The following is a 144179-nucleotide window of genomic DNA, read 5'->3' as shown; positions in this document are numbered from 1 at the left end:
TTTTAATTTTGATTAAATATGAAGTCTCAAGAAATAAAAAATAGAAAAACTTAAATAGCACTCAAAACAATGCAAAACAACACTAATATTTGTGTCTAGATTACTAATAATGTAAATCAAGATTGCATTTCATTGTCAAGTCTCCTGAAATGCAAAGTGTGATAATTCCACTTCTTCCTGTTAGATACCTGTGGCAGTTATTATTCTTAAAAATCTGCATTTTCAAAACAAATATATATAAGTTTATGTCACCAGTAAATGTCAGTTCCCCTAGAAACATCTCCATGATCTGAGCAGAAAATCTCTCTCTAATGTTAATTGAGCATATATTTCAACCCTATTATAAATTTTTAGAAAAGACAAAATTCTATATAAAATGTGTGTGTATGTGTGGGTGTGGGTGTGTTTTCCAGTACCTACCACGGTTTATGTTGTATGGTAAGGCACTCATTGAGTATTTGCTTAATGTAAACATGAAAAACATTTGAATGGTTGACTACTTTTGCTTTCAAACACTTTTCCTATGGTGTCCATGATATCACACTCTTACTTTCCTCTTCCCTCAGAGGCTCTCTGAATCCCATTTGCTAGTTTATCTACCATTGAAATATGCAGTTTTAGCTAGTCAAGCACAACGATATTCATGTGAATTAATTTAAGTGTAACTGAGTCAATGATGTAAATTTTAAGGGTTCCAATTGTGCTCTACATAACAGTAAGATTTCTCACAGATGTATTGGGGGTTTCCGAAAAGGCTATAAAAGAAAACTCTGGGTCTCTGCTACAACCCTAATGTCTCTAATTTGGCTTACTTTGTATGTGACTGTGATGTTCTATGTTAGAGTACAGCAAATGAATAATCCAAACCCACTTCCCCCAACTGTTGCAGGTATAACACTCGCATAGGATATGTCCAGGTCAGCAGATGCTCCCTAGGTCTCTCAGACATGCACATGCACAGAGCAAAAGCATGTTATCGCAGAGACTGTTACTTGTTCACTGACATGGGTTGAATAGTTCTCCTCAACAATTTAGCTCCATTCAGTTGGGAAATCAGGCCTCCTTTTCTTTGCTTTCCCCATTCTTCATTTCCCTTCTTTGTCCTTCCCCTTCCTTTTCCTCATTTTCCCCTCCTCCTCCTTCTTTACATTACTGGAATTACTTTTTTAAAATTTTCTTTCTTTTTTTTTTAATCTGAAGGACCTTACTGTCCTTTCCTATTATATCTGCCAGTGCTAAGCAAATTCATCTCAGAGAGTTTCAGTAATCTGTTTATCAAAAAGTACTTGTAGCCATGATACCTTCCACTCAAGTTAGTTATGCAAATTTATCTACCCCTTCTGCCACAGAATCTCAAGTATTAAATACCGAAGTTTTCCAAAAGCAAAAAAGGAAAGAAGAAAGGGAGGGAGAGTGGGAAAAGACAAAGAGAAGGAGGGATTGCAGGTCCTCAATATTTAATATTTATGTATTTAGTTATTATATTACTTATTCATTTAATGGGGTGCCATAAGAGATTTATTTGAATAAAATGTTCTAGTAAAAAAAAGAAAGCTAATGCTGTAAATTCACTATTTTCAAATTTGGTGAGTTTATTTTAATGTAACCCTAATATTCACCTTAGAGTTTCACATATTCAAACAATACCCTAATTGGCTGTTTAATCATTTCCTCTTCTTTTCACCTTAAAAAAAATACCCTCCCTGTAAACTTTGACAAATACAAAGGCATGTAAAAAGAAAAAGAAGATTGTGCCTATGCTCACTACCAAGATAAATAACAATTTTATGGTAGATTATCATAAAATCAGGTTGCAACTTTTTATTTACCATTTCTCCATTTCTTTTTGATAAAAATATTCTTGAAAACAATATTTGAAAATGTTGCACATTATTCCATTGTGTAACTAGCCATAATTTAGTTAGGTATTCAAGCTTGTGATAAAAATTCATAATCTCAAATATTTTTTTTCATGCATGACTACCTGAAGACTGAATCTTTGAAGAGGAATTGATAGATAAAACAGCACACATATTTTTAAGCTTCCTGGTATTGTGAAGAGGTAAGATTTTCTGTGACTGTTACATAACAGTTATAAACCATGGGCTTAAATGCCAGTTTCTTGGGAAGTCCACAACTACAAAATATACTTTTCCTGGACTTATGTAAAGCAACCATTTTCTTTTTTTTGTTAAAGATTTTATTTATTTATTTTGACAGAGAGAGACAGCCAGCGAGAGAGGGAACACAAGCAGGGGGAGTGGGAGAGGAAGAAGCAGGCTCCCAGCGGAGGAGCCCAATGTGGGACTCGATCCTGGAACGCCAGGAACACGCCGCCTAACGACTGCACTACCCAGGCTCCCCTAAAGCAACCATTTTCTTAATAACTCAAAATAGAGAAGGTAAATTTTTTCACTTGCTCATCCAAAATTTATCTAGACTGAATTTTTGCCTTGTCACTAATCCAATATACTATTTACCATTTCCACTTTTCTGTGATCATCTATAATATATATCAATGAAATATAGGGCATAACCAGATCAGTTTGGAAAACCCAAAGCAAATGAGATTACAAGTTTAAAATAGATTGATAAACCTGAAGATAAATTTTTACAGTTGTTGTTTGTTTTTAACTTAAGGAGACTAGATCACATCATTTTGGTAATTTTCTTTATAGAATTTCAACTAATATAATTTATCCTAAATTTGTTGTAGTTTTTACATTAATTCTTCCTTTCTAGTAACCCCACCTGTGCACTTCTTGCTGTCCAAAATTTGAAAAAACTATTAAAAATAAACAAAAAACTTTAATGGTGAAAAAATGCCAAGGACAAAAGTCCCATACAATTTTTGTTTTGCACATGAAAATATGGGGAATGCAAGCATTATTGTTTATGGCAGAATAGAAAGTAAAATTTGAGTGCAGATATCTGTATTTAGTCTGCTCACTGAATAAGGAAAGGACATCCATCCTGAGAGCTGTCAGTCCAAATCCTTTCCCAAACATGACACTCATTGTGTCAAACGAACTATTGTGCCAAAATAACTCCACTGAGTGATATGCCTATGTTTCTGTATTGTGACTCATTGGATAAGAATCAATGCAAGATTTATGGGGCACCTGGGTGGCTCAGTTGTTAAGCGTCTGCCTTTGGCTCAGGGCATGATCCCAGGGTCCTAGGATTGAGCCCTGCATCAGGCTCCCTGCTCCACTGGGAGCCTGCTTCTTCCTCTCCCACTCCCCCTGCCTATGTTCCCTCTCTTGCTGGCTGTCTCTCTCTCTGTCAAATAAATAAATAAAATAAAATAAAAAAAAGAACCAATACAGGATTTGAGTAATTGCTTTCTATGTTAGTAGCCTTCTTTGATATTAAACACTGCTTTATTTTTTATGAGTCATGGTGAATAGGTTCAAACAATGTTTGCCAGACAAAGAGCTAAGCCCTCAATTAAGAACAAAACATATAATGAACAAAATATATAATAATTCAGACTGCAAATTCAAGGAGTTTGAGTTATGTAAATTTGTCATAGTGATGTTGAACTCAGCACCAGTGTCAGGTATTTTGAGAGAAAGCTACTGTAATGTTTTGAATATTTTAAGTTTATCTTTCTGAATATAGAACAGAATTCTCCTATGTGCAAAATTATTTTCATCAAATAGCAGAAATGCTGTTATATCCAGCATCTTAACACAAATCTCCTTTCTTTATACCACATCCCTCTCCAATGATTGTTCATTTTCTGCTCCCTTTCATAACAAAATTCCTTTAAAGGTTGTCTGTGTGTTCTCCTCATCTATCCTTGTGAAGCATTGCAATCAGATTTTAACATATAATGCTCCGCTGAAACTGCTCTTCTCAAGGTTCCCAAAGATCCCCACATTATAAAACCCTATCCTCAATTTGTAATTATCATTTTACTTTTCTATTAGCAGCATTTAATCTAGTTGATCCACATTCTTCCTTGGACATTTGACTCTCTTGTTTTGTTCCCTACCTATCTAGGCACTCCTTCTCTGTTCCTTTGCTCATTACTTCTCATCTTCTGACCTTGTTGGATGATCCCAGTGTTGGATGATGCTACCTTTGAACTCCTCCCTTGGTGACCTTATTCAATCTTATGGTTATCTACGTGATTATAGGTCCCAACGCTATGCCAAGTCTGGAATGTTTCCCTGAACATCAATTTCATGTAATCAACTTTTTACTCAACATCGTATCATTGATGTCTGGAAACATTTCAAAATTAATATCTCCAAATAGAACTTATGATCTTCCTCACCACGTCTCACTGTCTTCCATATATCAGAAACTGGTAAGTTGTTCCAGTTGCTCAGATAAAAAGAAATAAAACTCTGAAAAGCATACAACAAAACAAAACAAACAACTTTGGTATCAACTCTTTCACAATCTACCTCCAATCCATCAGCAAATGTCAATTGGTTCAAACCACTGTCATCTTTCATGTGAAGAAATAGCTTCCTACCTGGTCTTTTGTTTTCACTTTTGTCCCTAGTGAGTAGCCAGAGTGGTGTTTTAAAAAGCTTATCATGTCTCTCCTATCAACAATTTTTTTTTCTCCAATGGTTCCCATCTCACTCAAAGCTAACAAAAATTCCCTTAAGTTCACTGCAAATTTTTTCAAGAGCTGTCCCCTCATCCTCACTTTGTGTGCACTCTGGTTTCAACCTTATCAGTCACCCCCTGAATAACTGCACTGGAGACAAGTAGATCTTTTCACTCTTTGGGAAAAGTCAGAAATTTTTGTCTTTTTTTGTTTGTTTACTGCTGTATCCCTGCTCTGAGAATCATGTCTGAGATAACATAAATGCTAGTAAGTATCTGCTAAGTTAAAGAATAAATGAATGAATCCATTATTAAATAAATAAGTAAATCCAATTTCACAGTGAATTTCTATTTTAGTGAGGCCAAGTCATATTTTCAGACACAGATGACAAATATAAATTTCATGGAAAACAGTGATGTCTCTAATACAAATAGATTTTTATACATTTTCATACACATTTGAAGTATAGGTTTAGTCTATAAATAAAACCTAAACAGCTGTGACTATGTAAGTCAAAGGAATTTATTATGATTGTCCCAATTCTCTGAATATTTTAAACATGAATTGAAACAGTCTAACATATGGACACTTGTTTGAATTATCCGCTTTATATACACAGATACTGTCAAAGACTCTTAGGTACCACATCGTAATTCGTACATGCTCTTAATCTAGACAGTACTCTCGTTGGCCGTAAGTATCTTAGATGGAGGCAACTCATTCTGATCAATAGAAATTCAATGCGATGTTGATGCTGATGTGTGTTTTACAAAAAGCTAAAATTGAAAATTTCAGTGAGTATTTATTACTTCTTATTTTTAATTTAAATGACTTTTGTTTATATCCTCACACCTACTGATATATTTTCATGTTTTTTAAAAGTAAGATTCAAGTATTTTTCATGTCATTTCTTTCCATTGTTTTCTATAACAAAACAATCAGATTATAATAGTCTCTTTTTTTAGCAGACAATCTTGTGGGTAAATACAAAGTTCTACTGGAATAAAGGTGAAGCATTTTCATTCTCTTGCTATGAACAGGAGGATGGTATAGTAGATTTGGGAGAGCATATGTATTAGACATATGTATTAGGCTTAAGACATTTTCCACTTGATTATACTAAACCAAGTTAAGTAATGAACAAAACTAACCCAAGAATATAAATGCATCAATCTTTAGGTTTTTTGTGGTAGCCCCAAGAAGCCAAAATTACCTAGATATTATATCCCAATAGAGTCTCCTTTTTAGGTCCTCTTTCCCTATCTCAGTGTTTTGTTTATGATCCATAGAATAATGAATATAACTTTATCTCTTAACAAAGGTCCTCCTTGCTTACTTGGTTGCCCCTGTTTACCTCTCTATATTCTGCCCCACATGTTTTCTGATCACCTTCAGTAGCTACTCCCTGTTGGCATCAATCTGGCCAGTACCAAAAATTCCCACAAATCCTTCCCCTAAAAGATCTACTATCTTTGCTATATGACTACTTTACTGAAACATCTCTTTTCAAACTGGGTAGCACTGATTGTTGCTGGAAATTTTTTAAATCTCCAATGGTGGGTGCCTGGGTGGCTTAGATGGTTAAGCAACTGCCTTCAGCTCAGGTCACAATCCTGGAGTCCCAGGATCCAGTCCCACATCAGGCTCCCTGCTCAGGAGGGAGTCTGCCGCTCCCTCTGACCCTTCCCCCCTCTCATGCTCTCTCTCAAATAAGTAAATAATCTGAAAAAAAATTAAAAAAAAATCTTCAATGGCATATATGTATGTATGTGTATATGTTTATATGTGTGTGTATAAAATAGCATATGATTTTACAATTTTTTAAAAGATTTTATTTATTTATTTGACAGAGAGAGAGAGACAACCAGCGAGAGAGGGAACACAAGCAGGGGGAGTGGGAGAGGAAGAAGCAGGCTCCCAGTGGAGCAGGGAGCCTGAGGCAGGGCTCAATCCCAGGACCCTTGGATTACATCCTGAGCCAAAGGCAGACACTTAACGACTGAGCCACCCAGGGGCCCCTGATTTTACAATCTTTATTCCACCTGAAATTTTGAAGTCTATGATCAACTTATTTTCAGGGTTGTAAGAAAAACATCAAATAATATACCCAATTATTATCAGGATTGTGTTATTTTTCTTTAACCTTTCATTTGTAAAAATACAGTAATATACAATGGAATATTACTCAGCCATCAGAAAAAATGATTACACAACATTTGCAGCAACATGGATGGGACTGGAGGAGATTATGCTAAGTGAAATAAGTCAGGCAGAGAAAGACAATTATCATATGGTTTCACTCATTTATGGAACATGAAAGATAGGAAGATCGGTGGAAGAGGGAGGGGAGGAATGAAGCGGGGTAAACAGAAGGGGGAATGAACCATGAGAGACTGTGGGCTCTGGGAAACAAACTGAGGGCTTCAGAGGGGAGAGGGGTGGGGGATTGGGATAGGCCGGTGATGGGTATTAAGGAGGGCACATATTGCATGCTGCACTGGGTGTTATATGCAAGTAATGAATCATGGAACATTGCATCAAGAACTGGGGATGTACTGTATGGTGACTAATATAACAAAATAAATATTATTAAAAAATACAGTAATAATGCCTACTTCAGAAGGTTGTTATAATGATCAAAAGATTACACACACACACACACACACACACACACACACACAAACACATACACACTACCTGGTACATTCTGGAAACTCAACAATCAAAAAAAATTTTTTTAGATGTAGTAACCACAAGTACATCATAATCTTAAAAACAGCAGCAGGTGTTCACTAACTGTATACCTAAATAAGATGGCCCATATAAATATTACTGATGTCCTAGAACATGCAAATGCACCATGAAAGTTCTGTATAGTCAGTGTATGGCAACGTTCTACTAATTAGGATAGACTGTTGACCATCACTAATCAAAGTATCTCCTTTATGCAATCTATATTAGGTAGTTAATATTTTCATAAATGCTTATCATGGTTTCAGATACTGATTTTTTTTACATAGTAGTATTTTTTAATTTTAAAATTTGGTAAATACATTATTATTCAAAAGGAAATTATGGCTGATTATGTTCAAGGAAATTCTCTCTGACATTAACCATTCATCAGGATGTGAGGCTCATGCTTGATATTAGTGGGCTGATCTGAAGAACAAATTAGCTGATACTGTGGATAGACCATCTTCAGTAATAATTAATGTAAGACTTAATAAGATGTGTGACTTAGAAAATAAGCAAATTGAAATGTTAACACCATGGAAACTGCAATCTTATCAGAAACACTTTTATAATTTAAACAAGTAGTATCCTGTTTCACCCTGATGTACATCATGATGCTAGCTTCATTATGAGTCAAGGGTAACTCCAGTTTATCTCAGACTGAACTACACTTTTTCTTTTTACCTCTTGCTTTTTGTCTTCTTCTTATTCCTTTTCTTTTTTTTTTTTTTTTTTTTTGGTTAAGTGTACATATTCTCTACTCTTGTGACACAAATAGAAACTGACACCATTGATCTCAGCGATAACAGCTTTTTCTGGGCCTGAATTACTTCTAACTTAACAGAAAAAGGAGAAAAAAGTGCTCCCAGGCCCCTTTATGCTTTATTTTGGCTCAATTTCTCTCTTCTGGGGTTCCATTAGTTTGTTTTCTTCCTATAGTTCTTGAGATATCAGGGATTGCTTAAAATGCACAGAACAGAGTTTTGCTCCCAGCCACTCCTGCACATTCAGAATGAAGTATAAACACTATCCATTTCAAACATACGGAAAGAGCTAAGTTTATCCAATGCCTTGGAGTCAGAAAGAAAATAAGTGTTCCCTAGTGAGATTCTTACTCTGTTTGTAGATGTCTAGCTTCATTTTTAAAGGAGTGAAACCTGGATTGAATCAGCAGTAAAATCTCGACATCCTTTAGTCAGGCTTTTGCACTTAACCATTAGGGAATTCATAGAGCAGTCATGTTTGTAAGTATATCTTGGTCATTGACCATTTTCAAAGTGTTATGGTAGTTCTAAAATGTGCAATTAAAGTGTGTATCTGAAAAAAAAGATTTGTGTAGTATTTAATATTTTACCGAGTTTTGTGATTAATGGAAATGCCATGTAAGGGAGATATTAAATTCAGTGTTTATAATTAGATATCCATTTTAGCTTAGACCAAATTTAAGAAGTAAGTCATATAACAGGGATGTAATATTTTTATGTTGAATTGAACACACATACATTTTATTTCCTGAAAGATTAGTCTTAGAGAGCAAGGACATAGTTTTAAATATATTTTAGATTCCATTTGATTAGTGTAACATTACATGTTGTAGTGCTCAAAATAAGTACTTGTTGAATGAATTAATGAATATATGAATTAATAGAAAGCAAACGATATCATTACACAGATTGTAGATGCATAAATCTAAGATATATGAGCATATAAACAGAGTTTGTATAACTAATTCTGAAAACAAAATATGTACTGTAAAGTCATATAAAATATATCTTATTCAAAATGTGTTTAATTGGTTACATTCTACATATAGTACTGAAATTAAATATGATTGTCTTTTGCATGAAGTGGTTAGGAACATGGACTGCAGATTGAGATAGGCCTTGTTTCAAATCCTTACTCTTGGGTAATTTTGCTTCTGTCATTCAATCTTACATGCCTCAATTCACAAAACAAGTCACAAGGTATGCTGTGTAAATTGTTTAGGATTTAAATAAATATGTGAAAAATGTTTAGTATACTATATGGTATACCACAATAGACCTCCAATAAATAGTACTCTTAAGTTAATATTAATAGTGGTAAAATTTCACACTTTAAGGATTTTCTATCACACCTTTGTCTCATATAGTCCTCAGATTTTGTTAAGTAGGATTGATAGTGACATGGACATTTCGCAGACAACAAAACTGAGACATATTGAGGTTAAATTATTTTCTTATGATTATATAATTAAGTGATTGTGGATTAAGAATCACTTCTTAGAAATTATAATTCATTCATCTCTATTTCTACATATCCCTATCTCTTTTCTTCTTATCCAGAACCTCAGTATTCCACAGCAACTTCTATATTCTTCTAATATCCCCCATGTAAAATTTCAATTTGAAGTTTTTAATAAGGTATTTCAGCTGTTTTAATAAGTAGCTAGCAATAATAGCATTGCTTATTAAAAACACTAAGTTAAACAAGTTTTTTCTACCTCATATTTGATATATGACATGTGTCATTTTTGCTCAATAATGAATTAAGAGATGTTTAAATAAATTGTCAAAACTAATTTCATGTCCATATAGAAAAATAGAAAATTGGATTCTCACCCCATTTTATCCCCAAATCAATTGTAGTTGGCTTAGAAATATTTATGTAAACCACAAAATTATAAAGCTATTTGAATATATTATAAGAGAATATATCACTTACTTTGGGTAGTGGAATGTTTCTTAAGCAAGACACAGAAAATGCTAACCCAATTAAAAATCCCTGTTATTCAAAAGGCATTTTTAAGAAAGAAAAGAGACAGGGTGCTAGAGTGGTTCAGTTGGTTAAGCATCTGCCTGCTACTCAGATCATGACCTCAGGGGTCCTGGGATTGAGCCCTGAGTCAGGCTCAGTGAGCGTTTGCTTCTCCCTCTATCCATCTCCCCCTCCCACCCACACTTATGTTCTCTCTCTCTCTCAAATAAACAAATAAAATCTTTAAAAAAAGAGAGTGAGAGAAAGAAAAGAGGCAAGACACAGATGAGAAGACAATATTGACAATACATATTAACATAGTAGAAAATCTCAGAATGTGTAAAAAATTTCTACATATCAATAAGAAGGATTCAGAAACCCCCAAAAATATACACATGAATTTCATAAAAACTATAAAATGACTAGAATATATATAAACCATAATTAATCATTAATAATCATTAATGCCAACTAAATTCACAAAGAGGTGCTACTACATATATGAGACTGGCAAAAATGGAAAATGGTAATAGTAAGCTTTATTGATGATGGAGAACTATTTTATATTTCTAGCTAGAGTGTAAATTGGAAAAAGTTTGGCTCATGTAATAAAGTTGGAAGTGTACATATCATACAACCCAGGGAAACTTGTGTATGTGTACCCAAGGAAACATATCCAAGAATGCTTATGGCACTTTCATTTATAATAATTAAAATTAGACCAACCTAAGGGGTCATTAAAAACAGCATAGCTAAATGCATTGTGGTGTGTTCTTCCCATGGAATTCCATATATAAATAGAAATAAATTAAATAATGTTGCATAAAACAAAATGGTTAAATTTCCAATCCAATGTTGAGTGAATCAAACAAATAAAAAAAAAAGAACACACTGTATAAGTATAAATAGATCAAAATAAGGAAAACTAAATTTTATTGTTTAGAGTCATATTAATAATTAATGAAACTAGAAAGCAAGAAAATACATATCACAAAAGTCAAGGCACTAATTGGGTTAAATAATCAACGATGGCAAGAAAGGAATGGAAAATAGGCTTGGAAGAGAGAAAAGGGTTAGGTTACTTCTGTTTATGTATTTATTTCAATAACTTTGTTCATTGCCATTCAGCAAATGTTTCAATTTTTCTGCTAAAAGTAGGAATTAGATGCTGGATATGTAGAGATAAATGTATTCTCAGAGATCTTTAAAAATGGTAAATATAGAAAAATGAAGAAAGATAGAGCAAAAGACAAATAGTCTTTCAGGACAGAAGGTCTTATAAGTAATGCAAAGAATTATAGTATAAAGGAGGAAAACAACATGATTAGAAGGAAATTCACTAACCTATTACACTCAGTCATATATAAATTTATTGAACAAATACTTATTGTTCTTATTGTACTCATTGTACTTATTTGTACTTATTGTACAAATTTATTTACTTGAGAGAGAGAGAGAGCACAAGAAGGGGAGCAGCAGGCAGAGGGAGAGGCAGACTTCTCTCTGAGTAGGAGCCTGATGTGGGGCTCAATCTCAGGACACTGGGATCATGACCTGAGCTGAAGGCAGAGGCTTACCCAACTGAGCCACCCAGGTGCCCCACTTATTGAGCTTTTATTCTGAGGATTTTGATTAGGAGGGAGATGGTGGAGAAACAGACAGTTTTCAGATCTGAAACATTTTGGGCATAGAATTAATGGGGATTTGGTAGTGGTTTGATGGGTAGCAGGAGAGAAGATGCTCACAAGGATAATGTTTGGGCTTTCTCTCTGCATCTCTCAAAGAGTGGAGATCAATGACAGTGACAGAGAGATTGGCAAAGTGGCAGATTTGGCTGAAGAGAATGAGGGAGAGGGCAGAGTTGTGGAGAAGAGACAGCTTTGTGTAGGATGCCTGCATTATTGAAAAATATAGACATCAATTATGTTGCTGTATATTTGTGTCTGGAGTCCTTAAGAAAGAAACAAATTGGAAATATACATTTGAGGATAATCAATATAAAAATGCTGTTAAATACATAAGAATGGATCCAGTTATTAGAGAAAGAGCATACAGTTTGTCATGAAATCCCAAGAGGGCACTTTCTAAAGAAACCCAATATTTAAAAGTAAGATTAAGGAGAAAGACTTGGCAAAGGAAAGAGATAGATAACTAGAAGAGTGTACTTTCATTGAAGGGAAGAGTTTTTCAGTAAGGAGAGGTTACAAGAAGTTACCTGAAGACTTCTTTGGAGATGTAATATTCAAAATGTTGCCCTTTTCATGAGTGGGATTCTGGATAGTAGATGTGATAGTGAATGGGTTTTGCTGGATAGAAAACACTGAGAAGAGGAAGAGGAGTGGAAAACCACATGACCTGTCTCAGAGGTATTGATTTGGGTTTTGGGTGGATGCTATCTAAACTAGATTACATTCTAAACATGCAGGTGAAAACTAAGCAAAGAGATTTGTATTGCTTATGTTTAAGTGTTTTTATGATTTTTCTTTCACCTTTATAACTACATGAGTAGGAAAGAAGAGTCAGAAATGAAAGTAAAGAAGAAAGAAAGCTGTAATAAAAGATTACAAATATCTGATAATAGAATATTACACTGTAGTCCGTATGTGTTCAAGTCACAGTTTGATGAACCAGCATTCAGACACTTTAAAGATTTATTTATTTATTTTAGTGGGGGAGGGACAAAGGGAGAGGGACAGGGAATCTCAAGCAGACTCCCCACTGAACACAGAGACCAATGCGGGGCTTGAGATCATGAACTGAACCGAAACCAAGATCGGACACTTAACAGACTGAGCCACCCAAATGGCCCAGGATTTAGACATTTTAAAGGACAGATTATTTCTGAGTGCAAAATAAATACTGACGACTGATTGATTGATTGTTCTCCTTCTGAATTAATAGTCTGGCTCAGTGATACTAGATTTCCTCTCTCACAATTTCACATCTATTTGAATAGACACAGGAGCAGGGTCTCTACTAATAAATGGTAAGTTTTCTAGTACTAATTTTTTGTTTGAAACAAAAATTTTGTACTTGGCTTTAAAGACAATTTTGTTAATAATATTTTGTTATACCTAAAATCCTCAAACCATGCTTATTAACTTCAGATCCAAATTGTACCCCAGAATGTTCAAAGTTAAGTGCATTTGCAATTGATTGTCTTTGCCAAATAAATTTGGGAGGAAGTCTTAGAGATGCCTGACACCTAAATATAGTAAAAAAGAAAGGCTTTTAGGAATGACAGAACCATGTGAAATGTCTCCTTCATTTTCACCAAAATATGTCTATAAAATTTCTCTTTAATTATCCTTGAAATTTATACAAGGCACAAATAGTGTGGTTTGAGAAACGAATGCTTTCTAGGTAGCTAAGAAATGCATTGTAAATGCTCCTGTCATTTTGGAAATTGCTCTAGAATTATTATATTTATTGAAAGAATGCTCTACGAATCTGAGTCATCTGTATTCTAATTCTATATATTTTTAGGAATGATGAATGTTGGCCTAATTTTTGTGGCAGGATACCAAAGGCCATTCTTCCAATAATGCACCAGGTCTCTTTTTCATATTTGTTTACAGAAAAATATAATCATATAGGAGGTATTTGCTACTGTAAACATACTGCAATTATGTTAGATGTCCCCCTTGATTCAGGTTTCATCTGCTGACACTAATGTGGTCAGAGATGCTGAAATCACTAGTTGTTTCTATTACCCAGTAGGTGGTGCTTTGAACTAGAGATTCATAATTCTGGTTCTGCTTTTACTCTCTAGGTCTTCATCTTAATAACTATTTTCAAAGATGCATTTGAAACCAACTGATTTGAAAAACTTACTTAGCTTTTTATGGTGACTCTCAAAGTGCATCACTGATGAGGAAATACTACCAATTTTAAAATAATATCTAAACACTTTAAAAGAAACAAAATACAAAACAATAACTATAACAATAAAAATAAGATTCTCCTTCCCTTCTTTCTGTATTTAAATTTTTTTCTTTATTTCTTTGGTTGGACAAGCATAGCTACCAGTAAAGAAGATAATGCTCTTCCTCATGGCATTCAACATGTTTCAACATATGCCAAATTCCCTTCCACAAAAACAGATTCTTGGTACTATGGCAAAAAGCATAGGAAGCTTCATCCATTTCCCACTCATAAATGGAAAACATGTTTAACTGCATAAATTTGTGGAAAGGGAAGTGGCGCTTTCAGTGTCAGAGCACCTAGACTATGCTTTTGGTCTAAAGATAAATTATACTTGCTGAGAGCCAAAAGTTGGCCCCCTCTATTGAGTCAAATCTCTCATTCTAATCACCTCCTCTCACATTATAGAAGTATATGGAAAAATTTGTTTTAAAAATGAGGGTATAGGAGAGAGGACAAGAAGAAGAAGTTGCTTGGGTTTGAATTATCTTGTATTATGGAATGCCACATAGAGTTTAGATCAGAGACATTAGGATGGGGCAATGAGTAACTTGTATTTGATCTCGGGTCTCTTTTAGCTCTAATCACTATTGAGGAAGATAATTATGGTTTTAACTTTTATTTTTGTATTTCACCTGATACCAATGATGCTTAAACTTTTCCTGCAAATTTGGAGCATAATGATTTTAAACATGTGCATGTATTGCCCAGTGATTCTCAAACTTGGCTCTGCCTGAGAAAGATCTATGCTTTCTCCCCATCCCTTGCAATCCAAATTTCAAAGCTGCAATCTCAGAATCCTTATTCGGTAAATCTGGTCTGGAGCCAGATTCACAGGTAATTCTGAGAACGGCATTGAAAACTGCACTTTTATCATGTCATCTTTTATGAATATTCTCAGATAATCAGATTTATAAAATACTGCTAGAACAACAAAGCCTCCTCCAATCTTTGTGGGAAGGATCTGACATATGGGATCTCTTTGTACTTGTTTAAGAGAAAGGAACGTCACCCCAAATCATCAAAGCTTAAATATGTTAAATATATGTTATTTCTTTCTTAAAATGAATATAATCTATACCATGTGTGTATTATTCACTCAGATATATGGTTGTTTCTTGAAGAAGGAGAGGGGTGTCAACAAGCTTAGGGGCGCCTGGGTGGCATAGCGGTTAAGCGTCTGCCTTTGGCTCAGGGTGTGATCCTGGTATTATGGGATCGAGCCCCACCACAGGCTCTTCTGCTATTAGCCTGCTTCTTCCTCTCCCACTCCCCCTGCTTGTGTTCCCTCTCTCGCTGGCTGTCTCTCTGTCGAATAAATAAATAAAATCTTAAAAAAAAAAAAAGCTTAATGAAGGGTTTTCTGACTTGCAAACTTACCCATTTTTTTGGAATCTAAAGGAGGTACAAGGGCAATACCTCTTCAGTTCTGTCTTGCAACAGCTCAGTCCCTTTACCGTTGAAGGTCAATAAAATATTTTGTCTGTGCTTTTATATATAATTTAATCACCTTAGTGGTATCAACCACACTTTGCATTACAAAATAATAAATTAAGACATTGCATTAGTGTAAATTGCTATATAGCATATACTTACACAATAACAGTTTATGTTCCTCATTTGACTCCAAAATTTCCAGGATTCATTCAATGTTAAATGTTCCATCTATGACTATTGAGGTAAAGATAAAAACAAAGGGAAAAGAAAAACAAAACAAAAACATATTGATTAATTTCTGCAACTTTATCTCCATGTTTTCCAGGAACTTCTAAGAACTATTTTATTTGAATTTAGGGGGAGTTTGTGGGGACCCAGTTAACAATGCCCCTTCTCCACTCCCAAGTAGCTGAATTAACTTACAAAATAAAAAAGGAGAGCTACAGTGATACAAATATCAACTATTATTTGTAAAATTTGACATTGGGAAATCTAGATTGTATCACCGGAGAGGTGGTCTTATAATACTAGACCTCAGAATTAGTCACCATTTACCACTCAGTCATGAGCAAGGCTGAAAAAATGGAGGCTTTCTTGAGGGAGGAGACCAATCTTGTAATGAAGGTACAAACCAGATACATCTCCACTGTGGGTAAAAGAGGCAAAAATGAGCTAGATTATAAATTTCAAGTTTCTCCTTCTAAATTTACTCATCACGTTAAATTGCTCCTCCATACCTGAAGATAAGTGAGGTAAAGAAGACAAGAGCAAGAGACTCTATCCAACTGAAAAACAAAAAACACAGCAAGAGTAAAGAGAAAAATTTCCCCCTATCCTACCTTCAGTATTTGTTCTTTTTTTTTTTGTTATGTTAGTCACCATGCAGTACTACATCATTAGTTTTTGATATAGTATTCCATGATTCATTATTTGCATATAACACCCAATATTCATTGCAACATGTGCCTTCCTTAAAACCCATCATCTGGATACCCCATCCCTCCACCCCCTCCCTCCCCTCTGAAACCCTCAGATTGTTTCCTGGAGTCCATAGTCTCTCATGGTTCATCTCCCCCTCTGATTTCCCTCCCTTTAGTTTTCCCTTTCTTCCCCTAATGTCCTCCTTGCTATTCCTTATGTTCCACATATGAGTGAAGCCCTATAATTGTCTTTCTCTGCTTGACTTGTTTCATTTAGCATAATCTATTCCAGTTCCATCCATGTTGATGTCAATATTGGGTAATCATCCTTTCTGATGGCTGAGTAATATTCCATTGTATAAATGAACCACATCTTCTTTATCCATTCGTCTGTTGAAGGGCATCTCAGCTCCTTCCACAGTTTGGCTATTGTGGACAATGCTGCTATGAACATTGGGGTGGATGTGCCCATTCTTTTCACTACATCTGTATTTTTGGTTAAATACCCAGTAGTCCAATTGCTGGATCATAGGGTAGCTCTATTTTTAACTTTTTGAGGACCTCCATACTTTTTTCCAAAGTAGCTGTACTACCTTGCATTCCCACCAACAGTGTAAGAAGGTTATCCTTTCTCCACACCCTCCCCAACATTTGTCGTATTGTTTGTTGCCTTGTTAATTTTTGCCATTCTAACTGGTATAAGGTGGCATCTCAATGTGGTTTTGATTTGAATTTCCCTGGTGGATAATGATGTTTAATTTTTTTTCTTGTGTCTTTTAGCTATTTATATGTCTTTTTTGGAGAAGTGTCTGTTCATGTCTTCATCCCATTTTTGACTAAATGATTGGTTTTTTGGGTGTTGAGTTTGAGAAGCTCTTTATACATCTTGGATACCAGCCCTTTATATGTAATATCATTTGCAAATATCTTCTCCCATTCTGTGTGTTGCCTCTTGGTTTTGTTGACTGTTTCCTGTGCAGAAGCTTTTTATCTTGATGAAGTCCTAAAAGTTCATTTTTGCTTTTGTTTCCCTTGCCTTTAGAGACCTGTCATGAAAGATGTCACTGTGGCTGATGTCAAAGAGGTTATTGCCTTTGCTCTCCTCTATGATTTTGATGGATTCCTGTCTCACATTGAGGTCTTTCAACCATTTTGAGTTTATCTTTGTGTATGGTGTAAAGGAATGGCCCAGTTTCATTCTTCGATATGAAGCTGTCCAATTTTCCCAGCACCACTTATTGAACAGACTGTCTTTTTTCCATTGGATATTTTTTCCTGCTTTATCAAAGATTAGTTGATCATAGAGTTGAGGGCCCATTTCTGTAGTCTCTATTCTGTTCCATTGGTCTGTGTGCCTGTTTTTGTCCAATACAATGCTGTCTTGGTGATCACAGCTTTGTAGTATAGTTTGAGGTTAGGTACCTAGCATGATGCGTAAGTTTTATTTTTCTTTTTCAACATTTCCTTGGTGATTCGGGGTCTTTTCTGGTTCCATACAAATTTTAGGATTCTTTGTTCCTGCTCTTTCAAAAATGCCAATGGTATTTTAATAGGGATGGCATTGAAAGTGTAAATTGCTCTGGGCCGGATAGAAATTTTAATGATGTTTATTCTTCCAAACCATGAACGTGGAATATTTTTCCACTGTTTTGTGTCTTCCTCAATTTCTTTCATAAGTGTTCTATAGTTTTTAGAGTACAGATCCTTTACCTCATTTGTTAGGCTTATTCCTAGGTATCTTATGGTTTTTGGTGCTATTGTAAGTAGAATTGGTTTCCTAATTTCTCTCTCTACAGTTACATTGTTAGGGCATAGAAAAGCAAGTGATTTCTGTGCATTGATTTTGTATCCTGCCACATTACTGAATTACTGTATGAGTTCTAGTAATTTGGGGGTGGAGTCTTTTGGGTTGTCCATATAAAGTATCATGTCATCTGTGAAGAGAGTTTGACTTTTTCTTTGCCATTTTGAATACCTTTTATTTCTTTCTGTTGTCTGATTGCTGATGCTAGAACTTCTAGGACTATGTGGAAAAACAGTGGTGAGAGTGGACATACTTGTCTTGTTCCTGATCTTAAGCTGAAAGCTTTCCCCATTGAGAATGATATTCACTGTGGGCTTTTTGTAGATGGTTTTTATGAAATTGAGGAATGTACCCTCTATCCCTACATTCTAAAGAGTTTTAATCAGGAAAGGATGCTGTGTTTTGTCAAATGCATTTTCCATATCAATTGAGATGATGATAGGGTTCTTGTCTTTTCTTTTATTAGTGTGTTCTATCATACTGATTTGCGAATGTTGACCTTCCCTTGCATCCCAGGAATAAATCCCACCTGGTAATAATGGATAATCCTTTTAATGTACTGTTGGATCCTATTGGTTAGAATCTTGTTGAGAATTTTGGCATCCATATTCATGAGAAATATTGGTCTGTAATTCTCCTTTTTGATGGGGTTTTTGCATGGTTTTGGATCAAAGTAATGCTGGTCTCATAGAATGAGTTTGGAAGTTTTCTTTCTGTTTCTATTTTTTGAAACAGCTTTAGAAAAATAAGTATTATTTCTTCTTTAAATGTTTGGTAGAATTCTCCTGGGAATCCATCTGGCCCCGGACTCTGGTTTTTTAGAAGGTTTTTGATTACTGCTTCAATTTCATACGTTATTGGTCCATTCAGATTGTCAATTTTCAGGCTTAGTAGTTTATAAGTTTCCAGGAAGTCACCCATTTCTTCCAGGTTGCTTAATTTACTGACATATAGTTGTTGATAATAATTACTAATAAATTTTTTTCTATTTCCTTAGTGTTAGTCATGATCTCTCCCCTTTCATTCACAATTTTATTAATTGGGTTCTTTTTCTTTTCTTTTGGATAAGCCTGGCCAGAGGTTTATATCTTATTAATTCTTTCAAAGAACCAGCTTCTAGTTTCGTTGATCTGTTCTACTGTTCTTTTGGTTTCTATTTCATTGATCTCTGCTCTAATCTTTATTATTTCTCTTCTTCTGCTTGGTTTAGTTTTTATTTGCTCTTCTTTCTCCAGTTCCTTTAGGTATAAGGTTAGCTTGTGCATTAGAGATTTTCTACTTTTTTGAGTAAAGGCTTGGATGGGTACGTATTTCCCCCTTAGGACCACCTTTGCAGTATCCCATAGGTTTTGGACCAATGTGTTTCATTCTCTTTGGTTTCCATGAATGTTTAAGTTCTTCTTTAATTTCCTAGTTGATCCAATCATTCTTTAGCAGGATGCTCTTTAGTGTCCAAGTGTTTGAATTCCTTCCAATTTTTTTCTTGTGATTGAGTTCCAGGTCTGTACTACTTTGGGGTCTTTCTTCTTTTAACCACGCCCCATAATATTCCTTGCATGGCTGGCTTGGTCACATATTCTTTCAGCTTCTGCCAGTCCTGGAAGGTCCTTGTCTCTCCATACATTCTGAATGACAGCCTTACTGGATAAAGTATCCTTGGCTGCATGTTCTTCTCATTTAATACCCTGAATATGTCTTGCCAGCCCTTTCTGTCTTGCCAGGTCTCTGTAGACAGGTCTGATGTTATTCTGACGTTCCTCCCTCCATAGGTAAGAAATCTCTTCCCCCTAGCTAGCTGCTTTCAGGATTGCTTCCTTGGTTCTAAGATTTACGAGTTTTACTGTTATATGTCGAGGCATTGATCTGTTCTTTTTGAACTTGGGAAGGCTCCTCTTTCCCTCTTAGACAGGAATGCTTGTTTTCTTCCCCAGATTAGGGATGTTCTTAGCTATGATTTGCTCAAATATATCTTCTAGTTCTCTCTCTCTCCACCCCCTCAGGGATCCCAATAATTCTGACATTGTGGAATGTTTCATGGTGTCATTAATCTCTCTCAGTCTGATCTCTTGGGCTTTCAGGAGTTTATCCCAGGCCTCCTCGGCATCATTCTTTTCTATCATCTTATCTTCTAGCTCACTAATTTGTTCTTCTGCCTCATTTACACTGGCTGTCAAAATATCCAGTTTAGACTGCATCTCATTCATAGCATTTTTAAGTTCGGCCTGATTAGATCTCATTTCTGCCCTTCGAGATTCTATATTGTCACTAATATTTTTCTTAAGCCTAGATATTGACTTCATAATTGTTACTCTGAAATCTGTCTTTGACATCTTGCTTATATCCATATCGATTAGGTCTGTGGCAGAGGCCATAGTCTCTGATTCTTTTCTTTGTTGGGGGTTCCTCCTCTTAGTCATTCTGTTGGGGGGCGGTTGAGAGAATGTACAGAGTCCTAAATATTAACCATGACCCAAGCAAGATGCACCCATTTTATAAGGACCGTAGGGTTGTTGTCCTCTGGAGGAGGGGCTTACCATGCTGTTACTCAGACAATCCTGCTTGGGCAGAGTTGCCCTGCCCCCTGTGGGGGGTGGGGCTCAGGGGAAACCGGTTTTTTGAGCTTTTGTTCTCTGGTGGCTTTCCGTGTCTCTTCCATCTGTTCTGTAAGAGCAGAAATGACTGCCCCCAAACCTCTGACCCAGAGCAGAGAAATTGTAGTCTGCTCTTCACTGAGCTCTCCAGGACACAATCTCCATTCCTATCTGTGCTGCTAAAAAATGCAGCCTCCCTGGTGGCGTGCCCCACTGCAACTCTCCCAGAGGTCAATCCCAGGGCCAGGCATGTCTCTGCCCTTTGGGCTTCTAAAACTGGGAGCTGCCCCCGGTTCACATGTGCACACTTGCAGCTCTTGAATCCTGTCTGGGGCTGCACTAAAGTCCTTTTCCTGCTGCTGCTGGTCTCCAAGTGTGTGCCCAGTCCCCAGAGTGGGACCCTTTTGTGCTCCCATGTTATATCACCTTTCTAGCACCAGCTTATGGAGACTCCCCCCCTCTTCTGTTTATTTCCCAATATCTGCCTGCAGAATCATGGCTCTGCCCTTTATACCTCAAGACGGCTGGAGATTTTCTGCTTGTAGAGATCCATATATATATTTTTACATCTCAGACTGATTTTGTGGCTGTTCAGAATGGTTTGGCAGATATCCAGCTAAATTCAGAAAACAAGTTGAAATAGGGTCCCCTACTCCTCTGCCATCTTTGATGGTACCTCTCGATATTTGTTCTTATAGTCATTTGTGCATAACAATGAATTCCTCTGTCAACTAGACTAATAAGATGAGGACTTTATCAGGATAAATCTGATAAACCTTTGTTTGGCAGTTTAATTTTCTCCATAAGAAGCCTGAAATAAGTCAGAAGAGAATATTAATTAAATCATTTTGTACCCAAGGTTGAAAATTTACTCTATATTCTATTTCCTATCAAAAAGTTGTGCCCAATCACATCATCCTAGAGAGCCTATCAGAAATTCTATGATGAAATTAAATTTTAACTACTTTAATAATAAAATAATAAAATAAAATAAAAGTAAAATAGAGATGTCCCAAATTTGACTACAATTTCTTTTTCCATTATCAAATTCTCAGGTAGCATTAAAATCAAATATTATATCTCCTTGTAAATTAACTCCCTAAGACATTCAATTTCAAAAGAAGTAAATCCCAAATCAAACTATCTTGAACTTGTGAGTAAAAACAATCCAAACAAAATCCAGACAAAAGTTTTGTCCTTTTTTTCTTCTTTTCAGTCTCTACTAGAAGTATTGCTAATGTCTGAATTCTGTAGGTATCCATTCAACAGTTTCAGCCTATGTGGTTTTATACCAGGCTGAGTATAATTTTTTCAATGTTCTGAAGTTCTATCATTTTAGTCCCAAGTTTCTACCTCACTTTTAAGGATTTTTCTACCCTCTGTACCTCAAATCTTTATTTCTTCAATAACTGCTTCCAAGAAATAACAGTATAATCTACTCAAATGTCTAAAGAACTTATATCTGTTTTTTTCTATGATTTACTTACCTTCCACATCCCTTCACTAACCAACTCCCAAGACTGTATGCACTCCCCACATCCATTCAAGAACTAATTCTTGTTACTCTACTTAATCCCCACACACAATCACTAATTTAAATTCACCTACTTTTTTCAAATCTCTGAACTTCTCAGAGTCTGAATCTTAGTTAAGACTATCTTCTGAAATCACTCCAGTCAAACTCTTACCCCTAGCATTCTGGTAACTGCTCATGTCACCATCACCTTTTCCCTCCATTTTGCCAAATCCAATAGTCAATCAGTGATTACTGAGTTTCCATTTCCAGCAGCATTTGTCATATTTGATCACTCCCTCGTTCATGAAATATTTCACTCAGTTGACACCTACATTGTATGACACCCCCCTTGAAATTTTTTCCTGCTTTTTTTTTTTTACTGTTTTTCTTTGTTTCTAACTTCCCACCCTCTTCTAACCCACTTCAATTTCTATAGCTCCAGGGTTCAGTTTTCAGATATCTTTTTTCCCCTTTATTTATTCTTTCTTACTCAATGATCATATCTAGTGTCTTGACTTTAAATAAATTACCTAAGGATGACTTCCACATTTACATATTCAACTCAGATATCTTGCCTTAATTTCAAGCATGTATTTGCTAACTGTGTTATATTTTCATTTGGACATATAGTATGCATGTCTAATTTAATATTTCCAAAAGAGAAATTCTGTTTCTATTCTTCATGTATCTTTAAATATCTCCACCTTCTCCATCTCAGTAAAAAACATGGCCATTAAAATAGCTGATAACACCAAACCTCTTTTGGCTTCTTTATTTTATACCCTAAATCTTCAAATTATACCAGAATTTGACTAGTTATTAACTTCTTCTAGAAGATCACACTGTTCTCTCATCTGAATTACTGTCATGCCTGGTAATTGATCTTTCCTGCTTGCATTCTTGTACCCTTTAGTTAAGAGTCATATATGGGGGGGAGGGGGGGTTGTGGGCTTTTTTTTTTTTAGAATTTTAGTTTGAAATACTTCTAGATTCATGGGAGGTGCCTGAGATAATACAGAAAGCTCCCGCATTTCCTTCATTCAGTTTCCTCCAATGGTTATAGGTATATCTGACATATACAGTATAATAACAAAGCCAGAAAATTCATATGTTTTATATATATATATATATATATATATATATATATATATATATATATATACATAGTTTTATGTCATTTTATCAGGTATGTAGATTCACATAGCTGCAGCAGTCAAGATACAGGACAAGAGTTCTTTTAAATCCTAAAATGATTATGCCACTTTTTTCTTCAGAATCCTACAATAGCTCCCATTATAATCCCCCCCCTTACAGTTTTGCTTTTTCTTCCGATCATTGGTACTCTTTTTCTTTAATTTTGTAACATTTTTTAAAATGCAAAGCCTGTCATATTCACCACAGTATAAGATCCAAGAGGGTGGGTGTATTGTTTGCCTTGTTGCTGTTTACCATCACTTAGAAGATTGCCTAGCAAAGAGAAGGCACATATTAAACAAATAGAATATTCAAATTAGTGTTCATACAAAAGTTAGCGTAATTTGTTTAAATTTCAAATATAATCACATAATTTTTTGCTCCAAAATTCTTCAGTGGCTCCGCAGTATCCTTGAAATATAGTTCTAGATCCAGAGTGAAGCACAAACAATTTCCAATTGTCCAATCCCAAGTTATTTTTCTAATATTATTTCTGGTGACTTTCACCTTATATGCTATACTCCTTCTTATGAGTCATTTACTATTCCCAGAATATGCCTTTTTTCCTTCCTAGTCTGTTTTTTGTATGTGCTGTTTTCTTTGCCAAGGGTGCACACCCCTAATTATCCACATTTCTAATATTTTCTTTGGGACCTGGTTTATTTGTCAGCTCCTAAGGCTGGATTAAGTCCTCCCTTATGTGCTTCAACAGGAATCTGTATGTCTATTGACCCAACACAATATTAAAAGTGTATGCTGAATCAGTTAGGCTCCAACTACAGATAATAGAAACCCATTTACTTAGTGTAAGTAGAAATAATTTTAAAATAGATCATTAAGTACTTAGAAAACTATTAGAATATATGAGAAAAGACATATAGTCTTAACCATGACTTGAACATAAAAACTTCCATCAGATGGTATCTACAGATCCTTGCTTTGCCTACTAACACTTATAGCAACAAAATGGATACCTCTTTATAGCAATTTCTTTCCTGAGCATTCTGGGTCCAAATTCAATATTTACGTAACTGTGTTTAACCGGAATCTCATTTGCATCCAAATGTTTAGCATCAAGATAGACCAGGAAATGTATCTATTAGTTTCCCAATCTCTTTTGTACACAAGGAAAACACATTAGAAGAAATTTGGACTAGACAGGGAAAAATTCCGTCCACTGACTCCTTTAACTATGTTGTCTGTTTTCTCACTAGATTGTAAGTGTCATGACTATATATTTTTTCTTATTGCTATGTCCTCAGCACAATAGTGCCTTGAGTAATATGTTCTTAATAAGTAACAGAAATAAAATGAATCAGAATTTTTGCTCACTTTGTCTCAGAGCAAAATTCTGCACTCAAAATTCATTAAGTCACAAAGATTAGCAATTAAAAAATTATGTTTGATCTGCCCTAGCAGAACTGTCACAAAATATAACATAAAGCAGCCAATAGTTTTATAGTTATCACTGGCTGTTTAACTAGGTCTCTTAAGTCTTGTCTGGTTCCAGTTAACTAAACTTGGAGATCAGAATGCCACTGCAAAAGTGGTGGAGACAGAAACTCAATTAACTTCACTTCCAGTAGCCATATTGCTATAGTTATTTCGCAGCTTTTCAGAGAATCATTTCCAGAACCCAATGAGACCACTTTATCTTGATAATTCTTTTAGAGTCTCTCTGCTCTGTCAGTACAATCCTCGAATTTCTTGATAATGCAGTCCACAGCTTGGGATAATATTTGGACAATTTAGAGCCATTAATCTGCTTTTGTCAGGACTCTTTTGGGTGCAAGTGACAAAAAGCCAGCTCAACCTGACTGGAGTAAGAAAATAAAAACAACAAAATGAAACAAACAAAAAATAGTGGTAGTTCTGTGTGAAGCATTATTGTATTGATAATAAATATGTTCATTACATTTCTTTCTAATTCTCTCATTTCTCCTTTCTACTCTGTCTGTTAAGCCTATTTTTAGGAATGTTCTCCCACCCACCCACCCATGCCAGCCCTTTCATCAATTGGCAAATGTAGTGGAAAGAAATAGCCTCTTTCACATTAATTTGAATGAGAATTAAATCTCATTTATCTTGCTCAAATCCTGTTTCATCTGCTGAATCATTCACTGAAAGTAGAACATTCTGATTGGTGATTTCTGGTTCACATAAGCTGTCCCACATGTCAGGACCTACGAGGTGCTGTTAATTCCATCCAACTTCAACAGGTTTCCTTAATAAACTGGGGAAGTGTTATTTCTCAGTAGAAAAATTAGAATTTTGTTTACCAGAATAAAAGGAAGTGGATAATCAGCAGTTAAGAAACAAACAAATAAACAATCAAGCAAAAGTTTGTGTGTCCCTCCCAGATATTTGTACACTGACCATAATGTCTTGCATGACCCCCCAATATCCACTCTTCAGAACACAGTCAGCACTTCAACAAAGAGGTTGAGAATATAAGAAAGTACCAAAAAGAAGCCACAGAGCTGGAAAACACAACTAAACTGAAAAATACACTAGAAGGGTTCAATATCAGACTAGATGAAGCAGAAGAAGGGATCAGCAAACTTGAAGACAGAGCAGTGAAACTCACACTATCAGAGTAAGGAGGGAAAAAAAGTAAAGATAGCTTAAGGGACTTATGGGGCAACATCAAGTAGACTAACATTAGCATTAAGGGGATCCAGAAGGAGAAGATACAGAAAAAGATGTAAACAAAACAAAACTTACTTAAAAAATAATGGCTGATAACTTACCTACTCAGTCATCCAGATCTAGAAATTCCAGACACTTCCAAATAAGAGGAGCCCAAAGAGACCCACACCAAGACACATTATAATTCAAATGTCAAATAGTAAAGACAAGGAGAGAAACTTGAAAGTAGAAAGAAACAAAACAAAACAAAACAAAACAAAACAATTTGTTACACACAAGGGTACCCACATAAACTATCAGAAGATTTTTCAGCAGAAACTTTGCAGGCCAGAAGAGAGTGATGTGATATATTTAAAGTGTGTGTGTGTGTGGGGGGGGGAAATCCAACCAAAAATATCTGACAAAGTTATTCAGAATTGAAGGAGGGGTAGAGCTTTCCAGACAAGCAAAAGCTAAACGAGTTCTGCACCACTAAACCAGCCTTCAAGAAATGTTAAAAGGATATATTTAAGCTGACAAGAAAGGGTGCTAATTAGTAGCAAAAACAAACAAACAAATGTGGAAATATAAATCTCACTGGTAAGGGTAAATATATAGTAAAATAGTAAATTAACAACTTATAAAGCTAACATTAAAACTAAGACAAAAATAGTAAAAACTATAACTACAATAATTAGTTAAAAGATACATAAGATAAAAAGATGTAAAATGTGATGTCAAAAACAAAAGATGGGGAAGAGAGTTAAAATGTAGGGCTTTAGAATGTGTTCAAACTTAGGTTGTTATTAACTTAAAATATGCTGTTATGAATATAAGTTATTATGTATAAACTTTACGGTAATTGGAATGCAAAAAATGTATGGTAGTATTCAAAAGATAAAGAGAAAGGAATCAAAGCATGTCACTAAAGAAAGTTAACCAAACCACAAAAGAACAGAGGAAGAGAAGAAGGAACAGAAAGGAAATACAAAGCAGCTGGAAAACAATTAACAAAATGACAATAAATATATAAGTATCAATAATTACTGTAAATGTACTAAATTCTGTAATTAAAAGACAGAGTGGTTGAATGGATTAAAACAAAACAAAACAAAACACAAGACCCATCTATAACCTGTAAGAGACTCACTTCAGATGTAAGGACATGCACATACTGAAAGCGAAATAAGAGAAAAAGATATTTCATGTAAATGGAAACCAAAAGAAATCTTGGGTAGCTGTATTTATATCAGAGAAAATAGACTTTAAAGACTAACAAGAGCCAACGAATGGCCTTACATAATGATAAATGGATTAATTCAACAAGAGGATATAACATTTGTAAATATTTCTGCACCCAACATAGGAACACCTAGATATATAAAGCAAATATTACCAAACCTAAAGGAAGAAATAGACAGCAATTCAAAAATAGTAGGGTATTTTAATACCCCATTTATATCAATATTTATTCAAACAGTAAATCAACAAGGAAACATTGGCCTTAAACAACACTTTAGACCAGATGGACCGAACAGATATATACAGAACATAGCATAGAACACACATTAGCCCCAAAACCTTAAACATTTTAAAAAGATTGAAATTATATCCAGGATCTTTTCCAACTGCAATGGTATGACACTAGAAATCAATTACAAGAAGAAAACTGGAAAATTCATGATTATGTGGAGATTGAACAACGTGTTACTGAAAAACCAATGGGTCAAAGAAGAAATCTGACGAGAAATCAAAAACTACCGTAAGATAAATAAAAATATACCCAAACATGAAATACAGCAAAAGTACTTCTGAGATGGAATGTTATAGTTATAAATGACTCCCTCAAGAAACAAGAAAAATCTTAAATAAACAATCTAACTTTACACCTCAAGGAATAAGAAAACTAAGAACAAACAAAACCCCGAGTTAGTAGAAAGAAGGAAATAACAAAGATTGGAATAGAAATAAATCAAATTCACTCTCCATCGTTCTCTAATTTTTTCTGCCCCTAAAAGCCTGTGTGTACAACATCAGTGGGCTACCTTATCCTCCAGCTTTCAGTTGACTTCTTCCATTAAGGACACCCAGAAAAGCATCAGAAGGAGGAAGCAAATTGAGATTGGAAAAGTTATGGCCCTAAATTCCTCCACATGGAGTTGCTTTGGGCAGTGAATATACCAACTCCTCAAAAATTGGCTCTCTTTTCTTCTGTTTCCAGTAATTTCTCACTCCCTTCATCATTAGAAGTTAGAGGATGTGTGCAACTTTAGTCTTTCAAGAAGCAGATGCTAAGGTGGAACTAGAGTTACAAAGGAAAAATCCCTACAAAGAATCAGTAGATAGGAAGAGCTCAGGATATGATACAGATCTGATGTCTGTGCATGGAGAAGGGGAAGAAAGGAGAATGGGTAAGTTCTCAGACTAAAGCACAATTTTAGGAAAAGTTCAGCAGACTGATGGGGTCAACGTTTCTTCTTAGAGGAGTCCCATATTTCATAAGAAAGAGACAGTTTCAGTATACCTACCATTCTCATATATTGGCTAGGAGTAGTCGAAGGGAAGGGTGACCTTGGTGAAAGAAAAAATGTCCTGTTGAGTCTAGTGCTATGGAAGACTGGGGCTGTCATTTGCATATGCATCCTACAGTAATTTCCCTTGAAGGAGATACAAAAGGAGCATTTCTATGACTCTCACAAGGTGGTAACATTCCCTCTATTATTATACTGCACTCTCTTTTTTGAATTCACTATACCCCATCCACACTTTTTATATATGGTAGTTATCCTAACAAAAGTATATTGTTTGTTTTCTACAGAGAACCTGTCTGATACACTTGTCTTTATTTTTTCTAAAAGAACTCTGTAGTTGAATGGCTCCTTTAGTTTAAAAGGAAAACATTGGAAAAATAAACACTAAAAATTTCAGAAATCATAATTTAGCAACTTGATGGAAACTTTTTAAAGCTTTTGTCCACTTTAATGAAAGTAAATGAAAATATATAGAAACAAGACACAACACTAAAAAAATATTGTAAATGTGATCTCAGTAATAATTTACCATTGAAAAGTAATTCGATCCTTTTAAATGATTACTTTGAGTTAATTGATTTTATGCAAAACCAAGACCCTTATTATTAGTACAATGCAATCCTTTGATAAAAAAATCAATGAAATATTTATAAACATAAAAAGAAGGGAGGGAACAGAAGAATGATGGAAGCAGAGATGTAGGTATGAAACTAAATACTAGGTTTCAATTTTTGGAAAGGCTATAGTATTAATTCATGCATCCCTTCAACAAACTTTTAGAGCACCTACCATGTTACAGGAAATATCTAGAGACTGAGCTCACAGCTGTTCAAACATGCACACTCACACTCACACAAACAATTCTTTCTTTTTTTTTTTAAGATTTTTTATTTATTTATTTGACAGAGATAGAGACAGCCAGCGAGAGAGGGAACACAAGCAGGGAGAGTGGGAGAGGAAGAAGCAGGCTCATAGCGGAAGAGCCTGAGGTGGGGCTCGATCCCGTAACGCCGGGATCACGCCCTGAGCCGAAGGCAGACGCTTAACCTTAACCGCTGTGCCACCCAGGCGCCCCACAAACAGAATTCTTGATATCATAAAGTTTATATTATAGTGAAAATAAAATTTAAATTTAAATAACTATGTCATCCCACTATACACAATTATTACTAAGTTGTGTGATACCTTAATGATCCATCATCTCATTCAACCATGGCATTATATAGATGAACAAAATGAAATAGAATCTTTTAAAGAGACAGATCAGACTAGAACTTATATCTTCTGAACCTGAGACCAGGACAGATCATGAAATCCAAACCAGAATAATCTGAATGTTTTCTATTGTTTTCCAGCTTTAATTTCAACAAATTTGACTTCCAAAGATTAGCAATGAGGTTACATAAGCAAATGTGACGTACAGCCCTGCTCTCTATTTCAAATTGCTCTATAAATTGCTCTATAAATAGCATTTTTAAGGGTAATTCCTCCTCTTATGAGCCTTGAGCCTACATTCAAATGTTTTCCTTAAACTTTCATGCATAATTCCTCCAAAGTTTATTTTATTCTCTGTCTTCATCTCTGTATCTTCTCCCACACTCCCTTTAGAGTCAACTTATCTATGGCACACTATTGCATGTTCTTTCTAAAACTCTCAGCAATATTCCAATAAATTAACTAGACATGATTTATTAAAGTCTATAAGTTCTCAAACACAAGATAAAATGGCTGGGATCCTGTCACCATTCTGTATCAGAAAAGCAATGCCATATTAGCTCATCACCTTACAAATATTCCTTCACTATGCTGCCTTTTGTCATAAGCTTGGCTTTTATTGAGAATCATTGACAAAAATAGCTATATGAAAATTTATTCTGCAATTTCTCTACAAAGGTGATGAGCCATTATCTACTTTGTAGTTCAGATACTCTATATTAAGTCCCATTTGAAAAATGTGTTAGAAAGTATGAGTTCACTTTGTTTCCACTGACAAAGATGTGTATTTTCTACTTTCTGAAAAATGTGATGCAATTTCTGGTGATTTTTTTTTTAAATTCTTATTGCTTAAATAATATTCTGTATTCCAGTAAGCAAGAAAGTTAACCACATTGTTTACTATCTTGACCATACTCCATTTTCAACTTAGTAAATACTGAATTAAATGGTCTTGGGCCCCTGGAATAAATTCTTAACATGAGATTATCAGTTTATGCATCTAGTAGCAATGGATGAATGGATGGATGATGGATAGATAGATGATAGATCAATAATTTGACAACCATAGATTGTGTTTGAATAAAGGCAAATTATATGAATGAAAAGAAAATATATCTGGCCATCCTGCTTTGGAATTTCAAAACCTAAAGTATATACACAAATCTCACTCTGCCTCTACTTTTTTATTCAATAGAATGTTTTTGAGATCTATCCATAACTGTATGTTTTCAACTTATTAGTATACATTCTTTATAATACTTTATATTTAAATTTTGTTTTATATACCACTTTCTTTTCTAATATTTGTGTTTTCTACTTCTTAAATATCTTAGTAGAATTTTATGTACTTTATTAGTTTTCCCCCAAAATGAACTTTTAACTTGTTAACCCCTTATATCTTTTATTTTATATTTGATTAAATTTTTGTACTATCTTTAATTTATTACTTCTAAATTATTTTGGACTTATTTTTAATAATGTAACTTTTTAAATAAGAAATTTATTTCATTATTTTTACCTTTTATTCTTTTTGGAACATAAATGTTTTTTGTTATCATTTTTAAAAATATACCAATATAGTAAAACAGCAGAATATATATTTGCATGCATATGGAACATTCTCCAAAATAGATCACAAATCAGCCCTCAACAAGTACAAAAAACTGAGATCATACCAAGCATATTTTCAGAACACAACACTATGAAACTGGAAGTCAACCACAGGACAAAATTTGGAAAGACTACAAATACACGGAGTTAAAAAACACCCTACTAAAGAATATGAATGGGTTAATGAGAAAATTAAAGAAGAAATTAAAAAAAAATACATGCAAACAAATGAAAATGAAAACACAACAGTCCCAAACCTATGGGATACAGCAAAGGTGGCCCTAAGGAGAAGTATATTGCAATGTAGGCCTACCTTAAGAAACAAACAAACAAAAGTATCAAGTACACAAGCTAGAAAAATAAAGGCAAATAGAACCTAAAGCCAGCAGAGGAAGGGAAGTAATAAAGATTAGAGCAGAAATAAATGATATAGAAACAAAGAAACAAACAAAACCCAGTAGAACAGACCAGTGAAACTAAGTGCTGGTTCTTTGAAAGAATTTTTAAAGATGGGTAAACTTCTAGCCAGCCTTATCAAAAATAAGAGAAAGGACCCCAAAGAATAAAATAACAAATGAAAGAGGAGAGATCACAATCAACACCACAGAAATACAAACAATTTTAAGAGAATATTATGAAAAATTATATGCCAACAAACTGGGAAATCTGGAAGAAATGGACAAATTCCTAGAAACATACAAACTACCAAAGTTGAAACAGGAAGAAATAGAAAATTTGAATAGACTCATAACCGGCAAAGTAATAAAAAATCTCCCAACAAACAAAAGTCCCTGGCCAGATGGCTTCCCAGGGGAATCCTACCAGACATTTAGAGAAGAGTTAATATCTATTCTTCTCAAATTGTTTCAAAAAATTGAAATGGAAAGAAAACTTCCAAAGTCATTCTATGAGGCCAGCATTACCTTGATTTTAAAACCAGACAAAAACCCCAGTGGGGATCTCCCACAGTAGAACTACAGGCCAATATCCCAGATGAACATGGATGCAAAAATTCTCAATGATATATTAGCAAATCAAATCCAACAATACATTAAAAGATTCCTTCACCACGATCAAGTGAGATTTATTCCTGCCTGGCCTAGAGGAGTGATTCAATATTCACAAATAAATGAATGTGATACACCACATTAATAAAATAAATGATAAGAACCATATGATCTTCTCGATAGATGCAGAAAAAGGATTTGACAAACTACAGTATCCATTCTTGATTAAAACAAAACAAAACATGGACAGCACTGGAGGAGATAATGCTAAGTGAAATAAGTCAAGCAGAGAAAGACAATTATCATATGATTTCTCTCATCTATGAAACATAAGAACTAGGAAGATCGGTAGGGGAAGAAAGGGATAAAGAAAGGGGGAGTAATCAGAAGGGGGAATGAAGCATGAGAGACTATGGACTATGAGAAACAAACTGAGGGCTTCAGAGGGGAGGGGGTTGGGGGAATGGGATAGACTGGTGATGGGTAGTAAGGAGGGCACGTATTGCATGGTGCGCTGGGTGTTATACACAACTAATGAATCATCGAACTTTACATCAGAAACTAGGGATGTACTGTATGGTGACTAACATAATATAATAAAAAAAAACATTAAAATAAAAACAAAACAAAACAAAACAAAAAAAAACCCTCAACAAAATAGGGATAGAGGGAATATACCTCCACATCATAAAGGCCATCTATGGAAAACCCATAGCTAATATCATCCTCAATGGGGAAAAAACTATAGTCAGGAAAATGACAGGAATGTCAACTCTCACCATTACTATTTAACATATTACTGGAAGTCCTAGCCTCAGCTATAAGAAAACAAAAAGAAATAAAAACCATCCAAATCAGCAAGGAAGAAGTCAAACTTTCACCATTCTCAGATGACACTATGCGCTATGTAGAAAACCTGAAAGACCCCACTAAAAAGTTGCTAGAACTGATACTCAAATCCAGCAAAGTCGCAGGATATAAAATCAATGTGCAGAAATCTGTTTCATTTCCATACACCAATAATGAAGCAGCAGAAAAATAAATCAAAGAATCAATCCTATTTACAATTGCACCAAACACCATAAAATACCTAGGGCTAAACCAAACCGAAGAGGTAAAGTATATGTACTCTGAAAACTATAGAACACTTATGAAAGAAATTGAAGAAGAAACAAAGAAATGGAAAAACAGTTCATGCTTATGGATTGGAAGAAAAAATATTGTTAAAATGTCTATACTACCCAAAGCAATCTACACATTCAATGAAATCCCTATCAAAATACCACCAGCATTTTTCACAGAGCTATAACAAACAATTCTAAAATGTGTATGGAACCACAGAAGACCCCAAAAAGCCAAAGAATACTGAAAAATAAGAGCAAATCTGACATCGAAAACCGGGGATGTACTGTATGGTGACTAACATAATATAATAAAAAATCATTATAAAAAAAAAAAAAAGCAAATCTGGAGGCATCATGATTCCAGACGTCAAACTGTATTACAAAGCTTTATTCATTAAGACAGTATGGTAATGACACAAAAACGGACACATGGATCAATGGAACAGAAAAGAGAACCCACAACCATATGGTCAACCAATCTTCCACAAAGCAGGAAAGAATATCCAATGGAAAAAAGACAGACTCTTCAACAATGGTGTTGGGAAAATTGGACAGCAAGATGCAGGAGAATTAAACCGGACCACTTTCTTACACCAGATACAAAAATAAATTCAAAATGGATGAAAGACTTAAATATGAGACAGGAATCTATCAAAATCCTAGCAGAGAACACAGGCAGCAACTTCTTTGATTTTGGCTGCAGCAATTCCTTGCTAGACACTTTTCTGGAGGCAAGGGAATCAAAAGCAAAAATGAATTATTGGGACTTCATCAAGATAAAAAGCTTCTGCACCATGAAGGAAATAATCAACAAAACTAAAAGGCATCCTATGGAATGGGAGACAATATTTGCAAATGACATATCTGATAAAAGTTTAGTATCCAAAATTAATTTTAAAAAAACTTATCAAACTCAATACCCAAAATACAAACAATCCAGTTAAGAATGGGCAGAAGACATGAAGAGACATTTTTTCCAAAGAAGACATCCAGTTGGCTAACAGACACATGAAAAGATGCTCAACATCACTCAAAATCGGGGAAATACAAATCAAAACCATGATGAAATACCACCTCACACCTGTCAGAATGGCTAAAATTAACAACACAAGAAACAACAAGTTTTGGCAATGATGCAGAGAAAGGGGAACACTTCTGCACTGTTGGTGGGAATGCAAACTGGTATAGCCACTCAGGAAAACAGTACGGGGATTCCTCAAAAAGTTAAAAATAGTAGTACCCTACAATCTAGCAATTGCATTACTAGGTTTTTACCCAAAGGATACAAAAATACATAGTCAAAGGGGTACATGCATACTGATATTTATAGCAGCATTATAAACAAAAGCCAAACTATGGAAAAAGCCCAAATGTCCTCTGACTGATAAATGGATAAAAAAGAGGTTTTATACACACACACACACACACACACACACACACACACACACACACAATGCAATATTACTCAGCCATCAAAAGAATGAAATCTTGCCATTTGCAATGACATGTTGGAGCTAGAGTGTATTATGCTAAGTGAAACAAGTCAGAGAAAGACAAATACCATATGATTTCACTCATATGTAGAATTTAAGGAGCAAAACAGATGAACATATGGGATGGGGAAAATAAAAGAGAGAGAGAGAAACAAACTATAAGAGACTCTCATTGATAGAGAACAAACAGGGTTGGTGGAGGGAGGGAGGTAAGGAATGGGCTAGAAGGGTTATGGGTATTAAGGAGGGCACTTGTTGTGGTGAGCACTGGGTGTTATATGTAAGTGATGAATCACTAAATTCTACTCCTGAAGCCAATACTGCACTATATGTTAACTAACTAGAATTTAAATAAAAATTTGAAAAGAAAAAAATATATACCAATATAGCAATATCATATAGTTATGATATATAGTATTTTGTTTTAGTATTTTCTAAGCAATTACTATTTATTTAAAAATCACATTGCTTTTACATTTTTATGCCACTATAGTAAGAACAGTTTTAGGGAAACCTAAAGTGTCTTTGCAGTTTTATATTTGTAAATTACACATATAATGCTGTAATTATTTTGAAGTTATAATGGACTGCTATTAAAATTAAAGTAGTTGTATTATCTGAAGAGTATAATAGCATAGAAATGATCAATTTATAAGATTTATATAAAAATATCAATTATTATTATAAAATTCTCATCTAAGTGTTATAATTTCATCCTGCCTCATATTAATCCTATGGTCTCTTAAGTACCATCAATTTCTTAAAGTAAACAATAGAGAGCTACAATTCCTACTGAAGAAAGCCCACAGAGACTCAAATTTCTTGGAGAGTTTCTAAAAGCCTAGATCATTGTTTGAAGGCTGAATTAACTGAGAAGGAAATCCTATTTTCAGAATGCAATAATACTAAAAATATATCCCATGGAGTTCTATATATACTCTCTAGAGAAAGATAAGAAAGAAAAATGATGTCTTTTTCTCATAACCATCTCCTTAGAGCCACTAGAAATAATAAATCTCAGATTGAAGTAGATGTGTGAACATAGGTAGATGGTAGCATGGAGTGGAGGGTTAAGGAAAACCCTGCTTTCAGATTAATATCTCTCCCACACTTTTGGTTAAAGGACCACAAAAAGGATCATTCTTTGTCAGATGCACTGTTTAGAATAACAACTTGTGGGGCACCTAGGTGGCACAGTTGATCAAGCTTCTGATTCTTGGTTTCAGCTCAAGTCATGATCTCAGGGTTTTGAGATCAAGCCCCAAGTCGGGCTCCACTTGAGATTCTCTGCCCCTCCCACTCATTTTTCTCTTTTTCTCTCTAAAATACATAAATAAGGGATGACTGGGTGGCTCAGTTGGTTAAGTGGCTGCCTTTGGCTTGGCCATGATCCCAGGGTCCTGGGACTGAGTCCCACATCAGGCCCCTTAGAAAGGAGCCTGCTTCTCCCTTTGCTCGTCTCTTCCCTTGCTTGTGCTCCCTCTCTCTCTGAAAAATAAACAAGTAAAATCTAAAATCAATCAATCTTAAAAAAAAAAAGAATAACTACTTATAATGTGGTAACTCTCTAATCATCACCTAATGACTGAATCATTCTTATAGTCTCAGCTATCAACTCTCTTTTTCTGTAATTCTGCACCTCTCCTAATCAAGTTACTGTCCTTGGAAAGTTATCACTTCCTTGAGGATTGAGTTGTTCTTCTTCAGCTTTTTATGTTTTTCCTCCCAATTTCTTTTTTTCTCATGACTTTTCTTCTGGGTTAGTATTGTCTAAAGACAACCCCAATTCTGCCTACTACTTTTGAAAAGGGCTATGCTTGACAAGGATATTACATTTTTCCTGGATTTTACAAAACTTTGGGCAAGTTTTTTTTTTCCTTTTTATATAAAATCTAAACAAAAATAAGAAACCCATTAAAAAGCTAAAGACAGGAGCACATATTACTGACTCCCTTAGGAAGCCTTGGATTTTTAGTTCTATCTTCAGGTCACTCAAGTGCATGGCTATCTCTGTACATTTTCCCATGGATTTGCCTGAGGTCAATGTCCGCAATGGTTTGTAACCCTTCCATGGTGGCTCTGCCCACAGAAAAGCTTCCAGCAACCTATGGCTCCACAAGCTCAAAACTAGACAAATGCCCTAGTAGTCCATCTGCAATTCAACTCTCACTGGGCAAACAAGGCAGAATACCAATGGAGCAGGTCCAAGGAAAGATGGATATAATAAAGAATGGGAATGCCCCATGTGTCCAGTGCTCCCTCCTCCCCATTTTCTTTTTCTCTTCTCTTAAAAAAAAAGTTTTTAAATATAAGGAAACATAGAGAGAAGAAAACAATGAGAACCCATATATCCACTACACAGAGTTGTCTATGATACTTAATATTTTACCTTATTTTTTTGTCTTTTTCTCCCATTAATTTTCTTTTTTCCCTGAAATATTTCAAAGTAAATTACAGATATTTTGACACTGTAGCATGCATCACTACAAATTAAAACTTTCTCCTCTTCCATTATCTTATACCATTATCACGCTTAAAAAATTTAGAATTCTATAGTATCATCTCATACCCAGTTTATTTTAAATTTCCTCTGTTGTCTCAAACATATATTTTGAAGCTTTATTTTTGAAGTAGGAACCAATTAATAATAATACATTACATTGGGTTATTGGGTCTCTTGAGTTTCCTTTTTATATTGTATTGAAGTGCAACAAGCCCATTTTTGAGTTCTTAGATTTAAAAATCTAAGTTAACCTAGAATGGTCATTTTCTTTTTTTCATTCTTATTAAGACACGACATACAAACAATAAAGTATATACCTCTCCTAAATATAAATATAGATTCATTTTTAGAAACTTGTTCCCTCCCTAAGCCTGTACCCCCGGGTAATCATATATATTTTGTTTTACTATGTTGAGGTTTGATTCATGTACAGTGGACTATACATATTTCAAGTGAACACCTTAATCTTTGCACGTGTGTACACCTATGTAGAAGTGTCTCTCCCATCCAGAAATAGAAAATTTCTAGTATCCCAAAGAACTCCCTCATGGCTACTCATGGATTTCCTTCTCTCCAAAAAGAAATCCTTTACCCCTTTGTCTTCTGGCACATATTGATCACATATTGATTTTGTGTGCTTTGCATTCTGTGTAGATAGGAATATATAGGGTGTGCTCTTTCATATTCTTTAACCCAGTGTTAATTTCATCAGATTTGTCCATGTTGTGTGTCAGTGATTTATCCTTTGTTGTTGCTAGATAGTATTCCCTTGTGTAAATATGACACATATTTTTTCTTTTTTATTTAGCTGTTGATTGATCTTTTGGTTGTTTCTAGTTTCTGTTTACTGTCAATAAGGCTGCTAGAAAATTCCTGCTAAAAAAAAGCATGAAGTTATGTTTGTGGAACATCAACTTAAAATGTGTATTCAAAGAAGATTGAGCAGAAACTAAAATAGGATAGGAGTGTTATGGATGCACAAACTATGATAGTAAGATTATTTGAGTGTAGTTTTGAGTAAATTCTTTAATACATTTTAGGAGTCAATAAGACTTAAGATATTATGTTTGGTTTTTGTGTACTATTGCAATCTCAGTGCCAAAAGCAATGCCTGGTTCATCTGAGACATTCAACAAATTTAATCAGTGAATAAATAAATGAAGGAGAGTGTTCAACAATGTCCAGTATTATAGAGGATTTTCTTTAGATACATAGCAAAATGAATAATTTGCATTTACTAATTAATCCATAACTTATGGTTTTGCTTAAAGAGAGAATAATAAGGATGGAAAAACAAAAACCCCATAATTTCTACGTTATCTACATAACTCTAGGTGACAAGCTATCACAATAAACTCCAAAATATAAAAGATGGTAGCAAAGTACTGAAAGCAAGTTGCTATATTATCATCAAGTTGTGAGAGGATGTTAACAATTCAGAAATTAATCCTGGTGGCCCTGAGAGTAGGAAAAGCCACAAATCACTAGAAAATTCAGTGACAATCTGAGAACAGCAGACAAAAGTGGGAGAATTCACAGGTGAGTGCAAAAAAACTGCCTGATGGTACCAGAGCATTCTGGTTCTTATGAACTCTTTAAACAAAAAAATAAAATAATTCCTACTCTGACAAAGCCTCGCAGTGAAGAAATGTTGCTGAGAGTAGAATACAAACTAGAGAAGACAGTAGTGAAAGAACAATACCAAGGTAGGGGAATTGAACTTGCAGATCTCCAAGAAAGAAGGTTATTTTAAAAATCACAATAACAACAACAAATAGAAGTTCTAAAACTGTGAAATGAGGAAAATTATCCTGATCCACCCATTTAGGAAACCTATTTCAGGTAAATATGAGCAAGAAGAATTGAATACCATTGAGTTAAATTGGTATAAAACTTAGAAAAATGGTTTTATTGATTTTTACTAAAGTTAAATATTCACTGATCTTATAATGTAATTATTCTATTCCTGATATATACTCCAGAGAAATAAATGCATATGTTCACAACAAGACAAGAATGTGGCGATTTGAATTCACAAGGTATTCATAATACCTTCAAACTGGAAACAACCTAAAATCCCATCAAAAGGAGAATGGATAAACTATATTATTGTTCGAAAGAAGCCACAAGGCCCAAGGTGGACTCACGTGCTCCAGGAGGGCAAACCAAGACTTATTTGTAGTTTCAACCTTTCTGGGAATGGAATTTTAAGCCAATCAGTCTGGAACTTTCTGGTCTGCACTAATGAGGTAATTTGTCATATGGGCCTCTTTCATTCTCCAAAGAAAGATTAGGTAATCCACCTAATAAGAACACCCTGCCCTTCCCCCTAAGGGGAGGTGACCTTGCCTGAAACAATCCTCTTTTTTTTCTTTTTCTAATAACTTCTTGTTCCACCCTCCTTTCTGTAAAAACCTCCATTTTATACCACTGCTTGGAGCTCCCCTCTATTTGCTAGATAAGATGCTGTGTGATGATGACTCAATAAAGCCAATTAGATCTTCAAATTTACTTGGTTTAGATTTGTGTTTTTTAAATAAAATATTAGTCAACAATAGAAAGGCATACATGCAATAACATGGATGGATCAACTGCATGAATAAATTTCACTCATTATACTAAGTGAAAGAAGCTATGCAGAGGATCACGGGGAAAGGGAGGGAAAACTGAATGGGAAGTAATCAGAGAGGGAGACAAACCATGAGAGACTCTTAACTACAGGAAAAAACCTAAGGGTTGCTAGATGGGAGGTGGGTGAGGGGAGGAGGTAATTGGGTGATGGGCATTAAGGAGTGCACGTGATATAATGAGCACTGGGTGTGATATGCAACTGATGAATTATTGAACTCTACATCTAAAACAAATGATGTACTATATGTTGGCTAAATGAATTTAAATAAAAATAAAAATAAAAATAATAGATTAAAACAAGAAGCTAAAAAAGTAAAGATAAAATTCTAATTATGTGAAATACAAAAACTAGTAACTAATATGTGATGGAAATCAAAACAGTGCTTGCCTAGTGGGAGGGGGTAAATCGACTGCAAAGAGCATGAAGATGCTTTTGAAAGTGAAGGAGATGTTATGCATCTTGATTAAGGTGTAGACTATATGGATATATATATTTGACAAACCATATTGCATCATATACTAAAATACATGTTTTCACCACACATAGATCATACTTCCTTTTAAAAAAAAGGAACATGTTAAAAAATTCTCTCTGTTAGGAGAATTCCAGGGACTTAACTCATTTTTGTTTTGGAAACTATTAAGGAAAGTTAAATAATCAAACACTTATTGTGCCTTTCCTATATAAAGTATACTGCTGGGTAAGCAAAGAGAGGAAGAAAGTTTCTCCTTATGGAAGCATTCAAACTAATAATTAAAGAAAGAATGATAAAAATATATCATTTTGAAATAATGAATCTATGTAATGCTCATCAACTGGCCACTAACATCACAAAAAGGAGGCAACTGTACATCATTACCTCCTGTTGGAAGTACAATGTATCACCTATGAAATGCTTTATTAAAATGTAAGGCCTGAAAATGATCAAAGCTAATTTAATTACCAGTTTATAGAAAAACAGGTAAACATAATGACTGACATCATTAGGATAAAATGAACAAATCCAGAACATGAAAACTATACAGGACAGGCAATCTGGGTTCTTTCACAAATACATTTCAAGGAAAAAAATATATATATCTTCAAGGGGAATTCAGACTAAAGGATATTTCTTAAGAGACATAACCATGTATAAATATATGCTTATTGTAGCCACTGAAAAATGGAAGAAAAAGTTTTTCTGCTGATATGAGAAAAGGCTTGGTCCATGTAATTTTCCATCTGACTTCTTATATTCCATTGATCCACTTTGCTGAACTTCTTTCAGTTCCCAGAGGTATGTGCTATTTCTTCTATCTGAACCGGCCAGCGTTTGTAGTACTAGTTCTTGTTCATCTTTCAGATCTTACCTGAACATTTATTTAATCTCTCAGGCAAGATCAGCTCACTGTCATATATATTAATTCTGTAATTCTTCATATCACATGTAAAATTATCGTTATTTATTTATATCATTTATTTAATGTCTTCTTTGCCAGGTCCAAAGGGTTGTAACTCTATCCTTCTTATCCATTACTGTATTCTCAGGGCAAATAATGGCGCCTAGCATGTAATACATCTTTGGCAACTGTTTGGTCAGTAAATAAATGAATACATGAGCAGGAAATAATAAACGTAAATGGAAGCAATCTGATTGTTTATATATTGTAGATGTTCATTTCTGTTGACTATTTTAGATCCATTTTCTTTCAGTGGCTCTCATGGCCCCACTTAGATACCTTTATTGCCCTGTCTTGCTTTGTCTTTGACTTCTTTAACTTAACAGGGAGCTATTTCCCTTGCTAGGTACTGAGGTCCAGTCTGGTTTTAGTTGAGAGTTTAGAACCCTGAGCACAGAAGACACAAAATTAGTAGGATTTGAAGGAATGAAACTCAAACTGTTCTTTTTTTTCTTTTCTTTCTTTTCTTTTCTTTTTTTTCTTTTCTTTCTCTTTCTTTCTTCCTTTCTTTTCTCTTTCTTTCTTTCTTTCTTTCTTTCTTTCTTTCTTTCTTTCTTCACAGCTATTTAATGTTGCAGTTAGGACTTATGCAATAGTGTTTCTTAGGAAAATGATGTTATTAGATTTCAAGGATTACATGCAAAATATGCTTTAGAAACTCTATGTCAGAACTAAGGCTTTTAAGCCATAGGATGCCCCATTATAATACTGTGAACTCACTACTGAATAGGCATGATAAGCACCTGTGAAGATGTAAGTGGCAGGTAATATGAGGAAATCTAGACATTTATAATGTGGCACCAGCAAGGTATAAGGATTGCAGAAAAAAGTCTTGGAAGATGGTAGGACATAATAATCAGGAGACCTGGGCAATAGAATAAAGAAACCTATAACCAACATTAAATGGTAGGATTTAATAAGAGAGGAACAAGTACAGAAAAGTAAGAACCAGGGCACAGTGAGGATAATGTGGTTGGAAGTTGGAGGGTAGCCACAAGCAACAGCATCAATTACTTGAACAAGGATTCAGGAACTCAGGGAAGAATAAATGTGCAGAAATTGAAGAAACTATTATGTGGTAATACATAGAGTTCATCTCAAAATTAGCTTGGTCCATGTTCAAAAGAGGGAAAGAAAGTCATAAAACTGAGGACTATTAATGGTAGTACAAGTAAGAAAATGTGCTGAAATATAGATCTCAAAATTCATTGTATTAATGATCATATGCCTACATGTATATGCACATTTAGCACCTATCTTGAAAATTCAGTAATTTGTTAGATATATATTTCATTGTATTACAGATAATGGAGGAAACAGACAAGTGGTAAATACAATGCAGTACATACAGGACACTGTGAAAAAAAAAACAGAAAGGAAACTCAGTACTAAAAGTTACGCAAGGCTTCCTGGAAATGGCAATATTTTAGTTGAATCATAATGATAGTTTTAAACAGATGTTAAATATGCAGTTTAATTAAGTGTAGAGAAAAATGCAATAAAAAACAATAACACAAAGTCTAGTGACAAGTAAAAGCCTAAAATATTGGTATCACAGGAAGTAGTTCAATTTGCAAAGGTAGAAGGTAGGGGAGATAACAATGATATATATGTGAAGAGGTGGAGATAGGATGGTCACATGCATTGAGAATAAGTAGATGTCACATGAAAAGCCATTGGAGAGGTAAGCTGTGGTTTCAGAAAAACACTGAAGACAACTACAAAGAGAATTAAAGTTCCCTTTGGAATAGATTGAACAAAAATGTTTAAAGCCATAAAAAATACAAGTTACATAGAATTTTAAGTTCCTCAATTTCTCTTTTCTTACATGAATGATTTTGAAAAATATTTCAGAATAATTAGAAGAAATATGGGTAATAAATAATAGTAAATAGTCATCTGACCAAATGACATGACATTAATTTTCTTGAAATACAAAAATTCAATTGAGACTAAATTTTAAAATGTTGATGAACTGTGACAAAAGAAAGTTTATGTAAGATTTAAGGTGAACAAATACTATTGAGGTTATTACTAAAGATGGGCACAAGAGTAAATATGCTGTAAATAATATTCTAGAATGAATTTTTGAAAGAATGGTTTCAATATTTAGAATGAGACATTATATATAGATCCATATATAGATACCAGCCCTTTATATGATATGTCATTTGCAAATGTCTTCTCCCATCCCATAGGTTGCCTTTTAGTTTTGTTGACTGTTTGCTTTGGTGTGTGGCAGCTTTTTATCTTGATGAAGTCTCAATAGTTCAATTTTGCTTGTGTTTCCCTTGCCTTTAGAGACATGTCTTGCAAGATGTTGCTGTGGCCAAGGACAAAGAGGTTATTGCCTGTGTTCTCCTCTGGGATTTTGATGGATTCCTGTCTCACATAGGTCTTGCATAAATTTTGAGTTTACCTTTGTGTATGGTGTAAGAATGGTCCAGTTTCATTTTTCTGCATGTGGTTGTCCAATTTTCTCAACACCATTTGTTGACGAGTATGTCTTTTTTCCATTGGATATTTTTTCCTGCGTTGTTGAAGACTAGTTGACCATAGAGTTGAGGGTCCATTTCTGGGGTCTTTATTCTGTTCCACTGATCTATGTGTCTGTTTTTCTGCCATTACTATACTGTCTTAATGACTAAATTTTGATATAGCTTGAGGTTAGGCATTGTGACGCCACCAACTTTGGTTTTCTTTTTCTACATTCCCCTGGCTCTGGGGTCTTCTGTGGTTCCATACAAATTTTAGGATTGTTTGTTCCAGCTCTGTGAGAAATGTTGATGATACATCGATAGGGATTGTATTGAATGTATAGATTGTTCTGGGTAACATAGATATTTAAACAAAGTTTGTTCTTTATTTTTATTGTTATGTTCAATTAGCCAACATAGACCACGTCATTAGTTTTTGATGTAGTGTTCAATGATTCATTAGTTGCATATAACACTCAATGCTAATCACAACATGTGCCCTCCTTAATACCCATCACCTGGTTTCCCCAGCCCCCCACTCTCCTCCCTTCTGTAACCCTCAGTTTATTTCCTGAAGTCCGGAGTCTCTCATGGTTTGTCTGATTTCTTCCCATTAAGTTTTCCTTCCCTTCTCCTATGGTCCTCTGTGCTATTCCTTATGTTCTACATATTAATGAAACCATATGATAATTGTCTTTCTCTGCTAACTTACTTACTCAATTTCTTTCATAAGCGTTCTGTAGTTTTTAGAGTACAGATCCTTTATCACGTTGGTTAGGTTTATTCCTGGATATTTTATGGGTTTTGGTGCAATTGTAAATGGAATTGATTCCTTAATTTCTCTTTCTTCAGTCACATTGGTAGTGTATAGAAAAGCAACTGATTTCGGCACATTGATTTTGTATCCTATAATATTGCTGAATTTCTGTATGAGTTCTAGCAATTTTGGAGTGGAGTCTTTTGGGTTTTCCACATTAAGTATCATGTCATCTGTGAAGAGTGAGAGTTTGACTTCTTCTTTGCCAATTTGAATACCTTTTATTTCTTTTTGTTTTCTGATTGCTGAGGCTAGGACTTCTAGTACTATGTTGAATAGTGGTGAGAGTGGTCATTCCTTCCATGTTCCTGACCTTAAGGGAAAAGCTCTCAGTTTTTCCCCATTGAGAATGATATTCACTGTCGGCTTTTCATAGACAGCTTTTATGATATTGAGATATGTTCCCTCTATCCCTACACTTTGAAGGTTTTAATCAAGAAAGGATTCTGTATTTTGTCAAATGCTTTTTCTGCATCAACTGAGAGGATCATATGGTTCTTGTCTTTTATTAATGTGACCTATCGCATTGATTGATTTGTGAATGTTTTTTGTTTTTTAAGATTTTATTTATTTATTTGACAGAGAGGCAGCCAGTGAGAGAGGGAACACAAGCAGGGGGAGTGGGAGAGGGAGAAGCAGGCTTCCAGCGGTGGAGCCTGATGTGGGGCTCGATCCCAGAATGCCGGGATCATGCCCTGAGCCGAAGGCAGACACTTAACCACTGAGCTACCCAGGCACCCCTGATTTGTGAATGTTGAACCAGCCTTGCATCCCAGGAATAAATCCCACTTGGTCATGGTGAATTAACCTTTTAATGTACTGTTGGATTGTAGTGGCTAGTATCTTGGTAAGTATTTTGGCATACATGTTCATCAGGCATATTGGTTTGTAATTCTCCTTTTTGATGGTGTCCTTGTCTGATATTGGGATCAAGGTAATGCTGGCCTCATAGAATGAGTTTGGAAGTTTTCTTTCCATTTCTATTTTTTGGAACATTTTCAGTAGAATAGGTATTATTTCTTCTTTAAATGTTTGGTAGAATTCCCCTGGGAATCCATCTGGCCCTGGACTCTTGTTTTTTGGGAGCTTTTTGATTACTGCTTCAGTTTCCTTTCTGGTTATTGGTCTATTCAGATGTTCTATTTCTTCCTGTTTCAGTCTTGGTAGTTTATAACTTTCCAGAAAGTCATTCATTTCTTCCAGATTGCCTAGTTTATTAGCTATAGTTGTTCATAACATGTTCTTAAAATTGTCTGTATATCCTTGGTGTTGGTTATGATATCTCCTTTTTGATTCATGATTTTATTAATTTGGGTCCTTTCTCTTTTGGATAAGTCTGGCCAGAGGTTTATCGATTTTGTTCTTTCCAATAACCAGCTTGCAGTTTTGTTGATCTGTTCTACTGTTCTTATGGTTTCTATTTCATTGATTTCTGCTCTAATCTTTATTATTTCTCATCTCCTGCTTGGTTTAGGCTTTATTTGCTGTTCTTTCTCTGGCTACTTTAGGTGTAAGGTTAGCTGGTGTATTTGGGATTTTTCTAATTTTTTTAGAGAGGCTTGTATTGCAATGCATTTCCTCTGTTAGGACTGCCTTTCATGTATATCATAGGTTTTGAGTCAATGTGTTTTCATTCTCATTAGTTTCCATGAATTTTTTAAGTTCTTCTTTAATTTTCTATTTGACCAATCATTCTTTAGCAGGGTGCTCTTTAGCTTCCAAGTGTTTGAATTCCTTCCAATTTTTTTCTTGTGATTGAGTTCCAGTTTCAAAGCATTGTGGTCTGAAAATATGCAGAGGATAATCTCAAGTCTTCTTGTGTCAGTTGAGACCTGATTTGTGACCCAGTATGTGATCTATTCTGGAGAAAGTCCATGTGTACTCGAGAAGAAAAAGTATTCTGTTGTTTTAGGATGGAATGTTCTGTATATATCTATGAAGTCTGGTCCAGTGTGTCATTCCAAGCCCTTTTTTCTTTGTTGATTTTCTGCTTAGATGATCTGTTCTTTGCTGCAAGTGGGGTGTTGAAGTCCCCTACTATTAATGCAATGTTATCAATGTGTTTCTTTACTTTGGTTAATAGTGGGTTTATGTAGTTGGTTGCTCCAATGTTGGGGGCATAGATATTTATAATTGTTAGCTCCTCTTGTTGGACAGTGTCTCTCCACATCTCTTATTACAGTCTTTGGTTTATAATTTAATTTGTCTGATTATGATATAGTGTCCCTCTACATCTCTTACTGCAGTCTCTACTTTAAAATTTAATTTGTCTGATATGAGTGTTGCCACCTCAGCTTTTGTTTTAGATCCATTAGCATGGTAAATGCTTCACTAGGTGCTTTTAGGTCTAAAATGAGTCTCTTGTAGACAGCATATGGAAGGGTTTTGCTTTTTTATCCAATCTGATACCCTGTGTCTTTTGATTAGAGCATTTAGCCCATTTACATTTAGAGTAACTATTGAAAGATATGAATTTAGTGACATTGTATTGCTTATAAAGTTCCTGTTTCTGTAGATTGTCTCTGTTTCTTTCTGGTGTATTTTACTCTCAAAATCTCTTTGCTTACAGTATCACCCTTAATATTTCTTGCATGGCTGGCTTGGTACACATATTCTTTCAGTTTCTGTCTGTCCTGGAAGCTCCTTATTTCTCCTTCCATTCTGAATTACAGCCTTACTGGATAAGGTATTCTTGGCCGCATGTTCTTCTCACTTAGTACCCTGAATATATTATGCCAGCCCTTTCTGGCTTGCCAGGTTTCTGTGGATAGGTCTGATGTTAGTCTGATGTTCCTTCCTCTGTAGGTATGGAGTCCCTTGTCTCAAGCTGCTCTCAGGATTCTCTCTTTTTCTCTAAAATTTGCAAGCTTCACTATCATATGTTGTGGTGTTGATCTATTTTTATTGATTTTGGTTGGAGTCATCTCTGCCTCTTGCTCTTGAATGCTTGTTTTCTTCGCCACATTAGGGAAGTTCTCAGCTATGATTTGCTCAAATATACCTTCTGGCCCTCTCTCTCTCCTCCACCTCAGGCATGCCAATAATTCTGACACTGGGTCATTTCAGGGCATCATTAATTTCTCCAAGCCTTTCTTCATGGACTATTAGTCATTTTTCTCTCCTTTCCTCAAATTCTTCCTTTTATCAGCCTGTCTTCTAGATCACTTACTCTTTCTTCTGCATCATTCACCCTAGCTGTTAGAGCATCCAATATAGACTGTATATCAGTTATAGCATTAAAAAAAAGATTTTATTTATTTATTTGACAGAGAGAGACAGTGAGAGAGGGAACACAAGCAGGGGGAGAAGGAGAAGCAGGCTTCCCACCAAGCAAGGAGCCCCATCTGGGGCTCGATCCCAGGACCCCAGGATCATGACCTGAGCTGAATGCAGATGTTTAATTGACTGAGCCACTCAGGCACCCTCAGTTACAGCATTTTTATGTTCAGTCTGATTAGGTCTCATTTGTGCACTTAGAGATTCTCTACTGTCTTTAATGCCTTTTTCAAGCCCAGCTATTAACTTTATAATTGCTATCCTGGATATCATCTCTGACAACTTATTTATATCCATATCGGTTAGATCTGTGGCAGAGAACATTACCTTTGGTTCTTTCTTTTGTTGTGAATTCCTCCTTCTAGTCATTTTGCCTAGAGAAGAATGGATAAGCAAGTGAGCAGAGTCCAAAATATCAACCATGACCCAAGTGAAATACACACTAGACAAATGCAAAGCAGTTGGAAACCAAAACAGAAAAGCAAACAAAATCAAAGCAAAACAGAACAAGAAAGAGAAAGAGAAAAAAAAAAAGGTGGGGGAGAGAGACCATAATCTCACAGGGTGGACAAAGCAGGGTGATCCACTTGTTCCTGAGTGAATTTTGGTCTGTGTATTAGAAGGATAAATCCCCAAATTGCAAAGAAATCCAAACCTATATATATATACAAAAGTAAAATTGAATAGAGTGAAAAAAGGTCAAAAATGAAGCATATATCTATAAAATGTAGATGTAAAAAATAAAAGTTAAAGAGTAACTTAAAAACAGAGTTGGTAAAATAAAAAACTAATTGAAATGGGAAAAAAAGAAAAAATGAAATGAGAAATTTTAGACTGAAGGATAAATGAATCATGAGGAAAACCTCAAGCTCCATATACTATTTTCCCCTGGTTCTGGAGTTTTGTAGTCTTGTGGGATCTGTAACTTAGTTTGTACCTGTTCTTCCAGTTTGTCTTCTGAGGGAGGGGCCTGCTGTGCCGCTTCTCAGGTGTCTTTGCCTGGGTGGAGTTGTATCACTCCTTGCCAGGGGGCTTGGCTCAGTGTTAACTGGTCCTCTGTGTGGCTTTTATTCCCTGAAGGCTTTCTGTTGTCTTGAGAGAATCAGAATAAAAATGGCCGTGCCCCAATCTTAGGTCCCAGAGCTGAAAGGTCATGGTCCCTTCCTTCAGCAAACCCTCTGGGACAAATAGTTTTCACCTTAGTGTGTGCTAAACCCCACAGACTCCTGTGGTGTGGGCCCACAGCAATGTTTCCAGGGGGAGCCCAAGGGACCCAAGTCACTGCTTTTTGTGTGTCCTGGGGCTGAGAGTAGTCACAGGTTTGTGCATGTACCCACTCCCACTACTGGGGTATGGCTGAGTGTAGCCCCACTATCTTTTCTGGGGCTGCTGCTCTGAGAGCTGCTGCCCGGTAGTGGGCATGCCGAGGGGTCACCTGACCAGCTTGGTTCATGGTTTATGATGGCCTGAGCTGAGAATCCCCTTCTGGGCTCACTGACTATAACCAGCTTCCTTGCTCCATTGCTTAGAGCACCCCTTTCCCTTCTGTGACTCCTGGGATCCTAAGACCACACTGACTCACCTAGAATTCTGCCCGTTTCATTCCCTTTTCAGATAGGGATATCTCTCACTGGAGCAGATTTCTAAAGGGTCTGATTTTGCCCTCTGGGGCTATATCACTTTCTGGTAGCCAGTTTATGGAGGTCCCTCCCCCCTCCATTTATCTTCTGATATCTCCCTGCAAAGTCACATCTCTGCACCTCCTACCTTGCAAAAAGCAGTTGCTTTTCTACTTGTAGAGTTCCAGATATATTTTCTTACATTTCAGGCTGAATTCATGGATGTCTAGAATAGTTTGGTAGTTATCCAGCTAAATTCCAGGGACAAATGAAATGAGGTCCCCTACTTTTCCACCATCTTGCCTTTGTCTCTTAATCAGCTTTTAAAAAGCAGTAAACCGTAGGGCGCCTGGTGGTTCAGTAGGTTAAGGGTCTGCCTTAGCTCAGTTCATGATCCCAGGGGCCTGGAATTGAGCCCTGCATTGGGTTCCCTGCTCAGCAGAGAGTCTACTTCTCCCTGTCTCTCCATCTGTCTCTTCCCCTGCTCAAGCTTGTGAGTGAGTTTTCTTTCAAATAAATAAATACAATCATTTAAAAAAAGTAAATCGTACCATTTGCCACAATTTGGATGTACTGGAAGACATTATACTAACAAACATAAGTAAGTCATAAAAAGACAAATACTGCATAATTCCATTTATATGCGCTTTTTTTGTTAAATCCATTTCTACATATCAAAATCAAAGAGAAAATTAAATGTAAAATATATCATAACAATATCAAAATATTAAATAGTGTATTACAATAGGGTTATCTTGCAGTGGGTCCAAAGTATCTCTCTTTATCTTTAGTGAGCCTGGAAAGTTGATCATGATCCTTAGCCAAGAAAAGAATGGCCTAGCTGGTAATTTATAATATACAATGTTAATTTGAAACTCCTGTGAAGGTACTTCCACCAGCTTATCTACATCATTCAGGGATGTCTGGAATGATGGTCTCCAATTGGTTTAACCAGTTACACAGCTTGTTTTTAACTATGCAAGTAGCAGGGTATAAAAGACCCCTAAATGAGATTGTGCCTAGGCTCCCCTGGAATTAAGATGGAAACCATATAACTTAGTGGCTCAAAATCTAAAGATGAAATACATTCTGTGCTACTGAGAAAGGATCCAGGAAGTCTGGACTCCTCAATGATACTAATAGTAAACTTTCTTCTGCTATATGGTATCTTTTAGCTTTATTAAAGTCTTATGTGAATATACTGTGCTGAGTTCCATGAGTCTTATAATTAAATTAAATTAAATTAAATTAATTAAATTATTCTGTGTAATTTTTATACTTAGTTAACAAATATAAAAATGTGTTTCAGACTTCTGCAAAAATAATTATAAAATATGTTAAAGAAAAATAAAATGAAAATAAACAGAGAAATAGAATTTCCTTTGATTAAAAGTCTCAGGATTACAAAGATGTTAATTCTTCTCTTGCTCATCTATAGTTATAATGCAATCCCTATAAAAATCAAAATAGGAACTTGTGGCCAAGCTATTTTACAGGGATAGGAGATATATGTAATCTCCAAAGAAATATGAAACAATGACTTTTGGATGAACAACGGGCAACACAGAAATGTGATCCCTAAAAGGAGGGAAACAAACAAGGCAGACTCTATGATTTGCATAGTTGACTGCTTTTCTACAGGAAGAGAAGGTAGGTCCAAAGAGAGCCTAGCACTCTCATTTATTTGAGGAAAGACAAGTAGGATTTCAAGAAGCCAAAGTTAGCTAGAATTGTAGGATAAATTACAAGACAGGAAAGAGGTAGACACACACACAACACACACACACACACACACACACACACACACACACACACACGGTTTTTGTTTGTTTTGTTTGTTTTGTTTTTTAAAGATTTTATTTATTTATTTGACAGAGAGAGACAGCCAGCGAGAGAGGGAACACAAGTAGGGGGAGTGGGAGAGGAAGAAGCAGGCTCATAGCGGAGGAGCCTGATGTGGGGCTCAATCCCATAACGCCGGGATCACGCCCTGAGCCGAAGGCAGACGCTTAACCGCTGTGCCACCCAGGCACCCCTGTTTTGTTTTGTTTTTAAATCAGCAGAGATGTTTCCTCAAGCATTTGCCTGGGAATGACTACACATGTATATAAAGAATGTATAACAGACTGGAAACAGAACCATTAAGGAGTAGTAGATCAAACAATTCTCTGAGCTCACACCATGGCTAAGAAGGACTGGAATGCCCAACATAGTGGAGACGATTTATAACTTAACAAAGTATCAGTTAGAATCCTAGAAGTCTTATTGTAGTATTGGAGCTAAGTTAGCCCTAGACTAATAGCTGCTTTGGAACCACCGTAACAAATCTGAAAAGCAAACCTTGAAAGTAGCTGATTTCAAGTAACTTAACTCTATGCCTGAAGAAAATTTAACACAATTAAAATAATACAACAAAAGGCAGACACTAATAATGAAAAATTTACACTTGTCACCCAAACAATTATGAAGCATGCAGGGAAACACAAAATATGACCCATAATCCAAAGACAAATCCATCTACAGAAACTGCCCTAGAAATTACAGACATTATAGAACTTGCTAAAAAACGAAGAAAAAATATAATATCAAAGAACATAGACAAAAAATACAGTTTACGTACAGAGAAACAGATGACAGCAGATTTTTCAGAAACAATATAAGCAAAAATTAAATAGAGTGCAATATTTAAAGAACTGAAAGAAAAAAATTTGAATTATTGCCCCATGGAAATACCATTTTTCAATATTCAATTTTAAATTGAAAGCAAAATAAAGATGTTTTCAGACAGAAGCAATCTGATATTATGTATTGCCAGAAGGTCTGCACTGAAAAGAAGTTCTTCTGGTGGAAGGGAAATAGAATCAGATGGAAAATTGGATCTACATGAAGGAATGAAGAGTGACAGAAAAGATACATATGTGGGTAAATCTAAAATTTATTTTCATTTAAAAAATATTTCTTAAAGATAACTGGGAGAAGACCTTCAACTGCAGATATTTAATGGTGTTGGCAATTCTGCACTTCCAGAGTTAGTGTAAATAAGTATAAAATTGAATTATAAATTATAAAGTGCAATCATTTCACTGAAAACCAGTCAAAAGCAGCAATAAATTGAGAACAGTTTATTCTTTTATATAAAAAAATGCTAGAGTTTTGGATAGTAACAGTGGAAGTATGTTTTCTTCTTGCCTGCTCCCACTACCAACCCTCAGCTTAGTCAATAACTTTATCAGAAAGGCAGGCTGGGTATGAAAGCTAGCTGCTTTGCTGGATGATGGCATTTAATTGAGCCTTGAACAAAAGCTTGCATCATTGCATGAGAGACCTTAAAGAGCCCCTTGAAAAGTAAAAACCAAGAAAAACTTGAGAACTTCTTGCAACTTTGAATTCATTTACCGATCCACACAGATATTAATCAGAAGAGAAGGGAAGCCACATGGGCTTATAGTGTTTTATTTAACATAATCTCTTCATATTTCATTGGTGGACAAATATGCTATTTAGACACAGAAGAAACACTAGAAAACTAAGACAGAAAATAAAAATAAGAATTTTTAAAAATGTATACACATACATACATATATCAGTGCCCACATACCATGGGAAAGACAGATAAGTTTAAATGGAAACAAGTTACAAAAGTTACAAAAACACAAACAAAAACTTTAGAACAATAAAACAAAATCCAGAGTTACTATATTATAGAATTGCACTTTTTGACCAAAACTTATAAGTCATGCATAAAAACAAGAAAACTGGACATAATTTAGAAAATATAATCAATAGAAACTAGATGGGCCTGGATATTAGATTTCATAGAAAAAGACTTTAAAACACTTATCGTAACCAAATTATGTTTTAGAAGACTGTATTCAAAGAATGAATGGAATATGATGATAATCACTTAACAAATAATATATCATGATAGAGAAATAAACATGATAATTGAAACCAAATGAAAATTCCAGAGTTGTATCTACCCCAAAGATACAGATGTAGTAAAGAGAAGGGCCATATGCACCCGAATGTTCATAGCAGCAATGTCCACAATAGCTAAATCGTGGAAGGAGCCAAGATGCCCTTCAACAGATGACTGGATTAAGAAGTTGTGGTCCATATATACAATGGAATATTACTCAGCTATCAGAAAGAACGAGTTCTCAACATTTGCTGCAACATGGACGGCACTGGAGGAGATAATGCTAAGTGAAATAAGTCAAGCAGAGAAAGACAATTATCATATGGTTTCTCTCATCTATGGAACATAAGAACTAGGAAGATCTGTAGGAGAAGAAAGGGATAAAGAAAGGGGGGTAATCAGAAGGGGGAATGAAGCATGAGAGACTATGGGCTCTGAGAAACAAACTGAGGGCTTCAGAGGGGAGGGGGGTGGGGGAATGGGATGGGCTGGTGATGGGTAGTAAGGAGGGCAGGTATTGCATGGTGCACTGGGTGTTATACACAACTAATGAATCATCAAACTTTACATCAAAAACCATGGATGTATTGTATGGTGACTAACATAATATAATAAAAAAATATTATTATAAAAATAAAAAAAATTCCAGAGTTGAAAAGTAGAACGATTAAATGGAGAAAAGAAGACAATCACTAGGTGGACTTGACAGCAAATTTAAGATGACATAAGATAGTATCAGTAAACTTGAAGATGTATCAATAGATATTCTTAAATATGAAGTATGAACAATAAAAAAATACCAAATAGATTCTTAGAGACCATACTAAGCATATAAAAAAGAGGGAGAAAAAGGGACAGAAAATATTTTAAGAAATAATGACTGACAACTACCCACATTTCACACAAACACACAATCTAGAAATCTACAAGACTCAACAATCCCAAGAAAGTTATTCATAGAAGTCAGCACAACTAGACATATCATAATCAATCTGATGGAAGCTTAGCACAAAAATAAAATCTTGAAAGTACTAAAACCAAGAGGAAATGACACCAAACAGTAACTTAAACCCACGAGTAAGAATAAAGACCACTAGAAATGAATATAAAGAAAAATATAATATTATTTCTTCTTTTTATTTAAAATCATACATTCAAGCAATAATTCTAACATTGTATTTGTGTGTGTGTGTGTGTGTGTAGGTGTATGAGGTATACAAATTGGCATATCATTTAAGACTACTTTAAGAACACTTTAGATGGGTACTTTTCACAAGGATTAGCAAGAAGAGAGGCAATTTTTAAAAATTAAGAAATGCATGCAATTAAAAAGATGTATTTATTTTAGGCTATTTTGGTATTCTTTGTAATTTTGAAAGTATATAGTCTTTTTTTCTGTGTACTATTAATTAAATTAGTAAAGAAGATAAATCAATTTCAATGTTAAGTTGCTATCTTCAAATTTTTTATGTCAAAATTCATTCTGAAGTTAAAATGTTGGATATTTGAACTGTTATGAAAATTGCATTTTTTCTTCAGTATAGATGCAGAGTGCTAAAAAATGTCTGACTTACGAATAGATTTTTCTAGCAACAACCTTTTTAGTATCCCTTCAAAGACTAAAGAGAACAACATGCCATATTAAGAATAGTAATGAAAAATGACAAAGTGAAAAATCTTTTAAATATTAGTTAATATCATTCAAAATTCATATATAGGACAGAAATAAGATTATGAGCTCTCTCCTATATAAATTTACTTTGTAAATGTGGTAGTATAACATTTTTATGGAAGATCAGTGTGCAATCTTATTTTAAATGCCTTTTCCCTAAAATAAATGAGGACACATGCTGTGAACATGCAATTTTATTGATCGTAATGCACTTAAAATGCTTAAAAAGTAACTGTAGTAGGAAATATATGCCATGCTTTTGGCAAGTGACTAAACAATTTCTGACACTAAATGTTAAACTTTTCAATTAAATATACAATATTTTTACAACAGTAGAGTCTTTCATAACTCTCATCTGATGTTTAGGAAGTTAAGTTTAAACTTTATGGCACAAGCTATCATGTTTGAATACAATGGCTATCTCTTGAGAAAGGAAATCTAAGTCAACTAGGGTTTATCAAGTGTTGCTAATATTGACATTTGGGCCTCCTGTAAATCTGAAGTAAGCCAATGTGTACATAGAATATATCAAAGTTTTTTTAAATCCAACAAGTGGACTATATCCTAACGAGTAATTAGAAACTTGGAGTAACTGGAACTGCAGAATATATGTTTAGATTAAGCCTGTCTTCTTCCATCAAAAGCTATGAGAATAGTTCTAATATACACCATATAGATCCAAAACAGACCACTTAAAATGTTAACTCTAAATATCATTGAGTTTTATTTTTAAACTTTCATTTCCTGAGATAACCTTTATTTCTAAAATAGTGACTCCCTCCCTTCCTCCTTTTCTTTGTTTCTTCCTTCTCTTCTTCAACAGTTATCACTTGTTAAATGCCAGGATCTTTCTTAGTACTGAGCATATAAAAGTGAATAAAATATATACCCTGCATTCAGGGCTTAAGGAATGTAAATAGGTGAATGTAAGAATATGTATCAAGCTCACTGACAATGTAAAAGGTTGTAATAAACTGTAAGTGCATGGGGGAGGGGAGATATATCAGTATTGCCAAAATAATATAAATGACCTGAGTCTGGAGAACTTACAGATTTTCCTTCATTAAGATAGATGTCCACAGGTATAATATGAATGTTGGTGAAAATATTTTTATTGTTTCCTATGGTGTATTAGCTATATTATAAACAAATAAAACAGCTTCTACTATGACATACCTTTCCATCTATGTAAAATGAACAGTAGTGAAAACTAAATGTCAGAAAATATGGTCCCAATTTTAAGTGCAAAATAAGTTGGGAACAGGGACATCACACAGAAAATAAAACTAGAGATGATGCTTAAATAATTTATTACATTTGAATAAGAAAAAAGAGAAAACACTCTTACAGAAAACAACAAATGGTTATTTTATATTACTCATATTTTTATGGTTAAAGTGCCTATTATAAGAGGGATAAATGAGTTACAGAATAATTGATTGAATGCCTACATAGCTTCTATAGACTTCTTGGTTAAGGGTAACACATTAAGTGCCTAAATATATTAGGGTTGAAAGAATTATCTTCTTTGCAGCTGAGTTGAGAAGCATGACAAAGAGGGCTTTAGCAAATGAGATAATTTGATGCCTAGATAGTAAAGTAGGTGAAGCAGACAAAAGAAGCTAAACATCATCTTCTCTGGAAATTTCCCTAATAACAATCTCCTGTGGCACCTTACTCATTGATACTCCTTGTACCAATTGTCATATTGAGCTAAAGTATCAACAGACTTGCATACTATTACTTTAACACCATTGTGCAGATGGAAAAAACTTCTTCATGCTTCTTCAATTATTTAGTCAAAGATATAAGTATTTATTGTTATTCAAGGTTGCAAAGTTCTTCATATTGTAAAACCTTACTTTCATAAAAACATCTTATAGAGCACTTCGGAATTTGAGTCATTTGTACGTGTACTATTATTTGAAATTTATACAAAAATATATGAATTAGGTCATACCCTACAAAACTCCATTTCTTTCATTTAGAGTTCTATTAATGTGCAGTTGAATATAATATATCGCACCGATTTAAAACCTGAAATCTGAAAAGTTTTGTCTTATTTATTTGCCTAGGAAACCATTACCACAATCCTGATAATGAATGTATCTTTAACGACTAAAAGTTTCCCTGTGCCCTTTGTAGTCCCTCTATCCCTCTCTCCTTCCCTCCCTCTCTCATCTCAAGGCAACTGCTTCTCTTCTTTCTAGCATTCCAATTCAGTTAAAATTGTCTTTAAAAGAAGTTAAGGAACTTGGCAAAGACCAGCATAGTCTATAAAGAGTGAAATAAAATCTTGACTGATAGTCTGAGTTTTAAACTAGTGTTATTTTCATTATTTCATTACTTATTTTCTTTACTCACAATTGAATAACAAAAAGTCTCCTGAGAATTGCTACATGAGAATAAAGGGAATCTTCCTGAAGTTTCTTACTAAGGAACATAGATCTGTGAGCAATGATGACTCAGTGAAGTGACTTTAAGAAAGTTGAAACTGCAGCACTCAATGAGATTGCTTATATCTCTTCATTTGAACTTATTCCCAACCTCTTTTTTTCCCCTCAAACCTTCTTTGACACTCTTCTTGACTGATTCACAGTTGATGATCTTGCTTCAAAATTCAAATAGAAAATAAAGGTAGGCAGATTTATTTGAAATGCCTTCATTTCTATACTCCATATATCTACCAGATGAACTTGTATTTTTGCCTTTTTCTCCTCTAATAATGGATGAGGTGGCCCTACTTCAATCAAAGGCCAAACCTTCCTTTCTTACTTTGGATCTATGTTTAGTTACATAGTCAAGGATGTCATCCCTAAAATTAATTCCTCTTTTTCTTTAAATAGAGTTGTATCCAAACGCCCCTCATCAATTCCTCTCTCTCCTGAGTACTTCCCTTGTATCACATTAGTATTCTTTTGCTCTAGTGTTTTTATCATTCTAAAAACCCCTTCCTTAACTGCCTTTCAGATACCACTTACCTTTTGAAACTATTTTGCATTTTGAAAGAAAGAATCATGCTTTTTTTCACATTTAAAGAACCAATATATAAATAACAAACTTTTTTCAGCTCAGTGTCATGCTAATGTTATTTTTATTTCATTTTTAAATTAAATAGTTAATTTAATTTAATAAAAATAAATAAATACATAATTTAATAAATACAGTTAATTTCATTTTTAAGTTAAATACAGTTTCGGGAAAAAAAAAAACAGCACTACACTCCGTGAAACAAAACAAAAATTAATGCTCTTGGTTTTTCACATCTAGACATCTTGAAAACCTTATCTGTATAAAACCTACAGGTTGTTCTGTGTCACTTAGGGTAGATCTGTGATGCTTGTCTTTTTTAACACTTGCAGGCATGACTGTGAACTGAACACTCTTAAGTCATGTCTTACTCCTAAAGTACTTAACCGGAAAAAATAGCAACACAACAGTGAGGTGATACATGCCTTTATGGTTTATTCAGGACCTTAATTGATAGAAAAGGGTGACAGGGGGCGCCTGGGTGGCACAGCGGTTAATCGTCTGCCTTCGGCTCAGGGCGTGATCCCGGCGTTACGGGATCGAGTCCCACATCAGGCTCTTCCGCTATGAGCCTGCTTCTTCCTCTCCCACTCCCCCTGCTTGTGTTCCCTCTCTCGCTGGCTGTCTCTCTCTGTCGAATAAATAAATAAAATCTTAAAAAAAAAAAAAAGAAAAGGGTGACAGATAAATATATATCTCCATTGCTATTTATCTTCTTTCTGAGTAGAATGCCCACAGGGAACTGATTAGTGTCAAAGAAATCCTCAGTGACTTACTACTCTGTTATCTCTCTCCTTCTGGGAAGTTAATATAGCAATCAGCCCTCCTTCACAAACTGATCTTCAACAGATAACTGGCAGGTTGGAAGTGTGGCATCAGTAATAGGAGTAACAAGATCCCTTTTATGTCTTATCTTTCTTAGGCCAAGCACAGACATCATACAACTTCCTTTCACAAGACACCTGTGATGGAAACCCAGGACAAATGCTGTTATCTTTGATAATTTGATAAAAACTCAAGTACTGAGATAGAAAGTGACAACCCCAAGGTCAACTTAATGATGAATATGTGAAGTACTCCTTAATTCTAATACTTTGCTTTGTGCACTCTCCACGTAGCAGCTGGAGAGATCTTATCAAAACATAAATTATGTCACTCCTTGTAAATGCCTTCCCACCTAAATTCTAAACTCTTCTCCATGAACTATGAGGCTTTGCATGAATTGGCCTCTGCCTGGTCTCCCACTTATCTTGTAGTTCATATTCATTCCACTCTGGGCTCCATGCTTTTCAAATTTCCTTCAATCTTAACACACACAGAAAAAGATAATTTTTTCATGACACACTAAGGTAAATTAAAGAAAGTGCTCATGACCAGTGGATTTGGGCCCCACTGCCTTGAGGACTAGGAATATTGGTATTTTTGCATATCCGTAAGCCATTGTGTTACATGTTATTGTTACTTGGTCCAATTGTGCAGTTCTGTTGTAGTCTCACTGCTTCTTTCTATTCCCCAAATGTGCTGAGCTTATTATCCTGGCGAAAGTAGTTTTATCTGCTGTTTCCTTCGAGTTGGATGCTTCTTTTCTAGATCTCTGTATAGAGCTTTATTAATTCAAGTTTCAGGTCAAGAATCAACTTAGAGATTTGTCTGATCCCTAATCTAAAGGAAAATCTTAATTATTCTCTCCCACATTCCCTACCCTGCCTTATTTTCTTCCTAGTATTTATTGCTACCTCAGTTTATCTTTGTTTCCTCATTTGTTATCTTTCTCTTTCCTATTTCTATATGCTCAGGAAAGATGGAACTTTGTCTTATTCACTGCAATGATCCTAGTTCCTATTATATTTTCTGGCATGCAAAAGGGGCACAGCATTTGTTGAATATACTGCATAAACTCTAGTCTTTCCAGAATTCTTACTTTGGAATAATATTTCTAATCTTTACAACAAAGAATGCCAGAAAAGTGGTATACATACCATACGTCCTCCATTCAATTCTAATAAGAATGGACTATTATATTTCTGCATTGAGATGCATTATTTACTGTGCCATAGTATCATAAATCATAAAGATTTCACTGAGAATGCATGGATAAACCCATATTTTTTAGGAAAATGAATGTCTCACTCTCTAGGACAAATTCACATTTCCCTTCTGAAGATTTAAACACTTCCAAAAGGGCAGAATCTTCAGAAACTTCCTTGTTAGATTACTTGACTACAATAAGGGGTTCCACCTTTCTTCAGCATCTCTTACATACTTTCATCTTTAAGCACATACTAAGAGTTTATATCAAGGGCACCTGGCTGGCCCAGTTGGTGGAGCATGCAGCTCTTGATCACAGGGTTGTGAGTTTGAGCCCCACATTGGGTGTAGAGATTACTTAAAAAAAACCAAAATCTTTAAAAAAATACAAAAAAAATTTATATCAGCACCGTAGGCTTTAACAGGAAGAACACTACAATGGGAGTCTAGATTCTTCTTTTTTTAAGATTTTATTTATTTAATTGAGAGAAAGAGAGGGAAAACACAGAGGGAGAGGGAGAAGCAAACTCACTGCTGAGCAGAGAGCCCAATGTGGGGCTCCATCTTGGGACCCTGAGATCATGACCTAAGCCAAAGCCAGACTCTTAACTCACTGAGCCACCCAGGTGCCCCAGGAGTCTAGATTCTTACATGCTAACCTTGGCTTTGTTCTAACTGTCCCATTGGGAAACAACTTAAGAACATTCCTTCCCATCATACTTCAGGGTACTCAGCTTTAAATTTAGTGATTAATGTAGGCAGGAATGTCATGACAAAAATATAGAGAGTATACAGAAATCAATGTTTTGTAGATATAAAAAATGTAGTGCTATTCAAGCACAAGTAATGCCTTTCTTAAATAAAACAACCAAATGTTTCCCTTACTGCTGACCATGACTCTAGCTAAGTTTGTGGGATAGTTTAATTTTTTTAAATTTTATTTTGTTTATCAGTGTCATGTGTTGAGATATAGTTTGTTTTCCAAAATGTTTAGAACAGCTAACAAAATCCTTTCATGTGACTAAATGAGAAAGTCAAATAGTGTTAACAAAAGAGACTTATGACACAAAAGAGCAGCCCCTTATTTACAACCATTCTATAGATTCTGTTCTCCTCTCTATGATCCTGTGACATTTCTAAAAGGCAAACACTGTCAGCTCTTCTGTTCTTAAGTTCATGTTTTTAATTAAAATTAGTATATCGCTATGTTTTGATCAATTAGTTGAGAAAAGCAGATACATTCCATTCCAGCTCAGGCATTTACTGAGAGAGTGACTTAGGGCTGGTTACTTAAACTTACTCTGCATCAGCTTCCTCACCTGTAAATGGGGATAGAATTTTAACTATGTTTTAGTGACAAAGAATTTTCAAAGATTTATATACCTACACAAGTAATTAGGAAAATACACAAATATCCTTGTCTGCTAATAGCTTTCTTTGTAGTATAAATTTACTATTTCTCAAATTAGAATTAAGCACCAAGTTTCTCTGTGTTCTTCTTCCGCTATCACTCTACACATAATAATGGTAAAATTTAAATTTATGGTTTATTCTCCTATTTAAATGGAGCTTGGCATATGCAAGAATAGTGGGTGCAAGAATCACTTTTCTGAGTTTTAAAATACAAATGTACATGATCAACCCACAGAGATTTTGAACCAATTATTCTATGGCAAAGATAAGACATCTCTACTTAAAAAAAAAATCCTATACTTATGCTGATCAGTTTTTTACTGGCATATAATAGGTAGCTGTTATTTTTGGTCACTGTGCTTTCATGTGATTTCTTAACCGCAGTCTAAATTAGAAATTCTAAGTTTGTTAACTATTTTAAAGGATCACAAATATCTATGCAAGCTTTCATATTATATCAACTTTAAATATGCTTTGTATTTTTAAATTAAATAACCAAACTAAGTATTATTTTTGAGAAGAAATATGAGGCACATTGACATATAATTTACATTTTTAAAATGCATGACCAGTAGATTAAATTTCCTAATTTTCTACTGCTAGGGACTTGTTTTGAAATATATTTGATTGTTCTATCCATAAAGGAATGGGGTAGGGGGTTGTTTTAATGTATCTAGTGTTTATGCAATAACTTTTAGTTTCTATTACTTTTAATTTTGCTAATTGAAGGTCCTAAGGACAGATATGTTCAACTCGCCATGGGCCGCTTCTGAATAGTTCTCTTCACAGACAAACTTCTAGGCTTCATACTATGAAACATCAATTAATAGTAGAAAATAAAATATATCTTTTCAGCAGATGGGATGGTAACCTCATTAAGAGTTAAAAAAAATGTAGTGTGATTGGATTTCCCTTTAAATTACAAGCTATTTAAGAATTGATCATGTATCTTTTAGTTGCTTCTATCTTTCCTCCATGAGTGTCCAATGGCTTATAATGAAAAGAGGTATATAGGACCTTATTTTTCACTTAGACCTCCCTGTCTCATTCAGCTTCCCATATCCTTGCTGGCAATCAGAAAAATGAAACAGCAGCTAGACTATGAAGGTCCAGTTCAGATTCAAAGGTTGATGCATGACTCTAATAGAAATATGCATGTTTAAAGAAGAGAGGGAACATGGCCTTAGAGGATAACAAAATTGCATCGTGTGGAAACTAAAGTGAAGAGATGGTGGAGGCAAGCGATGGTTTGAGAAACAGAGACTAAAGGAGGAAAGGAAAGAAGTTTCATTTAATTTGTTTTGGTTGCTTTTACCAAAGCAAAAATGATTCTAAATGTCCTGGATATACAAGTGCCTTTCTAGGTATACAGTGTCTAACAGTGACTCACAGAGTACCTGATATGGAATATATACTCTATAAAATATTTTAGAATAAACAAATGAATAAATGATTCAAAATATGTATTGATTAATCCTTCTGTAGGTGAACTGTAAAGTTCTTGCTTCTTGTCATGTAGTTATTTGGTGGGAAAAGTGAACCATCAATATGTTTCCAGATCAACATTTATCTCAATTACCTTGTTTCTCGTAAGGAATGCTAGACTACAGACCTCTCCTGCCAGTGAAGAAAATATAATTTGCCCATTTTAGAAATCATACACCAGCTATGTAAGAGATTTTTCCATAAAAATCAGTCATTTGATGAATGAAAACTAATTTTTTTGTATTTTAATAAGTTATAATTATACACTATGATTAGCTGGTTTATCCTTTTTTTTAATTTATTTTATTTTTTTTATTTGACAGAGATAGAGACAGCCTGTGAGAGAGGCAACACAAGCAGGGGGAGTGGGAGAGGAAGAAGCAGGCTTCCAGCGGAGGAGCCTGATGTGGGACTCAATCCCAGAACGGTGGGATCACGCCCTGAGCCGAAGGCAGACGCTTAATGACTGAGCCACCCAGGCACCCCATGCTGGTTTATCCTTTTTGAACTGTTTAACATTATATTTATGTTCTCTGTCCTTTATGATATAATTTAGTCAATAGCATTCAATATTGTACTAGTTCTTGCAAAAAAAAAATTACTTTGCCTGATTTGCGTTTATTTCATATCATGTCATTAAGTTAAAAATACTATTACCTTCTTCATAGAGGGGTGTGTGTGTGTGTGTGTGTGTGTGTGTATTTAATTCATTTCCCAAGCATATAATTAAGATTCTTAGTTATTGTCATGGTACTAGCCAGGCACCAGGCACTGTGGGTATCAAAGTCAGATATTAAATGAATGTGACGCTTGCATGGGAGATGTAATTTAGATTCAAGTCTAATACTTGAAATTGTGGAGATGAACAGATTTTGTAGACAAAGCTCTTTTTCTCTGTTCTTAGTTATTTGAGATCAGTACCATTCACTTAATTTCTAGATTACAGTGAAAATGGCTGCTGCTGTCAGTCCTTCAGCAGTACAAAGAGAAGACTGTCAGTGCCAATGAAGATACCATGCAGTTTGGAAAAGAAGCCCTTCAAGGCAAATTCTTTCTGTAGGAAGAAGGGGTTATCAGGCCTCTACACCAATGCTTTGTCAGGACAATTTCTCAGAACTGCATCAAATGGAATCCATCCCCCAAACAATGCTCTGTTTAAGAACTATTTGAAATAACGTTAATAAAATTCTAAATATACTGTGTTGACAATTATTAAAATATCTATTTGTTTACTCTAGAGAATACCTACTAGATAAGAAAGTTCTAAGAACTTTATTTCATAATAGTTTATTATGAAATCATAAGAAATTATATGAAATATATAATATGAAATTATAGGAAATAAGAACAGTAAACATCCACAAGGTCACATAAAAAAATAAACTCTCCTGCATGTTTATGTTGCCATAATTTCCCTAATGTGTCCATTGACAGAATTTCTGATGTTGAGCTTGACATTCTTTTATATTCTTATATTGTCCCCTTACCAATTTTTTATTACAAAACTTTAAAAATATATTCTATATGGTTAGAATTTATGTGTTTCAATTATCAGCAGACAAAATTGGCCACTTTTTCTAGCTATCACTTAGCTAAAATATGTAACTGCTGTTGTAAAATTGGACTCATAAATAGATTTTGATGTTTTCAAATTCAATGTTGTTATTCACTAAGTGGAAATAACACTGTATTGGTCATCAAAATACACAATTTATGATCCTGAATTTCTTGTGAGTTATATGACTTTGAGCAAGTAATTTATTTCAACTTGCTGGGACTCAATTTATTAATGAATTTAGCCAGAGAGAGACAGAGACAGAAAGAAAGAGAAGAGAGAAATTAGAAAACAAATAGTATTTTTGGTTCTTTTCAACATTTTTATTGATTTTTTTCTAGAGGAAGTTTTCATACTAAATACACTTCTCATTTCAGATAAGAATAGGGTGCCCATATGAGACAACCCATTTTGCCCAATGTATGTCTGTGTTCTTACAAAATTATTAACAGTACCTACTTCTACTCTTAAAAACGTCTCAGCTTGGATGGCAAATTATATGCTAATATTAGGTTTGTACACTTTCATGAGCTAATTCCTTCAACATGCAATTCAGGCCAAATAAACTAAAACAATATAAGTAGTTTTAACTTAACTCATTAGAATCTGGTTTTAGGAAATTTGTGGATTTAATAAAATGAAGAGACTCTATACACAATTTACATCCATATATTGATGACTAAGGCTTATATATTAATAACAAAGAATAATGGAATCAAGTAAGCAATCATCATGTACCTCCCCACTGTATTTTTTTTTTTAAGTCTCAGCAATTGGGAGAAAGGTCCTGCTATTAGTTAGTTGTTATGGCCAGTGGATTTAAAATATCTAATTTGTAAAAAAAAAAAAAAAGAGAGAGAGAGAGAGAGACAGAGAGAGATCTAGCTTGTGTTCCCCAACTTCCAGGCATTACTCTATATGTTCTTTTTCTTTTTAATTCATTTCTTGGGGAATATCTCAACAATCTCAACATTTACAGAAATATAATTTTATAATGAATTTCTACATATCCACTACCTCCCTTTAACAAGGGGAATGTTTGACTAAACATTTAACAAATGGTTTTATGTATGTATTCCCCTTCCTCCATCATGTCTTTGGTTTTGCTGCAGCATTTTAAGGAAAATCCTACAGATAATGTAATTTTATCCATAAATACCTTGATATGCACCTTTAATAAAGATAACTTCTTTATCTGCAAGTCAACTCATAAGACTATAAAATGAAATCCTGCAATGCATTTTGTGCAATTTTAATGTGCTTCATAGAGTTTTTCCTTCATGAAAGTCTCTTACCAAAATCTAGAAAACAATTACTTGCATGGCAACATTTATTCAAATGTTCCTATTTTAATCTCTGCAATATGGACAGAAACCAAGTATCAAATCAGTTTTATTTTATCTTGGTTAGAAATAGGAGGAGGATATGTGATCTTATGCTGAAATTGCTGTTTTTAACCAGACTTCTCTCCATTATTCTTTCTAAAGCCTGACTCAAACATTCATATTTATGAAGAAAGTTAATATTTGTCTTATATAAATGTTGTCCAAATGTTCTTTCACCATATTAACACATATGCTTTTTTGTTTATAAAATATTTTATATATATTGTCATATTTAATTTTAAACATCAATCTGTAAGGTAGGTATTATTTCTTTATTTCATAAATGGTGAAAACTAAAACTAAGAGTTCCACTTCTATGATGACAGCATAGGAGTTTCACAGACCCACTCCTCAGCAAAACAAACAAAACTGGTACAAACTATTAACAAAATCAGCCATTTAGGTCTTCTAAAAATTGTCCTAGGACATGTAGCAAATGAAGAAACATTTATTAAAGAAATTCTTCTGAAGCTCAGTAAGGAGAACAAGTTTCTTTGGCATTTAAGCCATGACCCCCTCCCTGTGTTACATGCAATTCAGTTTGGCAAAGCTGTACCCTGGCTCTAGGTGGGTATGGCCAGGAGACTGGCCTACCTCTCCCCTCAGCTCTCAGTTAAGACTTACCCTATAGGCTCTACCTCAGGTGAGACAAGGTGAGAATAATGAGGTCTTGATAACTTTCATTTCAGCTTGCTCCTGGAGTGGAAGTTCCACCAAGGAATGAGAAGACCAGAGTCTACTGCCCTGCTCAGTACTCAAAGTATTAGCAAGGAATGACTCAGGAAATTATTCAAGGAAAGAAAAAGTCTGTAAGAAAGAGAGCTCCAAAACTCTCTTCAAAGAACCTGAATTTATTAAAAACAAAATGTGAAGAAGGTGAAGACTAATAGCACTTTCAAAACCAATACCTCCTCTTAATTAAGAACAACAAACTAAACCATAGTCTAGCTGGTTTACCAGAGAGAACCAGAGAAAGAGACAGCTATGAAGAAACATGGTGGCGGGGGGGAGGGGGGGTGTCTCAAAGACTGGCCTCAAAAACTGCCTTTGCCCAAATTTAGTTGGATCAGATTTCTGAGAAATTTTGCTCCAGGATATTGTCAAAAACAATAGAGCATTAAGCTGATAATTAGTGGAACCACACACAAGGGGTAAAATCCAAATGAAGCAGATGACAGAGAGATCAAGGAGAAATTATCAAAGAGACACTGGTAAAATCACTGTAATCACAGGGCAACTGTACATACACCCAAACCTGTGCCCTTTGAAGAGTAAGACCAAAGGCTTCACAATGTGGGGAAGATATACTTCACTAAAGTAGCCTAGCCAAGTCACTAAACAAATAAACAAGCAAACAACAATAAAAAGAAGCCCTGCAGAGGGGGGAGAGGGAGTTAGTATCCAGAAACTTTAATGCTTAATTTTCAATTAAATAAGGACACATGCGTTGAGCACTGGGTGTTATATGTAAGTGATGAATCACTAAATTCTACTTCTCAAAACAATATTGGACTATATATTAACTAATTAGAATTTTAAAAGAAATTTGAAAAGAAAAAAAAAAGATATACATAATGGTATTACCAGGAAATGTGAAAGAGAAAGAAGCAGGAGAGAATCTACTAGAAAATAATGGCTGAAAACTTCCCAAATTAGCTGGAAAACATTCATCTGCACATCCAGAAGTTTAATGACCTCCAAGTACAATAGATGGAAAGTGATCCACCCCTATGCAAATCATTTTTAAAATGCTGAAAACCAAATACGGAAAACTTTGAAAGCAGCAAGAGAAAAACTACTCAGCCAATACAAGAGAAGCACAATAAAATTAAATGCAGACTTCACTTCAGTACCTATGGGGGCTAGAAGGCAATGTGAGGACATATTAAAAGTATTGAAAACTAAGGTTAAGGGAATTTGTGATTTGCCTACCTCACAATGAAACTATGAGTGTTTAAAAATGGCAATGGGGTTTACTTTATCTAAATCAATGAGTTTAGTATTGAGTAATGTGTCCCTGGTCTCAATAGGTAAAAAATTTACTTCAGGCACTTATTTAAAATCCAGATTTCTGGATTATCATCTTTACAGATTTTCATCCTAAAGATTTGTAGTGGGTTCCAGGAATTTCATTATAATGTGTTCCAGAAGTAATTTTGATGTGGGTGGTTTCAGAATCACAGTACAAAATACAGTGGGGTAAATGAAAGAGTGAGCATGAGCTTCACAGATAAGCATGTGAATCATCATTCATCATTACCTACCTGCTTAATCAGGGCAGGATGTGTAGAATCTCAGAGTTCTAATGCTGTTTTAGTGAAAATGGAAAATATTGTAGGGTTATTGTGAGAATTAAGTTAATGTATATGAAGTTGACCCCCAAATCTACCAGGCCCTTTCTGTTCTCCTATTCCCTACTTTGTTGCTCGTTACACTCTATTGTCATTCCCCTTTTCTAATGTTACTTTCTAAAACCATAATGATTCCCAACTGAAAATGATAACTTGTCCTTCTGGTAGTATATCTATGCTTGAGAAATATTTTTGAATTAACGCTGTCTTAGATTATTGACATGAGGAAATACGACATTAAATCTGGTCACAAAATACATTTTTTTTCAGTGACAATATTTTTGTAGAAATATAAATGCTTGTTTTGTTCCTTTAATAAATGCAATAATATTGACTTAAGCTTGTATTAGCCAATTAATGAGTAAAATAATTTTTGTCTTATTGAAAACAGAAAAGCCATCAAATATCTTCCATAATACTTCTTATATTTAACTTGAGGACCATCCTGTTGTCATAGATATGTGCATGTGCAAGCATGCACAAGAACAGGCATTCTTGACACTGTCATGAGCACCATTTTCATATGAAGTGACTTTTCTTGGATCACAAAAGAATGTAACGATCTATATAATCAACATTCTTTGTTTAATGAGGGGGGTATCACCTAATATATATTGTTTTCATGGAATAATTCCTACTGACAACATATATTGAACCTCCAGGACATACCATGTGTGGTAGACAGACTCTTAACTTGGTCCCCATTATTCCCCATCCTGGTATTTACCCTTCATTTGATTCCTTCTGCTCTTGTGTATATATGGAAACTGTCAGCTTCTAACCAAAAGGATACAGCAAAAGTGATAGGATGTAAGTGATTATATGTACTTGATAATGTTATTATATCACATAAGGTATTAGCACTAATTTTTAAGGAGTATGTTTCTCCTTTTTAGTTGTTAAGATGCAAACTGCCATATAGTGGGGTTCCTAAGATGGGAGACCCATTTGGCAAGGGACTCCACATAGTTTCTGGAAGCTGAGAATAGCCTACAGAAGACAGTCATCCAAAAACTGAAGTGCATATTCCTAAAACTACAAGAAAATTAATTCTGCCAAAAACTTAAGTGATCTTGGGAGATTTTTTTTTATTGGTGAACCTCAGAGAAAACCATATCCATAGCCATAACATTGTTTGCAGCCTTATGAGATCCTAAGCATAGCATCCAATGAAGCTATGCCATTTCCTGACCCACAGACACTGAGAAAATAAATATGTGTTATTTCAAGCTGCTAAGTATGTAGCAATTTCTTATCCAACAATAAAAATACACTACATTTATTTGTTTTATGTTCTTTTTCTTTATTTGATTACATATTCTTAGAAGACTGGATCATGTCTTCTGTGCTTGGATTTACTTGTTTATAAGGGGTTTCAAAGTAAAATTTCAAGGTAACCTTTACAATATGTATGTATGTATGTAATATTTACCATACATGTATTAGTATACTATATACAACTATATGTAAAAATGTAGTATACTAATATACGAATATGCATACTAATATATGGTATACTATCTTGTTATTTTCTAAGCACTTTAATATGCATTGTTTTGTGTAATACACATATCCTGTGGCAAATGCAGAAAGATATTATATCTACTTCATAGTAAGGAAACTAAGGTTCAGGGGCGCCTGGGTGGCGCAGTTGTTAAGCGTCTGCCTTCGGCTCAGGGCGTGATCCCGGCGTTATGGGATAGAGCCCCACGTCAGGCTCCTCCACTATGATCCTACTTCTTCCTCTCCCACTCCCCCTGTTTGTGTTCCCTCTCTCGCTGGCTGTCTCTTATCTCTGTCAAATAAATAAATAAAATCTTAAAAAAAAAAAGGAAACTAAGGTTCAGAGAGTTAGGAGTAGCCCCACTAAAGTCTTATAGGAAGTAAACCATGGTGATAACAAAAGCCAGTGAGCCAAGCCACATCACAAACCTTGTTTTTAATCAAAGATTGGTTGGAATGCAATTTAGGCTCAGTTCAGGGTTGCTTCAATTTACAACCAAACAGGCAAACAGGCAGAACAGATAAGGAAACAAATGAATGAACAAAATGCTCTGATGTCTCAGTTTTTCATGTATACCCAGGCTTGTCAGCCAATATAGCTTAATATTAATTAAGAAACCCACCATGATAGAAAAGCTCAGAACTGAGGCCTTTGCCTTTTAAACTATTATTCTAGGGTCATTGCCATGTCAGCACTCAAGTGTCTACTTTAGTTCGGTATAAAGGATTCTGTGCTGTATAAGGGTTACAAAATATGAGGTTCTATTTTTATGGATCATCACATTAAAAGAATTCCTGGTCATCTATCCATCAGGTTACCATCCGAGTGTGATGTTATTTCTTTTCTTTTTTAAAAGTCATTTATTACATGCCTCCTATATACCACAGTTATAAAAGCATAAATCTCACAACAAATCTCTTAAGTAGTACTGTATGATATAAGGAATTTGACTTGTTTTTGTTCCAGGTTCCTGGAAAGAAGACTAAATTTTTGGAATTTAGGGGTGTCTTTGTTATTCATGGTGAGCATTGGAGTACAGCTGAGTTTATTCACTTCCTCATAAAACATCCTTGTTTTCACCCTGTAAGTGGAACACTATTTGGGTTTCTATAAAAATCTGTGCTCACGAATTACATTTTAAATTTTGTTTTGAATATAGTTGAGACACAATGTTACATTAGTTTCAGGCATATGACATAGTGATTCAACAAGTTTATATGTTATGTTATTCTCACCACAAGTAACCAATCATCTGTCACCATACAACACTACCATTGACTATATTCCTTATGCTGGGCCTTTTATTCCCATGACTTATTTTTCCCATAACTGGAAAACTGTGGCACCTGCTCCCCTCATCTATTTTACCCGTCCCCTCCACACACCTCCTTTCTGGCAACCATCAGTTTGTTCTCTGTATTTATAGATCTGATTCTGTTTTTTATTTGTTTGTTAAGTTTCCATATATGAGTGAAATCATATGGTATTTATCTTCCTCAGTCTGATTTATTTCACTTAGCATAATACACTAGGTCCATCTATGTTGTGTCAATTGAGATGTTATTTTTTATGGCTGCATTATCCTGCTTTTCCTTACCCCGTCATTGACAGATGCTCAGATACTTATATATCTTGGCTATTGTAAATAATGCTACAATAAACAGAGGAGTAAATATATCTTTTTGAATTAGTGTTTTCATTTTCTTTAGATAAATACCCAGTAGTGGAAGTATTGGTATTTGGTATTTCTACTTTTGATTTTGTGAGGAAACTCCATAATGTTTTCCACATTGATTGTACCAATTTACATTCTCACCAACAGTGTATAAGTGTTCCTTTTTCTCCACATCTTTGGCAACACTTGTTATTTCTTGTCTTTTTGATTCTAGCCATTCTGGTACGTGTGAAGTTATATCTCATTGTGGTTTGATTTGCATTTTCCTGATGATTAATGATGCTGAGCATCATTCATGCTGTCTGTTGGCCATCTGTATGTCTTCTTTGGAAAAGTGCTTATTTAGGTTCTCCGCCCATTTTTCAATTGAATTATTTTTATGATGTTGAGTTGTATAAATTCTTTATATATTCTTTATATATTTTGGACATAACCCCTTACCAGGTACATATCATTTGCAAATACCTTCTCCCATTCAATAGATTGCCTTTTTCATTTTGTTGATAGTTTCCTTCACTGTGCAAAAGTTTTTTTTTTCTTTTAACGTGGTCCCAACAGTTTATTGCTGCTTTTGTTTCTCTTGCCTAAGAAGGCATATTTAGAAAAATGTTATTATGGGGCTGATATCAGAGAAATTATTGCCTATTTTTTTGCTAGGATTTTTATACTTTCAGGTCTTACATCTGGATCTTTAATCCATTTTGAGTTTATTTTTGTGTATAGTGTTGTAGAAAGTGGTCCTGTTTTCAAACACTATTTATTAAAGAAATTGTATTTTCGCATTGCAAATTCTTACCTCCTTTGTTGTAGATTAATTAACCATATAAGTATAGATTTATTTCTAGACTCTATTCTGTGTCTATTTTTATGCCAGTACCATACTGCTGATTACTACAGCTTTGTAGTATATCTTAAAATCTGTGTTTCTGAGACCTCCAGCTTTGTTCTTTCTCAACATTGCTTTGGTCATTCAGGGTCCTTTGTGGTTCCATACAAATTTTAATATTATATTTTCAAGTTTGTGAAAAATGCTATTTGTATTTTGATAGAGATTCCACTGAATCTGTAGATTGCTTTGTGTAGTGTGGATATTTTAATAATATTAATTCTTCCAATCCATGAGCATGGAATATCTTTCCATTTGTATCGTCTTCAATTTCTTTCATCAATGTTTTATAGTTTACAGGGTACAGGTCTTTAACCCCTTTGGGCATTTTATTATTTTTGGTAGAACTGTAAATGGAATTGTTTTCTTAAATTTTCATTCTGCTATTTTGTTAGTATTTGTATATAGAAACACTATTAGTATATAGAACACTACCGAATTTTGGTAGTGTAGTTTTATTTCAATTATACCAGTTATTTTTATAGAAGGTATCTTTTTTTTTAAGATTTTATTTATTTATTTGACAGAGAGAGAGACAGCCTGCAAGAGAGGGAACACAAGCAGGGGGAGTGGGAGAGGAAGAAGCAGGCTCCCAGCAGAGGAGCTTGATGTGGGGCTCGATCCCAGGACCCCAGGATCACGCCCTGAGCCAAAGGCAGATGCTTAATGACTGAGCCACCCAGGACCCCCAATAGAAGGTATCTTTTTAACATCAAGTGAATCAAAAAATTTAAATTGGTGTCTATCAGCTTGAATATTTTATTTTTTAACTGTAATTTATGTTGAACACTTCTTATCTTTCCTAAGTAGATTTTTTACACCTTTCACTTGCAATTTTTGAATTATTAAAAAAAAAAGTAGCTTAAAATATCACTTAAACTTAGATATTTCAACTGCATAAAAATTTACATTTTTACTCCATTTCTAGATTTGGAATGTAACTGAGTATGAGAAGTTGTCTTTGGGGGTTTTTTGTTTGTTTTGTTTTGGGTTTTTTTTGTTTTTTTGACTTGGGATCTCATTTTGCTAAGTGAGCATATTTGGTAACTGTAAATAATTCACTGTGCTTTACAATGGGCCACTTTCAGCCTTTGTGGTTTGTACGTGGCCCTCTAAGGCATCCCAGTAGGACAGTCACTACACTCCTGAGAGAGGCTGTAAGTCAGTGTGTAGGGTCAGCATGGTGCCATTTTAAAGAATGTTTGTACAATCTGTGGACTTCTTATGGCTTACATAAAAAAGTCTGGCACACAGCAGGTGAGAGTAAATTTCCCTTACTCTGATGTTGCTGAAGTTACAGGGCAGTCAGGGACAGAAAGTAAGAGTAAATATCTGAAGTGATAAAAGAAAGTCATAGAGACCTTCCCAACTTTTCTAGGTTTTTATTGCTACTATTTATGACTTATATCTAAAACAAAACAGCTTCAACTAGCTGTTTCTGACTAATTCAATTTTTTTTCCTATCAAGATACTTTTAAAAAGCCTCTGTAATTTTTTGATAAAATTTCCTAAAACATACATAAGTAAGAAGGCGTATTGTGGTTTAATGCCAATTCCTAATACGGTAACAAGTTCTTCAGGTCATTGATTCAATCATTCAGTAATAATTTTTGAGCACTTGTTATGAACCACATTTGGTAGTGGGAACACAATAACAGGGGTGGAGGGTAGGAAATGGGTGTATGTCATGTGTCAGATCAAGGGAAGCCCCTTGTGGGGGCTAAATTTTTTCCTGTTCCATTACACATGCTAACTGTGGTTAATAAGATGTATTTTCTGCTTGTAATGGAAATAACATCTCCTGGGATAGTCAAATGTAATAATAACTAGACTGCAGAGTTTAAACACACATGGCAACACAAAGAAATAGTTTTTTAATTGAATTTCTCTGCCCAATTTTTGGAATCACATCCCTCTCCTGCAACAAAATTTCTCTTACCTAACTTTGTGTCTTCTCAATTTCCAAAGCATAACTTTAAAGGCCATCAAAAATTGAAAACCAAGAAAAATCTCAAATCCTTTAACTTGCCTTCATGAAAAGTGAGGAAATTTTGGCACAATGTAGCTACGACAACATGCCTTTGAACTATTTTGGGAATTATCATTTAGCTGGCCTTGTAGAAAGGACTGGGGCTGCTCAGTCAATTACGTTTGGTGCCTCTGAGCAAGATTAGGAGCTATAAATGATAATTGCCCTGTGACTTGCACTACTTTGTTTTTTGAAAATCAAAGTATTTTTCCTTGTTTGCAAATGAAGGGTACATGCTGAGAGAAAGCTGTGAAAAAGTTTGGGCTGTGGTAGGAGGTGTTTCAGGCACCTAAAAAGATAAATGTAGAGACGGAAACGAGAACTCTAAGAACATGGAGTACGAATGAGATAAATCATGAGAATCTGTTCAAAGAAAGAAATATTGAAGGAACAACAGCAGGAAGAACAGAACCTGAGCCTCCCACACATTCACTCTGGCCCAGCTCCAGCCAGAGACACAGTGAGCACATTTGATATAAAGTTTTGAGGGGAAAAATGAAAGTGAGGAAAATATCAATAATTCAATAGTGTGTAGAGCCAAAGGAAAAAGTTAAAAATAAAAACAGAAAAAAAAATCAACAATATTTATTTTGCCTTTTACTACCACAAAGGCTATCTGAAGAGACCTTTTAAAATGGGAAAAAAGTGTGAGAAAGCAGCCTAACATTGAGTACCATCTGTGTGGTACAGAGTTCCACATGCATTATATTATTTAATTTCCCAGACAACTCTGAACTGTACTTACTTTTTTTTTTCCTATTTTTAAACAGGAAAAGTGAGGCTCAGGAGATTTTCATCTGTCTTAATACAATAAGCTGAATTTCAAATGTGTCTAATGATGAAGTTAACACTACTACTCAATACAATTCTGCAGCATTCTGTTCAGAATATTCGGTATAAACATTCAGTACTTAACCTGACTCATTTTTTCCTGCCATCTACACTAAAAAAGTACATCTACCCACACAAAAATACATGTTTAAAATAGCACAGGGTCATGAATATCAAGCCCTTAATTGTTTGCTGGAAACTCCATGTGCTATGGTAGGTTAAGGATGAGAGCGTTAATATAGGCTGGAGTTACTCCTCCGTGAGTTACATGGAAGATAACAATCTGGAGGGGGACCAAGTGAGTCCTAGTGTAACTAAAGGGGGAAACTTTACATGATGAGTCATTTAAGTCTTTTTTTTTTTTTAAGTTTCGTTTCTTTTCTTTTTTTCTTTTCTTTTCTTTTCTTTCTTTCTTTGTAAGATTTTATTTATTTTTTTGACAGAGAGGGAGAGAGCACAAGCAGGGGGAATGGCAGGCAGAGGGAGAGGGAGAAGCAGGCTCCCCACTGAACAGGGATCCCGATGCAGGGTTCTATCCCAGGACCCTGGGATCATGACCTAGGCTGAAGGCAGACACTTAACTGACTAAGCCAACCAGGTGCCCCATCATGTACGTCTTGATCAGACCACATTAATTGCGATATTTCACATATTGAAATCAATCATTAAAATTTACTAGAGCCAATAAAAGTGGTAAAGCTTTTCCACCAATATAATTCAGAAATTAGTTCATTCATTCATAAATTGAACTTCTATTGAGCACCTACTATGTGGCAAACCTATGTTAGCCAACCAGAGTGTAATCATGATTAAGGACTTGAGACTGAATATTCTAGCCACCAAGGAACACACTTTCTAGTGAGGGAGATGGGGAGATAAGCTTAACTATTACGAAATGTCTTTAATATAGTATTAGGAGTATGAGGGACAGAAGCAGGAAAATGTTTACTCTTAGCCTGGAAGGCTGACCTAAAGCCTGTATAGTTTTGATAAGAATCAAATACATGCTGGTTGCTACAGTCTTTAAGGATCTCATGATTGTCTGTGTACTGCACTAATAGTTAATATCAACCTGAATGATAAGCACCAGCGGAATCTTGCAAAAGTAGTTTTATAAGTAGAAATTCAAAGAAATTTGAAGAACCTTTTGTAATCTGATACTCCCCGCATGCCCCCTTCCCTTTGATTACTAAGCATTTAACAACCAGCCTCACACAGCAAAAAGTGCAGCTCTTTCTGCCCACAGGTCCTGTCTCTGTGCTACTTAAATAAAGTTAGTGAATTGCACTGTAAGCATCTCAAGAAAATTTTCTTGACCATTGCATTAGAGGACCCCATAACAAGATCACCAAAGAGAGGCATTAACTAATTTGTAGGAAATTAGGGACAGTTTTATGGGAAAAGATACATAGATATTAGATATTTATCTAGATAGTTCATAGAGAAATTAAGTTTCAGTCAAATTAAGATGATGGGGAAGAGCTATTTACTACCCTCCGATGGCCTGTCTCACTGCCCACATGCCCTGACAATGCCCTGAAAAAGTTTTTCTATTACCCACAGTCTTTCATCAAATTAGGCCAATGTCCAGAGCACTGGCTCCTCATCTCACTTGCACCTATGCCAAAGGTATAAAATTTGGTGCAGATGTTTGCACCTTAATGCTTCAAGGTATAGAACTTTTAGCCAATGTTGTAGCCCCTACGATGGAGCCGAAGGGAAGAACAGTGATTACTGAACAGAGTTGGGGAAGTCCCAAAGTAACACAAGACGGTGTGACTATTGCAAAGGCAATTGACTTAAAAGTTAAATATAAAAATATTGGCACTAAACTTGTTCAAGATGTTGCCAATAACACTTTTGAAGAGGCTGGGGATTGCACTACTCCCACCACTGTCCTGGCATCTTCTATTGCCAAGGAAAACTTCAAGAAGATTAGCAAAGGTGTTAATCCTGTGGAAATCAGGAGAGGTGTGTTATTAGCTCTTGATCCTGCAACTGCTGAACTTAAGAAGCAGTCTTCAGTGACAACACCTGAAGAAATTGCTCAGGGTGTTATGATTTTTAAATGGAGACAAAGAAATTGGCAACATAATTTCTGATGCAATGAAAAAGTTTGGAAGACAGGGTGTCATTACAGTAAAGAATGGGGAAAACACTAAATGATGAATTAGAAATTATTGAAGGCTTGAAATCTGATGGAGGTTATATTTCTCCATACTTTATTAATACATCAAAAGGTCAGCAATGTGAATTCCAAGATGCCTATGTTCTACTGAGTGAAAAGAAAATTTCTAGTGTCCAGTCCATCATACCTGCTCTTAAAATTGCCAATGCTCACTGTAAGCCCTCAGTAATAATTGCTGAAGATGTTAATGGAGAAGCTCTGAGTACACTCATTTTGAGTAGGCTAGAAGTTGGTCTTCAGGTTGTGGCAGTCAAAGCTCCAGGTTTTGGTGACAATAAAAAGAACCAGCTTAAAGACACAGCTATTGCTACTGGTGGTGCAATGTTTGGAGGAGAACTGACCTCACAACTTAGGAAAAATTGGAGAGGTCATTGTGACCAATGATGATGCCATGCTCTTAAAAGGAAAGGGTGAGAAGGCTCAAATTGAAAAATGTATTCAAGGAAATCATTGAGCAGTTATATATCACAACTAGAAAATATGAAAAGGAAAAGCTGAATGACTGGCAAAACTCAGATGGAGTAGCCGTGCTGAAGTTTGGTGGAACAAGTGATGTTGAAGTGAATGAAAGACAGAGTTACAGATACCCTCAATGCTACATGAACTGCTGTTGAAAAAGGCATTGCTCTGGGAGGGGGTTGTGCCCTGCTTCAGTGCATTCCCGCCTTGGATTCAATAACTCCAGCTAATGAAGATCAAAAAATCGGTATAGAAATTAAGAGAACACTCAAAATTCTTGCAACGACCATTGCTAAGAATGCAGGTGTTGAAGGATCATTGATCGTTGAGACAATGATGCAGAGTTCCTCAGACGTTATTATGACACTATGCTTGGAGATTTTGTGAATATGGTGGGAAAAGAAATCATTGATCCAACTAAGGTTGTAAGAACTGCTTTCTTGGATGCTGCTGGAGTGGACTTTCTGTTAACTAACTACAGCAGAAGCTGTAGTCACTGAAATTCCTAAAGAAGAGAAAGACCCAAGAATGGGTAGAATGGGTGGAATGGGAGGTTGTATGGGAGGTGGCATGTTCTGATCCCTAGAATAGTGCTTCACCATTATTTTTTTAAGTATTTATTTATTTGAGAGAGACAGACAGACAGAGACAGAGATAGGGAGAGAGAGCACCATTGGGGAGGAGAGGGAAAAGCAGGCTCTCTGCTGAGCAGGGAGCCCGATGTGGGGCTCGATCCTAGGACACTGAGATCATGACCTGAGCCCAAGGCAGACGCTTAACCAACTGATCCACCCAGGTGCTCCAGTGCTTTACCGTTATTAATGAACAGTGAGAGGAAGCTCAAGGCAGTGTTCCTCAACAATAACTTCAGAGAAGCCAGTTGAAGGAAATGACTGAAGAAAAGGTAGGCTGATATTTAAGGAAATCACTGTAACCATCAGTTACTGGTTTCTGTTGACAACATATAATGGTTTATTACTGTCATTGCCCATGCCTATGGAAAATTTATTTTGTATTTTTGATTAAAAAGGCATCTGCACATTCCTGATAACTGGGTGCAAGAGCCATACCAATGTACTGCTTTCAACTTAAACCATTGAGGCATTTTTACTACTATTCTGTTAAAATCAGAATTTTAGTGCTTGCCATTACCAGATGAAAAGTAAAGAAACAGCCTTTCTGTGGAGAGTATGAATAATTGTATACAAAGTAGAGAAATATCCAATTATGTGACAACCTTTGTGTAAACCTTGCTTAAAGTTAAAAAAAGTGATGAGGAAAAGCATTATTGATAAAGATGATTTTAAGGAAGAAATTGGGGAATTCCTAGGTGAAAAATACAAATGTGCTTTGAATCCTTTCTCTGCCACTTAGTCACTTTGAAACCTTGGGTAATTTCTTAACTTCTTTGAATTTCAGTTTTCTCATCTATTAAATGGTTATAATAAAATCCTCTACAAAAGATGGTTGTGAGAAATAACCAGTATGAGTCACTAGGAAATCCAGTCTGAAATGTGATGATCATTTTTCTCCATGCATCAGATGTTCTGTGAGTCTAACCTTCAACACTGAGAAAGGAGAAACCTATTCTCCTAAAACTTATTTGAAAATTCTGTTGGCTACTGACTGCTATGCTCAATGGACCATAGTTCTGACTTAGCATGATAATTCCTTTGCTCTTGGGCCTGTCCTTCTAAATCCTTTAGATTCAAGTAATAGCCTATGTGAATGCTTTGCATTCACATACAAATAGTCACATCACACACCTTGTTTAACTTTAGCATCCCTATATTAAGAGATGCCACAACACACCTACTTCACTTTAGGAACTGGTGTTGTGACAGCTGAGATACATAAATTCTGTAGCAGAGTGAGGAGCTTATGGTATTCATTTGCATGTCAAAACCCAAATTTTGCTTCTTCCTCATTTTTATTGACAATGATTATGTCTAGCTAATGGGAATAAACTGAAAGAGTTGTGCATCTCAATGAGTTCTCTAAATGCTTTGCTATAGTAGAGCTACAGATTAAAATAAAATTTTAATCATGTGTCCGCCTAAGTGCTAGAATAATAATAATGATTAAGGATCCTAGTCTGCTTTTTGTTCTACAAAAGGAACTTGACATCCATAGGAGGGAAGAAAAAAAAAAGACTTCTTTCATTTCTTTATTGGCAGTTTTTATTGAAATCTTACAGTGCTGGGAAACCTGGAAATCTGCCCACTTTCTTTATAGTCAGTACAGTTTAAATTTTACCATCTACGTGTGCAAGTTTCTCTTGACAAAATCAAATCTTTATAAAACTTCACCTATGAATAGTGCTTTGTTTCTCAGACATGTTAATTTTAAAATTATAGAACTGAATTATAGGTAAAGAATGAATAAATCAAAGAATACTAGGTGGATAACTCCATAATCTGATACCTATTCCCGATATGTTGTTATTTAATACTTCACTGACCGTAGATATGGCACTTTTCCCCCTATATCTCAGCTCCTGGCCTGTATACTGCAGTAAAATGATCTTCCTTCCCTGCCAATGCCAAAGATCATTGTATAAGACAATGAACTGATGCATACTTTAAAAATTGTCACATATTATAAGACATGCTGAATTTAGTTAATATCTTAAAGTCAAAATAGATATTTGCTGTGTGAAATAAGATAGCAAGTTTAATGCAAAATTCTATAATTGTACACATAGTAATTTTAAACATAAAGATAAGCTTACAAATGATTTTAAAAACTGGGCCAGGAATCTTCAAAGTTAACAACAATAAAATTTAAAGATCAACAAGTTAGAAAGTATCTTTTCTAATTGGATTAGTTAAATTATATTAATAGTTACCTCATAATTTGACAAGAAAGAGGTGGGGGGAAAAGTACCCCAGTAATGTTCTCACGGACTTATCAGTCATGTTTTTATTAAAGGATATTGCTGTTAGGCTTTTTTGTCTGTTTTGGCCTGGGTCCTGAACCTGAAAATAGGATACAATGTGGGATTAAAGGGACTTTCTCCACCCCCACTGACATGCCCTGAAGTGAAGCATAAAGAGGTTTCTTCACTTCCTTTGATTTGGATTGGCAAATGGTATTTATGTAACTGAGGCCCAAGGGTGCAAGAACACCTGGCTCCAGAGGTCCCAGACTAGGCTGAGCCACTCCTGGCTGACAAAATCCACAGGCAGAGAGACAAGTCATGGTGAAACCAGAAAGGAATTGATTTCAGTGAAGCCAACACCAGGAAGACAGTGGACTAACACTCCAAAGTGTTAAAAATACTTCTAGGTTTATATAAGGAAAATGTGGAATAAAGGTCAGTGGGTGCATGTAGGTGGGCAGTAAAGGTCAAGTGGATAATTTTCTTGGGGTCAATCAACATGGGGACTTACTGGCATCAGGGTGGTCTCTATTGCATGAGGAGGTAGTTTCTGTTCCCATCACAGGATATTTTGCCCTCTGAATCTTTTGCCTGAGTTAAAAGATAGCTGGAAAGAAGAACTCAATCAGAAAGTATAGGCCGAGGTTAAAATGGAGGTAGCTGAAGTCCTCTTTCATTTACAGAAGTTTTGAAAAATGGAAATCATCTACTCCCACACAATTTATTATATGGCTAATCATATTATATACCTTTCAGCTATATTCATTAACATAACTTTATTATTTCACCATCTTTTTCAAACTAACATGACTACTTCAGATTTCTCAGAAAGATAAAAAGGTGCCAACAACTTCGCTGTTTATTGTAGAAAACCCTCCCTTTCCCACCCGGACAGTGACTTTCTCCTTAACCAAACATGCATGCAGCTCTTCTTAGCTCTCTCCCTACTAGGCCCTGACTTTGGGCTTTGTCCTTGGCCCTTTGGCCCAGTTTTAGCAAGAATCTTATTGAGTCATTCAGTGAAAAATCTCTCACCCTGGGTATCTGGTCACCCTCCATATCTGATCAAATTCCTCATCCCCCACACTGAATATCTTATCACTCTGGCCTGCCTTCATCAAGAATCCTGTCAAACTGGTTTAGCCAGAATCCTCCATACCCCTGATGTTTTCCTCTCGGTAATTTTTCATCCAGACTCCCACTCTGATCTTTGCCTATAAATCCCCATTTTTTCTTGTTATGTGCAAATTTTAGTCTGTTTCCCCTGCTGCAAAACCCTCACCATAGTAATCTTTCTTTAATAAAGTTTACTTTATCATCTTTAACAAGTATCATGAAAAAGTTTTCTTTAACACCTTCTTTTAAGAGCAAACTTCAATCTATATGCTGTAGATAACATTAAATGACTGTTTATTCATAAGCCTCTTGGAAAATCTTCTCTCAAAATCCTTGTCTTGCTTTGTCCACCAACCCCAAACTATTCTCTCATGATCCTTTCTTGGTTCTAATCAAGCCTTCATGTTGGAAGATCCACCTTACAGTAAAATCCAAAACAATATAAATATTCAAAAATTTCCCAACCTTCTCCAAGACACTAAGAATCTATCAGGGTAGTTCTCTCCCTTATTGAACTGAAAAAAAAGCTCATCTTCACCTTACTGACAAATTGTTTGGGTGATATGTTATGGGAGCCAATATTTGACGATCTTAGTTACCACAAAAATCCAGTTGAAACCTTCTCACAGCTATGGTCCAAGACCCTATCTTGGAAACAACACACCCCTCTGAGGCCCCTGGTGCCTCTCACCTAGGGAACTCCACAGCTGTTCCAGTGACATAGCCCCATATTGGATCCAGGTTCTAATTCCTTTCTTCCTTACTCTCTTACTAATTATCATAAACATTTATTTCTATTACATGGGATATCTTGACAAGCCACTGGGATTCTGACTGAATATACACATGTTTCACAATAAATACACTTACCTCCAATGAAATTTTGTCTTACTTTCTAGGACATTTCTATTCATTATTGTAACATTTTAAGTCCTGAATCTCTTCTTCAATGAAAAGATAACTAATGAAGAGATAACCATCTAGCCTCTACTTGCAAGTTATCCGTGCCCTAAATATGTTTGTTAGAAACTCATTTAGATTACCTAGCATTACCTAGTCATGCTTGCTGATGGGTCATATGTAAAGACTGAAACAGGAAAATATTAAGCGGGAGTTACTTTAACGGATCTCACTTTACTCCTAAAATAATATCCTTTAACATGGACAAATCTTCCCAGATAGTAAACTCATTGCATTCACTACAAATCAGGCTCCTCAGTCTGAGTCCAATTAAGAAAAAGAAACCACACAGTGATTGAAATGGGAATAATGAAAGTAATACTTAAGCATTGATGGAAGAGTAATTATAAAATGTGAAAAGACTTTAATGATTTCCTACTGCTGAGATAGAGTACACTCATGAAGAGGTTAGGCTTGGGAGTGGGACAGTACAAAACTAGGCCTCAACTCAGATTTGGCATGTGCACTGTAGTTCGTGTACTTCTGACCTAAGCAATTTCCACTAGCTGTATGAACAACTCCTCTGTTCATAACTCTTCCCTTATGAGTTAATATATACTGATTCATACATATTGAAATATCATTTCCTATTCTCAGCTCCACACTATTGTTGCACGCAGATACGGGCAAATACTGGAAGCAACTCACATAATAATTAATAAGAGGTATGCTTGATTTTTCCTAAATTCCTACTAAATTTCCAAAAACTTTGTGTTCAGTTAGAGATATCTGTGTTCAGTAAGAAATATCAATGAAAGAAAGCTCTTGAATCTTGAAGGAAAGGATCTTATCAAATATTAACAATTAGTACAATAGTGACATTCCAAGGAATTGATCTTCGAATCCATATATTTCAATTAAAAGGAATACATCCTCCTCCTCAAAGAATGGCCAAAAGTTGGTTCCTACCAGGAACCTCAAACCAAGGATTATTAGGAACCTTCCAGCAGCAGATACTTCTTGGAAGGAAATACCTCTTATCTAGTAATTCTAGATCAATTAGACAACTACAGTAAATTCAGACATCTTCCCAAGATCAGTGGAATACTAACACAGATATTGACAGTTTAATCTGCATTCATTTATTCTTTCTTTTTCTTATATCCTTATGCTTTCCTTATCTAAGGCTACCCTTAACTATCTCACTTTTAAGGGTCCTTTATATTAATATAATTAATTACTAATATTAATATAATTAATATTATTTTAAATTAGTAGTCTTAATATTGCCTTCTGTCTCCTTAATCTTTTCTTGATTTGAATGCAATATCTGGCTCAAATATGCTTATTAATGGGTTATGAAACAGTTGGTTTCTTGGGTAATAGGACTCATTTGTTAGATGATATTTTAGATGGAAAATATTACAATTAAGAGAGCAAGAAATTTAATACTAAAGATTTGTCCATGTTAAAGGATATTATTTTAGGAGTAAAGTGAGATCCGTTAAAGTAACTCCCGCCTAATATTTTCCTGTTTCAGTCTTTACATATGACCCATCAGCAAGCATGACTAGGTAATGCTAGGTAATCTGAATGAGTTTCTAACAAACATATTTAGGGCACGGATAACTTGCAAGTAGGCTCTCTTCTCTACTGAATTAATGCTAAGGGAACTTTTGAGAAAGGTAGTTATTGTGATAGAACTTTCACAAAAACAGAAATTAGAAGAGAATTAAGAAATAGATTTTGTATATTTGGAGGCTGTTGTAATTTTGTAGATATTAAAAGTAAAACGTACTACTTCTCTATTGCTGTACTATTGGTAAAGATTTTATTGTCTGGCACTGGACAATTCTAAATAAGTCGTGCCAAAACATTACAACAGTATTTGACTAGCTCCTGGGTGGTGGGTGAGGAGGCGGGGGCAGGAGGGTTGAGGGGAAAAAAAGGTTGTTTTTGACCGCTGATGACTGGTATGAATTTGCAGAACAAAAGCTCATTGTTGCTACCTGAAAACTGAAGAAATAAGTCTTATCACTGTAAACTAATGGCTGACTTCAGGATAGTGCCTGACACAACATCAGTTAGAATCAATTTGGTCCATTAGCTTTCCCTCTATGAAAATGAGGTAATTAGATAACTCAAGAAGAAAGAAACAGAAGGAAAATTTAAATTTGAGAACCAAAATCCTAACAATTCAAGATGAATTCTGTATTGTTTTCCTCTCTCCCAGACTCATTACTTTATGCTTTGCAAGAGACCTAGAAAGTAGGCAGATGCTGAGGAGTATGTAAGAGAATATCAGGAAAGTCAGACAAATGCCACCAGGGCTACTGAACTCCTTACCCCCCCCCAAAACAAAACAAAACAAATGAACTCCTCACCCATGAAGTACATGAAATCGAGCAGACTGTATTTGAAAATAGAGCTACTTTAGTTATATAATTGGCCTCAAAAAGGGAAGCGTGTGGTGCTTTAGAGGAAGAATACTGTGTATCTTTCTGAAGATCTCTATAGGACCTTTAATATAACAGGTCTGAAAAACAAACAAAAATAATAAAATTGAGTAATCTGTCTAATATTACCATTTCTGGCTTGTAGGGTCCTCATATTGGGGATGGGGCCTGTTCTTTTTATTTAATATGGATACTCTGGGCTCCCGGCTAAGAATCGGACTACAAATTGTGGTAATGATCTTTCTCTCCGTATTTGTGTGGCAGTGTCGTTTACGTGTTCTGAATCTCAAATATTTCTGTGCCAACTCTGTGCCATTCAGCGATTCAAAAAATATTCACCCAACAAAAAACACAAAGGAATCTAACACTGGAGGCTGAAACAATCAGTCCTGGAATCTTGACACACGACTATGACATCTTACAAAATAGTGAAGCTCTGTCCTCAGATATTAATGGTCTAGCTTGAACTCAGGGCGAAGAATGATGATAAGGAGACTCTGAGAATCAAAACCATGTATCTCTATACAACTTACAGTAATAGGTAATATATATTACGTGTTTACACTTACATGGCTGTGATATTTGACTCTCTTCATTAAACAAACAAACAAACAAACAAACTCTATTAATCAATTGTCTTAATCAGCCTGACTTTAAAACTCCTGCTTAGAGAGATAAAAGTTGCAGATAACTTTATTGTTCATTTTGGGAAGTCTGCTAAAAACCATTTATCTAAAAAATCAAGCTGTTCAATTTTTAGATAGCATCAACCAATCCTTTATTTCCCCAGACACTTAGAAACCCTTATTCAATACCTGCACCTCACTATTCCCACTACACCTCAGCCATTAACAGTATTTTCCTTAACCAATCCTAATTAAGCCCACAGATTGAAAGACTACCTACCTTAAACAAGAATCCACATAAATATCCTAACTTCACCTTCTATACTCCAAGCCACTACTGAGACTTTATCAAGTCAGTGTTCTTCCTTACCGTGAAAGGATAATTTTAGCTTTGCCTTGCCGACAGATTGTATACCTACAGATTGTATACCGACAGGGAGTTTGAATTCAACAGTCTTTTATTGCATTTGTTTTTTTGTTTCAGTGAAGCATTTTTTAAGATGGTTGAAAGGGTGGTAGTAAATACCAGATTAAATGGGATTGTGAACATGGCCCAGCCTTAGCTCATTTGTATCAACCACTAATTCTGGAGCAGCCTTTTATCTGATTTCTGCATGCTTACTCCCTCAAGTCTCTCTCTATATTTCCGTACCAGAAAGGACTTTACCACCTCTTCTTACTAAACCTTTACCCCAGTTTATTATTCCTCATATTCTTTATCACTGCCTGAGTTATTTGCTTAATTTACATGATTTAATTATTTAATTTAATGATTTGATTTACATGACTGTCACCAATAGAATATAACCTCCAAAAGAAGAGAAGCCTTGCCCATTTTATTTACTACTATAATTCCAGAGTGTAGTGTAGGGTCTGATGCAAAGTTAGAGTTTAATATGATTAATTAATGCAAAAATGAATTCTGTGGTATGTGGGGAACTAAGGTAATGGGTACAATTTGTAGAAATATTTGCTACTGTCAAGTAGTGTTTAAATAAGGGGAGGCAGGAAAAAGGGTGGTAGATCAAAAGACAGATTTAAATTTGAAGGAAAATTTTAAGGATAGGAAATAAATTCTCATGGAAAATCAACCAATGACAAGAACAGGAGACAATGGATCAACACTACTGAGTGTGCTGAAAATTATGAGATCCAAAAAGTGTTTGAAATATTTTGGTGCCAATAGGCGAACTCTTTCATTTTCATGAAAAAGGGCATGACAGGTACAGAAACAAATAGATTATGATAACCAAATAGTTTGCCATATAAATTGTAATCTTTTAAAAAGAACTTAGAACTTGAATAGAATTTAAAACTTGAATAATTTAGAATTAGAATAATAGAATTTGCTGGGATGTGTATAATAATCACTGTTTTCTCTATCAAGTTGAAAGTGAGGTCATTTGCTATATAATTAAGTGGACATAGTGGTGGGATTGGATGATCAAAGACAACAGAGATATTTTGAAATAGAAAATTTGATAAGCAGGAGAGAGGGACTAATTAGGGACATCCTGGAAAATACTAGAAGACATCAGGAAACCAAGTGACTTTGGAGATCATAAATTTTCACTGTTCTAGTTAGTTGTATGATTTCTCTCCTGTGCTGCTTAGTAGGAAAGGCACAGCAAAGAAACTGGGATGGAGTAAAAATTAATAACTGTAATCATGCTTGCTTTTAATAAATGATCATGCTGTATGTCCATTTAATACTAAACATATCTTACTAGATTGATGCTAATCAAATTATTTATGTCAGATGTGCTACTTATAGGAATTCTAAAATCTTTAAACATAGGGTATTTTAGTTATTGGTACACTATAAAATTTTAGGGTTTAAATTTTAAAGCTATGTAACTTTTGGAATTGGAGTATTAATACATTTAACATCATTTATTGAAGAAAAGCTGAGAGAGCTTGAACCTTCAAGCATTTAGGAAACTGGCCAGTGTTCAAAATAGATTAGCAACAAAAATTTTCTAGTTCAATTATGATCATTTATTTTTTAATGAAACTGGAGAATTTTTAAAAGTCAGATTTAAAACATTTATATTCACTTCCTTTCAAAGATTAAGGCTTATAATTATGAGGTAACAGATACATCCTTTCAGCAAGAGTTCAATTAAAGATTTCTATTCACACACACAACCTTTCATTTTAATGGAGGCAAAAAGAAAATCTGAGAAATGGATACGTATGAGTCATTGTGAAAGTTGTGTATGTGACAAGTCCACATATATGAGTTTATAATCATTAAATTACTTTGGTTTCTAAGATATTGTTTTCAGTGAGCTTAACTCAAGTGCTTAAAGGGGAGTTTCAAAATTAGGTATTTGGCTAACATTAGTTGTGATTCATTTTTTCTACTTGCATATTTTACATGCTTTACCCTAATACTTGCAAATTTACCTTTTACTCTATTAGTTCACGAATTCTTGGAGGAAGGACAAGCTTCTTTTCATATTTACATAATCAGTGCCTAGCATATGGTTAGCACAGTTACGCATTCAATAAATGTTTCTATTTAGGAATTGGATTAAGGAAAGAAAATTACAAGGATTGAATTCTAGGTGTCAAATTTTTCTAATGAAGATGAACTTTGTATGCAAAGTTAACTAGGCATAGTTCCTGTCACTTTTTACTTACTGGGATGAGAAAGGGTTGAAACATTTCTAAAAAGGCTCACAAAATAAATTGTAAAATTTTTGTATCACCAAACCGTTTAAAGTGGTTTACTAAGAAAATACTGCTGATATTACAGAAAATTGAGCAAATATTTAAAAAAATACAAAAACAGAAAGATATGCCATCTCGTTATTATAAGCAGTTGCTACACCAAAAGTTCTGTTCTGAACAAGATGTTAACTGAGAAATATGCATATGAATTTTGGAAAATTAGCAATTTTAATCATAAATAATAACACTGACAGAGATATGTATGCAAATATACACCCTTAGTTAAATACACATAATCTGGCAATAACTATGTATTGATTAGCTTTTTATTCTAAAAAGGATTGATTTGCTTTTATCATTTTATAGGAATAAGAAATCATTTTTAAATAGTAAGCCAATAAACCCCAGTACCCAACTGATGCACCTTATATTTGTAAATGGATATCAGCAGACTAATTGTCCTCCTGAATGCTGCAAATATTTTGTGATTTTAGAAATGTTATTTTTAACAAACTTATTGAGCGTGAACATTTGAGATGCCACACAGAACAGAATTATGGATGTTGTCTTTGTAATATCTCAGATTTATTCTTCAAGTTATGTAGATGTATAAACCTTATACTTAGGATTCAAATGTATGTAAGTCTATCTTATTAAGTAAACTAACTTTTCTCTCACAGTAATTCCCAATAACTCTTAAGGAAATTGCCTATTTTCAAGCAAAAGCTTTATGAGTTTTAGCCATTGTGTGATCTTCCTCATAAGCTTTGGTCTATCACCTCTATTCTATTTTCAGGTGTGGCATCCTAAGTACAAACTAAATTCATATAGCTGAGTTTTGATGAGATGAGAGATATTGACATTAAAACTAGTTTGATTTAATGTGCCTCAATAATAAAGATCCAAATTTTACAGCAAACCACTGAAAAAGCAAAGTGATTTCTTAAATAATCTGTATTAAGTCAGGTCTCATTACTATTCAAAACTGTTTTGCTAAATTTGAAAAGTTTATATAGATGTGAAAAGTATGGTTAAGACCAAATGGATGAGATATACTGAGAAATTGGAATTCTCCTAAAAATTAGAATAACAAGAATATTGTAGAATTGAAAATTGAAATATTTCATATATTTGAATGTATTTAAAAAGCATTATGGAGGCATGTTTATCGTAAGCAGACTATGAGCCTGACATATGACAGGGTCCATCATGATAAAAGTGTCTGAGACTTAAATAATTCGAAATATTTGTAGGGCCACCTGGGTGGCTGAGTTGGTTAAGCGTCCAATTCTTGATTTTGGCTGAGGTCATGATCTCAGGGTCCTGAAATCGAGCCCCACATTGGGCTTCGTGCTCAGTGCAGGGTCTGCTTGTCCCTCTCCCTTTGCTCCTTTCCCCTGCTCTCTCTCGCTTTCTCTCTCTCTCTCTCACACATACAAATGAATAAATAAAATCTTAAAAAGAATTAAAATATTGGCAAATGATTTTACTTAAATAATCACAGGTCAAGTAGCTCTCAATTACTTGATAAATAAAACACTTTCTGATTTCTAATATTTCCGATTTTAAAAATTAATTAGGTTGTTAAATTTCAGCCACTAGTGGAAAAACATAAACCTAACTGTGGCTGAAAAACATAAACCTAAATCGAAGTCATAGGGTTTCTCACTTAAAAAAAAATGTAGACTTTGTTTTTTAGGACAGTTTTAGACTCACAGAAAAAAATGAATGGACAGTGCAGAAAGTTCCCAGATCCTCTCTTACCCCACACATGCACAGCTTTCCCCTGTTATCAACCTCCTGTTTCAGAGTACTTCATGTACAACTGATGAACCTACAGTGACACATCATTATCACTCTAAGTCCCACCCAAATTCCAGAGAATGCATTAAGGTTCAATCTCGGTATTGTACATTCTGTGGGTTTTAACAAATGTATAATGACGTGTGTCCATTATTAGAGTTCCATACACAATATGTTCACTGCTCTAAAAATCTCATGTGTTCCAACTGTTCATCTCTCCTTCTCTTCATCTAACCCCTGGCAGCCACCGATCTTTTTACTGTTTCCAAACTTTTGACTTTCCCAGAATGCCATCTACTTGAAGTAACAGTATGTACCCTTTTCAATCGGTTTGTTTCACTTAGTAACATGAATTTAAGTTTCCTCCACATGCTCTTCTTATGTGATAGATCATTTATTTTTATTGAAATACATTCTATTATATGGATGTACCACTGTTTATATACTCACTCACTTACTGAAGGTCATCATTGTTCCTTCCATGCTTTGAAAATTATAAATAAATCTGCCATAAATATCTGTGTGTAGGTTTTGTATGAACATAAGTTTTAACTCTTTTTGGTAAAAGCTAAGGAGCACGTTTACTGGATTATATTTGCGTAAGAAACTGCCTTACAAATGGTTGTAATATTTTGTGATTTTTTAAAGCTTTTATTTTAATTCCAGTAATACAGTGTTATATTGCTTACAGGTGTACAATATGGTAATTCAACAAGTCCATACATCACCTGGTGCTCATCAGGACAAGTGCACTCCTTAATGCCCATCACCTATTTCACCTGTCCCGCCACCACCTCCCCTCTGGTAATCATCAGTTTGTTCTCTATAATTGAGAGTCTGTTTCTTGACTTGTCTCTCTCACAGTCTCTCTCATTTTTCCCCTTTGCTTGCTTGTTTTGTTTCTTAAATTCCTTTATGTAAGCAAAATCATATGGTATTTATCTGTCTCTGACTTATTTCACTTAGCACTATTCCCTCTAGCTCCATCCATGTAATTGCAAATGGCAAAATTTCGTTCTTTTTATGGCTGAATAATATTCCACTATATATATATATATATTCTTTCATCAATATTTTACAGTTTTCAGAGTGCAGGTCTTTCAACTCTTTGGTTAGGTTTATTCATAGGTATCTTACTGTTCTGTGTACAATTAGTGAATGTGATTATTTTCTTAATTTTTCTTTCTCCTGCTTCAATATTAATGTATAGAAATGTAAGATTTCTGTACATTGATCTTGTATCTGCAATTTTGGTGAATTGATTTATCAGTTCTAGCACTTTTTTGGTGGAGTCTTTCAGGTTTTCTATATATAATATCATTTCACGTGCAAATAGTGAAAGTTTTACTTCTTTCTTACTGATTTGGATACTTGTTTATTTGTTTGTTTTTGCCTGACTGCTGTGGCTAGCACTTTCAGTACTGTGTTGAATAAAAGTGGTGAAAGTGTACAGTCTTGTCTTGTTTCTGAGTTCAGGGGAAAAGCTTTATTAGGTTGCGGTATGTTCCCTCTAACCCTACTTTTTTGAGAGCTTTTACCATGAGTGAATGTTGGAGCCTATCAAATGATTTTTCTGTGTTTATTGAGATGATCATATGTTTTTTATCATTCCTCATGGATGTGATGCATCACATTGATTGATTTGCGAATATTGAACCACACTTGGAATCCAAGAATAAATTCTGCTTGATTGTGGGGAATGATTTTTTTAATGTATTGTTGGATTTGGTTTGCTAGTATTTTGTTGAGGACTTTTGCATCTATGTTTATCAGTGATATTGGCTGGTAATTCTCTTCTTTAGTGGTGTCTTTATCTGGTTTTGGTGTTAGGGTAATCTTGGCCTCATAGAATGAATGTGGAAGTGTTCCTTCCTTCTCTATTTTTCAGAAGAGTTTGAGAAAAATAGGTACTAACTCTTTAAGTATTTGGTAGAAATCACCTGTGAGGCCATCTGATCCTGGACATTTGTTTTTTGGGAAATTCTTGATTACTCATTCAATTTCTTTGCTGGTTATTGCTCTCTTCAAATTTATTTTTTCTTCCTGTTTCACTTTTGGTAGCTTTTGTTTCTAGGAATGTATCCATTTCTTCTAGGTTTTCCAATTTGTTGACATACAGTTTTTCACAGCATTCTCCTATAAGGGGCACCTCCATGGTTCAGTCAGTTAAGCATCCAACTCTTGGTTTCAGCTCAGGTCATGATCTCAGGGTCCTGGGGTTGAGCCCTGTGTCAGGCTCCTGGCTCAGTGAGGAGTCTGCTTGAGATTCTCTCCTTTTGTCCCTCCCCCCACTGGCTCACTCTCTCTCTTCCAAATAAATAAATCTTACAAAATTCTCCTAGGATTGTTGTATTTCTATGGTATTGTTTGTTATTTCTCCTCTCTCATTTGTGATTTTATTTATTTGAGTCTTTTCCCTTTTTTTCTTAGTAAGTCTGGCTATAGGTTTATCAGTTTTACTGATTTTTTTTTCCCCAAAGAACCAGCTCCAGGTTTCATTGATCTGTTCTAGTGTCCATTTGGTTTCCATATCATTTATTTATGCTCTAATTTTTATATTTCCTTCCTTCTGGTTGTGTTAAGCTTTGTTTGTTCTTTTTCTAGATCCTCTATGTACAAGGTTAGGTTATTTGAGACTTTTCTTGCTTCTTGAGGTAGGCTTGACTTGCTATAAACTCCCTTCTTAGAACAACTTTTGTAGCATCCCAGAGGTTTTGGATCATTGTGTTTTCATTTTCATTTGTTTCCATGTACTTTTCAATTTCATCTTTGATTTCCTGGTTGACCTATTCACTGTTTAGTAGCATATTGTTTAATCTCCATGTAATTTGTGTTGCTTCCAGATTTTTTCCTGTGTTTTACTTCTAGTTTCATAGCATTGTGGTTAGAAAATATGCATGCTATGATTTTGATCATCTTGAATTTGTTGAGGCTTGTTTTGTGGGCTAATATATGATCTACTGTAGAGAGTGCTCTGTGTGCACTTGAAAAGAATTTGTATTCTGCTGTTTTAGGATGGGATATTCTGAATACATCTGTTAACTCCATCTAGTCTAGTGTATCATTCAAAACCATTGTTTCCTTGTTGTTTAGATGATCTGTCCATTGATTTAAGTGTAGTGTTATATTACCCTACTATTTATTGTATTATTATTTATTATATTTATTATATAATTTATTATATATATAATTTATTATATAAATTACTATTTATTGTATTATTCCTTTATGTTTGTCATTATTTTATGCATTTGGGTGCTCCTATGAAGGGTACATATATATTTACCATTGTTATATCTTCTTGTTGGATTATCCCCTATTATTATGTCATGTCTTTCTTTGTCTGTTATTACAGTATTTATTTTAAAATCTACTTCATCTGATATAAGTATTGCTACTCCAGCTTTCTTTAGACATCCATTTGTGTGATAGATGTTTCTCCATCCTCTTACTTTCAATCTGCAGGTATCGTTAAGTCTAAAATGGGTCTCCTATAGGCAGCAGAGAGATGGGTCTTCTTTGTTTGTTTCCCATGATGTTACCCTACATCTTTTGATTGGAACATGTAGTCCATTTACATTTAAAGTAACTTTGATAGATAAATATTTATTGACATCTTTTTTTAGCTTGTTTTATGGTTGTTCCTAAAGATTTTCTCTGATCCTTTATTGTCTTTCTCATGTTTTGCTGATTTTCTTTAGTGATATGTCTGGATGTTTTTCTCATTATTCTTTGCAAATTAGTGGTCTCTGATATATGCTTACCATTAGGTTTGTATATAATCTCTTCTGCATATAGTGATGTACATTAAGTAGATGGTCACTTAAGTTTGAAACCATTCTTTTCTCCTCTCCTCCCCATGTTTCAGGTATATGTTGTTATATTCCTTATTTTGTTAGTTCTTTGACTGACTTTTTACAGAAATATTTATTTTTTACTGCTTTTGTGTTTCCTACCTCTCTGCTGTCACTTTTGGTCTCTCCTTTCCACTCAAAATGTCCCTTTTAATGTTTCCTGTAGAGCTGATTTAGGGTCATGAACTCCTTTAGTTTTTGTTTGGGAAACTTTTTAAAAAATATTTAATTTATTCATTTATTTGAGAGAGAGAGAAAGAGGAGAGAGAGCTCGGCCGGGGAGCGGGGGGAAGGAGAGTAAAGGGCGGGGAGAGGGAGATGAAAAGAATTTCAAGCAGACTCTGTGCTGAGCATGGAGCCCAATGCATGGCTTGACCTCATGACCCTGCGATCACACACTGAGCTGAAACCAAGAGTCAAATGCTTAAGCGACTGAGCCACCCAGGTGCCCTTGTCTGGGAAACTCTTTATCTCTCCTTCTATTCTGGATGATAGCTTTGCTGGAGAGAAGATTCTTGGCTGTAGATTTTTCTCATTCAGCATTTGGAATATATCATGCCACTCCCTTCTGCTTTGTAAACTTTCTGCTTAAAAATCTCTTTCTAGCCTTATGGGTTTTCCCTTGTAAGGTAATGACTTCTTTTGTCTTGTTGCTTTAATTTTTTTCTTCTTCTTCTATCACTGTATTTTACAAATTTAATTACAAAATGTTTTGGTATGGGTCTGCTTTTGTTGATCTTGTTGTGGGTTCTCTGTGCCTCCTGGATCTGGATAACTGTTTTCTTCCCCAGATTAGGGAAGTTTTCAGCTATTATCTCTTCAAATAAATTTTCTGCCCCCTTTCATCTATTCTTCTGGGACTCCTATAAATATGAACGTTACTATTTTTGATGGCATCACTAAAAGTTTTCAAAGTCTATTCTCCTGCACAATTCTTTTCTCTCTTTTGTTTAGCTTGATTACTTTCCATCACTCTGTCTTCTAGTTCACGATTTTGTTCCTCTGCTTCTTCCATCCTGCTATTCATTCCATCAAGCATGTTTCTCATTTCATTTATTGTGCCCTTTATCTCTGCTATGTTATTCCTTATCTCTATGTTAAGGTTTCCTTTCACTCATGTTGCCCCCTCTTTTTGCAAGTTCAGTGAGTATCTTTATGATCATTGCTTTAAATTCTTTATCAGGCATGTTACTTACACCTGTTTTGCTTAGATCTCTGGCTATGGCCTTTTCCTGTTGTCTCATTTGGGATAAATTTCTCTTTCCTTGTTTTGTTTGCTTCTCTGTGTCTATTTCTGTATATTAAGGAAGTCAGCTGTGTCTTCTGCTCTTGAAAGTAGTGACTTTATGAAGAAGAGGTCCTGGAGTGCCCTGGAGTGCCCTGTCTCCTTTCACCAGAACTCGGCATCTCAGGAGAGCAAGTGTATTCCTTATGACCTGCTGTTGTGTCTGAGTCAGTTTTCCTTTCATTGTAATCATCTGCACTAAGTCTTTGCTTGTTTTGGGTTGTGCTCGCACTCTGTGTCATTAGTGGGGCCCAGGCAGGCCAGCTCTGAGCAGGGCATGCCTACTGGGGAACTTGGGAGCAGGGCAGTGGTGTTAGCAATATTTGTACCTTACCAATAGTCTTATGCCAGATCCCCTGAAGCACTGTGGCAGCTGGGGTCTGCATGCCAGAGCAGCTGGGGCATAAGTCTGGGCACAGTGTGTGATAATGGCTGGGTGCAGCTTGGCCTGGCTCTTGACTATAGCTGGGAGTGTGTGGCTGGGCATGGTGCATGAGGCAACTATGTGCACAGCTGGACAGATGCCCCATAGTGTGCAATATGCAGTGGCAGCTATACATACAGTGGCTATGTGGGGCATAGACAAGGAGCACATGCAGCTTTAACAAAATTTACCCTGAGCCCAGGGCAGAGGCTAGCAAGCTTGGAGTGGGTAAGTCCTCTGAAGAACTCATGGGCCTGGCTCACTGTTAATGTTTTATATAGCAAGAGTCTGTGCAGCCCTGATTCCCACAAGTGTCTCTGTCTTTATTCTGGCGGACAGAGGAGGAAAATAGCACCAGCTCCCTAGTTTTTGAAGAAGACCTCCAGCACACTCCAAAATCATAATTAACAGATCTGTTTCCATTTGTTCCTGGCAGTGTGTAGATTGCCATTTTTATGTTGCCTTTCCATGCAGGTTGCTGTTTCTGTTGACCTGGATATCACTCACCCTCCTGGTTTACCTTGTGCTGAGTCACCAGACTTTAAAGCTTCAGGCTGCAAGTTCCACTGGCTTTGCAAACTCACAGAATTCAGTTTCTAAAGTCAAATGTTAAGGGGATTAGTCTTCCTTGTGTGAACTCCTGGTGTGAGGGCCCATTTCTCTGCCCTCTCTGCATGTGCAGCTCCCTCCCTTCTGTAGGCAGCCTCCCTCACCATTCTGACCTTCCTAACCTTTTGTTGTAGCTTATTCTGCCTATTTAGTTGTGAAGTTTTGTTGTTGTTGTTTGTTGTTTGTTTATTTTCCTGCCAGTCTTCATATTACTCTCTGTTTTATTGACTTGGATGCAGACATTATCTAGTTGAAAATGTGGGACAGGTTGAGCTCAGGGTCCTCCTACTCTGCAATTTTCTCCAATAACTGCCCGTTGTACCATTTTGCGTACCTAGCAGCAATGAACAAGAGTTTCTATTGTTCAAGTTTTTCCACTTTGGAAATGAGAAAACTGTCATAATTTATTGAATATTCAAGTTTATTAATTAATTATAAATTATTTTGGGTTTCATGATATTTTAAAGTATCTATATATCTCTAAATATATCTATGTCTGTATATATCTTATATTAACCAACATGTTTTGAATTCTTTAGTGAATAGAGAGCACTGTTTTCCATATATAAATCACCATTCTTTGATATGTCTTACATACCTATTTAAAGGAAACTGCACAATAAATATGAAGAGAACCATATCTCATTATCTCATATGCCACTTACTATTTGCCTGGAAGAAAAACAAAATAAAATTTCAATTGCACTGTATTTTGTTCCTCTCATTAGAAACTACCTATGGATTCTGACCCATTTTTCTGTCAGTAGACCACACAGTTATTAAATACATACCATTCTGGAAATTTTGCTATATCTTTACAAAGTCTATCAACCTTAATCCTCATACCATTACAATGTAATAAGATGATTACTATTATAAAATTATATAAATGATAAAACTTAGGCATGTAGAAAGGTAAAGCAATACATAAATACATATAACACATAGATACTTTATTCTTTGAAAAATTCATCTAAAAAATTCATTAGAAGGAGTGAATAGGCAGGTATAGCAATAACATAATACATTAAATACATTAAAAAGCTAAGGATGAATAATAAATCTGACATTTCCTAGACTTTGTTCTGTGCAATAATATACCTCTCTGAACCATTTGAATATTTATAAACAGTAAAACCTACCTTGTATGATTCTTATGAGAAAAGTTGGAACATTGAGTATTTATCCTCTCATCTAGCAAACATCACTTAGGTGCTACTCTGTTAGAGATATTGAACACATGCCGGAACTATAGGAATGTCACAGTCACTGTCAGCACAAATTCAGAGTCTTGTTTCTCAAAGTATGGTCCACAGATTATCAGCATGAGCATCACCATCAGTTGGAAGTGTGTTATACGTAGAGAATTTCAAGCAACATTTCACACTAAATCAGTATCTCCACTTTAACAAGGCACCAGGTGTTTTGTATGTGCCTTAAATTTTGAGAATCATTGTTCTAGATGATGGGCAAATAGAGATACAGAAGAGGACTGTCAGTTCTATGATATTTGAAATATGCTTCTCTAGAAGATGGGATAGACAATTAAAACTGAAGTATATTATAGCTGTTGGTCCTCAGATATACTTAAGTATAGGGAGATATTAGAATATCTAAAAGGAATTCCTTAATCAGAGAGAGATGGTCATGAAGGCTTGACAGGCAATAATTTTCTTAGAGTGCATTGAGGAATAGATATGAAAACCAAGCCAAGGGATTAGTGATTGGAATGAAGGAGGTTCATACAGTTGAGATAACTGATGTGACAGGTTACAAGTATAAAGGCATATTGATTTTATATCCATACTCATTATATGTAAATATATATATATACTCTATACAGATACACAAAATATATGTGGATATTTATATATCTACATTCATACTAAGGAGTATACATACACTAATACACATATATGCACACAATATACATAATATACATCTAATATACTGTACCACTGGGTATATATATTGCTCCATAGGTAAACTAATGGACAGACACATATGCAATACATGTAAATATTCCAATTATGGATTAGGATTTATTTATTTTTATTTTTAAAATATTTTATTTATTTATTTGGCAGAGAGAGAGAAAGAACACAAGCAGGGGGAGAGAAAGATGGAGAACCAGGCTCCCCATTGAGCAGGGAGCCCGATGAGGGGCTTGATCCCAGGACCCCAGGATCATGACCCGAGCCAAAGGCAGAACTTAACTGACTGAGCCACCCAGGTGCCCCATGGATTAGGATATAAAGTTCATGAAAGTCAATGTTTGTGTTCAATAATGCTATTATTGTGGGATTATACAAATCCTTTTTATTTATGATTAAATTTCCTTAAGATAAAGATAAACTATATCTTATTGAATGAGGACTAATAAATGATATGACCATCATTTTAATCAATGTCCTCACTCCTAATGAGTACATCAGAGAATATATTAATGCTTTGGATTGTCTTTACTATTTTCAAAGAAATTGTAAACCTTTTAGGCAATTTTAATTTTGTCTCTAATTGGAAATTAGATCATATCACAAAAGATTCTTCACAAGTTATATTGAGACCTAAAAAGAAGTAAAGTTTCCTTCCATAATTAATGAACATACAAATGAGTAACATGAATGAATTTGAAAAGCTGAGAAATAATATTGTTGCATATCACTCCATACAGCAAATATAACGGGTTAAATATTTGAGAAGGAAAACTCCCTATTCAAATGTTATTATCACTGTATTTCCTCTTATTCAATATCCTAATTCTGGATATGTAATGGAAAATTTTAAACAAGTTACTTGGTGAATGAATTAAAGATTATTCTACTCAAAACTGATGTAAAAATTTGGAATTAAGTTAAGATATATAACAGATGTGTAAGTTGGCAACTTGCTTCTCTTTTAAATTTTTATGTTGCAAACAAAAATGTTTTCATAAAATGGAGATACTGAAACAAATACATATTTTTAAATTAAAATTAATATAGATATTCTAAGACATTGAATCTAAAAAATATTGTTTTTTCCCAACTAAAGATATTCTAGATCAATGTGGAAATAATAAATATGTATCTGTGTTAAAAAAAGAAGTCCCTATAGACTCAAAATCGATAACATAAGAAGTACAGGTGGAAGCTCTACAGAAAGTTGCTTATGGAAAGCTAAGGGAAGGAAGGGATCCCCACTGTTTATAAGAAAATGGGTTCCAATTCAATCTTTATATGGTGAGAGATTGGAACCAAATACTGCAAATACAACTTAGATAGACCAGGAAAATGGCATGCATTGGTGTTAGAATACTTCACCTGCCCATCTCTTTGTAGCTGAAGAAAAAACCTGCCTGTGATGAGGGCAGAAGCATGGCCACACATAAGTGATTGGGGTATGGGCTGTTCTGTACATGGTTAAATAATAAAACAGTATAACTTTTTTTTTTTATTTCACAGATCATTTGTACTCTTTTATACTTTACTTCTACTTGTTTTAATTTTGTAATTGATTATTATTAGTCTAGTGTTAAGAAGTTAAACATGTTTTATATATTGAAATACAACCTTTATACTTATCCACATGTTTTCTATTTCCATCATTTTTAAATTTTTTCCATGGATATAAGTTTCAATCTGGTATAATTTTCTTCCTATTTACAAAAGTTCCTATGAAATTTCATTTATGCACAATGTCTGTCAATAAATTCTTTCACCTTTAAGTATCCTCATTGCACTTTTACTTCACTTGTCAAAATTATGTAAGCAAAAGCAGTAATTACAGGAAATTTTATACCATTAAATCCACAGACTAGAGTAAAAGAAAAATTTAAAGTCACTAATCAAATGTTACACTTTGAGAAACTAGAAAAAATAAAAGCTATTTAAGCTGAAAACAGAAGAAAACTGAATAAGAAAAATTAGAGCAGAAATCAGTAATATTGAAAACAGGAAAACAGTAGCAAAAACTCAACAAACCCAAAAGCTGGTTCTTTACCAAGATCAATAAAATTGGTATAATTATAGTTGACTAAACAAGAAAAAAAAAAGAGCAAAATTTATGGATTTCAGAAAAAGAAGTCATGACTACGTATCCTTGGATATTGAAATTATAATAAAGAAATACTGTGAACAACTCCATGACCACATATTTGAAAACTTAAATAAAATGGACAAATTTCTTAAAAGATGCTAAAAGAAAAAAACCTTAAAAGATAAGTAGATAATTATAATAAATCTGTATTAAAGTTATAAAATTCCTAATTAATAACCGTCCCCCAAATAAAGCATCAGACAAAATGACCTTACAGTTTGTTTCCAATTTTTAAGAAATTATACCAGTACTCCAAGATTGCTTTCAGAAAACAGAAGGGCAAGGAGCATTTTCTAACCTATTTTATGAGGCCAGAAACACCTTTAATACTAGATTTTTAAAATTTATTTGAAAGAGAGAGGATGTGAGCAGGGGGAGGGTCATATGGAGAAGCAGACTTTACACTGAGCAGGGAGCTTGATGCAGGGCTTGATCCCAGGAGCCTCGAATCATGACCTGAGCTGAGGACACACACTTTTTTTTTTTTTTGGAAGTAATGAGCATTTTTTTTGAGGGGGTGGTCTTTTCTTTTTTTTTTTCTATGTTCAGTTACCCACTGTATAGTAAAACATTAGTTTTTGATGTAGTGTTCAATGATTCATTAGTTGCACATAAACCTAGTGCTCATTGCAACATGTGCCCTCCTCAATATCCATCACCCAGCTACCCCCTCCCCCCACCCCCTCCCCTCTGAAACCCTCAGATTGTTACCCGGAGTCCATAGTCTTCATGGTTTGTCTCCATCTCTAATTTCTCCCCCTTCAGTTTTCCCTCCCTTCCCCTATGGTCCTCCATGATATTCCTTATGTTCCACATATGAGTGAAACCATATAATAATTGTCTTTCTCTGCTTGACTTATTTCACTTAGCATAATCCCCTCCAGTTTCATCCATGTCAATGTAAATGATGGGTATTCGTCGTTTCTGAGGGCTGAGTAACATACCATTGTATATATGGACCACATCTTTATCCGTTCATCTGTTGACGGGCATCTTGGTTCCTTCCACAGTTTGGCTATTATGGACATTACTACTATGAACATTGGGGTGCATGTGCCCTTTGTTTTCACTACATCTGTATTCTCTGGGGTAAATACCCAGTTGTGCAATTGCTGGGTCATAGGTAGCTCTATTTTTAACTTTTGAGGAACCTCCATACTGTTTTCTAAAGTAGCTGTACCAACTTACATTCCCACCAACAGTGTAAGAGGATTCCCCTTTTTCCACATCCTCTCCAACATTTGTTGTATCCTGCCTTGCTAATTTTTGCATTCTAACTGGTGTAAGGTGGTATCTCAATGTGGTTTTGATATGAATTTCCCTGATGAATAATGACATTGAACATTTTTTCATGTGCCTTTTAGCCATTTATATGTCTTCTTTGGAGAAGTGTCTGTTCATGTCTTCTGCCCATTTTTTTGACTGGATTATTTATTTTTTGGGTGTTGAGTTTGAGAAGTTCTTTATGGATTTTGGATACCAGCCCTTTATCTGATATGTCATTTGCAAATATCTTCTCGTATTCCATGGGTTGCCTCTTAGTTTTGTTGACTGTTTCCTTTGCTGTGCAGAAGCGTTTTTTCTTGATGAAGTTCCAAAAGTTCATTTTGCTTTTGTTTCCCTTGCCTTTGGAGATGTGTCATGAAAGAAGTTGCTGTGGCCAATGTTGAAGAGGTTACTGCTTATGTTCTCCTCTAGGGTTTTTGATGGATTCCTGTCTCACATTGAGGTCTTTCATCTGTTTTGAATTTAACTTTGTGTATGGTGTAAGAGAATAGTTGAGTTTCATTCTTCTGCATCTGGATGTCCAATTCTCCCAGCACCACCTGTTGATGAGACTGTCTTTTTTTCCATTGGATAGTCTTTCCTGATTTGTTGAAGTTTAATTGAACACAGAGTTGAGGGTCTCTATTCTGTTCCACTAGTCTATATGTCTGTTTTTGTGCCAATACCGTGCTATCTTGATGATCACAGCTTTGTAATATAGCTTCAAGTCAGGCATTGAGATGCCTTCAGCTTTGGTTTTCTTTTTCAACATTTCCTTGGTGATTCAGGGTCTTTTCTGGTTCCATACAAATTTTAGAATTATTTGTTCCAGCTCTGTGAAAAAAATGTTGATGGTATTTTGATAGGGATTGCACCTCAGCTGAAATCAAGAGTTGAATGCTTAACCAACTGAGCCACTCAAGCACCCCCAGAGCATCACCTTAATACTGAAAACAGATAAGGATATTATAAGATGAAGAACTATAGAGCAATACTGCTCATAAACATATACGCAAAAAAAATCAACAAAATAATAGCAAATAAAACAAAAATGTATAAGAATTATACATCATCACCAATTAATGTGTATTGCAAGTGTGCAAGTCTGATTCAACATTAAAAATCAATGTAATTGGGACACCTGGGTGACTCAGTTGGTTAAGTATTCAACTCTTGATTTCAGCTCAGGTCATGATCTCAGGGTTGTGAGATTGAGCCCCTCATCAGGATCCATGCCCAGTGAAGAGTCTGCTCAAGATTCTCTCTCCCTCCCCCTCTGCCCCTCCCCCCTGCTCTCTCTCTCAAATAAATACATATATAAAATCTTTAAAAAATCAATGTAATCTACCACATCAAAAAGAAAACATGAAAAATCATATGATCATATCAACATTCATTCATGAGAAAAAATCTCAAGGACTAGGAATAAAGATGAACTTCCTTAATTTCATAAAGAACATCTACAAAACCCTATAGGTAACATCATAATGGTGGGATTGGGACACTTTTCCCCTAAGGTTAGGAACAAGGCAAATATATCCTCTCTCAACACTCCTATTCAACATCGTCCTGGAATTTGTAGCTAGAAAAATAAAACAATAAAATAAAACAAAATTATACAGATTGGAAAGAAGAAGTGAAATGATTTTGTGCACAAATGGTATGGTTGTCTAGTGGAAAATTAGAAATTAATAGAAACAACCCTGAAACCTATGATTATAGCAAAATCACAGATGATATACAGAAGTTGTTTTCCTACATGCCAGCAATGAACAATTGGAATTTGAAATATAAAATATACTACCATTTACAATAATATCAAGAAATGTAAAATCTGCTACAAATCTAACAAAATGTATATGGAATCTTTATGCAGAAAACTATAAATCTCTTATTAAAGGAATCAAAAATTAAATATATAGATTTTTGAGGTAGAGATTAAATAATTCAATATTTATGAAATGAAATTTTAGTGTATATTGCTAAATAAAAGAAGCCCATCTGAAAGGCTACATTCTATATGATTCAAATTTTATGACATCCCTGAAAAGGCAGCCTATAAATACACTAAAAATTAAGATGTTGCTAAGTATTCTAAGGGAGAGGGTAAGGTTTGAATAGTTGAAGTACAGAAGGGTTTTTTTTGGTTGTTCGTTTGTTGGTTTTTGGGTTTTGGGGTTTTTTTGGCAATAAAACTATTCTTCATAATAAAGGTGAATACATGACACTGTGCTTGTAAACAACAACAACATAGAACTCTATAGCACACAGAGCTAATCTGAATGTATTATTTTTTAAAAAAATCATTTAGATCATTGTGATAGCAGGATGGAATGCCAACTGTAACAAAATAATCTAATGGTATTACAAGTATATGAAACAACTTTACCAAAGAAGATAGAGGGAAAGGTATTGTCATAAGTTACTTTGGAAATGAATGGATTAAAAATAATGCAGAAAAAATGAATATGAAAATTGGACTGTAGCTAATAAATTTTCACCCTGAGAAACAAAAGGGTTGTATGCCACAGCAAGTACTCAACTTTCAAGACTTGCACTTAAGAGACAAGACGCAAAAATATTTAGTTTTGAAAAACAATAGGGCTTACATACAAGATACCAAGGCTATATAGTAAACTGAGAAATGGCTCTTTGAGGGCTTATATGCAGACTTACTTGCCCGAAGGCTCAGCACAGAGGCAGCCAATAAAGAGAGCACCAGAATTTATTTGAAAGAGCCTATTTCTAATCTTAAAGCATCAGCCTGAGGGCAAGCATCTAATTTAACACACATCAAGGAGCCTGCTGGGTGGCCAAAACTTTCTTAATGTTCTCCTTCTGCCTCAATCCAACCAATGAGCAGCATCTTTTATTTTTTTTCTTACTTCAGATTAGTACCATCTATGCACTTTCCCTCTGCTATATCTTTAAGTGACAGTATCTCTCAGAAGGGAGATTTTACATACATCCGGTGCCCTCGTTTTTACATCTGAATGCCACGGTTTGTGCAGATTCGACCTAAGTGCTGCCCTTGATCACTTAGCTCTGATGGACAAGAGAGCTTGTGTTCTGGGGTCCCACGGTACTGGAACAACTGAGGAGAGAGTTCTTAGCAGGCTAATATCCCCAGGGCACTGCACAGACAGCAGATTAGAACACAACCTTAGTCTTTCCGTGAAAGAGGCCTATTTGCTTATTCTGCAACTTCAGCCTTAGAAGTAGGCTTCAGGTTTGGCACACATATACAGGCCTATGGAGATGCTCTCAAGGAAGACAGACAAGTGAATATCATTGCGGCACTCTCTTTTGACGTAGCTCGGTTCATAAATCTCTCTCAGAAAGAAGCATATACACTCAATCTAGAGCCCCATTTTTTGTGACTGACACCTAGGAGACACTTCCAGATTGCCTGACTGTGGTGGCCAGGGGGTTTACACTAGTGGTCCCATAGGAATGTATGCATTTGCATAGTTTAAAAGTTGCTCCCTGAGGATCTGACTTTTCATCAGCCTAAATCTAGGTGCTGACTGAGACACTGACAGGTTGGGATACTAATAGTCTTGGCACATCCACAACCACTGGGAACCATTAAAGTAAAACAGACTGTTCAGGCAATCACAAAGGTTTAAAAGACAACCAAGAGCAAAGGCAAGATTTAACCATGAGGTTTATCTCCTACACTACATTACTCCTTCAGGAATGGAAGAAGTGAGTGTTTATCTAACACATAGAATCTAAGACACACACCCAAGCAAAATGAAGAATCAAGGAGTAGGTTCCAAAAGTAAGAAAAAGAAGAAAACCTCAGAAAAAAAAATCTTAAAAACATGGAGATAAGTAATTTACCTGATAAAGAGTTCAGAGTAATAATCATGAAGATGCTCACCAAATTCAGGAGAATAATGGATGAGCACTGTGAGAACTTAAACAAAGAAATAAAAAATAAATAAATAAAGTACCAAACAGAAGTCACAGTGGTGAAGAATACAATAACTAAATTAAAAAAAAAAATTATCTAAGGGGTTCAACAGCAGACTAGATGAAGCAGAAAAAAGAATTAGTAAACTCAAAAATAAGACAGTGAAACTCACTAAATCAGAGCATCAATCAATAAATAAACAAAATAAATAAATAAATAAATAAATAAATAAATAAATAAATAAATAAAGCTTAAGGGACTTACAAGACAACATGAAGCACACTAACATTCACATTTAAAAAGTCTGAATAGGAAAAGAGAAAGTGAAAGGGGCAGAAAACCTAATTGAAGAAATAATGGCTAGAATTTTCCATAAGCTGAAGAAGAAGACATCCAAATTCAGGAAGCCCAGAGAGTTACAAATAACCCAAGAGACACACACCATAACACATTATACTTTTAAGTATGTTTATACTTAAAATTAAAATGTGTTATGGTGTGTGTCTCTTGGGTTATTTGTAACTTAAAGACAAGGAAGGAATCTTAAAAGCAGAAAGAAAAAAAAAACTTGTTATGAACAAGTGAACCCCCACAAGTCTATCAGCATATTTTTTAGCAGAAATTTGCAGGCCAGAGGGAGTAGCACAATATATTCAAAGTGGTGAAAGAATAAAACAAAACAAAGCTTACAACTAAGAACACTCTACCCAGCAAAATTATCATTCAGATTGAATGAGAAAAGGTTTCAGACAAGCAAAAGTTGTTAGGAGTTCAGCAACACTAAGCCAGCCTTACAAGAAATGTTAGAGGGACTTCTTTAAACCAAAAAGAAGAGCAATAATTAGTAACAAGAACACAGAAAAGTATAAATCTCACTGGTAAAGGTAAATATATAGTAAAGATACTGGATTAATCACTTATAAAACTAATGAGAAGATTAAATTATAAATATAAACATAATTATAGCTATTGTAATTAATAAGGGAATACACAAGATAAAAATATATAAAATGTGAAATCAAAACCAAAAAATGGTAGGGTGCCTGGCTTAGTCAGTTGGGCAGCCAACACTTGAATTTAGCTCAGGTCATGATCTTAGGGTCCTGGGATTGAACCCCACATTGGGACCCTCTCTTTCCCTCTCTCTATGCCCCTCCCCCTACTTGAGTGCACTCTCTCTCTTAAAATAAATAAATAAATCTTAAAAAGAAAAAGAAATGGTAACAAGGGAGAGTAAAAATGTAGAGCTTTAGAATGAAGTCCAACTTATGGTATCAACTTAAAGTTGACTGTTATAAATATTAGTTATATGTAAGCTCTGTAAGTTATATGCAATCAACATATATGGTATATGTTACATGATAACCACAAAGCAAAAACCTATAGCAGATATACGAAAGATAAAAAAAGAAAAGAAAGGAATCTAAGCATGCCACTAAAGAAAGTTATCAAAACACAAAGGAAAAGAGCAAGGAAAGAAGAATGGAACTACAAAAAACAAGAAAGAAACTACAAAACAACCAGAAAACAATTAATAAAATGGCAATAAGTACATATGTATTGATTATTACTTTAAATGTTAATGGACTAAATTCTCCATTCAAAAGGCATAGATTGACCTGATTTTAAATTATATCTATATCTATATTCAGAAGTAAGGACACACAGAGATTAGAAGAGAAAACATGAAATAAGATATTTCATGCAAATGGAAATGAAAAGAAAGTTTGTATAGCTATATTCATATTAGACAAAATTGATTTTGATACAAAGATAGTAACTAAAAGACAATTAGGGGTATTACATAATGATAAAGGAATCAATCCAACAAGATGATAACATTTGTAATTATTTATGCATCTAATATAGGGGAACCTAGAATATGTAAAGCAAATATTCACAGACTTAAAGGGAGAAAAAGGGACAACACAATAATAGTAGGGGACCTTAATACTGTACTTAGATCACTGGATAGGTCACCCAGATCAAAAATCAATAAGGAAACATTAGCTTTAAATGACATGTTAGACCAGATGAATAAATGGATGAATATATATGACATGCATACATAATATATATTTAAATATATGAATATATATGTGATTATATATATATATTCATCTAAAAACAACAGAATACACATTCTTCTCATGTACACATAAAACATTCTCCAGGATAGATCATATTTAGGGCACAAAACATCTTAATATATTTAAGAAATTTGAAATCATATCAAGGATCTTCTATGACCACAGTGGATGAAAGTAGAAAACAACTACAAGAAAAGTAGAAAATTCCCTATCATGGGGATATTAAAAAACAAAAACAAACAAATAAACAAAAAAGAACATGCTACTAGACAACTTATGGGTCAAAGAAAAAAATCAAGAGAAAAAAATACTTCGACACAAATAAAAATGGACATGCATCATACTAAAACTTATGGGATACAGCCAAAGCAGTTCTAAAACCAAAGTGTTCAGAGTCATAAATACCTACCTCACAAAACAAGAAAAATCTCCAATAAATCACCTAACTTTACTCCTCAAGAACTAGAAAAAGAATAAGCCCAAAGTTAGTAGAAAGAAAGAAATAACAAAGATCATAGTGGATAGAGACCAAAAAGACAATATAAATGATCTACAAAACTAAGATCTTATTCTTTGAAAAGATAAACAAAATTAAGAAATCTTTTGATAAACCCATCAAGAAAAAGAAAAAGGACTCACACAAAATCCGAAATGAATTAGACTTTACCACTAATATCACAGAAATATAAAAGATCATTAACGAGTGCTCTTGTGATGAGCACTGGGTGTTGTATGGAAATCTGAATCACTATTTGTATACCTGAAACTAATATTACTCTGTATGTTAACTAATTGAAATTGAAATTAAAACTTTTTAGAAAGAGACTACTGTGAACAATTACACTCCAACAAATTTAACAACCTGGAAGAAATGGATAAATTCCTATGCAACCTACCTAACAAGACTGAATCTTGAAGAAATAGAAAATCTGAACAGACTGATTATTAGTAAGGAGATTGAATCAGTAATCAAAAACCTTCCAACAAACAGAAGTCAGGACCAAGACTTTACTGGTGAATTCTACTAAAGATTCAAAGTAAGATTTATACCAGTTCTTCTCAATATTTTCAAAAATAATAGCATACTTCCAAACTCATTTTATGAGGCCAGCATTATTCTGAAACCAAAACCGAAAAAGGACCCCACAAAAAAAAGAAAATTATAGACCAATATCCATGATGAACATACATGCAAGAATCCTCAACAAAATTTTAACGATCTTAATTCAACAATATATTTAGAGGATTATATGGTATGATGAAGTGAATCTTATTCTAGGGATGCAAGGATGGTTCAACATTCACATATCAAGCAAGGTGATACACCACATTAACAAAACGAAGGATAAAAATCATATTATCATCTCAATAGAAGCATAAAAATCATTTGACAACATTCAACATCTTTTTTTGATAACAACTCTCAATAAAAGGGGTATAGAGAAAAAGCACTTCAAGATAATTAAGGTCATACATGAAAAGCCCACAGATAATATACTCAATGGTGAAAAACTGCTTTCCTCTAAGATTAGGAACAAGACAAAGATGCTCATTCTAATTACTTGTATTCAACATGGTATTAGAAGGCCAAGCCCATGCAATTAGGCATGAGCTGAGACATTAAGACATAAATAGAAGGCATTCAGATTGGGGGGGGATAAAAAAGGAAGTAAAATTGTCAGTATTTACAGGTGATATGATGCTATATATAGAAACTCCCAAGACTCTATCCAAAAGCTGTTAGAACTAATCATTGACTTTACTTAAGTTGCAGGATATAAAATCAATATATAAAAATCTGTTGTATTTATATACACTAATAATGAACTATTAGGAAGAGAAATTAAAAAACTATCCCATTTGCAATTGCATCAAAATGAACAAAAGAGCTAGGAATATATTTAACAAAGGAGGTGCAGGACCATACACTGAAAACTATAAGGCATTAACAAACAAAACTTAAGGAAGACACAAATAAACAGAAAGATATTTCATACTCATGGATTACAAAAATGAATGTTAAATGGGAAAACTGGACAGCCACATGCAAAAGAATGAAATGTATCCTCTATGTTACATCATACACAAAAGTTAACTCAAAATCAATTAAAGACTTGAATATAAGACCTGAAAGCACAAAGCTCCTAAAAGAAAACATAGGCTCTTTGGTATTGGTCTTGGTGATGGGTTTTGACTTTCACACCAAAAGCAAAGGCAAGAAAAACAAAACTAAATAAGTGAGACTACATCAAGCCTAAAAGTTTTTACATAGCAAAGGACAACATCAACAAAGTGAAAAAACAAGCTACTGGAAGAAAGTAAATATTTGCAAATCATATGTCCAATAGGGGTTAATATCCAAAATATACACAGAAAAATGTATACCAAATACAACTCAACAAAAAAAAATGATTTTAAAATGGGAAGAGGATCTGAATAGACATTTTTCCAAAGAAGATATACAAATGGACGAGCACATGAATAGATGCTCAACATCACTAATACTAAGAGAAATGCAAATAAAAACCACAATGAGATATCACATCACACTTTTTTTTTTTTTACAATGGCTGTTATCAAAAAGACAAGAAATAACAAATGTGGGTGAGCATGTGGTGAGAAGGGAAACATTATGCACTGTTGGGAATGAAAATTGTTGCTGCTATTATGGAAAACAAGATGAAAATGCCTCACAAAATTAAAAATAAAACTACCTTTTGGGGTACCCGGGTGGCACAGTCAGTTGAGCATCTCTCTTCAGCTCAGGTAATGATCCCAGACTCCTGGGATCAAGTCCAGCATGGGGGCTCCCTGCTCAGTGGGGAGCCTGCTTCTCTCTTTGCCCCTACCCCTGACTTGTGCTTTATCTCTCTCACTCTTTCTCTCTCAAATAAATAAAAAATCTTAAATATATATATATATAACTACCTTTTGATCCAGCCATTCTACTTTGAGTATTTATCCAAAGAAAATAAAAGCAAACTCAGGAAGATATATGGACCCCCCCCCCATGTTTATGTCAGCATTGTTTACCTTAGCCAAGACATGAAAACATCCTAAGTGTCCCTTGATGAATAAATGGATAAAGAAATTTCGATTTTTACATATACATACATACACACTAAAATAGTTTTCCATCATAAAAAGGACTGAAATCTTGCCATTTGTGACAACACAAATGGATCTCAAGGAGATTATAAATGAAATAAGTCAGATAGAGAAAAACACATAGCATACCATCTCACTTATGTGTGGATCTTAAAAACAAATAAAAACAAATATGAGCTCTTAAATACAGAGAACAGATTGGGAGTTGCATTGGGGTTTGGATGAAATGTGTGAATTAGGTAGGAAGGTACAAATTTCTAGTTAAAAAATAACTAAGTTTGGGGGATGTAATGGTGACTACTGTTAATATCATATTGCCTATTTGAAGATTGTTGAGAGTAGATCTTAAAAATTCTTAACACAACAAAAAAATTATAACTACATATGGTGACAAACTTACTATTTGAAGATTGTTGAGAGTAGATCTTAAAAATTCTTAACACAACAAAAAAATTATAACTACATATGGTAACTAGACTTACTCTGGGGTGGGGTGCCTGTGTGACTCAATTGGTTAGGCATCTCCCTTCGGCTGGGGTCCTGATCCCGGGGGTCCTGGCATGGAGCTCAGCAGGGAGCCTGTTTCTCCCTCTCCCTCTGCCAGCCACTCTGCCTACTTGTACTCTCTCTGTCTCTGTAAAAACACAAACAAAAAAACTAGACTTACTGTGATAACTTTTCTATACAAACATCAAATTATTACACTCAAAACTAATAGTATGATATACCAATTATATTTTAACAAAAATGATAAACTTGTATACATGTGTTTATATATGTCTTTTGGTATATTTGGTATATTGGTATATATATATATATTTTTTCTTCATCTATTCCTAGAATTGGAAACTGTCTCATAAGCTAGAAAAATATTTGAGTTTAGTGTATAGTGTCAAACAATTTTCCAAAGGAGCAGTTTCAATTTACATTCCCTTCTGCAATGTATGAGAGAGGTCCTCCAATTTACCAACATTTGGTTTTATCGGTCTTTGGTTTTCCTTTTGCTGTTCTGCTGGAAATCTAGTGGTTTTAATTTAAATTTTTTTTTTGGAAAATGAATGATGTTATATGTATTTCATGTATTATTTGCCATTTGGAGAGTCTTTTGGTCTATTCAATCTATTAATGTTTTTGTTTTTGTTTGTCTTTGTGTTATTCCTTTGAAAGTCTGAGAAACATATTAGTGCGTTTATTCTTTATCACACATACGTGTTCTTTATCATATATGTAACATATATTCATATATATAACATATCACAGTTATGTATCCGTATCTCAATATTGGTTTCTATCCATTTAACTATTCTTTCTTCCATCCATTCCTTTTACATCTATATTATCTTCATTCTGTCTGTAGTTTGACTACTCACTTCATTAGTGTCATATTTTAATGGCCAAACTTTTTTTTTCTTTTAACTTAATATATTTTTTTTCTTCTATGGTTAGTATTTTTTTTGTGTTGAGTGTGAGAAATCATTGCCTACCCCAAGATCACAGAGTTATTTTCTTGTGAGTTATCCAGGAAGCTTTTTTGTTTTAGTTTCCACATACAGGTTTTCAGTTTTCTTAGTATAAAGTGATCTAAGGGACAAGTTAAATTTTTTTTCATGTGAATATATGTGATCCAGCATCATTTTAGGGGAAAAATCATTTCTCCATCATATTTAAATGGTGTCTTTGTTGAAAATCAGGTGTGTGGTTATTTTTCTGGACTCCAATTTGTCTGAACAATTTATTTTCTCTTTTTGTACCAATGATCATTCTGCTTTAATTATTATATCCTGATATTTGATATTTAATTTTGCATTGTCAAAGTCTGCCAACACTTGGCATAATGAGGTTATATTAAATCTTTAGAAGAGTTTTGGAAAAAAATATAATGATTTTGTACCTATCAATTCATGGACATAGTCTAAACTCTCCAGTTTTGTCTTTATTAATTATTTCAACAATGTTCTATAGTATTGTTTTGTTTTTTATCATGATAAATGTACTCTTTAATCTCCATCCCCCACCGTCCCCCATCCTCTTATCTACCTCTCTTCTAGTAACCATCAGTTTGTTCTCTATAGTTAAGAGGCTGTTTCTTGGTTTGACTCTTTTTTTCTCCTTTGGTTCTTTGTTTTGTTTCTTAAATTCCACATAAGAGTGAGATCAAACGGTATTTGTCTTTTTCTCACTGGCTTATTTCACTAAACATTATACTCTGTAGCTCCATGCATATTGTTGCAAGTGGAAAGATTTCATTCTTTTCTGTGGATGAATAATATTCCATTATAGAAACATTCATACACACCACTTCTTCTATATTCATTCATTAATCAATGGGCGCTTAGGCTGCTTCCATAGTTTGGCTATTTTAAATAATGCTGCTATAAACAGGGTGTGTGTATCTTTTTGAATTAGTGCTCATGTATTCTTTTGGTAAATAAGCAGTAGAGTGATTGCTGAATTATACAGTAGTTCTATTTTTAACTTTTTGAGAAACTTCCATACTGTTTTCCACAGTGGCTGCAACAGTTTGCAATCCCACCAACAGTACAAGAGGGTTCCTTTTTCTCCAAATCCTTGGCAACACTTGTTTCTTGTGTTTTTTATTTTAGCCATTCTGACAGGTGTGGGGTGATATCTCATTGTAGTTTTGATTTCCATTTCCCTGGTGATGAGTGATGTTGAGCATCTTTTCATGTGTCTGTTATCTGTATGTCTCCTTTGGAGAATGGTCTGTTCATTACTTCTGCCCATTTTTTAATTGGGTTATTTGGGGTTTTTTGGGGTGTTGGGATGTACCAGTTCTTCATATATTTTGGACACTAACCCTTTATCAGATATGTCATTTGCAAAGTCTTCATTCTTTCAGGATGTTGCCTTTTCAATGTTCCATAGTTTGAAGCACAGAGGTTTAAGCATTTTCTGGTTTATATATATTTTTCCCTGATAAAATTTGTAATGCTGTTGTGAGGAATATTTTATTATTTAATTATTGGTTCCTAGTATATGGAAATATAATTGAATTTTATGTATTAAATTTTATATAGTGATGCTAAATTTATTATTTGCAATTTTTTTCTGGATTCATTTGCATTTACTCTATATACAAACCTGCCATCTGGGAATAAAGTTAATTTTTCCTTTCCAATATGTATACCTTTTACTTATTTTCCTCTCTTTATAGTACCAATTGGAACTTGCAGTATAAGGTTGAATAGAATTGGTGAAAGCAGACATCCTTTTTCTTCTTCCTAAACGCAGAGGAGAAGCTTTTAGTATTTCACCATTTATTTTTATTTTAGCCTTTTATGTCATAGCTATTTTTTATAGTCAAATAGAGTCTGCCTTTCTCACAATATACAGTATACTTTGTCTAAAGCTTATACCAAAATATTTCATAAAAGATAATGAAGAATAATTATAGTTGCAAAAGAAAATTCTCAGTTTTGGGGCACCTGGATGGCTCAGTTGGTTAAGCATCTGCCTTTGACTCAGGTCATGATCCCTGGGTCCTGGGATCAAGACCTACATTGGGCTCCTTGCTCATCTGGAGCCTGCCTCTCCCTCTCTCTCTGCCTGTCACTCCCCCTGCTTGAGCTCTCTCTCTCTCCGTCAAATAAATAAATAAATTCTTTTGAAAAAAAAAAAAGAAAATTCTGTTTTATTCAAATTGACTAGTTGATAACATGCTTGCCACTTCCTACTTTTAAAAAGCATGAAAACATGACTCAGGGAAATTTTAGTATATGGTAATCCATCTTACACATGAAGCCAGAATTATATTTAGTTCTGCCTAAAGACCTCAACATTACAAGATCTATTATATTGGGCCCTAACATTTACTGGTCCCTATTTTTTTCCTTCCTCAGGTATGCCACCTTCCAATGGGGTAAAGTGTCTACAGAGCCAAGCAGATATTCTCATGGGATCTTATCAATAGGTAAAATTAGTGTTACCTAGATGTGAAAGCCTGTAAGGTCTCTGTTTTAGTTGATATCTGGGAGGATCTATCAATTTTATCCAAAGTCCTACAGTATTTGTTTCTTATTTTCCAAGGCTTCGAATCTTGCTTTCTTAAATTTGCTTTCCCACTGTTTATTTGGTTTTTCTCTTAAATCTAATAGTAACTGACCAGTTAGCTGGTTGTTAAATTGTATTAATATCATAATTTTTCAGCATTTAGGCTAATGTCAAACTTTATATTTCCCTTCTGACATCACTGTTCCCCTTTTGGACAGCCATGGTCTACTTTTTTGGGGGGTGGGAGATAGGGAACACTCCCCTTCCTGGCCCCTCCCAAACACTTATTTATTTATTTTTAAATTTAAATTCAATTAATTAACATATAATATATTATTGGTTTCAAAAGTAGAGGTCAGTGACTTATCAGTCTTATATAGTACCCAGTACTCATTACATCACATGCCTTCCTTAATGTCCATCACCCAGTTGCCCTTTCTGCCCACCCCTGTCCCCTCCAGCAACCCTCAGTTTGTGCTCTACTTCTAAAGAAGTCAGGATAATTCGCCCATGTGTTCCTTACTGATCTATGGACATTGCTATACTGTATCATTTTTGTTCTATATGCAGTTGTAATAATTATATTACCATGTAATACTTGCCATTAAATTCTGTTTTCAATATTTCCCCATTATTATATGTATTCTTCTGATCGTTCATTCTTTTAGCTTTCGATAATTCCCTTCTGATGGGTTGTTCCACCTTATTATAACTGTCTCCATATTCCAGTTTGATTTAGAACTTCATTTACCATCACAAAATATATTTGGTAGTTTGATTTTGAATCTACTTAAATGTATGTCACGACTTACATAATTAAATAAACATATTTAATTATCCATTCTTTTAGGTTACTTATATATAACTCAGGTATGGCAGTTATTAAAAGAGATAATGGTTGAGAATGCCCTAGATTTGAAGACAAGCATGAATCCATACAGTGAAGGAATGCATCAAGTAACTAACTGAAATAGTAAGCACAATTTCATATACAATGTTCTTTAGTTTCTAAAGAATATAAACCTTTACAATAGCAATTATTAAAATATTATATAAAAAATAGCAATATATTACACCAAAGTAATGACAGTGCTTTAAACATTATACTTCTCACCATACTCAATAGTGCCCATAAAAATATTAAGTAATACCTTCAATGTGTTGAGGGTAAACAACTGTCAAACTAGAGTTATATATTCTGTTAATAGATAATCAAGACTGAGAGTAAAATGACGACATGTTAAACACAGAAAAACAGTATTAATCGTGGCTCATTACTTAAGGGAATTTTAAAAACACTAATAATGTCCTGCAATAAGAGGGAAATTAATTCCAGAAGAAAAGAATGGGTAATAATCAGTAAGGGTGAGCAGAACAATTGGTAAACATGTTGGTAACTCAGTATAATGATTTACTCTCATTACAATTAATAATAACTTAATTGAGTGATTATACTGTGGTGAGTAAATACAAGTTCAAAACAAAATCAAAAGGTGACTTTGATTTTATTTTACTCCTACTTGCAATTTTACATATAATATAGGACAATCATACATAAACAAAGCAGCGTTATTTCTTTTCCAGAAAGGGTGAGGGTTTATACGCTGAGTACATCCATTGGAGCATTGTGACTAATACAGAGCTTTTCTGAAACCTTGTTTAAGATAAAGGCAGGATGTTTTCAGTAATTTGAAAAGCAAAGGATGAGCATTGTAGTTCTTATTTACAATTAAAATCTTATGAAAAGGTAAGAAGGCTGTAAGGTATTCAGAATAATAGAAAAAGAAAACATTTGGTTTTTTTAATTGATAATGGGTATGTTGAGAGAGTAGAGAGTTGAAAAACCTGATAAATTATAGTTTGTAATAGTTTATGCAGCATATATTCATTCTGCCTACACCTCAGTGAATGGGTGAAGAAATCACTATCAATATAATATTTGAAATATAAAATAGTGGATTTATGATGGGAGCTAGGGCAAAAGTGCTGAAATGGAAAAATCCTTTTCCTCTTAGAACTATTAAACTACCACCAACACTGGTACTAACTTTCCCACTCTGTCCTCTATTGCGCATTGATCTCGTCCTTGAGAAATAAACTTTATAAAATGAGAACTCAATGCATTTCCATTCGATTTATAGATAGTTTCATATAGTAGATGTGGTTTGTTTTGCTGACACAGTTACCTATATACCAGATGTTTAACTAAACTCTCATCTGATGCTGTGTGTCAAAAGTGGTTTCAAAGAATCTGTCAGATACTAACATTTGAAGTCTCTAATAAAATGGTCAAGCACAGATATAAGGAATCAAATCCCTGAAAACTTTACCTGTTTAAGCCCTAAGGTATTCAAATAAAGCACAACTGTATACACGCTTGCCAATTTACTTAAACTACAATGTTTTCTATGAAATGATCCAGTGTGTTTGGTCTCAGCTCCATCTCATAGAATTACTTATTTACTTTTACCTCCATTGTAGTGATTTCTTAGTGCATGTTTAATCTATATCAGGTACTCCCTTTTATTTTGTTAAACATTTAAAAAGGGTATTTGGCTTAGTTGCAAAGTCAGTATTTTGTTAACAGTAGCATATTTAGAGGGACCCAAACTAATAGCCTTATTTTCCTACTCTGGGTAAAACTGAATGAAACCATCAGAAAAGAAATACTGATATTCCAATATAAAAGTAGATCATAAACATTTTATGCCAACTTTGATTCTAAAATGTCTGGAATTTTATTTGACACTGCAGATGTTTTCCAGAGTAAGAATTGTTGTGTTTTATACTGGCATTAAGTCAAAATGTGTCTTCCCCTGAGTTTCTGTCTGCCACTCTTTCATACTTAATTGAAAGTGATCTAATGTCAGATTCTTGACGTTTGTTGTCAGCAAAACAAATATTGCAATGCACCACGGGGAACAACATGAATCTGTGGGTAAAGGTGAGTGTTTTTATAACATGTTTGTGGGAAAATATTTATTGCCACCTGCTATGGGTATATAATTAGTTGTGACTGCATACATGTGCAGGTATAATCATTTCTCTTTGCTAAAATTTTTTAAATGATTTTTTATTATATTATGTTAGTCACCATACAGTACATCCCCGGTTTCCGATGTAAGGCTCAATGATTCATTAGTTGTGTATAACACCCAGTGCACCATGCAATATGTGCCCTCCTTACTACCCATCACCGGTCTATCCCATTCCCCCACCCCCCTCCCCTCTGAGGCCCTCAGTTTGTTTCTCATAGTCCATAGTCTCTCATGTTTCATTCCCCCTTCTGATTACCCCCTTTCTTTATCCCTTTCTTCCCCTACTGATCATCCTAGTTCTTATGTTCCATAGATGAGAGATATCATATGATAGTTGTCTTTCTCTGCTTGACTTATTTCACTTAGCATTATCTCCTCCAGTGCCGTCCATGTTGCAGCAAATGTTCAGAACTCGTTCTTTCTGATAGCTGAGTAATATTCCATTGTATATATGGATCACAACTTCTTAATCCAGTCATCTGTTAAAGGGCATCTTGGCTCCTTCCACGATTTAGCTATTGTGGACATTGCTGCTATGAACATTGGGGTGCATATGGCCCTTCTCTTTACTACATCTGTATCTTTGGGGTAAACACCCAGTAGTACTCTTTGCTAAAATTTTAATACTATTTTGGCATTTCATTTATAGGATATGCAGGAAAAGATCAATTGGCTCAGTTGCATTAGAAAAAGCAACTTATAATGCAAACATAGTTATTGTGAAGAAGCCAAGATTTTAAAAATTATTTTAGCAAAAAATTACTTTTACTGACAGTATGATATAAGAGATTCTAATAGCTACCTTCTCACACTTGAGGACCAGGGGAAACTGACAAATTAAATATAAGTAGAGATTTCCCTTCACTTAATGTCATAGCTATTTATGTGAGTGTTTCCACTTTAAGCACATATGCTCCAGAGGAAGACTGAATATTAAAAAAAAAAAAAAGACTAGGCAATATTACAGCTTACACCATAACTGTGACTCTAGAAATGAAGTGAATCTTAGCATTTTGTGTGTGTATTTATCTTCAATATTTAATACAAAAATAGCATTATGACTACTGGGAAATTATCCTACTGTACCACTATCTGTTCACTTTTTTTTCACCCCAAACTTTATATAAGTACTCTCAGAGGAGTCCAATTTATGGGTATTTTGAAATGGTAACATTTCAAAATCATAGAGCTTTGTTGTTCTGGGCTAGATATTATTCTCTAAAGAATAAAATTCCAGTGAACTGGAACATTCTCCTCCTGTGGATGTTTTAGCAAACAGACTTTTCCCTAAAGCACAGTTGGAATTACATCCAATTGTCAATAAGATCCACAGAGTTTATATGTAAGGGTATATAAGGTCTAAGAGTCTGCATCATCCATGCCTATGTAGAAGGTTGACAGATATCATTCTTAACATTTTCTAATTGTTAATTGGACTTCCTCTCTATGGTTGGAAAAGTAGAAATTCAGTAATGAGTTTGTTAGATAGAAGTTTGACATACTACCCAAGTGGGCATTTTAATTGAATTATTCCTGGATTCAGAGAAATGGGCTTAAATATCAATGTATCAATGGGTTTCCTCTGGATACTGAATTTCCTGATATTAAAAATGCTTAACCACAGAAAAGGTGACCATTTAAATAGATGTTATAGCTAAGTGGCAAATATTTAACCTAGAACTAGATGAACTTTAAAGATTTTTTTCAACACTAACATTTTATTTGTATTTAGAATATTACTCAACTGTCCCATGAAGCAGAAACTTGGAAGAGAGACACACCAGTACATACAAGAGGTAACCACAACTATTTTCTATGTGGTTACCCTAAATATCATTATCTTATTTTTTCAACAAATATTTATTGAGCTCCTGATATGTGTTAGGCATTATATAAGGAAGGAAATAGGGTTATATCTGTGAATAAGACCCATATTTTACCTAATTTTGTTAACTAATAGTCTAATGAATATTGATTTTAAGGACATAACTTCAGAATCAATTATTGATCACAGTTTTGATAATTCAAATGCTAAAAGTAGGGTATATGAGTATATAATACAAGGGGACTAAATTTTGTTTCTTGAGAACTGGAGAAGTCTTTTCCTGAGTAAATAATGTTTCAGCTGAGTACTGAAATAAGAGTTAGGAGATGTCCGGGTAAAAATGATGGTAATAATTATTTCAAAGAGGCCAAAGTTAGCAAAGAAAAATGTTTTGATAAGGCAGGAAGCAAGTACAGTGTCTTGGACTAGGGTGGAGGAGCTACAGATGTAGATACTAAAGGAAAGTAACATATCAAGAATAACTCCCACACATATGCCTTACTGCTCATTAACATCAGTGGAATAAGAGATACAGTATCATGAAAAGAAAAATGGCTTTGAAATAAGACAGATATATTTTTTCATGTTACCTATTCTCCTTACTAGCTTTGTTACCCTGGGAAACAGCTACCCTCTTTCATCCTTGTTAAGGTTAAAATAGACTGCTTACAGGTTTGTGGTTAGGTTTAGAGAAAATTTGAGTTTCTTTGACAGACAGAAAGTGTTCATTAGGAGGTACATATCATTAATGGTACTATTATTAATAGTATTATTTAATATCAAGATGTCACTTTTGAGTAGCCCAGGAAACTGAAAATTGGAAACAGAGCTTTCTTCTCCTCTGTTATTAAGGAACTCTGAACAATTAATTTAGTTTTGCATATTTGAAATCCTTTCTCACATGCCCTTTACATAAATGTAATATTCTCATGATTTTCTGGACTCCCATTTTCTTTCATGTTACTGTAAGAATTAATCTTTGTAAACTGAACTACCAATAAAATTCCTACTCTTCGACAGGTATATAGATAGGAGGAAGGCAGAAAAGGTCTTAGGCAAATCCAAACTGTGAGGGATTTTATAAAACTCAACCCTTTTATCCAGCTGTTTTTCAGTCATTTGTTTTGGAGAATTCAAGTTTGCTTTTCATAATGCATATAGGCAATGCACCACTAGAGGCCATAAGACACTTCTGTAAATAAACAGATCTACATACCAATTAGCATCTTAACTGACAGGCAAGTTTGTGATGACAGCTGGAACAAATGAATTTTTCAGTAAAAGTTAGAAATATGGAGGAAGGGTAATGAAATATTGTATAATTTTCTATGTTTAAGACTTTCTACAGAATTGAGGTGCCTGGATGGCCCAGTTGGTTAAGTAACCAACTCCTGATTTTGGCTCAGATCATAATCTCAAAGTCAAGACATTGAGCCCCAAGTTGGGCTCCACACTCAGGGGAGTCTGCTTGAGATTCTCTCTCTCCCTCTCCTTCTGCCCCTCCCCACCATGCTCTTGCTCTCTCTCTAAAATTAAATAATAATAATAATTAATAATAATAATAACTCAAAAAAGTTTCTATGGAATCAACTTTATAAAATAATTTGGTAAAGGATTATAAGGCAGTTTCAAAATATGAATTGATAGACATTTTTTTCTTATGAGGTCTTGAGAGATAACATGACTTTCTTATAATCATAAAGTAAGTTAAAATGAATAATGCAATTGTCTTTAGCCTTAAATAACTAGGCCATAAACCATCATATAAGATTATAACAAATAGTTATAAGAAAACATATAGAATTAAGTAATAGAAAAATACAAGCTTTTTGCAAACCTTTCTTTTGATGTTTGGTTTTGTCTGTTAAAGTTGTTTCCGTTAAAATGAGAATATGTGTAAACATAATACACATATGCAAATGCAAACATTCAATTCTAAATCTTCCACTTGAACTTTTGAGTTTCAAATTCAGCTAAATGCTTGTAACAATCATCTTATTATAACTACTTCATTTTTAAAGGTTCATATTAAATACATGCTTTCATCATGGTGATTTTATTCTCAACTTGAAATGGCATTTTGTTGACGATTGAATGCCCCATAAGACAAGCAGGGAAACCTACTGATAAAAGAAATCTGAATTCATATTTTTCAACTTTTCAATTGAATTCAATTTTTTCCATATTAAGAAGGAACATGACTTGATAGTAGTTTCTCAGAGATAAGCAGGAGAAGCCTTTTGTATCTAGGCTGAAGTGATTTAAAGCAGGCCTTTCAGGGTGGGGAGCTTATAGGGATTTGATAAAGTTGATGACATAAGTGTTTTGAAGAATGTATTAAAATACACTTTGATAAACAGGCTGTTTTACATGTTGAGAAGTCTATTGTTCTGATAGAGCTGATAAGCAACAAGTATCCTGACAAAGTATTACCTGTACAAATTGATTTGCAGAAATTTCTTAAAAGCAAACAAACGAACAAACAGTGAAATTATTTATTTACAGTCATAATTACCCCACTAAGAATTTTCTAGGAGAGTCACGTTAACACGGATGCTTTCAGTTAAGCAATAATGATGCTGGTTGTATCAATTCTCAGGAGACCCTGTGTGTCTTTCTCTGGCCTGCACTGGAAGATCAACCTCAGCTCTCTGGAGATCATCAGTCCAGATGACCTTTATGAGAGCACCAGTGTCAACATATTAGATTAGTTTTACTACTATTTTATATAATATATTCACAAGAATTATAGGTCTGTAATTTTATGTATCACTATTATACTTGCTTTATAAAAAGTTCGGAAATTTCCTCTACATTTTTAATATTTGGAATTTATGCAATGCATACACTATCTGGCTTTTCACATTTCTACTTAATATTTTCAATTTTTCCTACAGCATTTTGGACAACTGCAAGTCATAATAGAATTAATCAACAGGGAATATAAAACAATTATCTGTGTAATATCCAGGATGATTAATTTCTCTATTTTACTTTGGGTACTAAATATTTTTACATTCCTAATTATATTTTTGTGTTTAAATCTGATATAGTTAATTTACAAGGAAACAGCTTTATTCTCCATATTTATTTTAAGCATTTAGTAGGACTAAGAGGGTATTTCGTTTAGGGCTAATTTTACATCACTACTGGCAAAATTCCTCCCAATACTTTGTTTAGTATCTTTTGATTTATAAGGAATTTTGGTTGTACCTGGTGAGAACAGAACTTATTTCTAGCTGTGAATTACCTAAGAGATTGTTCCCTCTGATTCTTTTGGCCATTTTTCCCCCTTAACATTGTATAGCTTTATTACATGCTTGAACTGACTATTATGTATCTAAAAACTCAGGGAAGTCTTTTTCAAATCCCTGGAGCCCCCTCTCTGGGGAGCTCTTTTCTGTCTGCTACTCTGCTTTATTAATGTATAAATTTTCTTACCTCCCAGCCCCTGCCCAGTTTCCTTTATCAATTATTAAAATAGGCTATTGTGATGTCTGTATTTGTAAACTTTATTATCTTAATTTTATCAAATTAAGGTGAAGTCCAATTAAACATCTATTATTCCTTCTGTGAATAAAACATTATGAGAATATGTATATGAATAAAGGATGTCCTCTATCTGATACTCAAATGATATCTACCTTTTAAAATGAAAATCGGGATGCCTGGGTGGCTCAGTTGGTTAAGCATCTGCCTTCTGCTTAAGTCATGATCCCAGGGCCCTGGGATCAAGTCCCACATGGGGCTCCTTGCTCAGCGGGGAGCCTGCTTCTCCCCCTGTTTGTGTGCGTGCACACTCACATGCTCTCTCTCTGACAAATAAAATCTTTTAAAAAAAATAAAAAGAAAATTTAGCAAAGCCTCAATCACTTCTATTTTACAGCAACCTGTATTTTCTATTTTCTGAATTCTGGTAGTTTGTTTGTTTGTTTGTTTGTTTGAGAGTTGGGAGGGGCTGGATCCCATGACCCTGAGATCATGACCTGAGCTGAAACCAAGAGTCAGACACTTAACTGACTGAGCCACCAAGACACCCCTGAATTCTGGTAGTTCTAAGTAACTATTGAAGGGTAAACAAAATATTTTTTTCTTGCTCATGTAAACAAAATATTAATTTCGCCTCTCCAAGTATTTTTTTTCATACTAGAAAACTCTTTTTAGTGTGTATTGTATAACAGAGACTAGAAAGCTGAAATCATATTTACTAGGTTTCCATTGAAGCTAGCATTCTGTCTAATGAGACGCTCTTAATTTCAAAATTGAGTTGCTTTGGATGGGTAACTAAAATAAAGAATCCATTATATTGGAGTGATCGACATGTGATTCTTAGTTGATGGGGAAAGACCCTAGTGATTTTCAATTTTAACACTATTCTTATTTATCTTTTGAATCACAATAATACAATAGTTTCCTTGGAGGATTTATTTGTTTTGTTTTTTGAGAGTTATTCCTGAGTGCTCAATCTAGTTTATATTTCCTTAGTTCTCTAAGTAATTATCTAAACCATTAATAGATTATCTTCAACATCAACTGTCCCTCCTAAAAATAAGTATCTTAAAGCTTTAAGTAAGCTAATTCTCACTGACATTTTCCAGTAGTAGACATGTTCTGGAATTCTGCAAATTTTGTTATTTTTATTTAAGCAATGACTCTACTATATACCAGATACGTGGACTTGAAAAAAATGGCTTAATTTTTCTAAGCCTCTTTACATTTTCTCTTACATAAAAAAAAGTAACCCATTCACTATTTGTTTGTATGATCTAATATGCAATACCAATACCTGGCATATAAAAGTCACAAAAAATGATGTATTTGCTGCAAGCATTAAGGAAATGCTTCCTAACCAAGGCGAATTTATAAACTGTCTTTTGTAACATTAGAAGCGAAGAACACTTCTACTCTAGAAAAAATGACATCGATCATTTGCTCCTCCCCACTTAGTACAACTGTAAAACCTTCAAATAATATAAGTGGTAAAAACAATCACGTAAAGAAAAGACTTCTGAAAGCTGGTAAGAAGAAGGTGAAATTCTTTGGAAAAATGACTCAGAAACAATGCATCCACGTCACCCAATAGAATAAGGTAATGCAGGCTCAGTGTCTCCTAACTTCCAAACTAGCAACAGAAAGCAGGCTAGTTACCATCATTCTTCTTCAAATGGAATAAGGAAGGGTCTTGCAATAATATGAAGTCAAAATGGCATACTACACCTAAATAGAGTGATTTACCTGTTAAATTACAGGGTCCAGCGTCCTCTAATCTTGTAGACAAAATGGCTAGGATACAATTTATATATGATTAGCAAAAACCAGCAATTACAACTTGAATAAGAGAATCAACTGACCAACACTAAGATAATACAAATGCTTGTCTAAAACACATTTTAAAGGTAGCCATTGTAACATCCTTTAATTATAAATTATCTCCCAAAAAACCTCAAATAAACAGGAGTTATAAAAAAGAATCAAATAATATTATGAAAGAATATAGTATCATATATTTAAAAATGTGTTGAATGAGTTCAATATTAGAATGGCAATGAGAGTGTGTAAAATAATTAAGTTGAGGATAGATCAAAAAAATTTAAACAATCTGAATGACAAAGAAAAAGACAGTGAAAACAAACTGAACTTTGAGACCCTGTGCAATAATTTATACCATCAAAATCTTAGAAAGAGAGCAGTTAAAGGGTCATAAAGAGTTTTCAATTAAATAATAGCCCCAGAATTTTGAAATTCAGCAAAGATGTAAACTTACAGAGTCAAAAAGCTTATCAACTTCCCCCCCTAAAAAATATCTTGCCAAGATATGTCAAAATTAAATTTCTAAAACTCAAAGATAAAAGTCTTGAAAGCTTCCAGAAAGGACACCTATGGTGGAACATCAAACTGAATGAGAGAAGACCTCATACCTGAAACCATGGCCAGAATAATCCCAATATTTTTCAAGTTCTGGAAAACAAAACACCTCTCAACCCAGACTTCTACACCCAGAAAAACTCTCTGTAAGGAATGGGAAGGATATAAAGACTTTCTCAACCAAATAAAAACTAAGGGATTAGCACACCTACCCTTAAATATTAAAAAGAAAGTAAATATAGTAAAATTTAATTTTAGAACATTAAATTAGATGTCCAGTTTGGTTTCAACACGTAAGGAGTTTAGAAGTCACTACTACATCCTAACAACAAGCAGAAAGCTTAACAAGCTGGGAGGAAATGTTCAATTAAAATAACAAATGGCAAGGGTGCCTCCGTGGTTAGATCAGTTAAGGATCTGACTCTCAATTTTAGCTCAGGTTATGATCTCAGGGTCCTGGGATGTAGCCCTGCATTGGACTAAGTGCTCAGTGGGGAGTCTGCTTGGGATGCTCCCTCTTCTACTGCCCCTCCCCACTCATGCTCTCTATTTCTCTCTAAAATAAAAATAATAAATTAATTAAAAAACCACAAATGGCAGAAAACGAGTAGAAGACAGAATAGGAACAAAAAACAATGGCAACAAATAGAAAACAGTAACATATGGTAGGTGTAAATCTAACTATGCCAATGATCACTTTAAATATCAGTTGTCTAAATACATCAATTAAAAGACTGTTGAAAGCAAGAACTAACTATATGTTACCTATGAGAAATCCACTCTTCATATAAAGACACATATAGATTAAAAATAAGGATAAAAACTCAGTATGCTAACACTAATCAAAAGCAAGAAGGAGAATTATATTAATTTCAGACAGAGCAGACTTCAGAGGAAGGCAAGTTATCAGGGATAAAAAGGGGCATTACAGAATAACAAAGGGAATCAATATTTCAAGAAACAACAATTCTTAATGTCATGGACCCAATAAAAGAGCACCAAAATACAGGAAACAAGTTTAAAAAAATGCAAGGAGAAAGAGATGAATCCACTGTCATAGCTGGAAAATTAAGCACTCTTCTATCAGAAATGGAAATATCCAGCAGGCACAAAAACTGAACAACATCAATCAACTGGAAATAATGGATATCTATAAACTACTTCATTCAACATCCGATTATATATTGTTCTCAAGTTCACATAAAACATTCACCATGTTAGACACATTTTATGCCATAAAAACCTTAAAATTAAAAGAATAGAAATTATACAATGTCTGCTCTCAGACCACAATGAAATCAAACTAGAAATCAATAACAGAACGATAATTAGAAAACCTCAAAATACTTGGAGATTAACTAAAACACTTCTCAATAATGCAAGTTATAGAAGAAATCTCAAGAGAAATACTTTGAACTGAATAAAAATGAAAATACAACTTATCAAAATTTGTGGGATGCAGTAAAAACAGAGCTTACAAGGAAATTCATATCAGAAGCATATAATTAAAAAGGAGAAGATAAAAAAAATAATCTAAGCTCTCATTTTGTGAGACTAAATAAAGTTAAATCCAAAGTAAGCAGAATAATAGGACTAATAAAAACTAGGGCAGATATTAATGAAATTGAAAGCAGTAATCAATGGAGAATATCTACAAAACCAAAAGCTGTTTTAAAAAAAAATCAATCAATCAATAAAATGTATATGTCTCTAGTCACGCTAAGGAAAAAAGAGAAGATGAATTACTAATATCAAGAAAAAAAGGGGACATCACTACAGATCCCATAGATATCAAAAGGATAATAAAGGAATATGATGAACTCTATGATGACAGATTTGATAAGCTAGTTGAAACAGACCAATTCCTTGAAAAACATAATTTGGCAAAACCGACAGAAAAAGTAATAATCTGAATCACATTATATCTGATTGAATAAATAATAAGCTTCCAAATAGAAAGCACCGGGCCTACATGGGTTCACTGTTGAAGCCTACAGAACTTTAATTATACAAATTCTGTAGAATCTCTTCCAGAGGACAGAGCAGATAAAATACTTTCTAATTTATTTTATGAGGCTAGTATTGCCTTAAAACCAAAACCAAAAACATTACAAGGGGAGATAAACAAAAAGCAAAAAACAAACAGTATTTCTCATAGATGCAAAAAATATTTTATTAAAAAAGATTTTATTTATTTATTTATTTATTTATTTATTTATTTATTTATTTGAGAGAGAAAGAGATAGAGCAGTAGCAGGGGGAGGGACAGAGGGAGAAGCAGGCTAACCACTGAGCAGGGAGCCCAACGTGGGGGCTCAATCCCAGGACCCTGGGATCATGACCTGAGCCATAGACAGATGCTTAACCAACTGAGCCAAGTGCCCCTCAGAGATGCAAAAATTCTTAACAAAATATTAGTAAATTGAATTCAACAGTGCACAAAATAAATTTTATACAACAACCAAGTAGGATTAATCCCAGACATGTAATATCAGCTCAACATTTGAAAATTAATTAATGTAATCCATCACATTGACAGGTAAAAATAAAATCATATGACTGTATCAATAGATGCAGAAAAAACATTTGACAAAAATCCAACACCCATTCATGGTAAAAAAGCTCAGAAACTAGGAATAGAGGCAAACTTCTTAAATTTGATAAAGAACACCTGAAAAACTTACATCTAATATCATATTTATTGGTAAGAAACTCAAAAATTTCCATTGAAGATCAGGGAAAGGGCAAGGTTGTCTCCTTTCACCACCACCTTTCAACACTATACTGTTAGTCCTAGATAATACAATAAGAAAAGAAAGAAAAGCTACATAGACTGGAAAGAAGAATTAAAACGGTCTTTGTTCACAGGTGACATGATCATCTATGTTGAAAATCTGAAAGAATAACAAAAACTCCTGATACTAATAAGCAATTATAGCAAAGTTGCAGAATACGAGGTTAATATGCATGACTCAATCAATTTCCCATATATCTGCAATGAACAACTGCAATTAAAAACACAATACTGTTTAAATAATTATTCCCCCACACACACAAATGAAAGAGTTAGGTATAGATCTAAAAAAATATAAATAAGATCTATATAAGGACAACTACAAGCTGTGATGAACAATAAACAACTAAATAAATGGAGAGATATTCTATATTCTTTGATAGGTAGGCATAATACAGACAAGAAGTCATTCTTCCCAAATTGATCTATGGATTCAATGCAATCCCAGGAAAAATCCTAACGAATTTTTCTGTGGATATCAACAAAATGAGTCTAGAGTTTATGTGGAGAGGTAAAAGAATCAGAATAGCCAATTCAGTGTTGAAGGAGAAAAACAAAGTTGTAGAACTGACACTATCCAACTTCAAACAATTAAACTATAGTAATCAGGACAATGTGGTACCAGTGAAGGAACAGAGGTATATACAAATGAAACAGAATAGAGAGCCCAGAAATAGATCCATATAATCAACTTGTGTTTGACAAAGGGACGAAGGCAATATAAAAGGGCAAGATGGTCTTTTTAACAAATGGTGCCAGAACAATTGGACATCCATAAGTTAAAAAAAAGAAAAAATAAATAAATCCAGACACATACACCTTATATTTTAAAAACAAAACCAAAACACTTAAAATGGATCATTAGCCTAAATATAAAAGTACAAAACTATAAACTCATAGACAATAACCTAGGAGAAAACCTGATGACCTTGGATATGATGATGACTTTTTAGATACAATAAAAAAAAGCATAATCGATGAAATACTTGTTAATCTAGACTATTAAAATTAAAAACTTCTGCTCTATAAAAGAAATGTCAACAGAAAAAGATATGCATAGACTGGGAGAAAATATTTGCAAAAGACATAGGATAAAGAACTGTATCCAAAATATATGAAAAACACTTCAGACTCAACAATAAGAAAATGAAAAAGCCAGTTAATAAGGGGACAATAGATCTGAACAGACACTTTGGTAAAGATATAGAAATGGTAAATAAGCATATGAAAATACATTTAATGTCATATAATTAAGGAATTACAAATTAAAACAATGCACACATTCATTACAATGTATAAAGTCCAAAAACACTGACAATGCCAAATGCTGGTAAGGATGTGAAGGAAATAAGAACTCTCATGTTGAAGGGAATTCAAAATCTTACAGCCAGTTGAAGGACAGTTTGGAAGTTTCTTACAAAACTAAACATACTTTTATCATATAATCTAGCAATCACGCTCTTGGTATTTACTAAATAAATTGAAAAATTACATCCACATAAAATCTGCACATGGATGTTCATAAAAGCTTTATTCATAATTGCCAAAACTTGGAATCAACCAAGATGTCATTTAATAGATGAATATACTGTGGTATATCCAGATAATGGAATATTATTCCATGCTAAAAAAGAATGAGGATGTTAAGCCCCCCCAAAAACATTAAGGAACCATAAATGTATATTACTAAGTGAAATCAGCCAATCTGAAAAGACTATATGCTGTATGATCCCAAAAATATGATGTTCTGGAAAAGACAAAACTATGGGTGCAGTAAAACAATTTCTTGTCACCAGGGGGTCAGGAGAGGTAATGATGGGTAGGTACACAGAACTCAGGATTTTTAGGGCACTAAACCTTATATGATATTGCAACAGTATATACAAGTCATTACACATTTGTTAAAAGCCATAGAATATTAAAAAAAAACAAGAGTGAATCCCTTGTGACTCATGAAAAAACTGACCTAGAAAGGCAGGGAGAAAGAAAAGTACAGGGCACCAGAAAGGAAGAGTAAACATGGGAAAAAGCAGAAATGTGGGCACATACACTAAACTATCATGTTCCTCATGAGTTTTTTGAATTCTATTTGATAATTAAAACATAAGTTATAACACTAGCTGGTAATCAAGACTGTGATATTGAACAATGGAGAAGATAAAGTAAACCAAATGAAGGAAAATTTCTATATTTCACTCAAAGTGATAAACTGTGGTAAACTACTAAAAAAGCATGATTAAATAAAAGATTTAAGTAGCCAAAGGAATATGAGAAAAGAGAAATCAAGAAACAAGAACCAGAGGAAACAGAACGAAATAACACACATAGGTTTTGACATATCAGTAAATACTCTAAACCTAAATTGTCTAAATACACTAATCAAAAGACAGAAAATAAATGGAATGGACTTTTAAAAAGTGGCCTACTATATGTTGTTTACAAGAAATGCACTTCAAACACAATTTTGTAAGTGGGTTTAAAGGATAAAAAATCCTAATCATTAATATCTTGAAAAAAAGACATCAGAGCTAAGAATATTATTACCATAAAGAATGGAATTTATACAATGATTTCGTTTCCTGAAGATTTATTTATTTATTTTAGAAAGAGAAGGGGGGAGGGGGAGAAGGAGAGAGAAAGGAATAGGACAAGAATCTGAAGCAGACTCCCTGCTGAGTGCAGAGCCTGATGTGGGGCTTGATCTCAAGACCCATGAGATCATGACCTGGGTCAAAACCAAGAGTCAGATGCTCAACCAACTGAGCTACCCAGGTATCCCTGCAATGATTTTTAAAAAATCAATCTACTAGGATGACCCAATAATCCTAAATGTAAGGGTATCAAACAATGTATCAAAATACATGTATCAGTGTATCAACAGTGTATCATAATACATGAAACAAAGACAGAGCTGAAAGGAGAAATAGTAAAGTCTACAATTCTGGTTTGGGACTTAAATGCCACATTTTAACAACTAATAAAATTACTAGGCAAAAATAAGCAAGGGTATAGATCTCAAAAATGCAAACAAGATACAATTAACATATGTAGAACTCTCAAACTAACAGCTGAATATATTTTTTTCAAGCATGCATGAAATAATCCTTAAAAATTCTGAGCCACGAAATGAAATAAATATTTGAAGTCACACAGAAATTTTATCTTAACAAAACTAAAACTAGAAATCAGAAACATTAGAAATAAGGAAAGTTGTCTAATAATTAAAGTTCATTCCTCAAGACAAATAAATCTAAAGTAAGCAGAAGAAAGGGAAATAATAAATAACATAGATCTAAGCAATTGAGAATAGGGAAATAGAGAAAAATCAGAAAACAAAATGCTGGTTGTTTCAAAAAAATAGAAACAAAAATAATAAGCCCTTGCAAGACTGACAAAAAAATTAGACAAGACACAAAGACCAATAGAATGAAATACAGGCTATTACTACAGATCCTGCAACCATTCATTCAAAGGATAATAAATACTATAAACATTTATGTTTCTAAATTCAACAACTTAGAATAAACCAACTTCTTCAAAACAATACACTATTAAAACTGAGCCAAGATGAAATAATCAGAGTCATCCTATAACAATTAAAGTAATTGAGTTTGTAACTAAAACACTCCTGAAAAAGAAATTTCCAGGCCCAGATGGCTTCATTGGAGAACTCTGCCAAACATTTTAAGAAGAATGAACTCCAATTTTATAAAATATTTTCCAGTGAATAAAAAGAAAGAAAACATCCCAAAGAATTTTATAAGAGCAGAATTATCCTGATACCAAAATCAGAGAATAAAATTATACATAAAAATATCTCATGAATTTACAAAATTAATCCTTATATTCTTTTTTCTTTTTTTTTTAGATTTTATTTATTTATTTGACAGAGAGAGAGAGACAGCCAGCGAGAAAGGGAACACAAGCAGGGGGAGCGGGAGAGGAAGAAGCAGGCTTCCCGCTGAGCAGGGAGCCGGACTCGGGACTTGATACCAGGACCCTGGGATCATGACCTGAGCCAAAGGCAGATGCTTAACCAACTGAGCTCTTCCAAATCAACAAAATATTAGGAAACAAGTCACAACAATGTATATAATATAAAAAGTATACCATAACCAAGTGAGGCTCACTACAGAGACATAAGTTTGGATTAGTATTTGAATATTAAAGAATGCAATCCATTATATTAACAGGTTAATATGGAAAAATCACTTTATCGTAGCAACTGGTACAGAAATAGCATCTGACAAAATCCGGCAGTCACAAATAACACCGTTGGTGAGGTCAGAATAAGGGAGAATTATCTGAACTTGAAGGAGAGCATGTTCAAAAAATTCTCCAGCTAACAACATTCTGTGCATGGTTAAAAACTGATTGCTTCACTTCAAGATGTGGAACAAGGCCCGATGTCCATTTATGTTCAACATAATAGTGGAAATTCTAGCCAGTGCAGTAAGACAAGTAATAAAATTTTCCCTATATGTGTATGTCATGATAATCTATGAAGAAAGTCCATAGGAATCTAGAATTAAAAAAAAAAAAAAAACCAGAGATAAGTGAGTTCATCTATCAGAATACAAGATCAACCCATAAAAATCAATATTGTTTATAATTCTTCATAACAATGAAAATGCAGAAACCAAATTAAAAATCTAATTCTCCAAAAAAAGAAATACTTAACAAAATAAGCAAGAGTATAGATCTCAAAAATGCAAACAAGATACAATTAACATATATAAAATGCTCAACCTAACAGCTGAGTACATTTTTTAAGCACACATGAAATAATCCTTAAAAATTCTGAACCACAAAATTAAACATATTTAAAATATTTGAAATCATACAAAAATTTTATCTTAATGAAACTGAAACTGGAAATCAGTAACATTAGAAATAAGGAAAGTTCTCTAATAATTAAAGTTCATTCCTCCAGACTAAAGAACAAATACTTAATAAAATGTATACAAGACTTGTATGCTGAGATTTATAAAATGCTGATGAAAGAAATCAAACACCAAAATAAATGAAAACACTGTGTTCATTGATTGGAAAACTGAATAAAATAAGGAGGTCAATTTTCTTGATTTATAGGCCCACTGAAATTCCTATTAAAATCCCAGAGGGATTTTTGTGGACATACACAAGTTTATCTTCAATTTATATGAATGGCACAGGACCTAGAATAGCTTTAAAAAAAAATTCACAAAGCAGCATATAGTGGGAAAGATCCCTTTACCCAATTTACCCTTTACTAAATTCCTATAGTAATCACGAAGTGTGTGACTTTGGTAGGGTGAGGACAGACACATAATTCAATGGAACAAACAGAGGACCCAGAAATAGACCCACACAGATATGTTCAAGTAATTTTAAAAAGGTGCAAAAGCAACTCAATGTAGAAATAATAGTCTTTTCAACAAATGGTGCTGGAACAATTGTAAATGCATGGTGTACTACTGACAACGTTAATTCTATCTTTGTCCCTCCATCTTGTTCTTCCCTCTGGTGCACAGATGGGCACTTTAGAGATCCTCTGGCACACACAGTGGGTGCCGTTTTAGATACCTACCCTGTGATTTCACCACCACGCCCCTAGCTCCATAAATCCTGGGGAGTAAGGTCAGAATAGTTACAGAGAATGGATAGAGAACAGGTGTGTAGTGCCCTGGATCATCTATCCATTTACCCTGTCAGTAAGTTAACCTGAATAAAACTTCATAATCAGTACGGAGTGGCTTGCTTCATGTTTTGGTATTAAAGTGACTTCAGTCTGAAGAATACATTGCTGACTCCCTTCCACCTTCGAGCAATTGGTGAAGTAGGCAGAATACCAGAAACAAAACAAGAATAAGGGGGCTGTGCCAGGGGGATGCCTGTTGCCCATGAGGGGAAATCCCAAGCTGGCCAGCCACCACCATGTAGTAAGACATGGCCAGGTTTTTTTTTTTTTTACCATTTTAGACCAGTCTGTGAGTATGGGGGCCACCCAGGGGATTGTTAGATACCTATCTGGAACTGTGGGGGAGCAAAAGGGCTGAGAAGAGGTGTAGATTGGGTGTTATGACTGTAAGATATGGAGGAAGATAGTATTATGTTAAATGGGCTTGAGATATCAAAAATGGCCTTAGTCACTGCTCAACCTGCCTTGAGACAAAGATTATATACCACAAGCAGGGGTGAGAATCACAGCTGCTTATTTAATCTGATTGGATAAATGCTAGCATTAAGATAACCTGGCCTAACAAGGGGGATGTTCTCTCCTCTCCATTATGCTGGACCTCTATGGAAGAACTATAAATAATTATATGTGAACTGGGAATGAAACATACCATTTACACCTAGCATTTTAGAGGCCCAGATGAAGTTATTTTTCTCTGGTATGAAAGACTACATCTTAGAGTCAGTCCCTGGGGCATGGTACAGTATTTTATAGTATCTGTCCTTGCCCCTGTGGTTAATCAACACATTGCTACCATAGCTGCTACCGTAGCTGACTTAAGACTGAGAAATTGTCATAAGGGACATAGATAGGTTGAAAAATAGGGGGAAAAAAAGTATCCTGCAGATGATATATTGGTGGAAAGTGGGCCCATCAAGTTCTCTCCTATCTATTACCTGGGACCCTGATAGTCTTGCTAAGCCTGTAGAAGGTGTTGCCTAAGGGAAAGCAGTTCGCTCCCTTGAAGGAAGGCTCAAAAAAAAAAAAAAAAAAAGCCAGATGTATCACCAAGGGCCCCTCCACTAATGGAGGAATTTCAGGGATGGATATACCCCCCTAGAGACTAGGAGTTAGGTCAGCCTTGCCCTCTAGTGGGTGCAGTAGGGGGCAACTGGAGGCTCCATGTTGATTTAACCATTTATTGGTCTCACACTAACAGTCTTAGCTCTAATAACTGGAGCTGAATGTACTTATCTATGGAAACCCCTCAAAATTTCAGGGAGAAATAAAGTTTATTGATAGTTATAAGGAACAAATTATCAAGGTCAGATAAACTAGTCTCTCCTACAAATGAGCAGGCTTCCTCTTCACTGTTTTCAAGTACATGGCATATTTCCCTCATTTCTGAGTACGTTATGCGTGTAGATGTTCTATATGATCTGGACCTAACTACAATGACAGGTGAATTCAGGTTGCACATCCGAGTAGTGAAACATGGGTCATGCCAAATGAGAACCCATACAAATGCTGATTCCTGGAGAATAAAGCATGTAAAACAATCTGATTACCTGGGGAGCATATTGAGATTACCACCCCCACTAAAGAATTTAAAAAGGTGGGGGTAATCAGGCCTGCTCAGTCCCATTCAATAGCTCCTAGTGGCCTATAAAGAAATCTAACAGGACCTGGTGAATGGCAATAGATTACAGGGAACTCAAAAAAGTTACTCAGCTCTTCCATGCAGCAGTGGCTAATACAGTCTGCTGTAGAAAGTAACAGCATCCATTAAGACAAATTATCGTGTACTGGATCTATTAGCATTCCATTAGGAATTGAATCCAAAGACCAATTCATCTTCACATTGAACAAAAGACAATAGACCTTCCAGGCATCATCCCAGGGGGATCTCCATTGTCCCTCAATTTGTCATAGGATGGTAGCCAGAGATTTGGAAAAATGGATATTGTCAAAGGAGATGGTGCTTTATCATTATATAGATGATATCATGTTAATTCATGATGATTTATCCTCCCTGTCTTAAGAAGCCATGTCATTACAGTATACTTAAAATCATGGCGATAGGAAGTAAATATCAAGATGCAAGGGCCAAGTCAGTCAGTAAAGATCCTGGGTGCCATCTGGTCAGGCGAGACAAAAGTGATGCCAGAAGTGGTCATTGATAAAATACAAACCTTCCCTAAAATGGTAAAGGAATTACATGCTTTTGTTGGTTTATTGGGTTACTGGAGACCTTTTATTCCCAATCTAACCCAGATATTAAGACCTTTCTATGCCTTGGTTAAGAAGGGAAGCTAATGGATTGGGGTGCTAATCAAGAGGCTTTCTGAAAGGTAAAAATGATGGTATAACATGTACAGGCCCTGGTGGTATTACTGTCAGATGTCAGCTGTGTATTAGCGGTAAGCTCATGTCCAGGAGATTTGGCTGGCGCTTGTGGCAATGACAAAAATGCAAAATCAGTTATAGTTATTTGCATAAGTTCAGTAAGAATCTATTCTTGTAATGTCACCATTGGGAACATTGGTTATGTTACCAAGGCTTTGACTGGAATGTTGTATTTGAGAGAGACATGTATGGGCTTAGCTATGACCAGACAGCTTTGTGGAATTAAGGTTGATTTTATGAACCCAGTGAAGCCCCTTGGGGGAAAAAATGACCTGGTACCTTGCTTTTGGGTATCCCAGGAGCCTTACCAGGTGAGTAAGGAAGGTCACTTTGTGGCAGCCTCAGGACCTCAGGATATTTTGGGGACCTCAAAAAGAATCTCCCTCCTGTGTGCCTCAGGCATTTTTCAGATCACTGTTTCCATGCTGTCTGCCCCCAGGTTGTTTGTCTGCCTTCTCCCCAGATGTATTGCTGTGCTTTCTTGGCTCTAACCCAGCCAAGCTTGCTGACCTTTAAAACTCCAGGCTTTAAGCTCTGCCGGTTGCAAAAACTCACAAAATTCAGTTTCCCTCATTTTCCAAGCCAGTGGCTTTGGGGAAACGTTCTCCTTTTTCATTCTCCTGTGTGCTCTTCTCTCCCTTGCCCTTCTCTGTGCTTCCTCCCCACCACAGCACCAGCTGTTTCTCTCCTAAACCACATCTTTGTACTTTCTACCTTCTTCAATAGGACCTCTTCTCTCCCCTTAGTTGTGGAGTTTGTTTTGTCAGTCTGCAGGTTGATTTCTGGGGTATTTAGTCTTATTTATTTTTATTTTTTTTTTAATTTAAAAACTGCTGCACTGTGTAAGCTCAGGTGAAGAGAATGGAAAGACAAGCTACATTTGGAAATAAGGACAAGTAAGTAGTTGCCAGGTGTTAGAGAGGGGTGTACAGCAAGAGGTGTGGGAGACACAAGTGTGGATATAATAGGGCAAAATGAGGAATGTTTGTGGTAATGGAGCTTTTCTAAATCATAACTTTGGCAGTGGATACACAAACCTACACACGTGATAAAACGTATAAACACGCACACAAAAACACACGAGTACAAGAAAAACCAGGGAAATTAGAACATTAATAATGGTTTATATTAGTATCAGTATCCTGGTTGTGATGCTGCAGGATAGTTTCTCAAGTTGTTACTACTAGTGGAAATAGGGCAAGATTTTTGAATCTTTTCAATTGTATGTGAATCCACAATTACAAGAAAATAAAAATAAGTATATAGATGTAAATTATTAATAGAATGCAAAGATTCTCCTATGTCCAAAATGTAATACTGTGAGCCATCCTACTATAATGCCTAATAAAATCTAACAAACTATCTTTTTAACAACATAATTTTGGCCAGAAGAAAGAAACAATTCCTAGGGCCATAAATTGATGAGGGAGGACAATAATGGGATATTACTTTGGTAGTGCTAGACAAATTTAAAATTTCTTTGATATATGAAGAGGGTTTTTGTTTTTGTTTTTGTTTTGTTTTGTTTTGTTTTGTTTTGTTTTGTTTTCAGCAGCCATGAAGTCAAAGGAATGGAAAGATAGATCACAAAATACAGGAAGGAAATTGGGACTCTAAATTAAAGCTGAAAGCCACAGATATGTTTACTATCATTACAGGAGTAGACTGAAATCAGTCCTCAAGGAAAAAAAAAAAGCCAAATTAGAAGTTTAGTTTATGTACGTTGGTGGTAAGATGTATCTTCTAAGAATTGCTAACTTTGGGTCTTCCCTCTTGTGTACTTGGAATATATACTGCTTGCATCATTCATGAAATCTCAAACTACTTTCACCTCAATTTGAAGTTGTTCCGGTTTTGTAGAACTCAGATATTAAAAAAGAAAACAAAATAGAATTCCAAACCTAAGCATCATAATGGCAGACCATAAAAATTTAAAGAAAGGTATTAAATATAATCGAAAGAAAGAAAGACTGCTTACAGAGAAACAATATTGGGACTTGAACTTCACAACAGTACCAAGAAAAGCCAGAAGACAAACTTATCTTCAAAGTGCCGAGCAGAAAATAAATTTAAAATTGTATAGCCATACACTATCATTTCAGATATATAGAAATTGAATAAGTTTATATCAACATTAAAGTTTTCTTCCTTAAGTAATTGGAAAAATCAAATTGGGAATTGGAATTTTCCCAAATGCACACTGAAAGTATTAATTTCAAAGCTTTAAATATATAAAACATTAAGAAAAAGAGAAGCTACAAAAACAATTTGGGTAAATTTAGTAAAGATGAAGATGTTAATACCTTAGAACTAGTAATTTCCCTCCAAGTTATTTAGCCTAAATAGGGTCTCACAGGTACAGAAGAAGGTACGCTTAAGAATATTCCCAGCACAGATGTTTGAGACACCAAGACATCATAAATACTTATGCATAGATGTTACCATTTGTATTATGTTTTGATATATTACTCTTCTCATATATAGCTACAAAGCATTAAAAATAATATAAAAAGCATGTGATGATTAAAAACTATCTTCTGCTATGCCATTACCTCTGGGTGGGAAAGGGGAAAATATTGCCATAGAGAAGAAAACATTTTAACTTATGAGTAATGTTTCATCCTCTATGTTTGTCATTGTACACTATTTTTTTAATATATCTAGTAAGCTTTAAATGTTTCATAAATTTTAAATTTTAAGTTAGCTTTTCCCAAATACATTTGGTTTGGTTCTGCTTGAAGAAATCCATGAGGACAAGCTGCCGTATGCCTTCTTTAGGTATATATGGAGGACCATACATGTTATTATAAATATAAATGTAATACAAGTTAACATTGTTAGTTATATCTTATTTAAAAATTATTTAAATTATTTACAAAGTTACAAATTATTTACCAAATGATGTGACTAAGTTTGTAGATGGTTAGTTTATCTGATGATTTTTTTCATGTTATGGCTTTTCTACCAAACTCTGAAACTTCAGGGAATTAAATAATAAACATTCATAAAATTTTCTATACTCTTTTGAATAATTTTATCTAAATTCTTACACTTCCCAAAATGTATTCATTTGTCTCAAGACATCTGTGATGTCTTGACTAGATAGAACATTAATGGATTTATTCCTTTCTCTGATTTGCATGCACATGGATTTCTAGTGATTCAGCATACAAGATTTCAGGTAAGAAGTCAGTCAGTTTTTGTAGGGTTATCTGTCCTTTGTACATTTCCAAATGGATGAAAGGTACTATACTTTTTTTATTATCTCTGGAGTTCAAGAATTTCACCAGAATATTACAGGAATGAGAGGTTTTCTGTAATTATTTATCTTGTTTTACATTGATCAAGCCTTTTAATCTACAAACTCAGGCGTTTTTCTTAGATAAGGGAAATTCTCATATCATTTGTCTCATACCTGATAGCTTTCCTCCCTTTGGAACATTTCTTGCTCATGTTAGGTCTTTGGATCTTTTCTTCAACTCTCTAGTCTTTTCCCTGATGATTTCTATCTCATTGTTTATTCTAGTTTCTGATTTATGATTATTATTATTATTGGATACTTAAAACCACTAATTATGTTCTCAGGAAGGTCAATCCTTTAGCCTGCTTTTGTCATTATTATTTTTTAAAAATTTAAATGTCATCTCATTTCCAGAAATGACTTTTGCTCTCTCTCTCTCTTTTTTTTTAATCTTTTTATTGTTTTTTCCTCTTTGGACCCTCTAGACCGCCCCCATTCAGGTCTAGCAATTCTTTACTACGCATCTCTGTGATATACAACTTAGACCTTCTCCCTTAGGTTACTGAGTTGTATGTGCACGTAAGTATGAATGTGTATGCGTGTGTTATATGCATATCTAGCTATGCTGGTTTTAAATTCATTAATACCTCTACACATTAGTCCAGAGTTTGTCAAGTAGTAAAAAATAATGTAAACAGTGAGAAAATTATTACCAAGTTAGGCTAGTGGTAAATGAATCAGCAAAACTTTATTCTTCTCCTAAAGGTATAGGGAAACTTTGTGCTCCCTGATCTCCAGTCCATTTGTCACTCCTACCCCAAATACAGAAAGAGGGAACAATCAGCTACTATTACAGACAACAGGTCTGTCAGATTCTGTCAATTTATTATTTTTATTATTTTTTAAAGATTTTATTTATTTATTTGACAGAGAGAGAGAGAAACGGCCAGCGAGAGAGGGAACACAAGCAGGGGGAGTAGGAGAGGAAGAAGCAGGCTCCCAGTGGAGCATGGAGCCCAATGAGGGGCTCGATCCCAGGACCCTGGGATCAAGCCCTGAGTTGAAGTCAGACGCATAATGACTGAGCCACCCAGGTACCCCAGATTCTGTCAGTTTAGACAGACTCTTCCAGATAGCCTTCTAGATAGAATAAGCTGTCCCTCTTTTTGGGGGATTCAGAGGACTCTGCAGCTGAATACCTTAAGGCTTTCTTTTCTTTACCTGAATCCTCTAGAAAAAGCAAAACTTCCTATCTTGGGTCCCTCAGCTCCCATCTGAGTCCAAGAGTAAAATGATCCAGGAGGCTGTCCAGCCGTGGATACATTCTCTAGGCCTCTCCATTCAGGTAATTCATTTTGAATTTTTATACTATCCTCCATAGGGACTTGAAAGTTTGAGATAATCAGGCACATAATTCAAGGGGACATTTTTCTATCCCTAATTACTTTAAAGAATACAAGTTTTGTGAATATATTAAATCATATAATCTATGGGAATACTCTAAGTATAAAGATTAACCAGAATTAATATTTTATTATGTTAACTAATATTAACATTTTTTTTCTCTTTCAGGTGCTCTCTTTCAAATTATATTATGAATTATTTCTGGGATATAATCATGTTAGGATTTATAAAATAAGATAATCTAAGTACTGCAAAATAAGAATATATTAAAGTAGTAAACAAATATTGAAAACTAATTTTGAATTTAAATGATACATCACAGGCTGTAATTAACCTTGGTCTTTCTGCAGCCCGATTTTTGCACTGGATGTATTTGGTTCTACCTCTCCTTTTCTCTCCTTAACAGCCCTGTGTACCATGCTCAGATTTTCTCAGAAGGCTAGCATTTCTATGATTAACATTTCCTTTTCTTTCTCTTCATTTTTGAAGAAAGCATATATAAATTTCATAACATGTAGTGTAAATTATTTCTAAGTTTCTTAATCCTTCCATGACAAGGCATTGACTATTTTTAAGTCTTCTTGAAGATGTAATTTATATTTTCTAGGGTAAATATAGAAAATGCTTGAAGTAAAGACTAATATTAAATGGAAAAATCAAATGACTAGTTTATGTATAGTGGATTGTTCAGGACAACTTGGAAAGGAATGTTAGTGTCAGTTTATAAATGTGCTACAGATCCCAGAAGTAAAAGTAAATAAAGGAAAGTTTAATGGGCTTTGGGGGATTTGCAGAAACAATGGATATTAAGAGGGATATGGTTTGAAGGTCAAAAGAAAATACATAACTTTCTTTTAACAAAGTGTCTGTAATTGAGTCATTCAAAGAAATAGATGAATTTATTTGTATATCTACATGGTAAAAAAAAAAAAAGTTGATACAGGGGCGCCTGGGTGGCACAGTCATTAAGCGTATGCCTTCGGCTCAGGGTGTGATCCCAGTGTTCTGGGATAGAGCCCCGCGTCAGGCTCCCAGCAGAGGAAACTTCTTCCTCTCCCACTCCCCCTGCTTGTGTTCCCTCTCTCTCACTGGCCGTCTCTGTCAAATAAATAAATAAAATCTTTAAAAAAAAGTTGATACAAGTGAAAACAATAGAGAAAATATGTGAATTTATGTTTGCATAAATGTACATATAAATTTTATTCCTATCTGGGAAAGGTAAGGAGAAGATTCAAATATACAATATTGACACTTCATAATTCTAACTTTAGCCAAAGGACTAAAGGTCCCTGCTGAATGTGATATATTTCATTATATTTTAAAGGAAGATTTAACATACTCATGTGAATATTATAAGTTGTTATTACTTTCTGAAGAAATGGCAGGTAAACACAGAAAATGTATTAAACTAATATTTTAAAGCCCTAAGCCAGTTTAAAAAGCTCAGGTAATTTAAGCACCAGTCACGTCCTAATGAAGGACCTCAATGACATTCATCATTGCTTAGTGTAACAAAAATTTTCCCATTCTATGAGAGCCTGGGGTAGCCTAATATTATTTTAGGATTTCCAACTAAAAAATCCCTGGACACAGATTAGTTTCAGCCACAAAGTGGAGAACAGAAAACATGGACCACCTGGGCCAAAACCTCTCTGACTTGACCAAATGCATTAAAATACAGGTTTATTTTTGTTTTGTTTTGTTGTGTTGTGTTGTGTTGTGTTTTCTGTCTATGCAATGGTGAAGCAAGTAATCTTCAATAAGACTTTAGAGATATTTGCTTTGGGATGAGATCATGCTAATCTGGGAACAATCTAATGTACTTTACAGGCAACATTTAGGTAAATGAAAAACTTAGCCCAAACAAAACATTGAGAATTTATTATTGATAAAATAATAGACTATGAGTGATACAAGCACTATGAGTGACACAAATGTCTGTGTGTCTGTGTGGTGTGTGTGTGTGTTTATGTGTGTGTAGTTTCTGAATTCTAGGGATTCACGAACTAGTCAATGATGCAGACATTTGATAATGGTGTCCAGAAATAACATCTTGATGTAAAATATAACAATAAAGGTGTGAGAAATAGTGATCTGAAAGTAATTTTTAATGAAGTTAGACATGGACTAGATCTGAAAGGATGGTAGAACGCTGATGGGCAAATATGTAGGAGCAGACATAGAGGAAAAGCTATAGTCAAAAAGACATTTGGTTATGTGTGGTCATTAAGAATGAAGAAGAAGCAACAGAAGTGACTGCAGAGATACAGCAAATCAACTGTGAAATGCTTTGTATATCTAGCAGATGAATCTGGAGATTTTGAGTCATTAGGGTTTTATTTTTTTTAATATAATTGTAGCAACACAAAGGAAAAATGGTAGGAAAGCAGTAAAGGATAGAGGAATGATCAAAGGAAGGAATCATTATCTTCATCCCAACTTGGAGGAAGAAAAGAATGGATCTAGAGAGGGAAGTTTAGACAGTTAACAAGTTGTGTAGTTGGGATGCAAACCTGGGTCAGACTAAATCAAAACTCATATTCCCTCTATCATATCTATAGATATCCATGTCCTTGTCTCCAAGGAACTTTGTCACACAGATTTTACAGAACCTGTGACTAGGTCTTTTCTCACTTCAG

General features: G+C 34.6%; 1 pseudogene; it reads left to right on the top strand.

Moving 5' to 3' along the window:
* The first annotated feature begins 28310 nt into the window (after positions 1-28310).
* Positions 28311-78786, top strand: LOC123787890 (60 kDa heat shock protein, mitochondrial pseudogene; annotated as a pseudogene).
* The last annotated feature ends 65393 nt before the right edge of the window (positions 78787-144179 follow it).

Source organism: Ursus americanus, chromosome 16, assembly GCF_024610735.1.
Source record: "Ursus americanus isolate L20-20 chromosome 16, mUrsAme1.1.p, whole genome shotgun sequence".
Classification (NCBI taxonomy): domain Eukaryota; kingdom Metazoa; phylum Chordata; class Mammalia; order Carnivora; family Ursidae; genus Ursus; species Ursus americanus.
The sequence above is the reverse complement of the archived record's forward strand: the minus strand, read 5'-3'. Positions and strand labels throughout refer to the sequence as shown.